The following is a 144,179-nucleotide window of genomic DNA, read 5'->3' as shown; positions in this document are numbered from 1 at the left end:
AGTTGAAAATTGAAGGAAATATATTAAATAATTGTTTTCAGATATTGAACAACAGGCAGAACAGGACTGTGGCTCTGAGAGGAGGTACCAAACAAAGTGAGTCCTCTGATGGCCCTGGCTTTTGGTCTGAATCTGCTTTCTGGACTCTAGCACAGGGAGGGGTACTCAAGTAGATCACAGAAATGATGCTGATTTGAAGAGATAGAGATCAGACACTGGGGAGACTGAAAACTGTGGGGCACAGTGACATAGGAAATGGAGCTTAACAAATATTTTTTTGGGATCATCTGGAGTCTTTGCTGAATACTAAGCTGTGCAAACAATGGTTCTAGAAGAACCTATGCAACTTGGCTCTATTCTAGACGCATGCTAGTTCTAGGAAAACTGGCATGGAACAATCATTAGGAAACTTAATATAAATCATTTCCAGATCTCAAAAGGGCTTAATGACATCCACGTGCCAATAAATCTATAATGGAGAGACCTTGTTAAACACTGGCATTAAGTAGAGAGACAAGAAGGGTCACACTTCAGTGGCAGGGATCAACCAGCCCTGGAATAAAGACTACTGTAGACAAGCTCTGGCAAAGTCTAAAATAAATAAGCCTATCAATAAGTAAACTCAACTGCCTGATAAAAGACAATTCTATTCTACCTTTTTAAAGGAAGAATACAAAACCCATACTCTCGATTATGTAATTATTATGGTGTCCAACATCCTATAAAATATTATATACACACAGAAACAATTAAATCTTAGAATAATTTAAGGAAAAATTATGCTTCAGAAATGACAAAGTGATGGAATTAGCAAAGACTAAACTTTAGAATGGTACAAAAGATCAATGAACAGGAAGGCACTGAAAAAGAAATTATTCACAATGAACTGTCCAACTGAGAGAAAAAATGGTTGAAATATCTAAACAGAAGCTTTGAGACATGTGCGATACTATCGAGGCAGACAGAATTGTAGTTCCAGAAAGCAGGGGGTGCAGAAACAAAATTGAGTAAATAAGGGTCAATTTTTTCAAAATCTGATGAAAAACTTTAACTTAGAGATCTAAGATATTCAGTCAATCACATGCAGAATGTCAATGTTACACTGTAAGAAGAAAAAGTAGTTTGGAATATATACTGCTTTAGCCATTCTTGGAAAATATCATCTGCAAACACAAGGTAAATGTACAAAAATCAACTGTATTTCTATATACTGGCAGTGAAAATTTGGAAACTGAATGATTAAAAAATACCATATACACTAGCTTAAAATAACATGAAAAGGCAAGATATAAGTTAAAACTACAGGTGCAAGACCTGTACAGTAAAACTACACAATGTTGTTGAGATAAATAAAGAGGACCTAAGTAAATGAAAGATATACCATGTTGTTAAGATGTTAGTTTCCTCCAAAAAGATGAGCTGACTCATGGCAATTCCATTCAAAATACCAGTAGGCTTTTAAAATTGTAATTAATTAATTAATTAATTTTGTGTGTGTAGAGGAAGGGAGTAGAAAACGAGCAGCTGATTCTAAAAGTTATATAGTCAAAAACAGGTCACAGAAACAAAAGTTGTCCACTGTAAGAACTGATGGGGGAAAGGTCAGATTACCATAGGTATATTAATATATTTTATATTTCTAGAAGCCTGCAGAAACAATGGTAATAATTAACCTTCTAAATACCTGCAGATAATTAAAAAATATCCACTTACTACTGGACTACATCCATAATTCCCTTTGTATATTTTTAAGTATAAGCCAGAAATATGATATGTAAGTGGGAATATAAACCCTGAATATTCCTAACTTTCCCATTTTAAATAGTATATATGGTGCTATATATAAAGCTATTTACCTTATGCCTAACAAATGTGAAATTAATATTTCTATTTTAATAAAAATCATTTGTATCTAGGCAAATCATTCTCTTGGTTCCTATAAAAACTAAAATCTCAGGACCAAATATTATTTACAAAGAACCCTAAGCTAAGATACCACCAATTAACACTTGGATATTGTTCTAGAAGTGTCTTTTGCTGGCTTACTTTTGATTCACCTGAGAGATTTGGATTTGCAGTGTTAGATGCTTGAAGGAGACAGAAACGTAAATATTCATCTACAAAAGTAACAAGATAGTGACCAGAAACTTTTCTAAAATGTTTCCAGTACATTATGGATATGCGATGAAAAATAATACATAGACACCACTTCACAGCTTCAAAACCAGTAGACTAGAAATATGAGTCCCCAGATCCCACCTGCCCACCTACCCTTGGCCAGTAAAATTGTTTTATTTATACTTGAATTTACAAAACCATTCTGGGTTTCTGTGATTCTCTCCTTTATTCGACCTGTATGATTTAATATTTTTCCCAGTAGAAAGATATTTCCTTTGATTGGAATTTATGTCCTTTGATTGGAAACAAAATGAATTAATCATTTTGGATGACCTGCTATAAAATTCTGTATTTATTTCTGATTATTAGGAATAGAGAAAATATCATAGCTTCAAGTCTATATTTCTTTGAACTGGTAATTAATAATTAGCCAGTCCCTGAATTAGCTCAGAAATATTTTTCACTGTTATAATGTACTATATCATTTAGTATACTTAGACATATTTTAAGAGTACATCAACCTTTAAAATTATGCATATTATTTTACTGCATGTACAAAACTGGCCTTGTTTCTTAGATATTAGCTTTTGAGTTATCAGATTTGTGGGTTTAATTGTAACTCCAATTATTCATAATTATACAAATTCCTATTGAATTTATTAAGAGGTTTTACTGAATGTTTATAATTGAAGAAACAAAACTTCTTTGAAAATTATCTTCTTTTAAGTTAGTGCTTTCAAAAACCGTTCATCAGCATATTATAAATGATACCAGAAAATAGAGACTGCAAATAAGAACAATAATTTGTTTACCCTTGGATATTTTATGTTGTGATGAAATAGAATAAGCACTCCACCAAATTACATTATAGGAACCAAACAGGGTCTATTAGATGCTAGTCTACATTTTGCGAAATTATTTTGCTAATATTGTTAAATTTACTACCAATTGTTTTAAGAACTAAGAAAAAGCATAATAGCTGAGAAGGAAATGTTATAGGTTGATTTTTAGAAAAGAGGGTGTGTGGATATGGGGGGCCCTTCTAAACATTCACTCATTAGTGGCTATTAAGCATCTGCAAAGCATCAGTGGTTCTATAAAGAGCTTATGTAGATAAGCATCCTTCCCACGGAAACCTTATAAAGTGTCTGTTAGTTATTGTCATTTTTACATAAGAAATAATTTCAAATAAAGAGAAATTAAGTTATTTGTATAGGATTGCATAAAGAGTAAATGTCAGGAACAGAATTTGACACTGGACTTGTTTGCCATGTCGAACTGAGCTCAAAATCCTAAGTTATACTGTTCGGGCACATCAAATTTTATCCCAAGTTTTCCTCTCTTAATAGTGCTGAATAAAATTTTACCAGATTCAATTTGACCTAGTAACTCTAAGAGGAGCCAGGTCAGACAATCATCAACTATTAGTAACATATATAGAGGGTATACATGTTATAAACATTGCATTTTAAAATTCATTTAATAAATTTTTTTTTTTTTTTTTTTTTTTTGCGGTACGCGGGCCTCCCGCTGCTGTGGCCTCTCCCGCTGCGGAGCACAGTCTCCGGACGCGCAGGCCCGGCGGCCATGGCTCACGGGCCCAGCCGCCCCGCGGCATGTGGGATCCTCCCGGACCGGGGCACGAACCCGCGTCCCCTGCACTGGCAGGCGGACTCTCAACCACTGCGCCACCAGGGAAGCCCCACTTAATAAATATTTGCTGAATATCTGCTATGTACCAGACATATATGAAAGATAATAAATATTTTAAAGTATTTATAATTAGTATATGAATCATATTTTAATTACTTATAATTTTCAAAAAGTTAAAATGATGTAAAATATTTTAGAATCCTTTCTCTTTCCTTGTCTCTTAAAGCCACTCTCCACACTGGAGGAAACCAGTCATAAAAATTTGGTGTACATTATTCCAACCTCTTTCTGTGGTTTGACTATCACACAAACAATATCTGCATTCACTTACATTTACACTGAATTTTATAGACATACACACACATATGAATATATAAATGAAATCATAAAATAAAATCATTTTATTTTCTTTGATTTTCTGAGAATTGCTTTTTTTCCTTCTTAAAATATGCCCTTCTGTATTTCCATGTCAGTACATAGAGTCTATCATTATTTTAAACTTACTATTTTTAATGGCTTCATTATAACTTTCTATGTGAGTATATCAGAAGGTTTCCAATTTTTCACTATTAGGTATGGTGCTGAAATATACATGCTCATAACCTGATTTCTGGGGTTTGACCAATGTGACTGGCGGGACACACAAACGCCTCTGGAAGAAGGCTCTCAGAAAACACTACAAATTTCCCACAGATGAAGTCTGAGTCCTGCAAGTCCACACAAGAACCAAGCTAGTTCTAAAAACATCATTCACCAAAATGCAGCTAGCCGTGAGTACTGCTTTCTCTCTTTTTTTAAAATTTACCCAGTAAACTTGACCTGACCCATCATCTAAAGTAAGTTAGTTTCTGCATCATGGCTCCTCTGCATTTTATATGTGATTTTAATGTACTGATCACAATACTTGTTCTTCTTCTTTTTTAGACAACTCTTTTCTGTTCCTTCTCCTAAACTACTGCATAGGTAAGGGCCAGCCCTTTGTCTTACTTATCTTAGTTTCCCAAACACTTAGAATGGTGCCTGTGCATAGTGGTTCTTACAAAAGGTTGTTGAATGAATGTATATTACATACATCAATTTTTTAAATTATTTTTGTGAAAAGGAATGTAGTACAACTTTAATGTCATGCAAAGCCATAATAATTTGGTTCATCAACATTTGAGCTATCCTATCACACATTTAGAAATTTGGTAACAACCTGAATCAAATTTATTGCTTTCCTCTTCCCAGGAATAAATGTATTGCTTATTCTCATGAGACAAATACATTGCTTATTCTTGTGTATCATGAATGGAAAGGAGATATTTTGTAGTTTTCCAACGCTAGTGCATTGATATTTAGATATCTTTGATCTACTGAATGTCTGGCATACTGCATTCAAGCTTCAGCTCCACTCTTTCTAAGCTGCCACCTTAGCCTCCCTGAGCCTCAGTTTTCTCCTCTTGAAAATGAATATAACTGTGCTTACCTAGTATGAATAATCTGTGTTTTATATGAAATATAACTGAGTTGTGTGTCATGTACCACAGTTTCTGACAAAGAATGCATTATTATTATTAATAATGTTATTAATTAAAAACTGTACAGCATTATGGACAATAGCAATAGGTTAGTAAAATTAATAATAATAATACATATTAAGCATTTAGTACATACCAGGAGGTGTTCTAAGTTCTTTGCACATGTTAATTCATTCTCCCTTTATTATAACACTTTAAGGTGAGCACTATTATGCCCCTATTGTATAGATGAAAGAACTAGGTCTCAGAGAAGTAAGTAAGTTGACCAAGATTATACAGTAAGTACAAAAACCACACTTCAAATTCAGGAATCAGATGCTGGAGATGATACAGAAATAAGGATTGTCATCGCTATGTGAATACTTCCAACTATTGCCCTTCAAGTTTAAAGGTTATTCAGTTAGAAGGATTCTGTTACCTACTCTTTTTCAGGAAAAAATAAACACTAAAGAAAGAGAGTCCCTAAACTTTATCTTAACATATCTACAAAGTACATGCACAATGATTTCCATATTCTCCTTCTAGGAAGGGCTTGATTTTAATGTGCTGTGTGTGCTGTTGCCAGTTTGCAGCTGAAAATCCCTCCAGAGGCAGCCTCAGCTGCAGAGAGCATCCTCACCGAGGTTCCACCTTTACCAGGGCAACAAATCCAGGGATTGATCATTGTAGGATTGTTGTTCTAGCTCCAAAGCTCCCTATGCAATCAGCCAAGGATGTCATTAAGGCTACATTATAGCTCTCCTTCTCTTTCCACCCAATAATGTTCCTTTCCTTTCTTTTCCAAAGTTGGAGGATCCTATAAGCACTCCTAATAAACACCCTGCACACTGAACATTCAACATTGTCAGCCATGCCTTTTGAAACACTCTGTGCTCTTGTCTTTGAAGTCAATACATTCTCCTGATTTTCTTCACATTCTCATCTTCCTCCACCTAACTCTCAAATGTTGCTCTATATTAGGATTTATCCAAGACCCTCATCTACACATGATCTCCCTAGGCATGAATAAGCGAATCTCATTCACTTTTATGGTTTCAATAACCATGCACGTGCTGCTGCTAAGTCACAAAACTACATCTTCAAGCCAACATTTTCCTCCCATTATCAATATCCACAGATAGAACTCTCTACTGGCTTTACAACCAGGGATTAGCGAATGTTTCCTGCAAAGGGCCAGATAGTAAATATGTTAGGTTTTGTGAGTCATACAGTCACTGCCACAACTACTCAAGTCTGCCATGGTAGCATCAAAGCAGCCACAGACAAAAGGAAAATGAATGGTCACAAATGTATCTCAATAAAAAGTTATTTTAAAAAAAAACAGGGTGTAGGCTAGATTCTGTTTGCCAATGCCTGAGCTAAATTACTATTGTTCCAAACCTTTTCTCTAACTTCCACTTTCTTCATATCTCAACTTAGATATTACTTCTCTCTGGCAATCTCTATCTCTGTTCCCCTTCTGTTATGTGCTCCCAATACTTTACTTCTCCTATTATATTTTATTTTAGTTATGTATTTAACTTTCTGTTGCTCCATTAGCTTATAAACTTCAGTACAGTAACAATCAAACCTATCTTGCTCATGTTCGTAACCCTAGGATTTGTAGTGTTTGGCCCAAGGTAGGCACTAATAAGTATATCTAGATGAATGAAAGCATATTAAAAAATATGGATTTGGGAATAAGCTAGATGTATTTAAGGGGAGCAGCTGATGCATGTGAGTAGCCATTTGATGTGAGATATGATCATATTTTCCTAGAACATATACAGAATCAGTAAATTATTTTGAAAACATTTGAGTTTCCCAAAACTCAAGGCTTCTAAGGTTTGAAACAACCTTAGGAATTATATACTCCAATGGTGAATTGGACTCAAATTTTATTTTTCTTCCACATGATTCAAATGAGTAACGCACTTACATCAGTACAGCATGTCTAATGAGTTTTCAGTGTAGGTTGGAAGGGGTTTGGTGAGTGTAAAGGAAACTGGTCCCAGGACCTGCCTACCTGCCCAATTTGGAGTCAATCTAATTATCCTTTCTCATACATACTTTCTCACAGCCAAATACCTCATTTCAATTACTCTCACAGGCAATATTTTTTCCTGCCTCTGAATCTTTTCATCTGTTATCTATTAAGCAGCCCTCCCTCTATTCTTCATTTGGCTTCTTCCTTCTCAGCCTTCAAGTTTCAGAGGGGCTTTCTCTGGTTAACTAATACATGCTGAACAACTCATCTCTGTAACCCCCTTTCACTGCACCAGATTCATTTCCTGTTTAGAGCTAATTTTAAGCTGTTATCTGTGTATTAGTTATTTACTCATTGAAAGGTAATGTGAGTTATGCTGGGTTTAAATTCCAGTTCACCAGCTACAGGATATTGGCAATGCTACTGGAAATTCATGTGCCCCAGATCTTCTGTGAGGTGAAGATAATGATGGTATTTAACCACACAGGTTTATGTGACAATTGGATAAATTAAAGTCTTTTGAAATTTTTCTGGAAAATAACTCAATACAGATTAGCTATGTAAAACAATAATAATGATTATTAATATTAATAACATTAATGGTTATTGAATTATTATTAATAAACAAACGAGCTATTATTAATTATTTATTATTTATATCCCTCACTAGACTATAGGATCTGTTAGACAAGGGCCATATATGATTTTGCTCAAAACTATATACCTATTGACTGGCCCTTCAGTGACTGTTGAATGAATAAGGCAATCCTAGTAGGTTTCTCTCCCCTGCCTTTGGTGAAAATCCTTCAGCTAGCCAGTGTCCAGGGCTAGACCAGAAAGCAGAGGCCTACAGAGGAATACGTCTTGCTCAGGTCAGCACGTATGGAGTAGGGAATTGAACTTGAGACATTTATCCTCTCCAGGCCTGCCCTGTGCTAGTTTTTATTTTACCAATTGCTAAATATTTAGGAGGTCTTGACTGCCACACAAGACTTCCCATTTCTTTACCATTTTCCATTGGGAAAGCAACTGTGTATGGAAAGTCTTCATTACACAGATTGGTTCCACTCCAAAGTCTGCTCCTATGTCTGGGTTTATAAGTGCAGCTTTCAGGACCTCCCCTTGCCCACCCCTCCAGATATCAAAATCCTCTGATGTGTAAGTCCCTCAAATAAAATGTACGGATTACAGTCAGCCCTCCATATTCGTGGGTTTCACATGCAGAGATTCAACAAACCATTGATCCACTTGGGTTGATTGTACAAGAGGATGTGGAACCGGCAGATACAGAGGGTCAACTGTACAAAGTGGCTTTGATAACCCACTGCTAGTGGCCTCTATCAGAGGTCGGTTTCCACTAGTTTCTTCTGGTGTGCACATTTGTATATCTATAAAATTTCACAAATAGTACTTAAAAGTGAGGAAGGGGGCTTCCCTGGTGGTGCAGTGGTTGGGAGTCTGCCTGCCGATGCGGGGGATGCGGGTTCGTGCCCCGGTCTGGGAGGATCCCGCATGCCGCGGAGCGGCTGGGCCTGTGAGCTGTGGCCGTTGGGCCTGCGCGTCCGGAGCCTGTGCTCTGCGGCGGGGGAGGCCACTGCAGTGAGAGGCCCGTGTACCGCAAAAAAAAAAAAAAAAAAAAAAAAAAAAGTGAGGAAGAAAACAGTGATACCCAGTCATGGAAAGTGGGAACTGTGTAGTTCATATAAAACCAATAAAAACATTTCTAGTACTAGAGGATGAATAATCCCAACTACATAGTTTACATTTGAATGATAAATATAAATTTGAAATATTCTACTTATGATGAAATAGGTACTTAATTCCCAAGAAAATTATTTTGAAAATATTACAAAGATACCAGAGGAAAAGCAGCTTATCTGTTTTGGAAAACAAGGCTGTTACATTTACTTTAAAGTATCCTGGTAAACAAACATTCAACCTTACAACTTACAATGTATTTCTACGGTAACAATATTTCCCATTAAGCACAACACAATAAATCTTTTTAAGGCTTTTTTGGATGTATTTACCTCTGAGCTGTATTTAGCCTTGAACAAGGCATGCTGATGAAAAAAAAATTTTTTTTAGAAACCAATGTTGAAAAACAAGAGCTTATGAAACCCCATTTTATCTACAAAGAGGCAGCAATGAAAAGCGGAAAAAAAAAACCTTATTACAACCAATGAAAAACTGTAACTCCTTTGCTACTAAAAATTACCTTTATTGTATTAACACACTGTCAGAACACATAAACCTATTTCATATAGCAATCAATTCTAAAACAATTACAAAGCTTTCAACACAGCTCTGGAAAAGATCTTTGAGTTCTCCTGGATGAAAAATTCTCTGAAAATAACAGAACTACATTTCGAACGGAGGAACCTAAGAATTGTTTTTCCTATGGAAAATTATTAAAAATAAATATTTGGGGTTTTTAAATAGCAAGGTACAAAACTGATACAGATAAAAATAGAATTTATCTTTAATATTTAATAACCAGAGGTAATTTCTGTGTGCATGTGGGCATATAATTATTTGTCTTTCTTTATGCATATGTGGTTTTTTCCACCCAAAGGGAATGCTACTAACTCTAATAGGATAATATTTTTAAAAAGTTTGAGAATGTTTTCCTTCCCTGTCTTAGAGCTAGGAGCATATTATCCTCATAGAGAAACTGCTTTGCCAATATCGTGCCTGAAGAGTAGAGTGGCAATAGGGGAAAAACAGGTGAGTAAAACCCCTCATAATTTAGGTATGATTAACATCTAAAATAAAGTTAATTAGAAAAGTGTGGGTGGGCATCATCTAATCAGTTAAGAGCTTTAAGAGCAAAACCTGAGATTTCCGGCTTCCCTGGTGGCGCAGTGGTCGAGTCTGCCTGCCGACGCAGGGGACGTGGGTTCCCACATGCCGCGGAGCGGCTGGGCCCATGAGCCATGGCCGCTGAGCCTGCGCGTCCAGAGCCTGTGCTCCGCAACGGGAGAGGCCACAACAGTGAGAGGCCCGCCACAAAAAAACCCAAAAAAACCTGAGATTTCCTAGAAAAGAAGGAATTTGACCTTAGGGCTGCAGAATCAAATCCTGCCTTCCAACTTGCCCTACAAATTTCAGGTTGCCAATCCCAACAATTACATGATCCAATTCCTTAAAATAAATCTAACTATCTATTATCTATCTATCAACCTACCTACCTACTATTGTTACTATTTCTCTGGAGAATCCTGACTGATACAACTTCTCACTGCATGATACCCGGAGGTACATAATATCAACATGACTTATGACTGGTGATGTTAACCTTGATCACTTGGTTTAGCTGGTGTCTTCCAGGCTCCTCTGGTGTAAAGTTTTTATTTTTCCCTCATGACACTCAACATTTTGCAAAGCAGTTGTTAATTCCAGTCCATACCCAAGAAGACTGGAACTAAGTTCTACCTCCTGGAGAGGAACTGTAAACACGTATTACATGGAATTCTTCAGAAAGAAGTATTTGTTCCTTCTTCCCATTTATTTATTCAGTTAACCATTTATTTATATCAATATGAATGCATGTATACTTATTTTATATTTGGGGTTGTGATAAGATATTCTCATTTATTTATTGCTCAAATCTTTCCAGCTGTGGCTATTGGGAGTTGTTTTAATTGGTTCCTGTTTCCACCCCTCCCCTCCCCTTCCCTTCCTTTGCAACTTCCTTTCTGGCACTACAAGAGCTCCCTAATCTTCTTGTATTTTTCCAGCCTTAGGCTAGAATCAGTCATTTTCCTAAAGGACCTTGGCTACACTTAATGGATAATTGTGTCTGGAAACCAAGAGCTGAGTGCTGGGTGTGCTCATCGCTACTGAGGTGCCATTGTTTGTAGCCTCTCTCAGTGGACAAAACTAAGAAATACATGTGTGTACACAAAGCCATACACATGTACACGTCTAAAGTGTACCCCATGCTAATCCAGCACCACAGGGCTCATTGTAGACCTCCTCTCTCAATTATTTTTAACTTTTTTATCTGACAGTAAGAAACCTGGCTACTATCATCTGTAATCTATTTACTTATTTGGTTTTCCCTAGAATACATGTAAAGTAGTTTCAGAATTGCTAACCCATACTTGTGGGAAATCAATTTAATAATTAATGTACACTGTTTATATATGGTTCCCTTGCCAGTAGCCTTACAATTTTCATTGAAAACAGTTTCTAAAGTTACTTAGGTTAGTTGCTTTTTTCCCCCTCACCCCCTTCACTGAAGTCATATCATATAGTTGTAATATATTTATATTTACATGTCACCACCATCTGTATTCCATGCTAGGATCCCTTGACAAATTGGTTGATACTTTAAATTTGCATACAGTAAAGTCCACTCTCTATGGGTTTTGACAAATGCATATAGTCATATACCCAGTAATCCAGTTTCATACAGGATGGTTCCATAACCCTAAAAATTCTCCTTTGTAATCAACCTATTATCAACCCATTCTTTCTCCACCAAGCCCTCTGATGGTTTAGAAGAAGTTATTAATTTCAGTTTCTTCGATTAAGGGTGAGGACAACACTGTAATTCTGACCCTCTTCAAATTGATTCCAGAAGTCTGGCCAGTTGATTGCTGATAAAGGTTTTAAGGCAATTCAATAGGAAATTATATTATTTTCAACAAATTATGCTGGAACAACTAGATATCATATATTCTTTAAAAGTGACCATTATTTCACACCATTCTCAAATGTTAACTCAAAACGGATTATAGATCTAAATGTTTAATGAGAAACTGTAAAATTCTTAGAATAAAATCATTAAAAATTTGATGTAGGCAAAGTTTTCCCAGAACAGAAATAATATAAATCATAATATATATCTATGGATCTATATAGATAGAAAAGTATACATATCTGTAAATTTGACTTCATGAACATGAGATCCATTGCTTTCTTAAAGACATTACCATGAAAATGAAAAAGCAAGCCAGAGATTAGGAGAAAGTATTTATAAGACATGTATCAGATCAAGAATGTGCATACAGCATATATAAAGATGTCTTATAATTCAATAATAAGACCACAAACCATGGTATTAAACCATTAGCAATACCTCAGATACTTCACAAAATAAGATATGTAATAAACACATGAAAAAATGCACAGTATTATTACTTATGAGACAAATTACGGATTAAAATCTCAATGAGATAGCACCACAAACAGATTAGAGTTGCTAAAATTAATTTTAAAAACTCCTACCATGCTTTTTGTTGTCAAGGATGTGGACTACCTTGAACTCTCATATACCGCTGGTGGAAATATAAGCGGTACAGCCACATTGGAAAATACTTGGTAGCTATTGCACTTATAAAGTTAGACATACACATACTATCACTCTATGGTACTAACCCAAAATAAGTAGAATTTATGTGTACAAAGATGTGTACATCAAAGTTCCTAACACCTTTATTTCCAGTAGTCCAAAACTGGAAACAGGATGTCTATCATCAGATGAATAAATGAACTGTGGTATATTTATACCAAATAAAAAAATGGGTGCCACAAACTATTGACAAATATGAATGCATCTCAAAATTGTTATTCTAATTGAAAGAAGTCAGAAAAAATATATATATATGAGTAGAAAGAAGCTTTTGAGGGTGATAAATGTTTGCTATCTTGATTGTGGTGATTTTATATAGTATACACATACATACCAACACAACTGTACAATTTTCTATAGTTCTAATATAGTTTATCAAAACTTACCAAGTGGAATGCGTACTGAAGGCTGTAGCTGGACCCTCCTCCAAATCCCAGCATTCTCTTCGGGCCTGCACCAAGATGGCGGCGCCCACGTTGCAGTCCTTTATCTCAGGCAGGTAGTTCGGTGCCCCAGGCCCTTCAGGAGTCTTTCCCTTGCGGCTGCGTGAGGCCCACTCTGGTGCCCAGGGGTGGCTGGCGGTGTAGGAGGCTCGGGGTCTGTTTTAGAAGTTCCTCCCCTAGAGGAGGGCAAAGCTAGAGCTCCCTGCGCTCTTCCACCATGGAAGGCGGGCCACCCGAACAGCCGGAAGCTAGGCGCGCGCCAGGCGCCGGCTGCCGAGCGCGTGGGAAGCAACGAGCGCCCCGCATCGAAGGCTCCAAGCCCGTCTGCTCCTCACCGGCAGCTCTTCGCTGACGGGCGGACCTGCAGCAGCTTCCCAGAGCGGCTCAGCTCAGCCCTGGGGCGGCAACTGGGTGTGGGGGCGGGGTGCGGAGGTTGACGCTTGCGCAAGAGCGTCCGGGTCCGGATGCGGAGCGAGAACCGCGAGACCAGGAGCTTGGACGAGGTTTTACACCAGGTGCTGTAGGCCTAAGACCTCTGCTGCCTGTTCGAGCCCAGCTGGGTGCATCTGGTCAGCTGGGCAATATCATGTTCTGGTACGACTTCATCAACAAGTTGACTGGAGAAGACGGGTCTGGAATCACTGTTCCCCTAATTACAAGTACACCCGGATCCAAACTGGGAAGTCTGCTGGCAGTGCTCTTTGGCTGAACAGTTAAGACACCTCCTTTTGAATTGTATCAGTTCTTGGTCAGGAAGCAAGATGATTGCGTAGGAAGGTAAAAGCTCCTCACTTTTCTGCCCCTTGCACAGATTGACCACATAGTGCAGCTTCGGGTTAAAGAGCCAGGAAATTGGCGTCCTCAGAAACGACTTGCTGCGAAAGTAGCAGAGCTTGTTCATGGACAAGAGGGGCTGGGTTCTGCTAAAAAATGTACACAAGCCCTTTGTTATAGTAGCACAAATGCACTGGAGGTCACGTCTGATCAAGAGTTGTTTAAAGAAACTTCATTTTCCGGATTAGTTCTTAACCTTGGGACAAGTGTCCTGGATACATGCTGCAAAGCAAATGCCATTCCAGGTGGTCCCCGAGGGTATTGGATTGCAGAAGGTGGAGTCGGTATTAATCACAGACAAGTAACAAATCCTGAGAGTGTTTTAGTTGTTGGACCACATGTTCTTAAGAATGGACTTTTCATTCTTAATGATGGAAAAGGGATCTTTACACCATAAATGGCTTCAGCTCTGATGAAAAATCCTGTGGTTCAAACAGCCATCATTCATTCTCGAGATGTAAGAAAGAACTTATGCCTCTGCTTATGCAAATCAAGACAACAGAGACTGGAGTATACTCTCGGCTTCACACTGTAAGTAATTTCATTATCTATGTAGGCTGGTTAATAAGTTGTTTATGTGATGATGGAGTATTTTATTTCCTGATCTGTAAACATCGACTACCATAGAAAACCATAATTTCCTGGGTTAATCTTTTTTCTTTTAAGTTATACTTCATGAAAATATTAAATGCTGTGTTTCCTCTCCTACCCTTCTTGCTCTATTTTTTGGAGTTGAGGAGAAGCAATGAAAAAGAGGTAGTTTAAGGGATTGTGGATACTTTTTATCAGGTTTGTATCTCACTGGTCTTAGGAGTGTTTTATTGTTGTTCTAAAATCAGCAGTGCCTCTAGTGTCCACTTTAGGAATGCAAAATCTAGTATTTGGAAACATACATTTCTGATTTTTTCATTATTTAGGAAGTAAGTATAGTTCTTAAAAAGAAGAAAAGTATCGGATGAAACCATAGTTGTCATTAGAAATTACAGTAGAAATCATTTCTTTTCAGAGAAAAGAACAAAAATCAGTACTTGACTTTTCAGAAGTTTGTAATTCAGTTTTGCAGTCCCTAGCCTGTTTCAGTATAGTTAAATTTATTCATCGCCTTAAAAAATGGAAAGTATCCAGTGGAAATTACTGAACTACAAAATCCATCTGATGAAATTAACAGCAACTTGGACACAAGTTAAAGATTCCAAGAATTTGAAGGCAAAATGATATGTTATTCAAACGGAATAATAAAAGAAAAAAAAAACAAACAAAAAGACAGTAGTCTCAGTTTTGGCGCAGTATCAAGCTAGTTAATGTATATGTAATTGGAGTTTCAAAAGGAGAGGGAAAAACAAACAATTCAGGGATCAGAGGAAAACAAACAAAATTTACTTGTTTCAGTTGTTAAGTATTACAAAGAGAGAACTTTAGTATCAAAGTTAGTAAGTCTAAGTAGTAAGTGTAATAAGTATTAGAACTAATGTATTGCCTGGCTAGAGTGCTTTACCACCACACCTAATTCATCTTCATATGCATCTCCAGTGTAACTACCCCCAATGGTTTTCTGACCTGCACTTCTCTCATAGACATTAATGCCTAGTCATTCCTTTGCATTGCTTAATTTTACAGTATTATACTTGTATCATTGCACACTTAACAATTTAGTAAAAGTTTTATTTACATGTTTGTCTCTGCCACTATAAAACTAACTGGGACAATGTCTTATTTAAGTTTATTTATCTAGTATCTAGTACTATGAGCACATGGTCACTCTTCAGTGATTATTCATCAAGTAAAAGAAAGAATATAAGAAGATTCAAAATGGTAAAACACAAAGAAGGAAAATATCTAGAACTTATTACTATAAACCCTAAATGGGTATGAGAAATTACTCTGTAAAGGAAAAACAGGGCAAATTATTATGTACATTTTATAAATTTTTCCTGTGTTCCCTTAAAATTGATTTAGGGTATCATGGAAAACAGTCCACATCTTGAGCTGGTAGAGAGCATGGCTTGAGCATCAGAACAAATGAGTTGCTTAGTGTTTGTGTCTAAACACGTCTTTCATTGCAGTTTATCTTCCTTTTCTTGTCTGTTAAGAAGTTAAATTGGTTAGCGTTGGTCTTTCATCTGTTCTAGTAACTTTAATCTATTTTGGGGTTAAACTGTTTTGTCTTCTTATTTTAAAATAATTTAAAAGCAATTGTCTCTAGCATGCAATGGGAGAGCTGCCTCACACGGGTGTCTGGCTGACCTGCAGAGGATGTAGTAGGTCTCCTTAGAGGCGTCTCCATCTAGGACAGGGACGTCTCATGAATGTGAAGTGATCTTCTGAGAGTTTCATTTTGAGGGAGAGGGACATGGTTTAAATGCCCTTTTTTGTTTTTTAGGGAATTTCCATATCACATGCTTATAAAAGTTTCATTACAAAATGTGAGACTGGGATTTTCTGGGTAGCATCCCATCTCTTGCTTCCTGTTTTAGGTAAATCACTACCTCATACTTGGACCATAGATGAGTATCATGCATGACTCATACAGTTAAAAAAAGAGGGGGCATAAAATGGCCTATTGGTAGGGATGCTAAGTATCAGGTGGAGTGGACTACATGTCGTTTAATGTTCTTCCATTTCTAGGACTGTATGATGCTTAGGAGTCAGTAATCTCAATGAAACAATGGACAATGCCATTAAATAATAATGCTGATGCAACGATAATTTTTAGAGAGTACTACTATCTAACACGTAGTGGCTAGAATTTTTTAAATTCTTTTAAACTCTAGCAAAATGTATGCTTATAACACATTTGCTTTCCCTCAGCATCATGCTTGTGGCATATATGTTTACTCTCCAGAGTTTCTGTGGAGACGTGGCACTATGGTTTATTTTTGCTTCGTCTCTGTACTTACGTTTTCTCTCTTAGTAATTTTAGTTCTCCCAGTGAAAAAATGTATTCATGTTCTTCAAAAGTATAATCCTTGGACTTGGAGCAGTTGTCTCCTTTCTTGCCGTTATCTATCTAAGGACACTAAATACATGTCACCTTTCTTATTACGTGGACATTGCACGGGAGGATATAATTTATTAAATATTAAAGATCTTCAGGTATTTCTTCACGTTGTATTGCTTAGAATCGTAAAATCTAAAAGCTGGAATGATTTATCGAATGTTCTCATTTTATGTATCAGGGAACTGAGAGGGAGAGAATTGAAATAACTCATGCTAGATCTTAACGCCAGTTTGCAGCAGCCCCAGGAGTAGCTCATTCCCTCTTCACGTCTCTTTTGCCATCTCAGATAAGTTTGGTTTTTCCTCGTAGCCTTTTGGATCAGAGAAGACACTGTCTCTGTTCCCCCATTCACAGAATTGTTTGGATGAATAGGAAACTTTCTTGGCCATGGGTGAACTCAGGCTTCTCTCTTTGTCGCTGAGAAATCTGCCTTTGCAAACTGTGAATCACTGTGCAGCAGCTGCTTCCACAAAGAACACCTGGCTGGGATGTCTGTGCTTTGGTACCTTCTCCCCTCCTCCTACAGTTGTAGTTAAAGTAACAGGTTTTGACTTTTAAAGGTCACCCGTGGTTCTATACAGTAGCATCTTCCTCTTGGAGAGAAGTCCCATTTTGGATTGCCTGTGTTTTAACAACATGTAAACACCTATTTTTATGCTCTCTTTTGTCAAGTTGTGGCTAGAATTTAAAACATTACTTACTCTTTCCTATAGTAAGCCCATCACTGTGGGGAAGACATACACAATTCACTTTTATCTCCCATTGGAGGTATACACAGTAGCCAACCGGCAACTGTTACAATCTCACAACTGTGAGTTTCCAAACAAACTTACTATGACATATGTTGTTTTGCTGTTGGACACTGTGCGTTATCATCATCATAATTCTTGTGAAAGAAAAATGCATTAAGTGTAATACGGCCCGAGTAGAATACAAAGTTTCTGCCTCCTGGGAACTTGTGTTTTAATGAATGCTGTTGTTTAACAGAAAACCTATTATGCCACAAGGTGTTCCAACTTTGCTGTGAAATAGGTTGATGAAAATGTTATTTTTTATAATAAATTGAGGAAAATAGAACAAGCAGAGGGACTGAGCAAGTTTCATTGAAAAGTAGAGTGTGTCTCAGTCAGAGTTCAGTGTATGGGTTCCTTTCATGTTTCCTTAAGGCAGAGATTAATAAAACGTTATAATTTCTCTAAATGATATTGACAAATATAACAATTTCTTTTTTTTATCATTTATTGCTCTAAATCTATCCATACTCATCATTACTTTTACTAGCACAGTGGTGGATACTCAGTAAAGCAATTCATATGTACAGTTAGAGGTTTTTGAAGCAAGGTCGGGGTTTGAATATGTTATTATATGCCTAAAGATACTGCTTAAAGATTTAATGGGTTCTCAAGTTCTGTCCTGCCAATTGGCCTCTCTTCCAATGAAATCGTCAAGGGAACTTTATAAAAGGAACAAGAGTGAGTGAGAATCAACATGTATTTTATTGTCAACTAGGCAGGTACCAAATTCTAGTGAGCAGCTCGAGGCACATGCTTTTAGGTTGGAGGCCTGCATGGGCCACTATTTCCCTTAAGGTTTAATCTCAATTTTGAAAAAGTATAGTCCTCTGGTTGCCTGCACCATCTTGGAACCTGAAGGAATTGCCGGTATACTTAAGTGTTCAAATGGAGAAAAACATAGCCAAAGATATCTTTCTTAGCTTGGTGGACTTGGGTCAGCTTATCTCTCCATTTTCTTCGGGAGCGGAGAGGAAAGAGAACACGGTTTTCTGTATTAAGGCCTTCTTGGGCCTTCTCATCACATAAAGGTAGACAGTACGTAGGTCATGTCTTTGTAGGAGGCCAGTAAATTCAGATGGTTTCTACACTTGCGTATATATGCCCTCAAATAATATTCCACATTCTGAAAAATGAGCTTAATGTTTTCTCCATTTTAAGAAAATACAGGAAAGGAATGTCAAGTGGCAGAAGCTGACGGAGAGATATTTTTCTAGAGTAGAGAGCCTCCCCTTTCCTTCTGCAGAACCAGACTCTGACCACTGTATTAGACTGATGTTCGAAAGAAATACTTTGTTATTACTTCCTTAGAATCATGGTGGTATAGTCAAGTCTTAAATTTTGTGTAGTGTACTTTCCTTATTAATGGGAAGTAGCTTCTGGGGATTTCTAAAATTGCATGCATACTTGAATGTTTCCAACAGTTTCTTTCCACATCTTTCCTTTGCGATTTACTTTCATTTCTTTCAATTCTCTATAACTTCTCCACATCACTAACAAATATCTGGAAGAAGTCAAAATAGAAGTGTTCAAGTCAATACTGCTAACTCTCATGAAAAATACAACTCTCTTCTATTTTACTAATAGAAGAGCCTCTCAGATCTTTACACATACATTGTTTTATCTCAGTTTATACACAAGTCTAACAGTCAAGATTATATAAGATCTCAGACTGTAGGCATTAGGAGGCGCAAAGAAGAGGGGGAGACATACAGGATACTCACTGAGAATAGCAATGAATAGCTTACTAGCCAGAAGATAACCCTATGGAAAGCATATATAGGTACCCTAGAAATCACGGGGTTCAAGTCAGCTCCTATTGGAGTAAACCAACCTGAGGAGCAGTTGACTCCAGATTATCAGAGAGTTTGATACGCTCAATATTGTCTTTAAAAAAATCTGTAAAATATGAAATACAAATAAGTAATTATTTAATTTTACCTCTGTCTTAGAAATCACCTGAATGTAGAACCATATACCAATATTATAAATAAAAATTATTAGTATATTGCAACAAGTGTTTATTTCAGGATACAAGGTTTAGTTATTTGTAACAAGTATGACTAACTCTTTATTCATCATCCTAGGTATATGAGAAATTGTGTATGAGAATAGAAAAAGGGGCTTCAGAAGAATAATAATGAAAATAGGGGCCTAAAGTCTAACAAGCCTGTGTTCAAATCCTGACTTTGTTACTAAACTCTCATGCATTTCGGTTGCTTTACCTACTATCATCTTTGCAGGCATTTAATGCTTATTCCCATCATTTAGAGTTACTTTGATCATTAAGTGATAATTACTAGAGGCTATTTGGGCTGCCCACTGAGTAATCTCGAGTAGGGGAATAATGGATATAGCTTTTTCAGTTTATCTCTAACTCAGTAATACAGGCCTTCAGAAGTAAGCACTTAGAACCAGTCTCCTAAAAATAAACTTACTTATTAGAGTGGTGTGAATAAATGTGGGACATTGAGAAACTAACTGTTCTTCCTCTAGCGCCCTCTACTGTTGAACCTATAGCAGGCAGCATAATCTCATGGTGCTGGCACTGTCCACGATAGAGGTGGCTGAGGATAGGTGCAAACTGGGTGATTTCTCTTTGATAAGTGGCTTGAAAAATGCTTTTTTCCCAAATTCAGTCACTTATCTCAGGAAAGAGTCAGGATGCACCACAAGCCATCATCCAAGCAGACAGTATGTGCACCAGGGCAGTCCTACATCATGACTAAGATCCAGTTCTCTTAGCTCTTTTCCACTAAGTGTGTAGGCTATACTTCGAAACAAACCACGGTTGTTCCATCACAAATAATGTCTCTGAGGAAGGGTCACTGAAAACCAAAGCATTTTCTCCATTCAGCTGCTTTACTTTGCTTAATGCAACAATATTAGAAACACCAGGAATTAAAACATTACTGCTATTAGTTGATTTTTAACAGTGCAGGGTTGTCAGTGTTCATTTCGTCTGTTTGTTTTTGTAACTCAGAGTTCTTGCCTTCTATAAACACTTTGTACTTGTTCTTGCTTTTTTTCATATATATTAAAGTGTTAAAATAACAGATACTTTTCCAAATTTGCCAAAGTTCAGTTATAAATATTAGATCATTTCTGTTTGACTATTAATTAATACTGTCCTGGTTTCTTGCTGCATCATCAAGATGGGCTACAGAATTTATTGTGAGTACAATTGGACCCATTACATAATTTTGCTTTTTGTCTTAAAGGCCCAGTTTTAAAAATAGAATCAGAGAATTTCAGTCCCATATTAATGTATTGTTTTAAATCCTGGATGTGTTTACAGAATAGTTAACACTCACAAATAACTGTGTCAATAACTTTTGGTCAAACACTGCTGTCAAAGTGACAGTTTTTCATTTGCAAAGTTAAGATGTCCCATTCTTAAACAAACACCTTTATCTCAATAGTGGGACAATGAGAACTGATAAATTCAATCATGCGGTATCCTGGTTGCTGAATATCAAAGTCAAAAAGCTAATTAAGTCATCTGAGGACACGTGTGTGGAAGCAAGGGGAAAACAGTCTCTAGGATAAGCACATAGCAAATTGCAGAAAACTTCCAGCTTCAGAGAAGTGCCAACATGCGCATTAAGATAAGTGCTGTTAAAATATTAAGCATCAATTTGTACCAACCTTGCGTTTCTTAAATCTATAGGGACACCACAGTGAAGGAAGGGCATGTATGAACCTCAGGAACAAGAGATTCTCAGTATTACTCTTTTCACTGTCAATTTTGATAATGCATATCATTGTAGAAAAGTCAGAATTAAAAAAAGAAAAAAGAAAGAAAAGACTATCTCTATACTTCTACAATCCAGAGATAGATATCCTTTGTTAACATTTTGGCAAACATTGCTACTTAAGTGCTTATTTTTCATATATCCATTTATATTTTAAAATTTGACATCTTTAGGAATATTTAAGTACATCATAATCTTTTACTTTATATTACTCTGTCTTTGCAAACATCATTAAATCTTTTTTTTAATTTCTTGAAAACTGTAATTTTACTATATTTGGGTAGTTAATTTGGTCCACTGGTTTGCTATTACAAACTTGAGAATCCCTATGCACACATTTATACACATAGTATTTCTAGAATTAGAATTAATGGGTCAAAGAATATTTCAGGTTTTTAGCACATATTGACTTTTTCTCTGGATACTTGTGTGCATTTATGTTTCTGCTGGACAGAAATGCTTTACCACTTATTTACCTTCACTGGGTCTTATTAACATTTCTCTCAGACATTTTTTTTAAATCTTAGAGTTGCATTTTATGATTCTTATTTTTTTTAAACTTGTTAAGATGTGGTTTTGGCCCAGTATGTGGTCTATCTTAGTGAATGTTCCAAAATACGAATACTGGTCGCACTCCCATCAGCATTGTACAAGAGTGTTGTTTCATACCCTCACCAACTGTAGGTTTTAGTTTAACTTGTTCTGGTGTATGTGTAAAGGAATATTACTGTGGTCTTACTTTGTATGCCTGCCTTAGGTTGAGTTTCTTTTTGAAAGCAGAACCTAAAAAAATAACTTATATGCAGGATGCAATTCAAGGAAGTAAGAATGAAGGATCTTTGGGAGTGATTGAAAAATGAAAACCCAGTGTAAGTGTGTGTTACAAAATCACCTTTGTGGGAAGCTAGGGCTTGTCCAGGACCTTCTGAAGAGTGTACAGAATGCCACTCAGTATTGTCTGCTCAAGGATCAACTAGGAGGACAATTATTTATTGACTCTAGTCCTCCTTTGGTAGAGGGTTACCCCAGCCTCTTTGTACTTCTGTACTTGCTCAGCAGGCTTTTATTAGCATTCTTGATATTGGAGAAGCCCTGGAGCAGATAGAAATACATGACACACTCTTAAGGCAAGATGCTGTCTGAGCAAGGCTGAAAGACATGGATGAAATTAGTGTTAAATTAGAAGAGATATAGGCAGGAGCACAATGCCCTCTATTGCAATTTCAGTGATAACTAATGGAGTAAAGCAAGTGTTGTGTTTATTGAACATTTGGACTTGCCTTCTAAAAAATGATACATAAAGCTTCTTGCATGTTGTTTTATGATATTTCTGTGTAGTTTACTTTTAATTTGTAGAAATGTTTTATAAATTGCAGTTATAAGTGCTTTATCACTTACATGTATTGCAAACATTGTCTCCTCCTTTCACCTTGCCTTTCTACTTTCTTAACATGAGTTTTCTGAACAGAAGATCCTATTTTAATGTAGTCCAATCTATCAAGCTTTGTATTTGTAGTTAGTTATTTTCATGTCCCACTTAAGGAATCTTTTCCTGTCAAAAATTTATGGAAATATATTATTAATAGAAGGCTTTTTCTTGTCTTTCATGATTAGCTCTACAATCCTATCCTCCTGTATTGATTTTTGTGTATGATATATTACATCATAGATTAATACACATAATACATATATTACATGTGTAATACATATATATATATATTCTGCTCAAACTCCTCTTTTCTCCTTCTACAGGGCTCTCTTCTCTATCCCTATCCCCATATAAGGGGAAACCTTGAAATTAGTAACTTTCTTACAAGACCCAGATTTCCTTGCCACAATTGTTTGGACCAGTTACGGAGGCTTTTTCTAAATTATCGATTTTTTTTTCTGGTAGTGGATGCTGTAAAATGAAAAGATTGGGTTCTACCAGTGGCTGTGTTTTCCTCTGTGTTTAAGAGGTAATGAGCAGATGGGCTTCCCTGGTGGTGCAGGTGGTTAAGAATCTACCTGCCAAGGCAGGGTACATGAGTTCGAGCCCTGGTCTGGGAAGATCCCACATGCCACGGAACAACTAAGCCTGTGTGCCACAACTACTGAGCCTGCGCTCTAGAGCCCGCGAGACACAACTACTGAGCCCGCGTGCTGCTGCCACTGAAGCCCACGTGCCTAGAGCCCGTGCTCCGCAGCAAGAGAAGCCACCGCATTGAGAAGCCCACGCACCACAATGAAGGGTAGCCCCCGCTGGGCGCAACTAGAGAAAGCCCACGTGCAGCAATGAAGGCCCAACGCAGCCAAAAATAAATAAATAAATATTTTAAAAATCTATCCTTAAAAAAAAAAAAAGAGATAATGAGGAGAGAATTGAGGGGGCGGTGGAAGAAGGGAGAGAAAGAGAGAACTGAAAATCTTCTAGTCCTTAGTTTCTCATACTTCCAAGGCAACCATCCTGCCTTTCTTCACATTTCATTTCTCAGTTTGGTTAATCAGTGAATCCTGCTTTGCGCCTAAGCTGGAGTTAGATTTCTGTCACTTAGAAGACCAAAATCTGTGTTTATTTTTTTACAGACTAGATTACTAGAAGTACTAGAAGTAAACACACTGCTCATAACACATTCACATTTAAAATTTATAAGCCAGTGTCCTTCCAGAGTGGCTTTCATAATCTGATTTCAATCGTGTTGAGTAAACTTTTTCCCTCATACCATTTACTATTTTTTTTTTGAATTTTAGAATTGTATTTATTTTTTTATACAGCAGGTTCTAATTAGTTATCCATTTTATACATATTAGTATATACATGTCAATCCCAATTTCCCAATTCATCACACCACCACCACCCCTGCTGCCACTTGACCCCCTCGGTGTCCATACATTTGTTCTCTACAACTGTGTCTCTATTTCTGCCCTGCAAACCAGTTCATCTGTACCAATTTTCCAGGTTTTACATATATGTGTTAATATACGATATTAGTTTTTCTCTTTCTGACTTACTTGGCTCTGTATGACAGTCTCTAGATCCATCCACGTCTCTACAAATGACCCAATTTCGTTCCTTTTTATGACTGAGTAATATTCCATTGTATATATATGTACCACATCTTCTTTATCCATTCATCTGTCGATGGGCATTTAGGTTGCTTCCATGACCTGGCTATTGGAAATAGTGCTACAATGAACATTGGGGTGCATGTGTATTTTTGAATTATGGTTTTCTCTGGGTACATGCCCAATAGTGGGATTGCTGGGTCATATGGTAATTCTATTTTTAGTTTTTTAAGGAATCTCCATACTGTTCTCCATGGTAGCTGTATCAATTTACATTCCCACCAACAGTGCAAGAGGGTTCCCTTTTCTCCACACCCTCTCCAGCATTTGTTGTTTCTAGATTTTCTGATGATGCCCATTCTAACTGGTGTGAGGTGACACCTCATTGTAGTTTTGATTTGCATTTCTCTAATAATTAGTGACGTTGAGCAGCTCTTCATGTGCTTCTTGGCCATCTGTAAGTCTTCTTTGGAGAAATGTCTATTTAGGTCTTCCGCTCATTTTTGGATTGGGTTGTTTGTTTTTTTAATATTGAGCTGCATGAGCTGTTTATATATTTTGGAGATTAATCCTTTGTCCGTGATTCATTTGCAAATATTTTCTCCCATTCTGAGGGTTGTCTTTTTGTCTTGTTTATGGTTTCCTTTGGTGTGCAAAAGCTTTGAAGTTTCATTAGGTTCCATTTGTTTATTTTTGTTTTTATTTCCATTACTCTAGGAGGTGGATCAAAAAAGATCTTGTTGTGGTTTATGTCAAAGGGTGTTCTTCCTATGATTTCCTCTAAGAGTTTTATAGTGTCTGGTCTTACATTTAGGTCTCTAATCCATTTTGAGTTTATTTTTGTGCATGGTGTTAGGGAGTGTTCTAATTTCATTCTTTTACATGTAGCTGTCCAGTTTTCTCAGCACCACTTATTGAAGAGACTGTCTTTTCTCCATTGTATATCCTTGCCTCCTTTGTCATACATTAGTTGACCATAGGTGTGTGCGTTTATCTCTGAGCTTTCTATCCTCTTCCATTTATCTATATTTCTCTTTTTGTGCCAGTACCATATTGCCTTGATTACTGTAGCTTTGTAGTATAGTCTGAAGTCAGGGAGTCTGATTCCTCCAGCTCTGTTTTTTCCCTCAAGACTGCATTGGCTCTTCAGGGTCATTCCCTTGTATGTTATTTGTCATTTTTCCCTTGTTGCTTTCAGTAATTTTTCTTTATCTTTAATTTTTGTCAGTTTGATTACTACGTGTCTCAGAGTGTTTCTCCTTGGGTTTATCCTGCCTGAGACTCTCTGCACTTCCTGGACTTGGGTGGCTCTTTCCTTTCCCATGTTAGGGAAGTTTTTTCCTATAATCTTTTTAGATATTTTCTCGGTTCGTTTCCCTCTCTCTTCTCCTGCTGGGACCCCTATAATGTGTATGTTTTTGCATTTAATGTTGTCCCAGAGGTCTCTTAGGCTGTCTTCATTTCTTTTCATTCTTTTTTCTTTATTCTCTTCCATGGCAGTGAATTCCACCTTTCTGTCTTCCATGTCACTTTTCCATTCTTCTGCCTCAGTTATTATGCTATTGATTCCTTCTAGTGTATTTTCCATTTCAGCTATTGTATTGTTCATCTCTGTTTCTTTGTTCTTTAATTCTTCTAGGTGTTTGTTCTTTAATTCTTCTAGGTCTTTGTTAAATATTTCATGCACCTTCTCGATCTTTGCCTCCATTCTTTTTCTGAGGTCCTCGATCATCTTCACTATCATTATTCTGAATTCTTTTTCTGGAAAGTTTCCTATCTCCACTTCATTTAGTTGTTTTTCTGGGATTTTATTTTGTTCCTTCATCTGGTACATAGCCCTCTGCCTTTTCATCTTGTCTGTCTTTCTATGAATGTGTTTTTTGTTCCACAGGCTGCAGGTTGTAGTTCTTCTTGCTTCTGCTGTCTGCCCTCTGGTGGATGAAGCTGTCTAAGAGGCTTGTGCAAGTTTCCTGATGGGAGGGACTGGTGGTGGGTAGAGCTGGGTGTTGCTTTGGTGGGCAGAACTCAGTAAAACTTTAATCTGCTTGTCTGCTGATGGGTGGGGCTGGGTTCCCTCCCTGTTGGTTGTTTGGCCTGAGACGACCCAACACTTGAGACTTCCTGGCTCTTTGGTGGGGGCTAATGGTGGACTCTGGGAGGGCTCACGCCAAGGAGTACTTCCCAGAACTTCTGCTGCCAGTGTCCTTGTCCTCACATTGAATGACAGCCATCCCCTCCTCTGCAGGAGACCCTCCAACACTAGCAGGTAGGTCTGGTTCAGTCTCCTGTGGGGTCACTGCTCCTTCCCCTGGGTCCTGATATGCAGACCACTTTGTGTGTGCCCTCCAACAGTGGAGTCTCTGTTTCCTCCAGTCCTGTCGGAGTCCTGCAGTCAAATCCCACTAGCCTTCAAAGTCTTATTCTTTGGGAATTCCTCCTCCTGTTGCTGGACCCCCAGGTTGGAGAGCCTGACTTGGGGCTCAGAACCTTTACTCCAGTGGGTGGGCTTCTGTGGTATAAGTGTTCTCCAGTTTGTGAGTCACCCACCTAGCCGTTATGGGGTTTGATTTTATTGTGATTGCGCCCCTCCTACCATCTCATTGTGGCTTCTCCTTTGTCTTTGGATGTGGGGTATCTTTTTTGGTGAGTTCCAGTGTCTTCCTGTCGATGATTGTTCAGCAGTTAGTTGTGATACTGGTGCTCCCACAAAAGGGATTGCCTCATACCATTTTCAAGCACACATATTATTAGCTTTTTTCTCTTTTATTTTTTCTAAAACTATTAGTCCCCCTAATCTCTGTGATTATTGCAACTTTAGCCATTGGTTCAATAAAGGTAGGAAGAAGCAGATGAGTCTTGGAGAAAAAGACAAACCAGTGCCCAGAATTCAAGAATTGCAAGATTAAGGAAGGTCTTTTTGTTTCACAATTGTTTTAATTTTCTTTTCTGACTTAAACACTGGAGTTTGAACGTCTTGGGCCTAAAAATGAATAGAGGAGAATGATTAGAACTGGCTGGGGTTGACTAGTATAACTGTGCTGGTATTCAGTGCCCCTGGCAGCATAACTGGAGAAGTACAGGGGCCATTGTACTCCCTTATGGTTACTAAAGCACAGCTACTTTTTAAAAGTTTAAGTACTACTTAATTTTGAAATTTTACAATATTTATTTCATATAGAGATTTTAAAATAACTCCTCTCTCCCATCTGATATATCTTCTCTCTGCTCAAGACCATAATTTTGGGAGAACCTAATATATGTTTTACATGTCTAATTTAATAAACAAACAGATTTCAGAGGAATGGGTTGGCCTCATGATAGGCCCTGCTAACAAAAACTTCTACAACAATAGCAAGCATTAATTGAATACCTACATGTTTAAATGGACCACACAATTTATATTTGATAATTATAGTACTTTTTACAATAGCACTAGGAAGTAAGTACTGTTAATTTATTCCCCTTTTACAAAAGTCTTTTTTTTTTTTTTTTTTCAGAATTCTAGACTAACTCCATAGAGATAGGTATTAACTTTTCAACAACAGATAGGGAATCAGAGGAAGTTGTATTCTTGTTTGAGGATGGAAGAATGAAGTTGTAAGTGCCCAAATGAGATATAAGGATGCCAACTCTCTTATGACCCTGGAAATGTCATAGAAGGTAGGAATACTAAGGATAAAATATCTTAGGGTAGAGAATCGGTCTGGGCAAGTGTCTTAGTGCAGAGGAGAGACATCTGATAAATGAGGTAGAAAAGGGAAATTATTTCTCACGAATGTGATATTCAGTGGTAGATAATCCTGAGTTGAGAACTATACGTCTTCTAATTAGTTGAGAATTTTTGCACAAGTTGGTTTTCTTTGCTCCTAAATTGACTCATCTTTAAAATGAAGAAGGTAAAACATACTGATTTAACTTAATGGGAGAAAACATAAAAATATACACATATAATTTAGTCATTTATAAATACAAAGCAATGTGGAGCTAACAAAATTATGTTCAGTAGTTAATTAGAAGATGTTTCCTGATTTGGTATTCTGGAGCTATGGATAATTAACAATTTCTGACAAGTGGTTCATCTAAACAATATGATTCAATGGCTGTTAACTGAATTATGTCTACATATTTGTTACTTCCTTTTGTTTGTCTGTATCAATTGAAGTTCACAATAATACATACTTTACATTAAAACTGCTTACCACCCTATGTCTGCTGGTTAAAAGTTTAAGTCAGGTTGAATGCAATTCAATTAATGTTTTTTATCTGGCTGCTGTTTGTTTGCTTGTAGACATTTTTGCTAATGTTTGTAATGAATTTGGATACTGCCCATAGGTTTTAGGTATGGTGATAGCAGTCAGAACGCCTGGGCCCCCAGGTTGATTTCTCTCAATTAATGATATCTCACCGAGGCATACACTTGGGGGTATGGCAAAAAATTAGAGTGATACAAAAACAAAAACAAAACAAAAAAGGATGCAGCTTCCGGCTTCCAACAAACAGTATTTCGTACATACCCTGCCTTTGTTTTGGAAATCTGAGAGGGAGTGCCGAAGTTTGAGAGTTTATCTTTGAGATCTGAAGACTCAGGATGGTTTTTGTTACGGAGTGGGAGATGTTCTACACAGTTTTTAAGATTCTCCAAAATTCTGGAATCAGGTGGGGGGGCAGTTTATCAGCTTTTTATCATTTATCAAGAGTGAAACAATCACTATGTACATTTTTTATCCCACTTGAAATATTGAGTCAGTGTCAGTAGAGGAAAAAACCCAGAAATGACTTGGTCTTTTTATTTCTTCAGAATGAATCTTTGGGTATGCACAATAAATTGTTTCATAGCATAATTCACTGGGGGCCCTTGAGTTTTAGTTTGTATTAATATTCATAGCTTTTTGTGGCAGCCATAGGCCATGAGTCTTAGGCTTGACATGATGAGTCTACAGGGAGAAGGATGCAGTTTGTGTTACAGATGCCCTTAAGAGAGTTCCCAGCTGTATACTCTGCTTTGAAAATGGATGCAAAATTAAACTTACCATAATGACTTCTGGTGGAGTTAGTGAGAATGTCTGCAGCTGCACAGGTGCTACAGATAAAATGACTTATTTAAACACTCAGATTTCTGCAAAGATGGAGAATTACGAAAATGAATATGAAAGTTTGTCTACTCTATCATTTTTAATCCTTTCAATGAGTATATAAACTTCTGAAAAAGAAAAAGAAATCCTCACCTAAAGCCAAAATAAATGAGGGGAATGAATGCTTTTCCAAAATTCTTAAATTCTCAAAGGAAGTTTTAGAGTCTTCCAAAGAGATTAGTTGCTACTTAGAGAAATGTAACTTAGGAGACTCTTTACACAAAAGGTATTATTTTAGGTTTAGAGAAAGACAACTCCATTGTTCCACCCAACAGTGGGATTGATAGATGTTGTGGCATGGATAGAGTCTACAGATACTGCTTCAGAAGGCTCCTCTATTGGAGCTGCATGCAGCTGTAATAGGGTTGAAAATGACATTGCTCCTGTCAAGATCTTGGTCTTATCATAGTAGGGCCTCTTCCATAATAGGCACTCTAGCAGTGATAGAAACAATCCTAGGGAGTATTCTTCTGAAGAATTTCAATGGAATAAGGAATAGAAAATCAAAAGCACTGTTTAGTGTTACCTTGATCTTTGCTTCAGAGTCCTGGAAATGACTCCAATAATGGTGGAAACTTCAGCTTGGGAAGGGAGGAAGAGTGCAACATTGAAGAACTATATTCGTTACAAACGTTTTACAGTTTCAGACCTAAGGTGCCACATTACTCTCAATTCATGTGAGATTATGAAACCACTATAGCACCCTACCGTCTAACCATGTAATTAACAGTTTCTCTATTTTTAAGCCCATACAACTTTTCTCCTGGGCTGCGAAGGTTGTTTGGTTCCATTACCAATACCAAATCCAGCATCAACAGGTGGATATCCAGAGGCAGGACCCAGAGCAGCCTTCCTAAAAGCTGATTCTCCAAGGCTCTGCAAAACAGAGCTCTAAACTAGAAAACTAGAGCAGTATCCTATGTGCTTAATTTCAAATAAACAATAGGGTTCCTGATCTCATCTTAGAAAGGATTCTGGGCAGGAATTCCTAGCTTGAGTGTAAGCTGTGTCTGTATCGTGGGCTGACATATCTGGAACTTATAAGAGGTACTGATAGTGTTTGGGGCTCAGCAGAAGCCTGTTTTTATGAGAAGACACTCAGGCTGGATTTATTTGCCCTCCTGAATATCCTTAACCCTAGATGCCACTTTAGTCTTAGTTACTTCCCCCTGCTTCCTGGATGAATGCCTTGGGCCATTCCAGGGTCATGAAGTCTTACCCCACATTGTGACCTTATCTCTTGTCGTGATCTGTGACTCAGTCTTTCCGGTGGCAATGTTTGGGTTTTGGTGGGAATCACAGCAGTTCCTGAGTCCAGATTCAATGTGATAGGACATACAGAACCTTTGAATATCTCTGGTAAGTATGAGAGTTGGAGAAATCCAGTCTGGAACAGGGGTTCTCTCTCTGGGGAAAATTTGGATCAATGAAAGAAAAGTGATATAAAGGAACTGGAAGGTAAGGTTTTTCACTTTTCCTCCCTACTTAACGGATTGTTTTAAGACACAGCAGTTCCATAATCTCTGTAGAGATATCTTGAAAAACTGAGATAGTGTGGCCGGTTTCACTATGTACAAGTTTGTATTTATGCATCTTTTCTGTTCATACCCCACTTTCCTTTCCCCCTTATTCTTGTTTTTTTGTTGTTGTGGGCTTTTTTTTTCAGTTGAACTCTACCCTCAGTAAAGCACTACCATCTGAGTTTGGCTTCAGGATCTGTTTTCTGGGGAATGAGGTGTAAACTAGAGCTTTCCCAAAGAAAGAGACAATCAAATGGACAAGATTAACCTGGTAATTAAAGCTTAGTTTTAAAAGAAAAAATATGGTTTCAGAATGGCATCAGTTGCTTGCCAGTTCTGACTACTGTACATGTTTGCATTACCTGAAGAAAGAATGCAGTGGTGGGACAGGTGTCCGGATGAAAAATGAACCAAAAAACCCTTATTTCTTTAAAAACTGTAGGGCACTGGAGCATAAGCAACACTATTTTGAACCCACGTGCACATTGTAACTTTTTTTTTTTTTTCGGTACGCGGGCCTCTCCCTGTTGCGGCCTCTCCCGTTGTGGAGCACAGGCTCCGGACGTGCAGGCCCAGCGGTCATGGCTCACGGGCCCAGCTGCTCTGCGGCATGTGGGATCTTCCCGGACCGGGGCACGAACCCGTGTCCCCTGCATTGGCAGGCGGACTCTCAACCACTGCGCCACCAGGGAAGCCCCACAGGTAACTTTTAACTGTAGAGTTGCACTAAAATAGTTGGATTTGTAGTTAAGAACCTTTCAGTGAAGCAAACTCCAGATCCGTTGGCTTCAGTGGAGAATTCTACCAAACACTTTTGGAAGACAATATTTCTGCAGAAACAGCAAGGTGTACTTCTTTGTGGACGGAACCCCTGTGCAGGTGGCAGTCCTCCAGCCTGTACAGCAGCTGCACTCAGGGTCTTGTCTTTTCCTGTAGAAGGTTAAAATTCTATGCAAAGTATTCTAGCTTCAAACTGCATACGGATCAACCCAACTCTCAATTTAAACTGACAAAATTATCCCCATTTAACAATCACATAAGAGTTAATTTGTGTCATAGAAACATGTGTTTTATCAGAACAGACTACAGCTCCAAATATAACTTATTCAATTTATATTTGTGGATTCAGTGTTAAATATGGGCCTGAGTGACCTTGACCACAAATTTACAAGCTTTGTAAGGCAGATTCTGCATGTGCTATATTTATTTACAGACATAGCATAGAAACATGTTTTGTACTTAAGCAGATGCTTAAAAATGCTTTGTTGGATGACTGTTTTGGTAGAAAAAAATTTTATAGTTCAAAAACACCTAGTATCTCATATTTGCATAGTCACTAATTTCTTTCAATTACATTAACCCAGTGAATTAGGACATGTTTTTTGTATGATTTTTACATATGTTAGTATCAAATTTCAGAGAATTCAGTGACTAAAACTAGCATGAAGCATTGAAGTAGAGAGTAAAAACTCCCACATTATACCCTTCTTCTATACCATCTTGCCCTTTTATGATGTAAATTCTAGGTCTTTTAAGGATTAAATGCATTTAAGTAGAAGGGGACAGGATACTAGGGAAATAAATTACAGAAGATGCACTCTGTCTGAAACATTAAAAGCGGATAAAGTGACTGAAGTACATAAAACTGATGTGAAACTGAAAAATAATAAATATGGGAAAATCACTAGATTTAACGGCTTCCTGAACCTGAATTGTTCTTTAAATATCTGCTGCCCAAAATGGTCCTTTATCAGTTGTCTTCTTAATTATGGCCTATTTTAAATGTCTGAAAAAGACTTTGGAAAATAATTCATTTATAAAAGTTTATATACAACGAAAACATCTTCCTCACACACACACAAACACACACACACCCCAACACCATATATTACAGTAAAACACTGTAACATGTAACACATAATCAAAGTCTGAAATAATTCAATTCCTTAAAATACAGGATGGTATTATTGTGACTTTAATTAAATGATTCAGGCATGGCTGCACAGCTAACTTGCCTGTAGTTCTCTGGATTTGGGAGCCAACTGTCAATTATTTTAAATCTGAAGTCATAGTATTTACTATAATGAGTGTTATCACAAGATTTTACTGTATTTGTATACAATTTGGTTCTTAACATGATTTTTAATACTGAATACAGTATAATACTCATCTTTTTTCATATAATGTATATTTAGATAAAGAATTAGATTAAGTATCTGTCTTTCCAATTTATAGAAAATAGTTTTAATTCTTGTTCATCCTTGTAGACATGGTACATATTTATAAAAGATTTGGTTACATATTCAGATGGAAAGCATTCATATAAAATTTATTAAAGAACATTCATAGCTGACAACAGTTGTCTTATATCTTGGGACTGAATTGGGGAAATGCATATTTTTTGTTGGATTAATTTTTCATAGTATCTTAGAATACCAAATACTAGTGATAGGTAAATAAGAAAAATATTGAAGATGGCTAAGTAGACTAACTTGTTTTACATAAAAATAGCAAAGGAGAGGAAGTGTGAGGAAAGAGAGTGCTCTTTCTGGATGAATTTTAAAGAACATGAAGGGAAGATTTGGGGATACTTTTGGGTGTGTAAGATTACACACCTACACACACAGAAAGGGAAATGGAGAGAGGGAAAAAAAAGAGAAGGAGAGAAAATGAAAAAAGTTCTATCTGCTGGACTATGATGGAGTTCCATTCCCCACTGTCATTCTTTAAAGGATTTTGGGAAAGGTATAAGCCTCTATCTTTAATTATGTAAATTGTCAGAGTAATGCTTAATTGATTGTTACTCTGAATCTGGATTAGTCCTCAAGATGCTTCAGCTTTATTCAGGTAACTTTTATTTTGTGGGTTCTCACCTCCAAGTCTGGACCAAGTATTTCTTTGCAGCTGAAATTTAGCAGATTAATCGTGAGCCAAGAGTACATTACAGGTCGCTGTTATACCAGGAGATTAAAGCTGTTCGGACAGGAAATGTGCGATTTTGTTAAGACTAGTACAACAAAAATCGAGGAAAATAAAAGTCTCTGAGATAAAAATGTCAGGGTGTGGGAGAGAGTAGAGTGAATTATTGGGTGATTATTGAGTTAGCAAGAGGGAAGCATCAAGTGCACGAATAGGGATTTGATCTTGGATGGAAAGTGGGCGTTTCATCTCTGGTAACAAGAGTGATGACAGAGCATGAGTACAGCTGCTAGTGAACAGAGTGATGGGAGTTTATGAAAGTTCACTTCTGATTATTTAATTTTATAGAAAAGTAGCAAGTATGCCATCATTTAACTATGAGATTATGGGGTGGAATGGGTATTTGAAGAGCAAAAAGAAAGTGTGAAATGTTTATCTAGGAGAGTGGGAGAATGAATAGGCTAGGAGACATGGTATAATTCTTCGTCATTAAGATTCAACCTTCTAGATTTAAATGACATCCGTCAGAATGGATTTGTTTCTCTTTAGCCATGTTTAGCTACACAAACATTTGTGCGTACTAACGGTAAAGGTAAAAAATACTAGGGTTGGGCTTCCCTGGTGGCGCAGTGGTTGAGAGTCTGCCTGCCGATTCAGGGGACCCGGGTTCGTGCCCCAGTCCGGGAAGATCCCACATGCCGTGGAGCGGCTGGGCCCATGAGCCATAGCTGCTGAGCCTGTGCGTCCGGAGCCTGTGCTCTGCAACAGGAGAGGCCACAACAGTGAGAGGCCCGTGTACCGCCAAAAAAAAAAAAATACTGGGGTTATGGATTTTTCAAGGATGGTCTTTTCTAGAAGTTCAGTAAAGCCAACAAAGAACAAAGGAGATAGGAATTTGTGCAAAGAACCAACTTTAATGTTTGTCCATAGAATTTATTCTTCATGAAGTGGAAAATACACATCAGGTGTGTAAGGTACAAAGGCAAGGCAAGCTGACTCTTAAATGTTTGGCCCAGGTGAAGATGAAGAAATATTAGAGCTGGAGTATGTGAGGAAATGAGCTAGAAAGTCAGCAGGAGACGGTCAGAGTTTAGGATGATTTAAATTGACATTACAGAGAATTTATACCTACTGGTAATGGCACATTTTAGTGTAGGGTCTTTCAACCTCAACCTTATTGTAATTTTAGACTGGATAATTTGTGTGTGTGTGTGTGTGTGTGTGTGTGTGTGTGTGTGTACATGTATGAAGGCTACCATGTGCAGTGTATAAGATATTCAGCAGGATGTCTGGACTCTCTTCATTAGATGCCACTAGCTACCCTCTCTTCCTGACCCAGTTTGTGACTACCAACAGTATATCCAGATATGTCTAGATATTTCCTGGAGGGGCAAATTCAAGAGAGTAGGGACCATGCTTGACTCGTGCAAGAGGATAGATTCCCTCTTGACCCCTCTGCATGGACAGTAGAAAAAATAAGGAGGCTAGATCCTACTCTGAGAGCTATTTATCTTGATTCCTATTCCAGAGGTAAGAGGGTCTAGGGAGACTGAATCTTACCCCAAAGTGTCCCACTCATCGGGAGGAGTGATCTTGAGCTGGCCCCACTCAATGCAGGAATCCAAGAGAAAACCAACTCAGTGTGGTAGAAAAGAAATAGAGATGGGATTTGACTGGACTGTTAATGATAGTGGAATGGAATCTATACATACGTGGGAGAGAGTCACAAATATTTGATTAAGGGAAGTGTTTAATGGATAAAAGAAAGGAAATTAACTTCTTCCTTCATCTTTACAACTCTCACCCTCCAAATTAGAAAGAGTTGCTGTTAATGAGTAAATTAAGAAAACAGTTAAAGAAGCATGATAGTTTAAATTTAAATCTGCCTAATAAAGAGACAGTTCAGGAACTAAGAAAGAAAAGGTAATGAGCAGGTTAGATGAGCATTTTTGGCCTGAGGTAACTGCTGAGTATATGACATGTGTATGAATGTGTGTGGGTATACATGTGTGTCTTTGTGTGTGTGTGTGTGTGTGTGTATATATTTATATTTGTATAGAAAGCTAGATAAACAGATCATAAATATATCAGACATATATTTGGAGTTTATGTATATATGTACACACATATACATACTCACATGTATTTAGAAAAGGAGAGTAGAGAATATAAATTTCAAGAAGTTTGAGTTACTTTGTAAGTAGATTAACCTTACGAATTTTTCTGGTAAACTTTATTAAAAATATTGCATTATTTAATTGCTTTTTAATTATTTTCAGTATTGGATTGGCATTTCTAGTATTTCTTTGTCTGCGACTCCATACCAGGCCTGTAACATGAGGTTACAATTGCTCACATACTTAGTGGTATTTAGAATACAACAAAACTACGGGATAAGAAGAATGTTAGGCCAAGTGACTGCCTTACTATGATTTAGTGTTTTATTTTATGTGTGTTTGTTTTAATCCCACACTTCTGGGGACATGAATTCAGCAGTGTATCTAAGGAGTCATTCCCAGGTTAATTTGCATCACGTCTGATACGAACCAAAGTTATTTCTTCTGGAGCTTATTTCACAACCAGTGTCTTTATTATGGCTCAAATCTTTTTTAAAACAACTCTTGTGGAGATTTTGATTAAGGAACATGTTGTGGGATTTAGGTAAAGGCAGACTGAGGTTACATCATATTTGAAGAGATACTGTAACATTTAATGATACTACATAGACTAGTATTGTCTAAGGTTTTAATCTTAAACCTATATATTTTTACTTAATAGATGACAATGAATGCCTTTGTCTGGGGTTTAGCCTCATGTTCTGAAAATTTGATTTCTCACAGGCATGTCAACTGTGTCAAAGATCAGGGTATTTATTATACTTACTAATGTTTTTGCTATCAATAGCTAAATACTGTATCAAAACAAACAAAAAAGAAATTGACTATAATTAGCGTAATACCATCTTTAAAACTAGGTTACATTCTGTAGCATACAGATATCACATCCAGATAATTATTTTCCTCACATCTTCATAGCACTTAACCTTTTTTTCCAATTCATGGATCATCATTTAAAAGATCCTGGGAATATATATCACCCTCATGTGCTTGTAGATACATTTCCAATGAGTATGTTTTGTGCTTAGCTAGGATAAAGCCTAGGTTTCTTTCTTTTTTTTTTTTTCCTTTCCTCTCTCTCTCTCTCTCTTTCTCTCTAATTAGCTGATTTTTGAATTATTAAACTGTTTTCTAATTATGATGGCTTATTGAATTACTGCTTCTGTTTTTTTTTTAATGTGTTTTTTTTGAGTGACAGGACAGGGGCCCTAATAATCAGATTTGTACTGTCATATTTCTTCAATGTTCAGAATCAAGAGGAAGAACACACCTATTGTGTTATATTTTCCAAGTGAGATCCAGGCACTGTTGTCTCCCAATTAGGACAAGACTTTTTCTTCTATATGACCATCCCTTTCCTTTTTTTATCATTTGAAGCCTGGAGCTCTGGGAATATTTTGCTGAATGGCTATCCTCAAACTACCATGAGACTACTAGATCCTAAGCTGTTTCTAAAGTTTTAAGATTTAGAAAGATCCTACTTTTATTAGGAGGTAACTTAAAGAAAACAGGAATCATTGTGTTATTTCTTCAAAGACATAAAGATCCCTAGGAAACATAGTACTTTCCCAGAGTCTCTCGTCACCCGGAGAGTTCCATATTATTCACTATTTGGGATTACGGTAGTTTAGCTGCTTATGGAAATGCAAAGATTAATTGGAGGAGGTGTCTATAAATTCTTTAGAAGTTTAACTCGAATTTTGTTAATTAATGAACTTATGGAATGAAATGTGATGTGTGAATGGGCAAAACTAAGAAAGGCCTTGTTAATAGAGTACTCACAGCCTGCAGAGTTCACTTCTCAGAGTGACTTGAAGCAAGGTCAGCATTACTGGCCTGGACCAATTGTGGGTTAAAGGAGGAACGAGCATAGAAGAAAGGAAGAGGAATAACTGAAAGGGAATGGAGAAAGGCTGAAATCAAAACACTTAACGAATTTAGATTCTCACCAATAACGAATACAGACTACATGCAGTAGTGTGGGTGGCTTGGTTCCTCTGACTGATAATGCTTGAGGGAGTCTGAGGGCCACTGGGGATCTAGAGATACGAGGCCATCAGTTTGCTAAGCAAAATGTTTCACTTTCTACTTCGCAACACATGCCAGAACTCAGGGCCACTTTGCTGTGTACCCCTGGGGAGAACAACACAGATTATTCAGATTTTTTTTCTCTCTCTTCTTCCTAAAAGAAAATAGAATGAATAAATAGATAAATAAATGCATAGATAGTAAACTGGAGGTGCTGCTGGTTTCAGTCTTAATGAGTTCTTTCTGTGTGTGATGTCTCCTGTCCCCTCTCCCAAAACAACGTTGTACTTCAAGTAGTTAGATTTTCCTTGATGAGCTGTCTTCTTCCCCAAATCTTCTGAGTAGCAATGCAGAGTGTGTTGCCAGGTGCTTAGCAGTCAGCCTTGGACCATTTACGGGGGCTTGTTTGTCAAAGTTCACAGCTTAGCAACATTTACTGCTACTCTAACTTTCTCTGCAATGTTATGGTTGTAATTATTTGGTGTTATTCTGGGAGTTAATTGCCAGAAAACAAAATTACGGGAGCATGTCTGATCCTTTTGCTCCTCTGAGACTACTGAAAAAGAATTGAAAAGAGGTGAGCCTTAGTATCAATCCAGCATGGACCATTTCTCTCGTCACTGGTCTCTCATTGAAGGAGCTCACTTCAGGAAAGTCACAAAGAGGTCAGAGATTTTAAACTGCCAACTTAGATCTGCATTAGAACTTGCAAGGACTTTCGGTAATTTGGTGTGGATATGCTGGAAATCTAGCTCCTTTCTCTATCTATCATGAGATTGCAGAATGAAGCCCTGCTTTTCATTGTGCTGATAGAGCAGCTCTTGGAGGAAGATTTAAATGAGGCATTTTAGTAGTGATTATCTTTTAAAACCATTATATATTAAATTATTAGAAAAAAGACTTTAATCATGAGATAACTGAATGACATCATTGCTAAAATTTAATCGAATGGTGATTCAGACTGAGAATGTGTGAAATACATTTTAAGCCTGAGAGAGGATCACCTCAAACAGGACATTAAATTCAGAAGGGTTTATGTCATCACTAGTATATCCATCATCTTGGGGTTACTCGCAGTTTACTGAGAAACAGGGAAAAGTGCTACATCAGCTCATTTTCCCCTTGAAAGAGAGAAAATTGCTTCCTTACTGTCTGAAGTAGCAGTCCCTTGGTACTGCTTGTAAGTGTTTGGCCGCCACCCTCACTGTCAACGACACAAGGTACCTTCTGAGCAGCTCATAGCTGCCGTGTGCTCTTGCCCAATGCTCAGCTGCTCGGCTTCTTCTTCCTCCTTCAACTTGGTGTCTGTCATGGCATGAGCTTCTCCTAGTAACCCAATGTTCACTTCACATTCAGACAACGAGAGAGGAAAGTATTTGTCTTAATTGCTGAATCTCCAAAAGATGTTTTTTTATTACTGTTAAGACATCCTCATCTAAAGTGTTACTTTAAGATGGGAAAACACTGCCTGGTGCTAACATTTAAATTGTTATAACTTTAAAAATGTTCACATTCTACTTTGCAGGGCAAATACACTTAAAATTAAGCCATCATTGCTTAATATAGTAATATCTCATGAACTCGCATGATTTTTTAAATGTTTTGCACGTTGATAGAATTTATCACATGTCCAACTAGTACTACTGGAAGAAATTCTGTTAAGACATGATTTTAAATATTGACATTTGGGAGCAGAACAGAATCATTGCTCATAAAATAAATAAGACTTTAGGACAGTCTTAAACTTCTTCAGCTAGTAAAGGCTTTTCTTCAGGCTATAATGTAAATTTTAGAGGGTACAATATTTTCATGGAATTCACTAACTTTTACAAATGCAATATTCAGGAACACACTGAGTTTTGTTTTGTTTTGTTTTGAAAGCTAAACAGTATATCTTCCATGTGTGGTCCTCCTCTCAAAAAAACATTTTATGGGGTCATCTGGGTTGGCTTATCAGATGGACCAGCAACACCATAACCTACAAAGGTGTCAACTGGGGCGAAACACTGCTGATAATACTGAGAGGGGTTCTAAAATGTGATGTAGTAAATCTGCTAGGGTCAGACAGGAGCCGTATATCACTCGATGTGGCCTCCCTTACTGTGAGACAAAGGGGTCAGTGCTTTCCAGAAATCATGAGTCTGGCATGGAGCAGTATCTCTGCATCAGAAACAGTCTATGATGGAGGATTTGTTGCTATGCTCAGGCAGAAATGGTCGTGCTTTGTGTGTGATGCAGGCTCAAACAGCAGCTTAATTTCAGTTGGTCTCGTCAGAAAAAGGGCACTTAACTTGGGCATTTGCATGAAGAATCCAGATGGTTTGATCAGTAGCTGTGATTAGTTTCTGCAGTTCATGGCCCCAAAGAGGAGAGTATTATCTGCCAGTCTGTAGTTTTCCAAGTAGCAGATGAAACATGACGTCACTGGCAATCACCCAGGCTTCAGTGAAATTGTAACACATTTTACCAAGGTGAGTGTTGGCCAGATATATAAAAATGGCCATGAGTTCTGTCCACTGAGAAGAGTGATCACACCATTTTCTATTCTTCACTGCGAGCATTGAGGTTGAACAGATGCAGAGAAGCCCAGTGGATGCCATCAGTTTTCAGCTTGGCCAAACCATCAGTGAACTAGGCCCAGACATTTAGGGGAAACTCTGTGAATCGATGGACCCAACAGCTTTCCCATAAGGCATTGCCCTGGGGAATGAAATTGGTCTCAACGTTGTTTCCACTTTTCAAGTAAAGTAGAGAGATGGGGACCAAGGCCAGGCTAGCTGCATTGTTGAATGTAACATTTCCAATTATCAAGTGAGGCTTATTGGGTCCTTCACACCTTGTTAGTTGTTTAGTCCAAGTTAACCCACACCAAAGTCAGGCGTTCAGCTTCAACAAGAACCCAGTGGAAAGCTAATAACCACTTTTCAAAAGGAGGAATCCTGGCAATTGATTCATGGATGCCATGAGGCCAAAATCCAGGGGTTGCCTCTGCATTGAGGCTGCATCCTTTTGACAGAGGTCCAATTGGCAGTCATCAGTCATAGAGACCCATAGCTCAAAGAGGCCATTAGTGTTGTGGAGGCACAAAGACAGAGACTGTGCCCTAGTTTCCTGGATCACTTCTGATGCAGACTGTTGGTTTGGGTCCACACAAAGGATGCTGACTTATCCATTGTTCAATATGAAAGACCAAGGGCAATGTCAATGTTAAGCACATATTGTCACTAGTACTGAGACTCTAAGAAGATGCTGGGCTGCCCGTGTGGTGGTACGGGGCTGATGAGACAGCAGTTTGTCCTTAAGGGATTAAGTGTTTTTAATTTATTCACGTAGTCCCAAGGCATTTAAGTTGTCAGGCAGGTACCTGCAATATGTCAGGGTTTATTAGCTGCTCTTGCAGGTGGTAGTGTGATAACACAGTCAAGGCTTTTGAGACCAAATTCTGACCTGCCAACCAATGAGATATCATGTGCATGGTGAAAGCTTTGAACATCAAGGGAAAAGGCTCTCATGCTAAATCCTTAACAACCACTGGTTGCAAATGAAAGGGGGATTTAGGGAAGTGATTTTCATGTTACATTTTTCCTATACTTTTCCTAATCTGGAGAATCTCCTAGGGAAGTACACACACATAACATTCATTCCTACTCTGCTTTTAGATGAGAAACAACAACCCACCACAACCTACCGTGAGGTCATGTTAGCTCTTCTTCACCACTGTGCTCAAATCCTAGTAGTTGAGTCTGGATGCCTTTTCCATCTGTGGTCTGGACAACACTGTGGTTTGGGCACACGTAGCCATCAAAGCCATAACAGTTTGATTCTCTCTCCTCCCCTAAATCCCCCAGCATACTTAGAAGGGTGCATATGTCCTTGATCTCTCTCTAGGGGTAATGGAGATACTGGCCTCTCCTCTAATCATCTTTATTCTTAGAACAGCTGAGGTCTGGGTAGAGGGCATGGGAGGGATTGGTGACACATAGAAAGAAAGTGTTACCATGCCCAAGGATTTGCATTTACTTTTTGTTTTGAGCAGCACGCTGACAGCTCATGACTCAAGCAAACTTCTAGTATTTGAGACTGCTCAGTGCTCTGCATTGTAGAGCAAGATCTTCCTGGCTGACACCATCTAGTTCAGCCTTTAAAGCCCCTGGCTCAACATTTCACATCCACTTTCTATTTTTGGTTGAGATTATGGAGTTTCTGGCTGACAGGCTTGGTTCACATGGTGACTTTCTTTGAGGAGTTGACCTACATCTAAAGCATCTCCTGCCCCATTGTGGAGGTAACATTGTTTGAGTTCTGTCCCCAAGCTAGAGATGTTTTACAGATGCTGAGGCTGACTTCAAGAATGTATCTAGATTTATTTGGGTCAGTTTCTCATTCTATAGAGGCCACCTTCATCAGTATTGAAAACTCAGGCAGTAAGGACCCCTGAATATTAGTCAGTGCCTCATCTGTGGTTTCCTACAGGAGTTGGTCTGTCCCAAGGAAATCTCCCACATAGGAGCAAAGCTCCCTTTACAGCAAGGCCTGCTGCAGAAAATGTTGAGACTTTTTACTGTCTTCTCTGAACAGAACTAAGATCGCCATAATAGACACGATGTATACAAGAGCTGTAGGACAACCCGGCTGCTTCCAGTCTTCCTGAACAGTATTATGTGCCCTGCCTCCTCATCTCACCAGCGACCGAGGCAAAATTCAGATGTTTCACTTGGTTTCTATTCATAGTTGTCCCATGTTTCCCCTATTTTATGTTCAGTGTGGAAGCACGTTTTTGTAACTATTGTCCAAAAGCAAGAAGGAACCTGCTGTTCATCTAGGACACATTTTAAGACTAATTGTTGCAACTGATGATAAGAAGGCAGTTTTTCCTTAACTGCCAGAGGGATCAAGTACTTTGCATCCACTCCCGAAGAAATCTCAGGAAATTTAAATTGGATAGCAGGTCCCTGAATTTTGTGTGGGTTCATTAGCTAACAGGACACATTGACGAAGAAGTCCCCTACCCAAAGGACTGTTGGCCGTCACTGGGGCACAGTTTGGGCAGCTCTCTGGTACTCTGCCTGTAACCACCTCCCCAACTCCGCCTTTCTTTAACTGGCAATAAGGTAGAGAACCATTTACTTCCCACTGGACTACACAATATTGTCCAAAGGTTTGCTACCGATTCCCAAGGACTTCCCTTGAACCTCATTAATTGGTCCACAAGGTCCTAATACTTCCTTTATCAGAAAGTCATGTCACTCTCATAATTCCATCTTCATCATTAAATCTATCAAGAAAATGGAAAGGTTTGTGATTTTATTCTACTTTCAATCACACAGTTTGTATACTCTACTTTCGTTGATGGCAATAGAAGACACAAACCCCAGGTCAGGGAAGAAAGATGGGTTATTACTCACAGCCATAATAATAAAGAGTATCAGCCTGTTTGTATCAGTTCCTCAGCCTCAGTTCCCTCAGGGTATTAAGATAAGGACCAGAGGATGCCTGTACTAAACTGCATTACAGGAGAGGAACCCTGAGGTTTGGGATTTCACATCTTCTCTAAATAGCATAAGCATGACTTTCCTTTGCTGGAGGAAGAGATTATCTCTATTATACTAGAGAGTAAGAATATGTACCCTTTGCCACAAAAGGGTGTGCTATCTCTGTTTTTGAAGGCTGTTGCTATACGAGCTATCTTGTAAAGATAGTCTGGAACAAAGAACAGTCAGTGCTTGGCTTGTAAGACTTGCAGAGTGTGAGAGACCCATGGAGAATTGCCTTCCAACATTGAATAATTCAATTAAAAATCAACTCAAGATTAAATAATGCTTCTGGTAGAGGTAAGAGTAATCAGCAAGTTTTAAGTTCTCATTGTAACAAAATATATTAGTTTGATTGCCTTACATTGTCTCCTTCCAGCTTCTAGGCTTCGGTAGCAGCTCAAAACCTGTTGGTTTCACAGATGCATTTTGTCTCAGGTTAACTGGCCTCCACTTGGGGTCCTCAAGCTCTCCGAGAAGGGCATTTTGGGAGCCTGGTGTTTTCATAATTTGAGTTCACATGGCCCCAATATTAGGGGAACTTTTTAAAAGTAAAATGCCAATTTTAGAGATTTACATAGCAAGGACATATTAATAACAACTCAAAAGTCAAGGAAATGGAACATTGGTTCATATGCAAACAGTACTAAAAGAAGGAACATTTTTTAAAAACTCTGTCTGACCCATATTGTGGCATATACATAAAGAAACTCTATTCTTACAGGCTAATCAGATTGTATTTTCTGTGAAAATCTGTTCCACAAAAATGATGATATATGACAGGAAATGTCTCTTTAAAATGCTTGTGCTTAACATGACTCAAACCCTTAAATCCTCAATTTGGAAGATAACAGTATAGTTGGGCCTCATGCCCCATTTCCTCCTTCATTAATTTTTGCTAAGGGGGGTTTCTGACATGAAGGAGAGAAGTCCTAGGGCTGCGCACAATGCTTTGCACATATTTTAATACAAAGCTGCCAGATGCTTCCCCTCCAAAGGAGGGATGAAGGTCAATGGGTAAGTGTGCTTGTAGTGAAGCATTTTTACTGACTGCATTACACCTGCCGTGTCAGCAGTACCCACACTCACCTCTGAGGTTCAGCAGAGGGAGGATAAAGGAAAGGTGAATTTCAGGTGGTAATTTAGTGCAAAAGAATAGCACTCAGGGAATAAAGGTGGTGCTGAGAACGCTTTATGCCCTTATAAAAAGGTCATTGCATAAGGGGTATCTGTCTCTCTCTCTCTTTTTTGATATCCCTCCAAAAGGAACAAAAGGTGTGTTTTAGATGCAAGATACATTTTTCTCCTAGTTATTATTCTACTTGACACCTCTGAATATCCTGTTTTCCCTCCAGCTAATCCAGGAAACTTGTTTCCTTGATGTTAAAGAAATACTGTATAAAATGATCGTATCTATGTGTGCTTGTCTGTGTGTATGCACGTGTGCTTGTGTGGATGTATTTGTGTGTGCAGTTGTGATCAGAAAGCTTGGAAGCACTTGGGGAGTTTGATTTCTCTTTTTTGTTGTTGTTGTTGCTGTTTGTTTACAGTGACTGGAATTCTGATAATTGTCTTATATTCCTTCTTTTGTCTCTTGGGCTCTGGAATCTTCTCTCTTCTTCACTGCCCTGCTCTCTGTGGTTCATGGCCTGGATTTAGCTGAGATCAAGAGACTGGACGGTAATTATGAAGCAGAGGATGTGCTTGGAGCTAGAGAACCAATTAAAGTGAGTTTAGTAAGATTAAATAATGTTCAAGGTAGAAGAACATTTATTTAATGTAAATGCAGATACTATGGTAATGGACTAAGTTCTTTCAAATCTGTCTTTCTGCATATCAGTGTGACTGCAAGTGGCATAATGAGACTATAATTTTCATTAGTATAAATGCTCACTGCCATTTCATGTGCATGACATAACTGTCAAATTATGGTAGGCCACTGGGCGAGGCACACAGCGGGGGTCTCAGCCAGGATTGATCCCAGGAAATGAGCCAAGGGATTAAAGAGAAAAGGGTGAAGCAAAATCCTGAGATGGAAGTTAGGCAAGAGAAGCTTTGAAAATGAAGATGGGGCCGCCAAACAGAGAAACCGGGGTCTGAGCATTGGCTTTGGGCAGGGTTCAAGCTTGAGCTTTGTCAAAAAATAAAGAACAGTACAGCTTTTCTCTGTTTTGTTTTGTTATAGTTAATGCCTAAATTTATTTACTTGCCTGAGTAGGGAACTCATGCCAATGATGGAATTCTCTGAGTAGAACTCAAAAGAAAAAAAAAAAATCAGCGTTTTCAAACTGTTACAAACAAGCTATGCCAGTGTTTAAGCCGTTTAAGTTTTGAAAACTAGAACTTTTAATAAAGCAGAATTCACAGCTGGTTAAATTTTTTTAAAATTATTTATGGGTAAAGAACATATTTTCACTTAAGGTCTGACACACCAAGGTTACCCAGTGTTCTTGGTGGTTTGTGATTTTCTACTGTTGGAACCAATTATGAAAAAATACAACACTTCGTTTTATTTACCACTCATGCAGCTGTAAGTGGAAAAATTTAAAGAATCACAAGAAAAATGAAATGAAACAGGAGGAGCATTTAGGTCATGTTGTAGGTTGGGTTTTCTAGAAGCAGATGCTAAAATGGGGGTTGGAATGCTTATCAGGGATCAGTTCCTTTGAAAAGGAAGAAAGGAAAACAAGATTTGCAAAGGACAAGTCAAATTGCAATAGAGATCTAGCCAAACTTCAGCTAACCTGGGTAGGTTCTCAGATTTATATCTCCATTGAAGTGTTCCACATCAGACTAACATGGCCACGCCCTTTACCCTTGCCTTGTTCAGTCATTGCATCACGGAATTCTACAGGAATGGGGTGGCCTCCAGCCAGTCGGCTTTCTGAAACTAAGGCAGACCCTAAAGTTGCTGGTATTTGGACTCTGTCTGCTGACCAGATAACCCATAGCTGGGTAGCAAGTCCTAACCTACTAAATGTAAGATACAACCCAATAAAAACATGTGAAAAGATACTTTACAAATGAACATATAGAATGTCCCGAAATGATCATTGCATACATCATTACGAGGGAGTATATTTGCCTATGTCATCATTAATTGGGAAATGTAAATTAAAACCACACACACAAAAATCAAATCACTACACAGCTACCTAGATGACTGCTATTACAAATCAGCTTCCAAGAGTTGGAGAAGGTGTGGATCAAAGAAATACTGGTAAATGGCTAATGAGATTTGTAATGGTACAACCAGTACTGGAAAATAGTTTGACAGTTTCATCAGAAGCTAAAAAACAAAAGCAGACTACCATGTAGCCCACCAGTTTCACTTTTTGTATTTACCCAAGAGTAATAAAAGTAGCCACACATATGGGTGTACGAATGCTTATAGTAGCTTTGTTCACAGTAGCCAAATATTAGAAATCTGCAGACATCCACAAAATTCATCAAGAGATGAATGGGATATGAATCATCAATGCAAGAAGGAAAAACCTGATAAATGCAATCTTAAACATATGATGTGCTGAGCCATAAAAAAGAGTATTGTATGGTTCTATTTATATGAAACTCTAGAAAATGATCTAATCTATAGTGACAAATCTGGTCAATATTTTCCTGAAGCTGAGGGTTGAGAAGGGATTAACTAGAAATAAAGGAGTACAAAACAATCATTTGAGCTAAGGGAAATCTATACCCTGATTTTGGTAATATAAACATTTGTTACAATTTATCAAACTGTGTACCTAAAATAGGTATTTTATGTAAATTATACTTTAATAAAATTATTTAAAATCTTATCTGACATTTTAAACATATTTATTGTGATACAATTTACATACTATAATATCCGTATATTTAAAGCTTACTGATGTTTTTAAAGTATATTACAGAGTTGCACAACCATAGTCACAATCTGAGTATAGAATATTTTCATCACCCTAAACGAAACCTCGTACCCATTAGTAGTCTTTTCTCTCTTACCTCTTTTTCATTTTCTCCATATATAGAATAAAAGTATGCAGTAGTACAATGTAGTTCATATTTATACTATTTTGTAAGAATTTACTTATGCCATTAAAATTATTGGTAAATCTAAAGGCTGTATAATATTGAACTTTTTGAATGTATCATAATTTATTTAAACATTTCTCCATTATGGGACATGTAGATTATTTTATTGAAGGCTTTTGAGAAAAGCATACATTGAGATATAGAACATATTAATATAATAGCTTTTGTTTAAGTGAAGACAATTATATTATTTTTTGCTCCCTTTATTAATCTAGAAAAATGATCCCAAAGAATGATAATAAATAATAAAGAGTGGATATGAGTACAGACTGTTGAGACCTATTCACATTTTACATCAATACTTCTTTTAGTACTAAATTTGTGATTAGTGAAGTTTGCATGGACTAGGTCTTAGGGAGAGCTTTTTAAATTAAGGAGTCAGAGAAAACTATGAATTTTTTGAACCATTTGTTCATAGATACATTTTGAAGTAGAAAAAATACAGCAAAACAATCAGTAGAAAGTTATCCATTTGCCTTCTACGGAATCATTGCATTCCGTCAGCATATTTCATGATTTGAAGATGTGAGAGTCATAAAGGACCAAAACACAAAACAAGATTTCTTCTTTTCTTTACTTGTCTGGTTCACAGTGTTTCAAGAGGAATAGTGGATGAACTTAGGGGAGGTATGTCATCCACAGGACCTCATCCTAATCACAGAGAAGGGAAGTTCTAAGATGCTGGCCTTTTGTCCCTACATGCTATTGAACTCGTCTTCAATAGCATGGCGGTTTTCTGCTTGAATGATCTCAGTTTACTAGATTTTTTCACATGAAACTTTTTTGAATTCTCAAGGAACTCTATGCCTGCTGCTCCTGGCACAATACTGTTTTGACAGTATGAACGGTAATGAGCAATTGGTATTCTCCCAGGATACGTGGATAAAAAATAATTTCTGTAATCAAAAGTTTGAAGGCCTGGGAAAATCTTTTTACTTAGAGGGGTACTCTTTAAGAAAACAAATCAATTATTTTCAAATAAATGGAAGATAAACTTGACATTGCTATCTTATTCATAGAGACAGTTAGGATTTGTCTGTTAATGTATACAGGTCAGCCATCTCTTTTAGAATTGTCCCACTGAAGGGATAAACATTCTTCAATTTATAATATTATTTGAAATGTCAATCGGATCAACCTTTTAATTCATGTGTTAATTTTGTTTGCAGTTTTAGTATGCTTTGTTGTCATTGTTAGAGGTAGGGTGGTAGATAATTTAACCTATAAAAAGAACTATATATAGGTTGTAAAAACCTGGATAAAGAGATTTGTTGATTAGTACTCATCTCCTTGAAAAATTAACACTTCCATCTAAAGGACCAATCCAATCCTGTTCAGTTCTCTGTGACTGGCTATGAATATAAAATAAACATGTATCTAAGAATGTATTTGTAGTCTCAGATACTGTTTCTGGATTAGTTGATTCACGACACCTTTCTCTGTACAGTTTTTTGGTTTTTTCCTAGTCTAGGTTGCAGGGACATTTGAACATACATAAGGATTCCTTAAAATATTTCTCTATGCCACAAATAGATTCTAAAATGAATTTATAAAATTTAAAAATTTGATCTTTTTCCAAAACCCAAGGGCCCTATGGGGAAAATGATGGTATTCTGGGAATAGGAATGCCTTTTTGAAAAAGGATTAGTAAAACCCATGGTATGGCTATTACCTTTAACAATAAGATCAATTTGGAGATTTGATAGATATATAGTCAGAAAAAATGTCTTCAGCCTCCTTGAAAGAAGATCTCTGGAACCCCCAAAATTCATAGACTGTGGGAAGATTTTTATTGATGAGAATTAACAATCTTTTGTTTCTTTAGGAAAACTGAATTCTGAGTGTATGAAATAAATAACCTTTTAGTATCTTAAGTTCAGGGAGATCTAGTGATAATATCTTGCCTTAGAACTTTCCTTAATTTGAAATGCTGTTATTGAAACTAATTTTTGTGGTGCTATTAGGGGACTCGATGTAACTCCTGCAGATTTAGGGAATTTGGTGATGCTTCTTTGCTGGAGTCATTTGTCTTCTTTGATCTCGGAGGTATTTTTCCTGTACTTCTCTCAGATTACTCCGTATGTTCTTCCTGAGGACTTCTCAGAGTTTGATGTGCATCACCTATGACAGCTGGGGGACATAAGTAAGGTGCATATTAGCAGTGGAATTTAAGGGGAGTTCAGATTAGAATTCAGTAGATCTGGAGTAGGCACTGAGGACATGATCTATACTTTAAGTAAGCAACCCTCCTGATTAGGGGGTTCACAGACCACTCTGGAGAAGCACTGTTTTTGCCTTATGTTAGGTCTATATTTTACCTTTCCAATTAGGACTACCAGGTTCTTGTGAGTGCTTTGTGAAGAACTCAAGGCACAGTCCATGGTTGGCATTGAGAATGCATTTCTTAAATGAATTACTGCTAGATCCAACTTCACCAATAGCCTCACTTGCTGCCTATTCATGCACTGTGGGTTCTTAGTTAAATACCTTCCTTCCTTCCTTCCTTCCTTCCTTCCTTCCTTCCTTCCTGTCTGCCTGTCTGCTTTTGTGGAGATAACAGGAGTAGCTTTTGAAAACCATGAGACTGTATAGAAATAGTAATTCCTTCCATAGTCAGTTTGTACATGGTTATTGGAAATTTACCATTCAGGGGTCACTATCTTATCTGTCATATTCCACTTCAGAGCAATTATTGAGGGAGATGGTTTCTGTCTTGGTAGATAAGATGCAAATACCATAACATCTATTGAAAATTAAACGGGAAGACAGAGGTAAATTGAATAACTTAGAGGTGTGATTAGTTTGTTTGATTAGAAGTTCACAGATCAGCTCTGCAGTCTTGGGTGTTGAATGCAGGTTTTAAAGAATTAGAATGAGTTACAATACACTTGATGCAAGTTAAATACGAAGAATGGCATGTCATGATAAACTTAAAAAGCACTGCATATGAACAGTATTTTAAAAATATGGCAATACAGTTAATTTAATAGATTGAATTTCTCCCGTATCCTAAGAAAAAGGCAAAATCCAATAGGATATTATTTTTAACCTACAAAGAAAGAAAGCAGCAAAACTTAACTCAAATTTAACTGAGCCCATGTGAAATGTATAGTTATGAAAAACTGGAGCCCCATTCCAAAACCTTTTTAAAAATAAAGATGGATGCTTATTTGTATTATAAATTGTAGCTACTTTTCTTGAATTCACACAAAACTTTATACAAAATATTCTTTTTGAGTTCTATAAATGTCAATGTTATTTGTAGTTAGATAAATTGAGAAATGATAATTATTTAGAACTCTGAAAGCTAGAAAATTTGGGGAGGGATATTCTAAAATATCCAAAGAATATAATAAGTCAATAGCATTTAAACCAGTCCTTTCACAGACTTGGGTGAACATGTAAAATGTGAAAAAGTTAACACCTTTTGGCTGAGAACTTTTTGATGACTTCTCATTGCTTTTAAGATAATGTGCAAAACTTTTAACAAGGCTTTCAAGAAATTTTGCCAATTGGCCTCAGCCTCACTGCTCACATCTCATTCTTTCCCTTCTTGACATCTTCCCTCCACCCCCAACCGTTCTGACTTTTCCTCATTTTACCAAAAGAGCTATTCTCTTTGCCTCAGAACTTTGCCCATCCCTGCTCAGCTCCTGTACTTGCCCTCTTTCCTGTCTGCCCTTCCCTGACCCCTCTGTTGTGACCTCCGATCTACTTTGACTAATGAGTTTCATCACAATCCTTCTAATTATCTGCTCAATTGCTTGTCTGCTTGGCTATGGAAGAGCAGATTTCCTACCCCTCTTCTTCACTGATGTAGATGTAACAGTGTTTCACATGTAGAAGGTGCTCAAAAGGTATTTATTAGGTGAATAAAAATTTAGATGCTTTAGTTACCAAAAACTGTATATCTGAAAAGATATATACAGCCTGCCTTAACTCAGAAGTCCCCATACCACCCCAACAGAAGGTCATGCTGCCTCTACTCAGATCATTCCAGCAATAGTTAATTATTTTCAACCAGCAGATTCCTTTTTCTCCCATAGAAACTCCCTTTTTTATACCCTCTGAGTTATGAGACACAATCTTTTTTACCTCCTAAACTATCTTGAGTATATACATTTTCAGGTTTCCTTCAAGACTTATGGCATTATCTCCTTACCTGTATTCACTGCTTCTACAGCCATGGATACTTCACTCTACACTCAAGGCAATTTTTCTAAAATGGCAGTTAATTCTATTATTTCTTTGCTTAATTAAAAGAAATTTCCCATTATTTAGATGTTACTTTCTAAAACTCATTCTCATACCAATTTACAGTTTTTGCCAGACTGCATACCCTACCATCTCTACTACTGTTTTACTTATTATTTTTCTTTAGAGCAACACCCCTTTTAACTTAAATTCATGTAAAAAAAAACCTTTCTGTAAATACTACAGGTGGAAAACATTTTCACTTATGCTAACAAAATACAGCAGTTAAAAGAAAAGCAATGAAAACTTGACAATATTATTAAATTCTAGCTTGGAAATGCTGTTTGTTGATGACACATAAAGTGGAGATTACTCCTTATTAAAAAAAATATAAAGCAAATCCTAGTGAGGTGTTAATAGACATGTTACTAATAAACCAGAATATTTACTCTAAGATAATTGAGAATCAAAGGAGAATTGAAGGGAGAATAATTTTAGCTTAGAGATTTCATATTATTTGATGTTTTGACCTAATACTATGAATTAATATAGCCTCTATCTCCAGTAGTGGTTTTCTCACAATTTAGGTCTTGGCCTTTTCCTCCACCCCTTCACTGTATGCCATAAAAGACCCTTGATGATCTAAATCTAAATCTCACCTTGTATTGGAGCTTTGTGTCTCTACGTTATCTCTCATGTACCTGGTATGTCTGCCATGCTGAATTACTGCTAATCTTCTAAACCAGTGTTTCCCAGTCTGGACACTATTGATGTCTTGATTCAGATAATTCTTTGTTTGAGAAGGTTGTTGTGTGCATTGTAATTATCATATTTCCAATCATATACAAAACTTAGAGTGGATCATAGAGCTAAATGTAAAAGCTGAAACTATAAAACTTGTAGAAAAAAACACAGGAAAAAATCCTCTGACCTTGGAGCAAAGATTTCTTAGACACCACACCAAATAAGAATCCATAAAAGAAAAGCAGTAAGTTAAACTTCAGCAAACTTTAAAAATCCTCATTGTAAACACTGTTAAGATAATAAGAAAACAAGCCACAGACTGGGAGAAAATATTTGCAAAGCATATACTTGATAAAGGACTTATATACAGAGTATATAAAGAAGCTTCAAAGCCTAATAAGAATCAAACAAGCTGATTTTTTTTAAAAAAGGGTAAGATATTTGGGAAAAAACCCACTTCACCAAAGAAGACATACAGATGGCAGATAAGCTAATAAAAAATGCTAAACATGGTTAATGTTAGGGAAATGCAAATTAAAACCATATTCTGACACAACTGAATGCCTATTAAAATGTCTAAAATTAAAGACAGGGCTTCCCTGGTGGCGCAGTGGTTGAGAGTCCGCCTGCCGATGCAGGAGACGCGGGTTCGTGCCCCAGTCCGGGAAGATCCCAAATGCCGCGGAGCGGCTGGGCCTGTGAGCCGTGGCCACTGAGCCTGCGCGTCCGGAGCCTGTGCTCCACAACGGGAGAGGCCACAACAGTGAGAGGCCCGCGTACCGCAAAAAAAAAAAAAAAGAAAAAGACAGATCATGCCAAGTGGTGAGGATGTAGAGGAACTGGAACTCTCGTGCACTGTTAGTGGAAATGCAAAAAGTTAAAATTATTTTGGAAAACAGTTTGTCAGTTTCTGAAAATTTAACCATATACTAATCTTTGATCCAGGTATTCCACTCCTAGATATTTAACAAAGAGTAATGAAATCATATGTCCATACAAAGATGTACAAAAATGTTCGTAACTGCTTTATTTGTTACAGCCCCACTCAAATGAGAAACAATCCAAATGTCTATCAACAGGTGAAAAGATAAAACAAAGGTGATTATGAAAACATATAGATGTGTCTAAAAATAATTATTTTGAGCAAAAGAAAAAGTCCAGAAAGAGTGTACACTGAATGATTCCAAATATGTAAAACACTATGGTGTCAGTGAACAGATCAGTGAATGTCTTGAGACAGGTCGGTGAAACATTTGGGGAGAAGTAAGAGGAAGGGAATACAAAGGGACACAGGTAATCCTTTGGGTGTAATGGATATGTTTATTAACATGATTGATATGATGGCTTATAGGGTGTTATACATTGATAAAACTTATCAAATTATACATGTCAGGTGCGTATGGTTCAAGGTATATCAATTATACCTCAATAAGCTATTAGAAAAAAACAATTTACTCTTTATCAGATCTCTATTAGACAGTCTGGTGCATAGTCTTTAATTCTTCTGAATATTACTGAAGGGTATACATTAGCATATTCCTTTTAAAAGTGAAGAAATAAAGTTCAGAGAGATTATATGAACTGCGGGTTATACAAGAAACGAGTTGCACATTTGGAATCAAACTCATGCTTTCTGGCTTCAAGCCCAAATTCTACCATGCAGTTTTCTCTTTCTCAGCCTGAGCAACTCCTTCTCCCCCTTGTTTGCTGGCCATTCCTCCAGTCTTTTAAGTCTCCCTAGCTTGGGCCTCATATCATTGAGCAGAGGGACTTCCCTGGTGGTCCAGTGGGTAAGACTCTGCACTCCCAATGCAGGGGGCCCGGGTTCAATCCCTGGTCGGGGAACTAGATCCTGCAGGCATGCTGCAACTAAGACCCAGTGCAGCCTAAAAAACAAACAAACAAATAAATAAATAAGTCTCCCCAGCTTGGGCCTCATATCATTGAGCAGAGATAAGCCATTGCAAGTATACTTGTTCCCAATTCTTGATCCACAAAATTTGTGAGCCTAAAAAGTGTTGTTTTATGCTACTGGTCTTATAGAGGTTTGTTATACAGAAATAGGTAACTGAATACTTATAAATCTAAAAGACCATGATTCGATGTCAGCTGGGTCCCCCCTGTATTACCATTGCCTGAACACCAGGATTCAGGAAAGATTTCAAGACATCAACTTGAAAGACACATAGCTCCTGGTGGGACTAAGAATAGGCTTTACTTGAGAGAGGACAGATTAACAAAGTGAAGTCCCTAATGGAAGGGACAAGTCCCGTAATTTTCCATCCTCCCTGGTGGCACATGCCAGGGCTAGTGTGCTCTGCTGAACAAAGGGTGTATGTCTGTGTTCCTGTGGGCTCACTCCTCTGCTATCCTACTGTAGTAGTTTGCTAGAACTGCAGCAACTGAGAACCACATACAAGTGTATTAAACGACAGGAATTTATCTTCTCATAGTTCTGAAAGCTAGAAGTGCAAGATCAAAGTGTCATCAGACTTGGTTCCTTCTGAAGACTGTGAGGGAAGGTTCCTGGCTCTTTCCTTGGCTTGTAGTTGATCATCTTCCCCCTCTGTCTTCATATCATCTTCCATTTGTATGTTTGTGTGTCCAAATTTCCTTTTATAAGGACACCAGTCATACTGGATTAGGGCCTACCCTTAATGATCGCATTTTAATTTAATTATCTCTGTCAAGACCTCATCTCCAATTATGGCCATGGTTATATTCTAGGGTACTAGGTGTTAGGACTTCAGCATGTGAATTTGGAAGGGAGGACACAATTCAGCCCATGACATCTACTTTTTTTAATAGTGCAAGCATTGCAAAGTATGCTTTGTTACAAGGCAGACTGCATTTGAGGGACCTTTTTGTTGTTGTTGTTAACAAAAGTTCTTAGGGAATGCCAGGTGTACTCACGAAATTAAAGCCTCCCAAAATTTAGTATCAAATAAGATTAGGAATGTATAGATTTTCTAGCATCAGTGACAAAAAATGTATATGTCCTCCTACCTTGAGATGGAGGACAGAGCCCCAGACTTGGATTCCCTCTGGCCCTAACCAAGTTTGAATAGCTCTTACACCCTTGGACCCAGGTAAACAGAGATATGCCACACAAGCTACAAACAAATTTACTGTAGAATATAGGGATCTCTCTCTCACTTAATCTATCAATAAACTCCTGCTGTCATTACTGATACTGTACAGGCTCCAGGTTGCCCTTTATCCTTACAAAGGACTACCTAGAAGGTGAGTGGGGTGTGCAACTGCCATCTTTTGAAAGAGTCACTGACTCAGAGTAAGGGAAGAGTTCGTTTGGTGGATGTATTTAAGTAAGAGGAAGAAAAACTGACTTCTCAAATCATTTCTCTTCAGTAGCAGGGATGCAATCGATTTTTATGTAATCAGGGACTGTTTTCAAGTGCATTTACTTGCTTTTCTTTGTTCTCTAATTTGTTTTGGAGGTACAAATGATTAGAACAGAATTCACATTAATTGAACAATTGAATGTGGCTGCTGAGGTTGGTTGGAAATAGGAAACATTACATATTGCTCTTCTGTAGATCCAGACATGATGTGATGGAAACATGTTTCTGATTATTTACCTTGGCAACTAAATGTATATTAAATACTTGACTTGTATTTAGTAAAAGTAGTTTTATTTTAATGGAAATATTTAATATAGTTTTTTAAAAAAAATTTTTATTGGAGTATAGTTGATTTACAGTGTTGTGTTAGTCTCAGGTGTACAGCACAGTGAATCCGTTATTCATATAATCATATCCACTCTTTTTTAGTTGCTTTTCCCATATAGGCCATTAGAGAGTACTGAGTAGAGTTCCCTGTGCTATATAGTAGGTTCTTATTAGTTATCTATTTTAATTTTTTTTTTTTTGGCCACGCTGCACAGCATGGGGGATCTTAGTCCCCTGTCCAGGGATCCAACCTGCGCCCCCTGCAGTGGAAGCGTGGAGTCTTAACCACTGGACAACCAGGGAAGTCCCCTATTTTATATATAGTATGTATATGTCCCAATCTACCAGTTTATCCCTCCCTCTCTTTCCCTTCTGGTAACCATAAATTTGTTTTCTACATCTGTGACTCTATTTCTGTTTTGTAAATAACTTCATTTGTACCATTTTTTTAGATTCCATATATGGAAATATTTAATATAGTTCAATTATATTTTAAACACATGATGTTCAGCCAGATTAAGAGTCTTGATTTGATTTTGATACAGATTAATATAACTTGTATTATACCATTTAATTTTAATAGATAATTTAAGGAAATATTTAGAAGATGTAAAATAAATATTCAATTTTTTATAGTTTTGTTCATTTATAGTTTTCCAAAAATTAAATAAACATTTTTATATTTGCATACGGTTACTTTTTTTTGGTCCTTTAGATCAGGGGTTAGCTAACTTTCCTGTAAAATTTCAGATAGTAACTTGTTTAGAGTTGTGGGCCATACTGTTTTCAGTCACAACTAGTCAACTCTGTTTTAGTAGGAAAACAGCCATAGATAATACATAAATGAGTGAGCTTGGCTGGTTCCAATAAAACGTTAACTATAGACACTGAAATTTGAATATCATTCAATTTTCATGTATCATGAAATATAATTCTTTTAATTATTTTCAACCATTTAAAATATTTTTAAAAATTCTTAGCTTGAAGGCTTTGCTAAAACAAGTGTCACTGATAAGAGCTGATCGAACCCTATCCTAGATCATTATTCTCAGTATAACAAAAATTATGTGGAAACTTTGATTATAACAGCAAAATGAGTAATTTTGCAGAATTGAAATCAATAAAAATAAATTTTATAGAATAAATACATAATTATTTATGAATTTTCTTTGCCTGTCTTTTCATCCAAACATAGCCAGCCCATCAACAAAACCAAGAAAGATGCAAAATAGATGTATTCCACTTTGATATTTTTTCCAAATGTTAGTCAAATAGAAAACATTGCTTTGTACATTTTGTCCGAATGAATGCGTATTTGACAAGGTTGGAAGATGTAACATATTTTATTCAACAGTTTGTCTCTTGTTTTATAATTTTTGAAGCTAAATACTGTTGAATAAAATATGTTCTGGATGTTTTCTCTCCTTAAGTGCTGTTTTAGCATGTTCCCTGCTTTCCTGTTTGCCCTGACCTAGTGATTCTCATTCTGGAATTTCCTTCTTGGTTAACCCTGGCTTTTGTATCAGCCCGTATAATTTTTTGTACCTCTTAGCTTCTCTGACAAATTTCTCAGGAATGTGTTCCGGAGCCAGACCTCTTTATTTCCTCGGTAACAGACTGTTGTGAAGGGTGGAGAATAAGTGATGGGAAGAGGCAAGGATTGTCCTCCAAAATTTCCAGTTAATGAAATGAGCATACGTGTCCACCTCCAGATATATATATAATCAGTGCTTTAAACAATAAAAGCTTTTCTTTCACTCACACACAGGCCCACTGCTGGTCAGGAAGGGTGGATCTGCTCCATGCAGAACCTCGTGGATCCAGGATCAAAGAGCGGTGATCATGACAGTCACAATTCCAAAGGGAAATATCTACAGGTTCTTGCATTCTTGCACGGGCAGTTAAGTGTGTTGTCCTTAAAAGGCACTTTCACATGGCTAACACCCATTGGACAGAAGGAGCCACATGGCTCACCCATCTCCAATGGGGCCAGGAAGATGGAGAGACAGGAATATTCGGAAAACAGCAGTAATAAGTACCACAGATATAAACAAACCTTTAAGTGCCTTAACAATTTTTCTGTTTAGGATGCCTTAGTTCCTGGGCAACCTCGTTGCTTGACTAGGTACAATCATAGCATGTCTTTACTATTTTTTGTTCCCCAAAGCCCTAGGTTTTCCCCAAAGTCGGGGTACCTCAGGTGAATTAACCTGGACTGTGAAATTTAAAAAGTGTTAAGATATTTATTTAAGGCATGTTGCTTTGTTCATTTTGTCTCCTTTTTTGGGAGGAGGAGATGACAGGCATTACCCGTAAACATGGTTTTTAAAAGTATGCTTGCTCTTTAGTTTGATTATTTCTTATATATATTTCAGTTTTTATGTTACATAATTGAAAATTGTAGCAAAATGTATTTCTGGCTCTACTGAGGGCAGTGAAATTCCATCTGAGTATTTGCAGTATATCCTCTGATGTCTTAATTTAAACGTTATGATTTAAAAACATTTTTAGTTTACATTTCATTCCAGCTCATGCAGTTTTAAAGGACGCAATTTGGGACTGATAATGCTTAACATAATTCATTTTCGATTTATTTACATTTAAGTATTAATTTATTTCTGCTAGTGAGACCTAGATATGAACAAAATAGAGCTAATTTTCTTTAAATGAGCATTGAGTTCTTTGGCAGCATTTGATAGCATTGCCATATAGCTAAGCATAGTAAGTCAAAAGGTGTTCTTGATAAAATAAAAAGTAAACAAACAAAAAATGCTCATCCCTTTAATTTTTTGTAGGAAGGTGAGGAATATAAAGGTCATAGTAAAGCAATATGGAGTGCTGATAAAAGATGCCAACATCTATTACCAACATTAATCAACATCCATTATAGGCTTAGGCACTAATTAGGCACCCTATGTTTGTTCCTTACCTCATTTAACCTTCACAGCTGCTCAGTGAAGTAGGCATCTGTTATCTCCACTTCACAATGAAGTATGTAGTCACCTACACTAGCAGATTACAAGAGTAGACTCAAACAAAGATGCACTGGACCCTGGAGCTTTTTTTTTTTTGTCACATTATTCCCAATTTCAGTATTATTTCCAGTGACATTTAACTGGGAAATCTATTCCCTCCTTGCCTGAACCACAGAGGGAAATAACAAGCTCTAGACCGTCCCACACTGTGTAGGTATCTCAGAGGGTCTGCTCACACAGTAGTGATGATGGGAGTTCCCCTCTTAGCAAATACTACAAATATGCAGACCCTAAAAGGACATTTATCTTGAGATATTTGGTCGAAACAGTGATTGGAGAAAATAAAACCTCTCCTTAGTTCCTGAGGAGCGTCTGTTTCTTCTGAAAATTGAAGTGGCTGGGTAGGGGGATAGATAGGAAGTGAAGGATAGATATGGATTTGCTACAAAGTGGCGCTTATTTTACTGAGGAGAACATTTCTTTCTTTTGTCACAAAATATGATGCAATAAGAATTTTAGCTTTTCCTAGAGATCATCTGATACAATGCCTAAGCCACATTTTTCTTACTCTATGCTTATTTGCTTTCTGTGCAGAAATAGCCATGGAGAATTTCTGTCACAGAATATCTAATTTCTGAGGTGCTCTAATGGGGAAGATCAAGGAGACCAAGTTGGATTTTTCAGGGATGAAGATTCAGTCTTTTCTTAAACCTTTTCTTGCCTTTTGTCCATTTCAATATTCATTAACACCTACATTAAAGGATAAGGAGGCAAAAGGAGATAAAAGGAAATTCTTTGCTTTCAGATGTTATTAATCTTTCATTAATGATACCTCTGATCAAAACCCTGTTTAACCTCCCCCTTTGCTGGGAAGTTGATGGTTTCTCAATTTGTCAGGTATATTTCTATTCTACAACAACTGGCTGTTGGTTACTGTACTGCAAATTAAAGGCATTTTACAGGTTCCTATATCTAATATTGTTTATTTCTTAATATGCTGCATGTCACACTGATTATTTGTGATCTGCTATTATTTATGCTGATAATTTGTTATGATCACATTGTTTCTATGTATGTTTCAGTTGGTGACTGTATGAGATGTCTCTATTTAAAAAAAAGTGTTCTTTGGATTACATACATTGAATTCCTTTTAATAGTTGCTAGAAATATAACACTGTCAGTTATTTGGAACTAAAACAAAAGAAAGGCTATAACATTTAATAAAAAGATATAGTGAGCCCCAAACAGGTATATTTAATCTTATTCAGAAATTTCTGGACTTGTAAGGAAGAAGTTCTTTTGGCTGAGTTTTATGTTTCTATGGATTAAGGGCTGACTTTCACAGACACTTGTGCCTTTCACCCATTGTCCTTTCTACAATGTACTATTCTCACTCATAATTAAGTAACATGTGGTAGGAGCGGAATAAAATATGTTGCTGATGATGATTTGGCAAAATAATTAATAATTATAATGAATATTTTTTTTTTTTTTTTTTTTTTTTTTTTTTTTGCGGTACGCGGGCCTCTCACTGCTGTGGCCTCTCCCGTTGCAGAGCACAGGCTCCGGACGCGCAGGCCCAGCAGCCATGGCCCACGGGCCCAGCCGCTCCGCGGCATGTGGGATCCTCCCAGACCGGGGCACGAACCCGTGTCCCCTGCATCGGCAGGCGGACTCCCAACCACTGCGCCACCAGGGAAGCCCTATAATGAATATTTTACTGCCAGTGCCAAACACTGTGTTATTTGCAATTAATGCATTATTTAGTCTTCACAAGTGATGTATGAGATTCGTATCATTACTGTTTGCATTTTATAGATGAGAAAACTGAAGGTTAAGAGAATTTAATTAGTCAAGCTGGTGAGTGGTGGGATCAGAATTTAAACCTAGGCAATCAGATTTCTGAGCACATGCTGTTAGCCACTGTGCCAAAGAGCCTGAAATGTATGCTAAAGATCACCGAGGCATCCTGAGTGAGGTTAAGGTACCTATAACTTTAATAAGATTGTCTGTCCACTTTTGGTATAATCACTGCAGCAGTCAGCACAGAGTCTAGAAAGAGGAAAGACACAGAGCAAGGATTTATCAGTATTTAAGCAACACTTTAAAGAGATGATTGTCTGATGCTACATGACTGGAGGATACTCATGGCCCTTGTACAGCGAACATCTTCCCAATTGCCTTCTTGTCAAGCCACCTTTCATATGTAAGTTGGTCTCCAAATTGGATATGCCTTAAAATAGAGTAACCTATGCAGATGAGTACTTTTGGATGAAAATAAGTTGACATGCTGGCTTATGGATGATTCTGTTGTATTTTTGATCATGCTGTTCACCCCAATGGAAAGCGTGAACTCAAGTTTCTGGATCTGAGCAGAGGAGTTTGGGTTCTGATGCCTGGTAACTCGGTTACAGTCCTTCCCAATTGTGAAATCTTTAATACTTGGAGGGCCACATCTCCTGGTTTTTGATGTTTCTGCAGGCTGCAGGTACAATCAAATGTGTTTCTAATCTTGCAAAAACAAACAAACAAAACCAGCACTTGGAAAATACAATTTTGGTTTAGGTACTTGTTCCACTCTTGAGTGGAGCTCCAAGGATCATCCAGTGTATCCCCAAATCTGCTTTTCTACCCACACATTTCAATTTAAACCTCTTATCAAAATGCCCTTTGCCAGCTCTTTTGAACAAGCTTAATAATTTTCATAAAGGAAGCTGGCTACCAGATGATATTTTGGCCTGGAACATTGGTTCTTAAACTTGACTGCAAACTAAAGTAACTCCAAGGAGTTTTTAACAATACTGATGCCAGGCCACATCTCATAGCAGTTCGGTCAGTATCCCTGGGGTAGAACCCAGGACTCCCAGGTAATCCCAATAAACAGCCAAGTGTGAGAAGTACAGATCAGATTGAACAGATAGGAATATATCTTAAGTTAAATAGTTATTAGTAACAGCTTTCCCCTCTTATATAGTAAAAAATTGAAACCAACTAATCTTCACTATTTTTTTTTTTTTTTTTTTTTTTTAAATATTTATTTATTTATTTAGGCTGCGCCGGGTCTTAGTTGCTGCACGCGGGATCTTCCTTGCTGCCTGAGGGATCTTTCCTTTTTAGTTGTTGCAGGAGGACACTTAGTTGCGGCATGCACGTGGGATCTAGTTCCCCGGCCAGGGATCGAACCCCGCCCCCTGCAATGGAAGCGCTTCGTCTTACTCACTGGACCACCAGGGAAGTCCCCACTATTTTTTATTTACTCTTTTAAGGAAGTTAAAATGTGAAATAAACGTAATCAAAATAGAGCTTTGGTTAGATTTTTCCAATTCTAATATTTGTGTTTGTTTGTTTAGCTCTTTATTCATTATATTCATTTGCAAATTTGGTTTTGGGAAACAAATCTGAATGGATTTATAGTAAACTAAGGGACGTATATTCTTGTTGTAGCTCTGGCATAGCCTTTCTTTGTGATTTGGAAAAAGCCATAATAGTAACACTCAAATCCCTAATACTAGTTTGTGACTACATTTTAATAACAATTTAGTGAAATTATAAAAGGGTTCATACATTCATGTTTATATACATGCATTGCTGTTTTTTATTAATTATTCTGATACATTTTCTATATTTTTAATATTAATTTTATGGAAATAAAAATAAAGGGCAGCCACTTTGCAGAATTCCAGGTAACATCGTTTACATCATTGCCTATGCAAGTGGTGCCTTTTAGAATTATGCAAAGGGGAGTGAGGATAAGTAACTACTTTGGTTTTGTTTGTGTTTTGTTAGTGTTCAAGATCTTTCTTGAAAAACAATTTCCATGTGCCCTTTTGTAGATTTCCTTTTTCCTCTCTATTTAAAATCACACACACATATACACACACACCCCTCCAGGACTCAGTTACAAAGTCGAAGTCTAAGAATAATTGAGTCAGTGACTGCTCCCAGTTGACCCGCAAGGTATCTCACCTTGGCTTCTGAGACCTCAGCTTTATGGAATACCTCCCCTCGAGGTCCACATGAGCTCTTCATCAGCTGAGATATTGACTTTTACATTCTCATATTTCATAACTTCTTTGAAAGACTCGCCAGTGTTGACCGTCTCTTTCCTCAATATCCACAGCACTGCCCTTTCCTCATTCTCCTCTGAAAATACTGTCTTCTTAACTCACTCCTCTTTTTCCTTCTTTTCTTGCTCTACACATATAATGATCCCTAGTTTACCCTTCTTTCATGAAGGTTTTATTCATCTGATTGGATGCAGAAAATTGCCATGTAGAAGACCTAAAATCTCTTTTTAACTCCAGTATTCCTCTAAAAATTCATACCTACGTTTACAACTTCTTTCTGAAAGCCAACATCTACAAAGCTCTTCTGTTCTCTCTGCATCTAAACGTAGTTGAGAATCATTTATTAAGTTGAGCATAAAGTACATCATATGCATTGCCTAATTCTGTCTGTTCTGATGCACGGATTTTACATTTACCAGCGTATGGCTGTATTAAGATCCAGTGGAAAGAAGCATAAACCAAGAATTGAAGAGCCCAGCCCTATCTCAGGCTCCTGTATTGTATAACTTTACACATATCTAACTTCTTGAAGTTTTATTTTTCTGATACGAAAACAGTGGTTGATTGGCAAAAGGAACTCTAAATGGGTAACTCTCATCTTGAACCTACTAGTATTATCTTAGAGAATTAATATTTATTTCCCCCCTTTGAATTTATCTTGTATTATCTTTTCTATCCCATGTAGGCATCTCTCATTTGTTTCAGTAAACTGGTGGGCTCATGACAATCCTCAGGTTAGTTTAGCTTCTCCACAAACTTCCTTTCATGGGGGTGGAATTGACTGGACCTTGTGCAAAAAGACATAGATTTCAAAAGTTCTTGAAAGTATTTTGTTCATTTCCTTACTTGAAAAGTAATCACAGAATTGCCTTCTTTACTGGCTTCCCCAGGAAATGCCCCTCATTATGACTAGGCTGAGTTGGACCCCTGAGGTTTTAGTTAGTCCGCACTTCTTCCAGACTGTCAGCTGCCCTCTCACGCCTCTTTAATTTGCTAAAGTGTTAGCAATTAGCACTGATTTGCTTAACGAGTTGCCAAGCCAGCCACATCAGCTTTTATAAAAAGAGAAGCTCAAACATTGGGAGGTCTTTATTTTTCAACTTTTTTGCCTTCTTTTGCCAAAATTTGCCACGGGGATTTCTGGCTTGCCTCTTAGATTGCATGTGACCTTATGTAAGAAATCAGATAACAAATGGGAATTACATGAGCATCTGGAAGAAATAATTAATCTGAAAACTTTAACACTTATACAATCTCAGTGTTCCTCAAGTGTTTGAAAGAACAAAAAGTATTTTATTACTCTGAAAGGAATACATTGTAACATGCTTTTTATCCTCAAATAATTAAATGATCTCTGTTGATCCCCTTAGGCAGGTGGTTACTGACTTCCTAATTGTAAATATATTTCTCCCTGGCCAATAGCCAACCTACCACATGATATTCTCCTTTATTTAATATTTATTTAGTGAGCCGCAGTTATGTGCAAAGCGTTATATTTCCAGGAAATTCTCTGGGGTTGCCCCTTTTCTTAGCCAGAGTCCTCTTGCTTCCTTTGTAGATCTGCACAGACACATTGTCTTTAAATTAGCTGACATGGGGGGCTTTGGACTCTCTGTATTGAAGAAAGACTATTTTCTGTTTATTAATTGGTGGTTTGGAGAGGAAGAAGAGGCTACCTTATATCAAGAGTGAGGGAGCTCAGCTGGTAACCAGTCATGCCTCAGGTGTTCACCAGACAGCACTCATGTCCCCGCAGACTATATTATTTTAATGATTTCATAAACAGTATTAATGAGGAATTACTAAACAAACAAACAAAAAGAAAAAAGAAATATTCCCTGCCTTTCAGTGGACTGATGCTGTGGTGTTTACAGCAGAGAGGAGGTCATTGAACAAATAGGCTCCTTGTTTCCAAACTCTACACCCAGAAATCTCTCTTCCAGTTTGTTGTTTGTTTTTCTTATGTAAAAAGATTAGCTCAGGAAGTTTAAGTATTGGAGGAATACAGTAATTAACAATATTATGATTATACTAAGAGAGAATATTGAAGAGAGATAAGATTAGCAAAATTCATAAACAGTGTGCAACAGTAATGTGGAGTTAAAGAAATTTATCAAATAACTTTTCAAGGTACAAGTCTGGATCACTGGATTACACTTTTGTCTCTTTTTTTCTCACCACCTTTTCTACCTACTACATACTCGACTCCCATTGCTTTGCCCAGGCAGATAGATACCCTGTACCAACTACAGAAGATGGCAGATGCTGGTATACTTGGGTAGGAAAAGGGAGAAAATAATTTTAATTGCCTTGTTATGCAGTTTATCTATATAATAAGCCTTCATCTACAAATGTAATCTCAAAATAATGGATATCAAGATCTTATAAAAAGCCAGAGTGAAAAAAATAATACTTATTGAAAATCTTGAAGGCTCTACAGCCAAATCACTGAGCTTGATACTTTATTTATTTATTATTTATTTTTTTGATCTTGATACTTTAAATCATAGCCTTAAATCATGATACTTAAATCAAGCTGGGCTTCAGTAGCTGAGTTGATCACAGAGTTGCCTTCACTAGATTATGTTTTAATGTTATCCACCGAGCTTTTATTGAAGAACACAACTCAAGAACCGTATCAAAATAGGAGTATACTTGCCATCAAAGCGTTAAGGGCTCTGTCCTCTGTGTCCTTCCTCATCTCCTTTGTAACGTCAGGAATGTCTAATAGGAAAGTGCTAAGAGCACCCATGCTTCCTACAGGAACTGGCTTTCTGTCTCCTGTCTGATTATGCAAGTAATCACCTTTCTTTTCACTTTGGCCACCAAAAAGATCAGAGTAAAATTTGAAACTGCAGTATAACAATTAGGTTTGACCTTTTTATCTGCATTTTAAAGTCTTCTATTCCCCGGTTTTGATTTTTCTTTTTCTACTTTGTCATTATTTTCTTGAAAGCACTTGAATAATCTGTGAAGTAGGCAGTGTAGTTATCTCCATTTTCCTGAGGTAAATTTTTGCTATATGTTGATTAAGTGACTTTTCCAAGATTTCATTGTTAAGACTGAAACCTAGATATTTGTGTACAAAGTCACGTTCTCTTCACATGAAGCCACATGAAGCTGGGGATGCTCAGTGGGAAAGGATGAGGAGGGTGATGTTGCTCTCTTTGAGACATTCGACAATGTTTGGAAATAATTTCAGTTGTCACAAACACGGGGAGGATCAGTACTGGCATCTAATGGGTAATTCTACAATTTACAGGTCACATCTCCCCTTCCCCTAACTGTAAGGAATTATCCAACTCAAAAATGTCAGTAGTGCTAAAAAAAAAAAAAAAAAAATGTCAGTAGTGCTAAGGTTGAGAGACCCTGCGTTAAAAGAGAAAAACAAATACCGTATGCTAACACATATATATGGAATCTAAAGAGAAAAAATGAAGAAACTAGGGGCAGGTCGGGAATAAAGATGCAGACCTACTAGAGAATGGACTTGAGGATATGGGGAGGGGGAAGGGTAAGCTGTGACAAAGTGAGAGAGTGGCATGGACATATATACACTACCAAACGTAAAACAGATAGCTAGTGGGAAGCAGCCGCCTAGCACAGGGAGATCAGCTCGGGCTTTGTGACCACCTAGAGGGGTGGGATAGGGAGGGTGGGAGGGAGGGAGACGCAAGAGAGAAGAGATATGGGGATGTATGTATATGTATAGCTGATTCACTTTGTTATAAAGCAGAAACTAACACACCATTGTAAAGCAATTATACTCCAATAAAGACGTTAAAAAAAAAAGAAAACCGTAAAAATAAATAAATAAAACCAGTAGAATAAATAAATAAATGATTAACTCTCTTCAATAGTACTTTTAAAACAGCTTTTGTGTAAGTTGTTATGCCTTCTTTCTCTTTTGTTATTTTACTTTCAACACCTTTGTTGGTTGTCTACATTTTATTAATATTTTACAATGTACTAACTTTTATTACTTAATTTGATAGTGTTTTTTACTTTTCATTTTATTTAATTCAACTTCATGGTTTACTTTATACATTATTTAACAAGAAAATGAATTTATAAAAGAGGAATATAAAGTCTTTTGACTCCTGAAATTGAGAATAATATCTCTGGTGATGGGAAGTGCACAAGGTCCTTCTTGTTCCGTATTTCTCTAGACTAGGATAATACTTCTCCAGCAGGACTCCCAGCTACTTGATTGTGATCTTCCAATTAAGCTCATCCCCTTCAGTGTTTAATCTCCAAAAGAATTGCTTTTACCTTGTTACCTTATAAAGAACGCTGATTATTGAAAATGACTTCCAATCGAATTTTCTTTTTTTCTCACAAGAATTTATCCTCTTGAAAAGACAGTATAAATCTTTTGGGAAAAATGCCTTCCCCTCTGTGCTCTACACAAAAGCAGAGAAGGATATTGTGTTGAAACTACAATAAGCTAAAGCATAGATAGGTTCTAGGCCGAAAGATAAGATAGATGAATAAGAAAAAAATATTTTTAAAGATGCTGGTTCAGTGAGAACACAGAATAAGGAGATCCACCCTTGGAATGGTTATCTGGAAAGTTCTCTTTACAAAGTGATTTTTAAGCTGGGAGCTGAGAGTAGAGTAGGAGTTATAGATCTTCTACTGAAGGATGCTGGGGAATCATTTCAGGCACTTGTGCACGAGAATATGAGAGTGACTACGTTGAGATGAGAAAGCATTTGGTGAAATTAAGGAATGGAAATATTGTTATTGTGACTGGAGCTTGGTGAGGATGCAACAGGATTTGATTTGACAGAACTTGGTGATGGACCATTGTGGTGGCAAAGGAAAGAGAGATGTCAGCAGTAACTTCCAACGTCCAAGTGCAGTGACTGGCTGGATAATAGTGCCACTAACTGAGTTGGCAAAGACTAGAGAGAGATTTACCCAAGAAGATGAAGTGGTCAGTTTGGGCTATGTTTTGTTATGTTTGTTCGCCCATTGTTTGGTTGGCTGTTTGCCTATTTTCTTTCTCTTTCTCTTTTCCATGCTTTTTTTCTTTCTTTTTTCTTCTCCTTTTAGATATCAACATGGATATTTTAAATAGAAAATTAAATATATGAGTCTGAAGTTCTGTAAGGCAGCTGGACTACAGTTTAATTTTGGAGTCCTTGACATATAGATTCCATTATAGCCATGGGAATGGATAAGATCACCTAGAAAAAAGTTTCCAAAAGAACACTGACAGCTCAGAATGGAGCCTTGGGGAATTCTAACATTTAAAGCTCAAACACAGGATGAGAAGGAGAAGGAGAATTAGGAGGATAACCAGAAAAGTGCATTATCTGGTGATCTTGCTACTGAAGCCAATAGAAAGGAGTGAGTGATTAAATGTAATATATTTGAATAACATAGAACTTTATAGTGTAAATCTAGCCCTAAAAGTGAAGAATCAAACTCTCTGTCTTGGTTGACAGATTATTTTCCAGTTTTTAAAATAATAGTATTTATTCATCTTACTGGTAATAAATTGATAGGGAGTATAAAGATGGAAATATAAAGCTGGACTGAGAGAAAAAGGAAAAGTAGATTACTGCTTAAATAGTAACCTGATAAAATATATTAATGAAAACTTACAAACCAAAAGGAAATTATAGAAATATATTAATCATAGGTTATCACACTATTTATTCACATTTCTTGGTGGATGGAAAGGTTATACATTGAAAAATACATATCCATGTTATTTACGTATATATGTGTTACCTAAAATATCATAGAATTAAGCCCACACATTCTGTTATCTGCAACTTTTAATCTATAATAGCTCTTTGATATCAAACTAGTCATCCCATATCACTCTTGATTGATGCCTTGATGTGTTTTTTTTTTTTTTTTAAATATACATGGTTTGACTGGGGCTGTACTTCAAAGAGAAATCAATCTTTTAATGGAAAAGAGCTTTTTCCTTGTTTAGAAGTAAGTATGTGAAAGTCCTAGACTAGTATAGATTAAAAAACAGCTCTCAGAGTACCAGAAGATCAGACAGAGGGGCAAACTATGTAAAATTCAGAGGTCTAAATCCTAGTCAGCTTCCAAGAGACTGATATTTCTTTGCCCACATCATTTGAAAATTTTGAATCTTGGTTTGAGAAGAAAGTAGTAAGGCAGGATTTCCTGAGTTTGCTATTACATCAGGATTTCTGATTATCCTGAAAAGATCTGAGTATAGAAGCTCAAGCATTTGAAAATCCCTTCAGTTTTGCACTCAACAAGATGAAATTCCCATTTTCCCAAATTTGTATATTGGTAAGTTCTGAGCTTGGAATGATTTTTTCTGATTCTTGCTTACAAGGATCATTATTTCAGTCCCTCAACAAAAACCAAAAATGCTTTCATATTATTTCCTGAACATCAAAGCAAATCAAAGTGTCTTACTATTTACAAAAGAATACTTAGGCATAATAGAGGGTAAAGTATCAGTTTTGCTTTTGAAGCAAGAACTATAGGTAAAATTTTTTAAACTAACATTTTGGGAGTGAATGAAATAGTGTATTTTTTTCTGTCAGGTGGGTAGAATGCTTAGATAAATTATTGTCATCTTAATATATTCTCTTATATCAGTAATTATTTACATTTAAAAAAATTCTTATCATGTGTATAGTTGAAATAATTTAAAATATGGCCATAAAATTCTCTCAATTAAGTATTATGAAGGTTCAGTAAGTATATTCTGACTTTTAGTTAACAGCTGTATCATCAGAAGACTATACTCTAGAAACTAAAGTTGTTCTTAAAGAACATGGTCAGGACACCTGTTTATTATTACAGGTCTATTACAGCAGCAATATTTGAAATACAAAGTAAAGCTTAGAATAAAACTTCCCATACAGGCTTGAATTGTCCTTGCCCATTTCATTATTTAAGTCCAGAAAACAATTGCAAAAAGGAGATCATAACTATGGTGAAAATTATGTGGAAAACATGGGGATGTATATACAAATATCATTCTAATAGTAGAAATGTGGGTAGTATATGTTGGTTGTCTAATTTGTGTTCCCAGGAGCTGTTTACTGTCTATCAAGGAACCCAAATTAGGACGGCTCTAATGATTAGTGATGTTGAGCATCTTTTCATGTGTTTGTTGGCAATCTGTATGTCTGCTTTGGAGAAATGTCTGTTTAGGTCGTCTGCCCATTTTTGGATTGGGTTGTTTGTTTTTTTGATACTGAGCTGCATGAGCTGCTTGTATATTTTAGAGATTAATCCTTTGTCAGTTGCTTCGTTTGCAAATAGTTTCTCCCATTCTGAGGGTTGTCTTTTCGTCAGCCATAAAAAGGAATGAAATTGAGTTATTTGTAATGAGGTGGATGGACCTAGAGTCTGTCATACAGAGTGAAGTAAGTCAGAAAGAGAAATACAAATATTGTATGCTAATGCACATCTATGGAATCTAAAAAAATGGTACTGATGAACCTTAGGGGCAGGGCAGGAATAAAGACACAGACGTAGAGAATGGACTTGAGGACCCAGAGGGGTAAGGGGAAGCTGGGATGAAGTGAGAGAGTAACATTGACATATATACACTAATAAATGTAAAATTAATAGCTAGTGGGAAGCTGCTGCATAGCACAGGGAGATCAGCTCGATGCTTTGCCTAGAGGGGTGGAATAGGGAGGGTGGGACGGAGGCTCAAGAGGGAGGGTATATGGGGATATATGTATGCATATGGCTGATTCACTTTGCTGTACAGCAGAAACTAACACAACATTGTAAAGCAATTATACTCCAATAAAGATATACAAAAAAAAAAGAGAAACAAAAAATAAAGTGTACAAAATGATGATTTGAAAAAAAAACCCGAAAATTAGGATGGCTATCTTCCTTTCATACTGCTCGCTATGGAAACTAGCAAAATTCACTTTGTTGGTTATGCTACTAAGGAGAACAAATCATTGAAACATTGTGGTAATATTAGTTAAGGCTCCAAATTCATTATCTAAATCACACATGCCTCAGATTTTCCTTTTAATGCAAATATGGACCTTGACTGTGGATCCTTGAGATTATCCTATAGGTCTGGAGCAAAGTACTCCTATGTCTGTATACATATATATTCACTTTCAAATGCAGACATCAGAGTAAAGCAGCCACACCCAACATCAACAATATCTTTTCTTTTAATATAGCCATGGCGCTAAAGAAGTTTAAATAATATTTGAAAAAAAAAGTCTTTGTTCTCAGGATTTCTTAGGTACTTTGGAAAAATCCTCTGAATATTTTGGGAATAAAATAAAATACTTTCTTTGGATATATACACATTCATTATCATTTTTTTTTCCACTGGAATACCCTGAAGTTCAATACAGAGTTATATTTTAAATCTTAGCCAGAACTAAAACATTGAGAGACAATAAAAAGTTAAGTGAAAATCAACTTCGTTCATTCTATGGTCAAAACTCTATTTTTTCCATGAGAGAACACCTAGGAACTGATCATATGGAAGGAAAAACATTGAATGAAAGGGCCTAACAGTCCATTGCTTTTGAAGAATAGAGTGCAAATATATTTGGGGCCCTGCCAGCCTCCCACTTGAAGATAAAATTAGTTATGCCAAACAAATGTCTAACTTTCTCCTGTATAATTTTCTTTATGGGGAAATGACCTGACAGCATGGATGCTTAAAATGGGCTCTCCCACTTGACTGTTTTATTTATGATGCAATAGAGTACACATCTTTAAATTTAATGCTTTCTGAATTGAAACAGCAAAGGCAGATCTATAAAAAGAATGTCTGCACAAGCCAAAGACACGGAGTTAATGAGATACTATTTTACCACTCCTTAAGAAATGTGAACTATATTGACACTATGGAGAAGAGTGAAAAGTAAAAGAACATTGAAATAAAAATGAACCAAACTGAATGTACCTCTTTCCCAGCCTCAGAGATAGTAACTACAAAATCACATTACTCCTTTCAGACATCTGGCCCTGAAATACTTCCTGGGCACCTGGAGTAGTAAAGATCTGGTGTCGGGTTTTTGTCTTCAGTCAATTCATTAAGCTGCAAGGGGCCTAGTATATTAGATCACATTAGTCTCATAAAGTTGCCACCAGTGTTAAACAATAAGTATGTTTGGAAAGGGAAACACATTTCTTTTTTTCTCCTAGAAAACAGAGCATTTTCCTTTCAGAGTTAGTCTTTGTTTTTTTAGCAGAGCCAAGAAATGAGTTCTATTTATCAAGCTATATTTTAAATAGGATTTAAAAATATAATAAAATGAAATGTTTTACTTTCTAGTTAATAAATTTGCTTTTGTAAGTTAGAAGTAAATGAAGAGGACTTATATTTAGTCCAGACAGAGATAATACGTTGGTGAGAGTGTAGATTAAGAATTATGTTTAGGAAAATGAATTAACAACATATTCCTGGCTACAGAGACAATGCCTTATTATATATAGAAAGTGTACATAAAAGTAAAAGGGAGATGCTTTTTCTTCTTTTTTTTTTCCATTTTGTAGTACCATATCTTGTTTACGTGGTCAATACCCTTAGAATCCTTCTGATGTAAGTGGAAAGCATGATGTCAGTATAATGCTTGGTTTGATGTCGACAATTTGAATATGAGCATGTATTCTCCAACTCTGTGAATATGAAGATGTAATTTGCCTGTTAGGAAATAAATGACTAGGCAGCAGGCCTGTAATACATTCTTTCTTATCTGGCCAGTTCTTAAAGCAGATGGTTCCTGGAGGTTAACAGTCTATACTCCAGGATTAAACTAAATGGTTTCACTGATTGCCTTAGCTGTACCTGATATGACAGAAAGTGCAATAGGCCAAAGAGGTATTTCAGGCTGTTATAGACCTATAAGCAAACTGATTTTCAATCCCAATTTCTAAATCGAACCGGGGCGATTTACATTCTCATGTAATGGGATACAATATACATTTACACATTGCCACAAGGGTATTTTTAATTCACTAGCCTAGTCCCATAATCCAGTGAAATGGGACTAGAACTTAACAACCGTTATGAGGAACTTAGTGAAAAATATGATGAGATCATAAGAATTGCCTTCTTAGAGAAAGGAGGGCAAAAGAGTTAAAAACATAGCTACCTATAAGACAAAGGGGGTCTGACTGATAAATTCATTTAAAATTCAAAGCTAAGACCAATCTTTGAAATTTCTGAGGACGATGTGGGCTGCTGAAATTGGGAGCATTCCTCAGAAGGTGGACGGTAAGTTGCTACATGTCACAGACCCAGCCCAAAAACAAGATGCTCAGAGCCTAGGGGCTCATTTTCCTCATCTAGAAGCCCTTTCCTTTTGCCCAGTTGCCTTGCTATATTGTTGGCAAATAAGCCCTAAAAAACTAGATAGTAAAGAACGCACTTCTAGATAATAAAGAACACACTTAAGTGGAACCCTTTTTTATAGAAATTCCTGTGTGAATGTAAAGTGGGTCATGTAGATGCCCACAAAATACATGTAGCTGAGGGCTCAGGGGAACAGACTTCTAGGGCAGATGCCTCAGTCAGATCCCAGAGCTGGTTACTTGACTTCTTGAAATGAGCAGGCTTGGGGGTGCTCAGCCATGCACTGGTGAGCAGAGTCACACTGCATTGTTGTCGTACCTGATGAAGTGGCCGAAGTGATAAGAAACTGCATCCAATGGCAACAGGAAAGAAATCACTTAGAAATGGCTGGAAGTAAAATTCCCCAAGGACAACAGTCTGCATGCAACTTGCAAGTGGATTATATTGGACCTCTATCAGGGACACCAGGAAGCTACAAATGGGTGTTAACTAGGTTTGACACCTATTACGCTCTCAGATTCACTTATCCTGTAACAGAAGCAACTTTGAAGAACACAGTGAGAGGTTGGAACATCGATTCTCTATTATTCAACCAATCTGGACATAATATTTCTGATTAAGCTGGGCCTTTTACTCCTACTAACATGCAGAATGGGCAAAGAATACTGCATGGTCATGCCTCGTTCCTTATTCCCCGTTAAGCAAAGTGGGCTATCAAAACAGGCATTAGTCAGAACATCTGGTAAAAAAGTTTTTTAAGGATTGGCTTAGTTGTTTAAATAACATGTGTCTCAGATTGATTATGGGAGGACTTGGAAGTTTTCTAGGATTAGGAGATGGCAGGATATAGGGGAGAATGCAAATAAATAGCTGCAGGTATTACTGACTTACCAGCTTTTACTTTTATTTACCTGATATGATGTTCTCAAAACATGGGGTAAATGATTTTCTTGTGTAAACCACACCATATACAATACCACTATATTTGACACTGAGTTTTGCTCAAAGTATTTTGGATTGTCATAACTTCACTGCACCTTCAGTAGTCAGATTAGTGCTGACTGTGACTGTGGCCCCTCTTGTGAGAATTGTTATTCTTTATCTGTCAAATCCTAGGATATCTGCCTGGAGTTTGAGCTAAGAAGAACCATTAGCAAGACTGCTATTACTGTTGGATATTAGGTTAAACACAATATCTGAGTGGGTAACCCTAACTGTGGGGGGAAAGTGTGTGGGTCAAAACAGGTAATAAATAAAACATGGGGGTGGGAATATACCAGATGGAAAGTGCCCTCATTAGTGGACCTCATCATACTGTTTCCATGAGGGCGCTCTAGGGCAAGAGAATGATGCCCTGGCTTAGATCTGGAGCTGAGCAATTGGCAATGTTGGGAGAAACATCCAGAGCTATGTTCTCTGGAGAATGGAAATTGAATTCCTGCTGCTTTATGGGCTCCAAACAAATAGTTAATCTGGATAATCTGAAAAGAAAGAAGTGGCACTGCACCCACTAATGATCCAATTTACAAGGAGCTGACCAACTAAATGAATGCAGTACCTAATAGTGAACGACAATTGGATTTCCAGGTGATTTCTAAAGAACGCCAGAAGCTGGATATCAGTGAAATAATACCTGAAAAAGCCTGGGGAAAAAAAAGTCACTTTTAATTTTAAATGCAGAAAACATGTTTTAAAAGAACAAAGGTGATATATAGACATTTTCAGATAAAAACAGAGAGATTTCACTACCAACTGATCTTTACTAAGTGAAATGTAAAAGTATGTGTCTCCTTCAGGTAGAGGGAAAATTGTCCCAGGTCTAAGATGGAATTATGAGCAACGAAATCGGCAAATGTGTGGATAAGCCTAAGCAAACATTGACTGTATGCTATAAAAAATAATAAAGATGTCTACTTTGGAGGGCAAAAACATTGTAAAACTATAAACTTGCACAATCATAATATTTGTTATTGGTTATGGGAAAACCCGAACGAACTTTTTGGCCAACCCAGTAGAAAGGATTGATCACAGTTTATTATTCCAAGATTCTTACATTGTTAAGGGAGAGTATATTTATGAAAATGCTATGTTGGTTATGCAACTAAGAATTTAAAGATAACCTTTAAAACAATCAAAATAGGGATCACGAGTTGCAAAAGAGTAAAGTAAAAATATGTAAAACAAAAATAGTGAAAGAAGATAAAATGACACCAAAATTATTAGAGTGTTTATATCTGGATGGTGTGATTATGAGTAAATATTTTTATATATTTTATCATTTTGACATGTGATTCAAATTTCCTACGTAGAATATATTCCTTATATAGTGAAAAATATGTATAAGTTCATCAAAAGTTATTGAGGACTTGGATGTTCTAGGTAGTGAGTGAACCTTACTTCAGGGATTTAAGGTTTTAAACCAATTTGTCAGTCATATTTCCACATCACAAAGAAACTACTTAATTTCAAACATAACTAAAACATATAAAATGTCAATCAACAGTTTTAAGTGAGTCTGTTTCAAAATGAGAAGGATTTTTTCCATTTAAAAATTGGACCCTGGGGGCTTCCCTGGTGGCGCAGTGGTTAAGAATCCGCCTGCCAGTGCAGGGCACACAGGTTCGATCCCTGGTTGGGGAAGATCCCACATGCCGCGGAGCAACTAAGCCCGTGTGCCACAACGACTGAGCCTGTGCTCTAGAGCCCACGAGCCACAGCTACTGAGCCCACGTGCCACAACTACTGAAGCCCGCACGCCTAGAGCCCATGCTCCACAACAAGAGAAGCCACCGCAGTGAGAAGCCTGTGCACTGCAACAAAGACCCAACACAGTGAAAAATAATAAAATTAATTAATTAAATTAAAAAATTGGACCCTGTAGATAAGAGGGTTTTTAAAATAGTGTTAGAAATAGAATGGATATCCATTCAAAAGTATTATTTCTAATATATTTAAGTTCATATAATATCAGTCTTTTGTTTCTCCTTTATGGACTAAAGGACAAGCTTCATTGCAAGCATTTTTGTTTCTGTTTTTGTTTATTTGTTTGGACTCTGTAGTCATCAAGCTATTATTTATAGAACAAATATTATTTATATATGTATGTGTATATTATATTACATTATTTATAGAATAGAATTTGATGAGTTTCTGTTTTTTTCTAACTATATTTCTGTATGTTTATTTCTGTTTCTAACTATATTTTATTCTCAAATCCTGTGCTTAGAAAAGATGTGTTTATTCATGACTGCTTATGAACAACTGATTTACCTGTTAAAATGTGTTTTTTCCCTAAAAGAAAACAGTTTCAATGACCTTATGTGAAGTGCTGAGGGACCATATTATATTTGTGATTAAAAGAAATAGAGACAGCAAATGAAAGCTATCAGAAAGATTGTATTTGTGTAATTCTCTAGCTATATTTAACTCACTGGGTGCAGGCACAAAGTAGGTGGAAATTTGGGTTTAACCATAATTAGGATTTTTCCAAGGGAATGACAGAAATAGAGAGGGAAAAGGAATTGAGGGTTGGATAAAAGTGACAACTTCTCATGAAAGACAATGAACTCTAAGCTGGGCTAGGATGGAAGTAAGAATTCAAGGAGTAGTAGAGAGTAAAAAGCAGATTCAGTGGATAGAGGTCAAGGCGGGATTGAATACTTTTGTAGTGTGGTTACTAAAGTAAGTAAACTTGAAAGAGAATAGATAGTGCTCATATTGGAATGTTTTAAATAAACATTTTAAAGATGATGCAATGATTGCCAATGACAAGTCTGTGTTATTGTGACCACAGTAGTGGATAGCTGATAGAGGGTAGACTAAATAGAAATCAGGGAGTGAAAGAAATGAGAATCCAAATTCTGAGGAAGGTCATCTTCATGGAGTTTGAACTGACCAAAAATAATTTTGGTGTTAGAGGAGGGGAAGACAGTGATCCAGGTGGTAAATCTGAAGGAAATTAAGATTGTTTTAGGAGTCCCTGAGCGCTTGATAGACTACAGCCATGAAGGGTCACAGGAGTCTAGTGTGGAGCCATGAGCTTCAGAGGAGCTGATGTTTTTGAGAGAGGAGAAAGTGCAAATGATTCTAGAAGCAGCAAGGTGGGTCAGAGAGGACTTCACCTCCTTTTCTGGAGGAATCTGAGAAAAAAACGCCCCTCATTTTAATGTGCTACAGAGGTGGTGCATCCTCAGGACAGTATCTGCATTTCAAGGAAGAACAAGAAAATGAAGAGAATGTTCAAAGCAGAGTTTGAAGATTTAAGGAATTGGCTAATGACAAATGATGCATTCCAGAGGACACCCTGGAAGGGTTTAGGGAGCTCATAGAGATACAGGAGATGCCACGAATTTTGAGGGTATACAAATTGATACAGGGATAGCAATTTGGGTGATGATGGGTAGGATCTTTGAAATTCTGTGAACTGAGGCAAACCAGAATATGAGGAATGATTTAATTGATGCTGAGAGTGTTTTAGGGAAGAGTGAGTAATCAGTTCTGAGTATAGTTTTCAAGATTTATATTTGATAGGTGTTCAGTATTGAGGCTGATGAAAGGAGGAGGGGAAAATGGCATGAGGGAAGGATATTTGCTCTTAGCAGAGGGCCCTGTTGTTGCTAGGTGACGGGCTTTGACTGGCTGTCACCCAGAGAAAGTCACAGGCTAGCATTACTTCGAGAAATTTTATTAACACCTAGAAAGACAGCCATAACACCTAGAATGTGATCGTTTTTATTCAGTTGCCTAGAACAGTAGTCCCCAACATTTTTGGCACCAGGAGCCAGTTTCGTGGAAGACAAAGGGGAAGGGAAGTATGATCTCGGGATGATTCAAGAGCATTACATTTCTTGTGCACTTTATTTCTATTATTATTACATTGTAGTATCTAATGAAATAATTATACAACTCACCAGAATGCAGGATCAGTGGGAGCCCTGAGCTTGTTTTCCTGCAACTGTCCCATCTGGGGGTGATGGGAGACAGTGACACCCGAAATGTGTTGCTCACGTCCAGTCTACTCTGTAAGATGCAGCTTAACTGTCACTTGCCACTCACTGATAAGGTTTTGATCTGAGGCTGCAAGCAATTGATTTATTATGGTCTCTGTGCGGTCAAACCTCTCTGCTAATGATCATCTGTATCAGCAGCCGCTCCCCAGCGCTAGCATCGCCGCCTCAGCTCCACCTCAGATCAGCAGGCATTAGATTCTCCTAAGGAGCACGCAGCCTAGATCCCTCGCATGCACAGTTCACAGTAGGGTCTGCGCTCCTGTGAGAATCTAATGCCACGACTGATCTGAGAGAAGGTGGAGCTCAGGTGGTAATATGAGCGATGGGGAGCGACTGTAAATACAGATGCAGTATCGTTCGCTTCCTCGCCCGCCGCTCACCTCCCGCTGTGCCAGTTCCTAACAGGCCGTGGGCCAGTAGTGGTTCGTGGTCCTGGGGTCAGGGACCCCTGGCCTAGAGTAAAATGACAACTTTGATCTTTAATATAAAATGGTGCCTCTAACTATCACGTAGAATAAAATACTCACAGTAGCCATTCTGGGGGAGATAACTCAAGAAATGCATGCCTGGTCATCTGGAGATCAGAGCAAAGGCAGATGAATCAAGTGTTTGTGACACCAGAGTAAGCCTATTGCACATGAGGGGTAAATGATCACGCTGAAGACTCTAGAATGTCTAAGTCTGAGGGTAAAAGTCTTTCTCCTCTGCACAGGGTTCCCATGGTCCTGCCCGAATTGACCATTTCAATCTCATTTTTTATAATTTTACAGCTGGCTACTCCCATTCTGATTGAAACACTCTTTAAATGTGTGATATATTCAAACAGGGTTCAGTCAACTCAGCAGGTTTTGAAATCATTCTCTCACTTTACCATGAAATTGCAAATTTTTACTTGCAGTTAATTCATTGTGTGTTAATTTACTGTTGATATCTCATAAGACAATTTTTTTCTTGTGATACATACACTTGAATGACTTCACTGTTGCTCTATATGATAACAGTACGGTACAAGCCTAGATCGCATTTATTTTGATATCCACAGCACATAGCATGGACCTGATAAAGATATTCATACAGTGACTTTGGAGTACTTATTAAAGCGGGTACTAGAGGGTATTTAACACTATTTCTCTCCTTGATCTTCAGCACATGATGTGTGTCACATTGTGTCTTGGTACTTAGTGTAGGATTTAGAGACTCCTCAACTGGCCTGAATTTGAAACTCAAAGGAATATTTTTAGAATATTTTATAGTACCTAAGTGTGTCTACTAATACCTTATTCATATATTCAAATCCATGAGCACATCAAGGTCTGTATCTGTACACATGTCTGTATTTATCTAACTGTAATTTATTTTCCATCCTAAATACCTCACATTCTTCAGAATTCCTAAACAATGACAGAATATATTCCTAGTAATAAACAATTTTCTTTTTCCTCTTCTCCCAAATCCAGGCTTGGGATATTAAGTGGCAAGCCTTTTTTTCCCAAGGTTTAACCTTATAACCGGCTGTTACTTCGATTCTCTGTGCTGCAAAGTTTATACAGGAGCATATTTCATTTAAACATTTTCTGGATGGGCCCACCTTCTCTACTTTTATATAAGATAGTTATCACCTATCTTTTTTTAAATTGAAGTATAGTTGATTTATAATATTGCGTTAGTTTTAGGTGTACAGCAAAGTGATTCAGTTATGTATTGATGTATATATATTTTTTCAGATTATTTTCCATTATGGATTATTACAAGATACTGAATATAGTTCCCCCTGCTATAGAGTCTTTGTTGCTTATCTATTTTATATATAGTAGTGTGTGTATGTTAATCCGAGCCTCCTAATTTATCCCTACCCCCGACCTTACCCCTTTGTCTGTCCAAGTGTTTTTACTCAAATGGCATTACTTCAGTCTTTTTTATGGCTGAGTAATGTTCCATCTTCTTTATCCATTCTTCTGTCAATGGACATTTAGGTTGCTTCCATGACTTGGCTATTGTCAATAGTGCTGCTATGAACATTTAAGTGCACATATCTCTTTGAATTAGAGTTTTCATCTTTTCCAGATGTATGCTCAGAAGTGGGATTGCTGGGTCATATGGTAGCTCTATATTTAGTTTTTTTAAGGAACCTCCATACTGTTCTCCATAGTGGCTGCATCATTTACATTCCCACCAACAATGTAGGGGGGTTCCCTTTTCTCCACACCCTCTTCAGCATTTATTATCTGTATACTTTTTGATGATGGCCATTCTGACCAGTGTGAGGTGGTACCTCATTGTAGTTTGGGTTTGCATTTCTCTAATAATTAGTGATGTTGAGCATCTTTTCATAGGCCTATTGGCCATCTGTACATCTTCTTTGGAGAAATGTCTATTTAGATCTGCCCATTTTTTGATTGAGCTGTTTGGTTTTTTTGATATTGAGCTGTATGAGCTGTTTGTATATTTTGGAAATTAGTCCCTTGTCAGTTGCATCATTTGCAAATATTTTCTCCCATATAGTAAATATTGCTCCCATATTATAAATACTGCTGCTATGAACATCGGGGTGCATGTGTCTTTTCAAATTAGAGTTTTCATCTTTTGCAGATATATGCCCACCTCTGGCAAACCCGGCCTAGGATTGAACTCCTTTTAAGACAGGTGATAACTGGTTTAGCAAAAAACAACCCACAAAAAACCAAAAGCAAAAAAACCAGATAACTGGTTATCACCTATCTTAAAGGAGTTCTATCTTATGTCAGATTTGACAGAGGCAGATATGGGACAAGGATTGATGTGCAAGTGAGTTATTAAGAAGGTATCTATAGTACAAATGAATTGATAAAGAGTTGGGGAAAAAAGACGGGAGGGATAGTGGCCAAGCATGCATGTGACTTTAGGCAGAGTCCCACAGTTGATAGCCCTTGCCTAATTCCTCAAGGAAACTCAGATGTGTAAGGATGCCTAAGAGCTGTTCCTTCCAGATCATGGCTGAGGTCTTTCTTGGTCTTGTACCTGTCTTTCACTTGTTAAGGACCTCCCGGAGTGGGGGTGGGCAAGGGAGAGTCCTAGGCACTCCTGCTCTCCAAGCATGAGCACAGTGGATCCATTAACCCTAAAACAGTCTTCAAAAGTGGTTTCAGATTGAGGAATTTGGAAGCAAAACACATGGAAAATGGAGAAAGTTCACAAAGGAACAAGATATGAGCAAAACTGGGCAGAGTGCCTAGAGTGTCCACTGAAACTTCCCTTGAACTTACTGCATCAGAGATCATTTTCTGATTCTATACATATTTATTGACTATTTGCTATGTGTCTGGCATTAGACTGAATGCCGAGAACAGGAGATAGTTAAGGACAAGTTCCTGTCACTGAACAATTTATAGTTTGGTGGGGACGGGGAAGGAGAAGAATGTGTGCAGAATGACAATCAATGCTATAACAGGTCATTTTTCAGGAGTTCTAGAAGCACAAATAAGGGGTACTAGTTGACTATGGGGTAGGGTCTTAGGGAAGATTTCTCTGACGAAGTACCTCTTGTTGAAGCATGAACAGGATTATTCTAGTAGTTACATTCTTTTTCTCATTCTTTTACTGTCAAAATTTTCCCACACTCTAACAATTTAAAGTTCTGCTCTGTGGTTTCCTGGAGTACAACTCTCCTAAAACCTACCACTCATAGGTTAATTGATAAACGACCTAATGATCTTTGCTCAGCTGTTTTTTAAAACATCAGTTGCTCTGTAGCATTTTATATATATATATTTTAACACTCCAGTCATCACGGAACTCTCTAGTTTTGCTGGTGCTGCCCTGCCCTGGCTTTCTTTGTGCCCACCTAATCTGCCTTTTTGCCCAGGTTGTTTGTTCTCTTTTATTTACTTCTTGTGTGTCATTTACTAAGGTTTAATCTCCTGCCCTCTGCTCTGCTTGCTGGTGTTTGGTTTTCCCCCTTGAGCAGTCTTTCCTTGTGCTTCAGGAGTCTTCATAATGATCAGGTCTAATTTTTTTTTAAGCTTAACTCTGTTCTTTCTCTGAAATCTTAGTTTAGTTCTACACACTACACTTTAAAGAAAGACACAGTCAAAGGACTAAAAGCACATCAAATGATGTTGAACCTAGAGAAGAGAAAGTTCAATGGGACATGAAAAGTGCCTGCAATTATAGAGGGGCATTTTGTGAAAGAAGGATTAAATTAATTTTTGTTTCCACAGGGAACAGCTAGCACCATAGCCTAGCATTTTAAGGAGACACATTTTTGAATCAGTATAAGAAGGACATTTATAAAAATTAGGTTTGCAAAAGTACATTGAATTGATAGCAAAATAGGAAATTATCCTGTCATTAAAGGATGTCAAACATGAGTTGAATGACAATTTGTTAGGAGTGATGTTGAAAGGGATTGAAGCTTCAGGTGAGGATAGAGCCTTATAGGTGTTAAAGTCCGTTGCAACTTGGAGATAATATCGTGCTATGATCCCCTTGGGTTTTCCATTGTTCTTTCAAGCCAAGCATATCTCAAATATAATTCATCACGTTCCTTTTCAAGCTGGCTTTCCAGATGACTTCCCATCTGCCAGTCAAACTGTCTTCCCACAGATCATCATACACGCTTGACACTTCAGCACCATCACTAGCTCATTTTTCTCTTTTGTTTCTCGTTTCTAGCCAGTCTTCCAGTCCAGTCAGTTTTCCCTTGGTAAAATTTCTTTGATTCATCCTTTATTCTTCCTGTGGTAACTGTTGTGATTGAGCACCTTACCTAGAACTCTGGCAAGGATAAAATTAATTTTATCTTACAGCATTTTTGGCTCCAGAGTCTCTGTCCCTACAATCTACTGTGTAGAACATCCCTCATGAACTTTAAAAACTTCATTTTCTGTAATAAATAAGAGGGATATAAATAACAACTATGCAAATAAAAGTAAACTCCTTTAAACTGATTTTAGACCATACTAAGTATCATTTCATCAACTTCCTCTTTAACCAATGTTCCATTATGTTAAGAGCATAAACCTTCCACTAAACAATGTTTATTCCCTAAGATGAGCTGGCCTTTCTATTAAGAATTGCAAGAACACTTTATCTTGAATACATCTTTCTAATTCTTTCATCTGTGCTTCAGTTTCAATTCTTTTTCTCTTTGTAAAAACAACTCTCGTTTCTATTTTTTCCCAGAAAGTAGCTCTCACTTCTGCTTAATATATGCTAAAAAAACTAACTTCTTGAGAGCAATACTCTTGTACTAAGCACAGTGCCCAGTATTTCAAAACCATTTGTTAGAATATATTTGTTACAATTACAGATTTAGCATACTGTTCACATGGTTTTTAATTAATATTAAGTGAATCAGGCACCAGCTTCTCCTTTATCATAGGTACAGCTGAGGCAATCAGGGAATATTGTTCACTGAAATATTCTGACTTGCAATTATTAGTGCTTTATGGCTCCACATTTATATTAAAAATCCACACATAAGTTAAATGAAAAAGTCATAATATCTGACTCTGTCCCCTATTTTCCTATTTGGCATAATATATTTGGTTATCTTTTGACCCTATGAGTAATAACATCAAAAATCCTACTGATGCCGGAGGAAAAGACGTTTAGTTTCTGTTTTACTTTGTTTTACTTTGACAGTAGAAGGCTCCTTATCATGATGGATCTTAAGCACATTCTGTAGCTGCAGGTCTTTGGGATGACCCTTACATAACTGGTGTGGGAAGCACACAGGTTGGTGTCATCACAGAGACCCACCAGCTAGGTCTCACTTGGCTCTTGCAAAGCACCACTAGCAATGCTCTGGAAGCACAGATCTCTTTTGAAGTCCTGGGCAATTTCCCCCATCACATGCTGGAAGGGATGCTTCCATCTGATATTAAGGAGGTGTCACAGCACTAGGCTGTAAGAGATGACTTCATGCTTAGCAGAGTGTCACCTTTGCAAGCAGCTTTTGTATCTAGGCCCTTGCTGGTTACTTCAGCCTGTTGTCAATGACATATTTCCTCAGTTTTTTGCTTCTTCCTTTCTCTTTCAGTTACACATCAGCTAGTGAGGTACCTCAGACTCTGGGAGGCAAGAACAATACAGAGTGAAGTAAATTGGGGGCGTGGTGCTGCATGCAGATAAGCACGCTCCTCTCATCTGGCCTCCTGGGCTTCAGCTGCCCAGAGTAAACCTGACCAAAAATAATTACTTAACAGCAGCAGAATCAGTGCTCCCAATACTTATCTAACTGTTCTTCCTACCCAATTTTTAACTTTTTAATTAAGTGAATATTCTTTAAAAGATGAACACTTGGAAATGAAAAATTTCAAGAAATACTGTTTTTATGTAGACATGCTAAATTGTTCAGAGCTTCAGATTCTCCACCTTTAAATAGGCTTGATACGGGGCCATGTTTGTTACATTCTGTGGCCAAAAATGTGCATTAAATTGAAGAGAAAATTTAGTACATGCTCAAGCAGATTAGTAACTTTCTTCTTTTTTTTTTTTTGGCTTTAAAAAAATTTTTTTTAATGTTTATAGAAGTTATCAGTTTACTCCTTGATTTTTGAAACAATTTTAAATCCAAGAAAATTATTTTCTTAAAAATAGGTTACTGCTCACATAGATCTGTAGAAAAAGGATCTTGTTTATTGCAGTTGGATTGTAATATTAAAGCTGAATTAATAGTGTGTTCTTCAGCTCTCGAGACTATCCTGTGAATAATTCATAGTATCCAATATACCTCCTTTTAATTTGGTATCACCAGGACATTTACTTTATGGACTGAATATGAAAGCAGCTTCTTCTTATCTGAGGATTAATTAACTATGAATGGGAAATGATCTTGTAAGTTAACTTTATGCTTTATTTTTTTCCTTTATCATTCATAGGTAAGGAAATGACAAAGGATTATTTTTTCCTTTTGGTCATCATTTTCTTTTTTCAAAAATATAGAAATATATATTCTATGGATGATTGCTATACTGTGGAATTGTAAGGACTCTATATCCGAACTAACCTTTACTTGTCTTTGGTCTTATCTTCTGTTAGTAATTTTTCCCTCAAGAAAAACCTATGTCTGCAATCCAGGATATTTTTATTTCTTCATTTTCACCGTGGTTCTTAAATGCCCATGGTGTCCAAAGGGTTCCCCAAGAATGTGTAGTTAAAAAGCTACTTTTCTGGGCTTCCCTGGTGGCGCAGTGGCTGGGAGTCCGCCTGCCGATGCAGGGGACACGGGTTCGTGCCCCGGTCCGGGAAGATCCCACATGCCACGGAGCGGCTGGGCCCGTGACCCATGGCCGCTGAGCCTGCGCGTCCGGAGCCTGTGCTCCGCAACGGGAGAGGCCACAACAGTGAGAGGCCCGCGTACCGCCAAAAAAAAAGCTACTTTTCTTTTCTTCACAGATATTCTTTTAGCAAGTGTGAAGATAAGGAGCCTTAGGGGTTTTTCTTCTCCCTCTAAAAAAATGCTCAAAGTTCTTCATTTGATTGTATAATTGTGAAGATGATTAACTTCACAGCAACAGCAGAACTTTAATCCCAGCACATGAATAGTACACTTTGATCTTATTTATGACTATAATACTCTACCCATTCATTTAAATATCATAAGAAAATCAGTCGACTCATGGGAACATGAGTTTCCTTCTTGGCCTGATTATAATACGTATGGTATGAATTTAATGAGTTTAAAATATTAAACATATTTTCTTTAAGTAAAGATTTATTCTTTTGTTCTCATGATACAAGTAGATTTTATAGTATTTTCTTCTGAAATATTTTTATCCATTAACTTTTTCATTAGGACTTTATCTTAGCATCTTTATAAATTATGAAAATCCTGAGAAAATATGTTTGTCATCAAACATAAATAATATTAAAATCAGTGTTCTCTGACAAACTACTTTTTATCCAACAGTTTAAATTCCAATACTTCCTATGGGCAAACTAAAAGGATCATTATGAGGTCAATATATTATTTTTTAAAGAAAAAAGAAAAGGCTACACTGGACAGTATTTCTTGGGGATCTGGGACCAGTAAATGTTAGAAGAGGCCTACTTGAAAAAAATTTTCTTATGAAAATAAAAATTTTGGTATCTTCTGTCAATAATTTTAAAAAAGGATATAGCAAAATATTTTTCCAGAATTCTGTTCTTTTAATAGTTGAAGTAAGAGGCAATGTTGATATCTATTGGTTTAACCTGGGAAGAGTAAACAGAATTAAGTACAATCATCAAATGTAACACACAAGAAAAAAATGACATTGAGGCAAATACCCCAAGAATCACTGGTGCAGAGAAAGGAGTAGGCATGTAGGAATCAATTGAAATTTGGAACCTGTTTGTCTATAAGAATTTAGTGTCCTTGCTGAGACTCAATTTCACCACATGAAAATTGGAGATAATCATTAAGGATATCTGTGTGTGTGTGTGTGTGTGTGTGTGTGTGTGTGTGTATGTTATATGTGTGTATGCATGTAGCAGTGATCTTTTCCAGTATGCTGTAAGGTGTTTCTCCCAAATCATAACCCATCTGCAAGATTTTTTAATAGACTGTTTTTTAGAGCAGTTTTAAAGTCACAGCAAAATCAAGTGGAAAGTGCAGAGTTCCCATGTACCCCATGTCCCATACTTGCACAATCTCCCCTACTATCAACATCTCATCCATTGAAGCATGTGACTGTGTCCAGTATGCATTTAAGAACTTGTGAACTTTTATCTGTGGATCCTGAATTAGTAGGCCCTGTTGTTGAAACAAAGAATAAGATATAATCTTCTACAGCAGTGACACTTCTGGTTTATATTATGTATTGGTGACTTCTGTTTTAAACAGCCTGTTTGGTAATATTTAAATCAAATTAAAAACCAAAATCTTCTCTATTGCATTCGAGAAGATTTTACATACGAGGTATGTTTTCAGGCAATAAAATGTGTTTTGATTTCTTTAGCGTGGTGAAAATACAAAACTCTTGTTTGTGTAGCTGTTTTATTTCTGTTTTACTTCTGACTTATTGAGGCCATATTTGGCTGTCTAGTCACCTGGCTGTGGAATAGCTTATCACCTCTCGCCACCAGTAGGGGCTTTCTGCATGCTTCCAGGCATAAATAACACATGCAGGGCAACAAAGATGTTCCACAAAATAAAAATAACAACAGTAAAGAAAGATGGGCATGAAACCAAATGGATATTAAATCAAGTACCTGAAGTCCTTATTTATAAACAGAGTTCAGTATGTATTATTAGATTTGTTTTATAAAAACCATTTAAGCATTATAACACTTGGTTATTTAAATTTTCTTTTTCTTTTTGAGGGAGGATACTTTGAAAAACTCAAACTGGTGTTTTCAAGCAGGAGAAAGAGTGTCTGATAAAATGTTCATCCTTAAGCTAATTGAAAATTAAGTCATAAGTCACTGTGAATTTACTCACAATGGATTTGTGAATTCTGAAATTAATTAAGGGCACTTATGTGTAGCACTGCTCTTGGTACTAAAGTTGAGGTATCTTATGCGTTCATCATTTAACAAGTATGTTTTTAATATTTAATATATATGCCAGACACTGTGCTATGCACATGGTATTCATAGTGGACTTTAAAAACAAATTCTGTTCTAATGGAGCTTACATTCCAGGGGCTGAAGGGAAACAGCAACTAAACATATAAACACATCAACAAGATAATTTCAGAGAGAGAGAGATGAATGCAATGAGGAGAATATAACAGAATGCTGTGACTGAGGGGGACAGGGAATGAGTTGGGGCCTGTTTATGTGGAGTGAATTGCATAGAGTGGCCACCAGGGAAGATCTTGGGATGAGAGAGCTCCAGGCAAACAGAACAACTATAGCAAAAACCCTCAGGTGAGAACAAAGCTGCACTGTTTGAGGAGCAGCAGAGTGGCCTGTATGCCTGGAACAACTGAGCAGAGGACTGTTGTGGTAGGATACACCCTCTGAGAGATTGTCAGGGTCCAGATTAAGGACTATGGACTTTATTCCAAATACAATGAGGAGACAGTGTTGACATTTCACTTAGGCGAGAGGAAACATCTGATTTATATTTTTAAATGGCCATCCTGGCTTCTGCAGATTTAATGGATTGTAAGGGAGAATTCTAAAGAATAGAAGCAGATGCTAAGTAGGAGACAACTGCAGCAATCCTTGGAGGGATAATGGTACCTTGAACCCTGGGTCATAGCAGTAGAAATGGAGAGAAGTGGGCATAATACATTTTGAAAATAGACTTGACAGAACTTGATGATGATTTGGATTTGAGAAAGAATAAAGAAAAAAGAAAAATCAAGAACAGCTTCCAGGATTTGGAAACTGAGAGAATACTGTTTCCATTTGGTGAGTTGGCAGTGGCCGTTGGAAGAACAGATTTGGGTTTGGCAATCAAAAGTTCTGATGTGGACACAATAAATCACATCTCTGTGGAGATTTCTAGTTGGAAGTTGGAGAAATGAATCTGGATTTCAATGAACAGGATATAATATTACAGTTTAGATCAGGATTAAGAAGACATTTTGTGAATTTATTTTTATAAATCTTTCTTTTTTAAAGTTTAACATTGTTTCCCTAGTTTGGTATCAAAATATTATAGCCTTTGAAATAAAATGACTTAAGGCAAAGTCTTCTACAACAGGTAAGTCATTAGAGCTTATCCATGTGTCATAAATTCATTGTTAATGTATTATTAGAGCAAGGCAGACAAGAACACATTTACTGATGAAACACAAGACATTTTCTTAAGGAAAATAAATAGTTGAAAGGAAATAAAATATATGTAAGGGCAAGAAATTCTTTTGATACTATTTGGATGGATCTTTTTTGAGCTGCCAAAGGGATTATTAAATAGCACCTCCAGTTTACAAGGAAGATAAAATGTAGATCCCACTCATTGTCCAAAAAACTTTTACATTTGGGTGTTAGCGATTCATTGCTACTATCTTGGCCAAACCTGTATTAGTAGAGATGTTTTCTCCCAAATACAATTTCTTTCTTAGAATCTTGTCAATTTTTAAGCTTTGAAGAACTCAGTTTATAATGTATGGATTTAGATTAGAAAGCCTGGGAAGGAAATAAAATTATATTTGTCACAGATTCAGTTTCTCTGAAAGAAAGCCCCCCCCCCAAAACCAAACAAATAAACAATAAAAAAATCAAACAAACATAGATTTGCAGCTTCTTTGAATATATATTATCTCCAGTTTAGAAAGTGTTAATCCTTAAGGACAGTGACCTAGTTCCATCAAAGGCTACCCAAGTGTTACTATCAAACAAGTCAGGATGGTTTTCATTTTCAGGTCATAAAAAATTACCAATTCTCTGGAAACAGTAAGTCTTATCTTTATGACTTGCTTAATGTGCATTGGGCTTTCTTCCCACCCTGTGGAAATGTGCTCTGCTAGTCTTCTAAAAGAAGCCAGGTACAGAAAAACCAACCAAGGTTTGCCACCCTCAACTTGAGCCTGTAGGGAGGTGTCATAGATTTTCAGGTTATTGGAAATCAATGCTAATTGGAATTCTTTTCAAAGCAGCAAAAATATTACCTGGAGCAGCCTTGCAGACATATCTAGATTTAAGTTTAACAGTCCCGCCACTGAACTAAATATTGTCTGGAGAGAGAGACTTTTGATCATGCTTATATTTCAAAGGAAGATTCCTACTCCTTGAATTTGTATCATATTTCTAAGAGTCTGTGAACCTAGAGAACTAATCATTCCTGGTTGATGGGACGCAGAAAGCAATACAATTTGCTTTGCGGTAACATTCAGTTGATGTTTTCTGAATCAGTGATGCTCAAATAACAAAAGATTCAAAAGATTACATGTGCATATTTGAAAGCAAAGTTGACCTGATTTCTACTATCACAAATAGTAGAAATCCTCAAAGTCTTTCCTGAAAGCGCATATACTCGTGCACACATGCAGGCATGCACAGGCACTTCAGGAACTGAAGCTTGCCTGGTAAATCATTCAGTTCCAAATTCATTAGCCCCCCAAAAAGCTGAACTCATTTTGAAGTCCAGGAATGTTAGAAGAAAGCAAAACCAAAAACTGCCTGCCCAACTTTAAAACGGGGTTTTGAAAATTAAGGATACATCAGTCAGTGGCTTATACCTTTAACCTTTCACTTCTGGAATAACTTTCTGGTGCAGGGCATCACTGTGCCTGTTTCTAGCACAATGTATCATTTCTAAACATGTAAATTCCTTGGATTCCAAGAAAGGAGTCCTGGAGGAAATGAATCCTGATTAAATCTAAAGGCATTCTAGAGTTGTGTAATTACTGTTAATTATAAAATTATAGCTGTTTATGTTCCATTCTTTCCAAGTAAGAGAGTAAAAGTGTGTACTGATTCTTAGGCTTGTTCAGGTACTGCTGGATGTTCCAGAATTGCACTAAAAGCCATAAATGGCCAGGGAAATCACCAGAATGACTTCAAATATCACTTAATTGTGAACATGCTTATAGGAGAAACTTATGTGAGCAAATATATTTTTTATTACCATGCCATTTTTACTTTTCCAGGTGAAGGTATGCTACAAAGGATTTTCTTAAAGTCTTATTTTATACACAGTGCTTACTTTTAAAAATTTAAGTCAATATTAGCCTATAAAATTTTAGAATGTTAATATGAAACATTCTCAGTATAGATATTGTGCTTCCTGACGGTGGTTCCTTAAATGTTATGGAGGTGAGGAGCACTGCATTGACCTCACTGCTTATGGTTCGGGGTTTTACAGCCTCTAGCTCTGAGATGACAGTATGGGTTATAGGTTCCTGTCCATTAAGTATATCTATCCAAGAATATAAAAGAAACCTGTTTCTCATTTGTGTAATCATTTCCCGTGTCTGGAACCATGTACCATGTGGCAGACTGAAACCTGGAACTTCTGGCTCCAGCATTTTGGTCTGAGGACAATTAATGTGACTATACCAATAATCTGTTAACTACAAAGTTAAAGAAACTGTGAATTGTGAAAAAGATTGTGAAAATCCTTTTAGTGTCGTTCCTGCTTCATCTGGCAAAGGCATGAACTTTCTGTAGCTCTTTGTACTCTAACTTCATGGGCTGCTAGGTGTCTGAATTAACAAGATGAAAAACCTATGCTCTTAAGATCACTCCATTCCCCTTTCTGGGTTCTTATATTCGTTCACAAATATTTAAGAAGCCAGTTTTGTGTCATATTCTGAAGCTTTCATGGTTATCAAAAGCAGACAATATGACTGATTTCATGGAGCTTACCATCCAGTGGAGAAATCAAATATTAATCAGTTGATCACTGAAATAAATATAAAGTTGAAAAGACACTAGAGAGGACAGTACTATGAAAGCATATAATAGAACAAGCAGAAATCATCCAAGGCCAGGAAAAGCTTCCCTGAGAAAGTGATGGTTTAAACTGTGATGTGAGAGTAGGTAGGAATTAATATATTCAATGAAAATATAATAACAAAAGGAAAACATGTCTTGTGTGATGCTGATTTGTTTTCTTTTAAAAATTATTTGTATTAGAATAGTTTTAGATTCATAGGAAAGTTGTAAAGATAATGCAGAGTTCTCAGATGCTCCACACCCCATTTCCTCTATTGTTAAGATATTACATCAGTGTAGTTCATTCCTCACAATTAATAAGCCTATATTGATACATGACTATAAACTAAACCCCATACTTTATTTGGATTTTATTAACATTCCCATAATGGCGATTCCTTTCCCAGATCCCTTCCAGGATATCAAATTGAATTTGGTCCCCATGTCTTCTTAGGCTGCTCTGGGCTCTGACAGTTAATCAGACTTTCCTTGTTTTTGATGACTTTGACAGTTTTGAGGAGTACTGCTCAGGTGTTTTGTAGAAGGTCATTCTACTGGGGTTTATCTAAGGTTTGTATCACGTTTAGACGGGGGTTATGGGTTTTGGGGAGGAAGACCACAGAGGTGAAATGCCATCGTATCCTCATCGCATCATATCAAGGGGCCATGCTATCAACAATCCACGTGAATGTTCACTGATGATATTCACCTTGATCACCTGGCAAAGGTAGTGTTTGCAAAGTGTCTCCACTGTAAATTTACTTTTCCTTTTTCATACTCTGCTCTTAAGAAGCAAGTTACCAACTACAACTTACACTCACAAGATTTGGAGATAAATTCCATTTCCTTGACCAGGGAGTAGCTACTTAAATTTTTTGGAACTCTTCTGTGTGGTAGATTTGTTTTAACAAATTTTAAAATTTGTTAAATTTTAAATGGCTCACAATTTAACCATAAAAATATTGACTATACCTTTATCTGTGCAATGTGGTTTAAGGGGATTTTAAATAACAGTATATTTGTCTGTACTTTTCTGTATTTCCAAAATTTGTACAATGAATGTGGTTTTATTATAAACAAATGTTATTTGAAATAAAAAAAAACCAAGATGTGAAATAGTCTAGCATATTTAAATTTGGAATCTACACATATACTACAATTAGATTTTTCTTTAAATTTTTGTATTTTGAAATATATTATATGAAGAGTGTGTATAAATTACATTTACAGCTTAAAGAAATGAAATTTATGATAAACATCAGTGTACCCATCATCCAGCTTAAGATATAACAATACCTTAGAAGCTCCACATGCCCCTTTTGTGATTGTAGTTCTCTTTATTTTAAATGGATTGTCATCCTGATATTTGTGTCCCTCGGCCCTTTGTTTTGTTTTATAGTTTTAACAAATATTTATGTATGCTTAGACAGTTTTCATAACAATATAAATGGAAAAGTACTTGTGTCTTTTGCACAATATTATATTTGAAAGATTCAACCATAGTGTTGTATATAATTGTAGTTCATTTTCACTGCTGTATAGTGTTCCAATATATGAATTTATCAGTAGTATATTTATTGTCTCTAATATTGATGGCCATTTGAATGATTTTAGGTTTATGAATATCATGAACAATGCTGCTACAAACATTCCTGTGTAATGTGTCTTGGTGCCTGTGTGTAAGAATTTCTATAAGGTATATATCTAACAGTTAAATGGATAGATTACAAAAAGCTACATTACTAAAATATGCCAGATTATTTTCCAAATTTTTTGCCCAATTTGTATCTCTGCCAACAGTATGAGTTATGATTGTGCCATAGTCTTGCCAATTCTCAATATTCTTAGAGTTTTAAAATATTGCCAATGTTTTGTGTGTGAAATGAAAAGTGGTTTTAATTAAAAGTGGTTTTAATTTTACCTGATTAATATTCAAAAAGAGCATGTATTTTCTGTTTTAATCGGCCATTTCTTTTCCCACATTTGTGAAACACTTATTTTCACGCTGCTTATTTTTAATGCAGATTGCCTTTATTCATATTGATTTGTTAGATTTCTGTGTATATTCTGAAATCTTTTCACTGGTAAGTATTACAAATATCTCCCAATTTTGGGTTTGTCTTTACATATTTGTTATTCTATTTATCAGGACTTTTAATAAACAGAGGTTTTTCTATTTATCAAATATCCCTTTTATGGTTTATATTCTTTGTTTAATCCTTTAAAAAGAGATTATCCCAACCACATGATCCTAAAAGTGTTCTCTATAGTTTCTTCTAAAAGTTTATTTTTCTTTTACGTTTATCTTTTTGTTTCATGCAGAATTGATTTTTGTTAATGATATGAAATAAGGATTTTTAAAAATAAATTTGTTTATTTATTTATTTATTTTTGCCTGCATTGGGTCTTCGTTGCTGCGTGCAGACTTCCTCTAGTTGCGGCGAGTGGGGGCTACTCTTCCTTGCGGTGCGCGGGCTTCTCATTGCAGTGGCTTCTCTTGTTGCAGAGCACGGGCTCTACGTGCACAGGCTTCAGTAGTTGTGGCTCGTGGTCTCAGTAGTTGTGGCTAATGGGCTCTAGAGCACAGGCTCAGTAGTTGTGGCACACGGGCTTAGTTGCTCCACGGCTTGTGGGATCTTCCCGGACCAGGGCTGGAACCCATGTCCCCTGCATTGGCAGGCGGATTCTTAACCACTGCACCACCAGGGAAGCCCAGAAATAAGGATTTTTTTAAACTTGTTTTCTGTATAGTTAGTGCATTGTCCCAGCATTATTAAGTGGTCCGTAATTTATTCCCTATTCTTCAGTGTAAATTCTTTATATATTATACTTCCAAGTTTATTTAGGTCTATTTCTGGGCTTTCCGTGCTCTTCTCTGGTTATTTATCTCTGCCAAGATCAGACAGATTTTCATCAGTTTGGCCTTATAATCAAGAAGAGGTTGTCTTATATAATTAGAAGTGGTTTCATTATTCTCAAACCTTAGCCTCCTGATATCCACAGTATTGTCAACTTTATATGTTCACAAAAACATCCCTCTTAATTGAAGTTGCATTGATTTTTTTTTTTTGCATTGATTTTTAAATCAATCTGATTAGAAGTAACATTTTTAATACATTGTAACTTCCTATTTATAAAATACATGTACATGGATATATAATATAATAATATAATATAAATAATATAAACAACAATAGTATATAATCATGTACATATTTGTATAGATCTCCTTTAATATATTTAAAGTAATTTTATAGTACTTACTTAAAGGTCTTGATAACTTTTGGGAAACTTATTCCTGATAATTAATGTATATATATGTATAAAATTTATAATTAGTAATAATATTATACAACATATAATTATATTATATAATTTATTAATATATAATAACAACATATGTATAGATAATATATAATACAACGCTGACAATATAAATGTTAATTGTTATATATAACAGTATATATATTTATATAGGCTTCTTTTAATGTATTTTAAAGTAGTTTTATAGTACTTACATCATAGCCTTGATAGCTTTTAGGAGACTTATTCCTGATACTTCATATTATGTACTAATATTGTGACTGGTAGGTATTTTTAATAACACTTTCTAACTGTGGGTGGTATGTAAAGTGTAATTAAAATTTTATATTGATCTTTTATTTAGCAACAGTGCTAAAACTCTTTGTAATCAAATAATCTTATGGATTATTTTTAATGTAAATAAGTTTATCAGCTGGGAAAAGTGGTGGTATTTTCCTTCCTTTCCAAATTTTGTACCTGATCTTTATTTTAGTTGTCTCATTTCAATTGCTATGATGTCTAGTACAGTATTGAATAAACATTATTTTAGCTATCATTGTAATCTTGTTCTTGATTTTACATTGTTATTTTATATTATTAATATTTGTTTATAATTATATATCAAATGTATATCAAAATAATATAATTATACCAAAGTACTGGTGGCTGCAGTTTCTTTCATGTTTGATTTGTATATTAGATCAAGAAATGTCCTTTAGTGTAGCCAGAGTTAATCTGATTCAGATGGTAAGATACGTTCCCATTAACTGTATTTGTTTTGTGAATATTTTAAAATATACTGTTAGTGCTAAAAATAAATAATGTATGTATAAAAACTATATTTCCATATATATTGATTTAGTTCAATATTTAATCTAGATTAAACATACTAAGAATCTATGTTACAAATATTGATTTCAAACTTTTCCTCTATGTAGAAGCTACACATTTAACTAAAGTCTGTGTTACACAATTACTCAGTATGTATTTGGTCCCTTGCAGATTCATGTGTATAGTGGGTAGTAGGACAGAGAAGAAAATTACTTGGGCAATGGATTCTGAAGAACATTAATATAGAGCCTAAGTATCACTCATCTTACCCACATAGGTGTCTAGGAAACTATTTCTCTCTAACTCACACATGTGGCCATCACCAAGTTCCCAAAGAAATCAACAATATTTCACTAATATACATGAGGTTGCAGATTCCTTAGGTCCTTGCTGGGGAAAGGTCACCCATTATTGTTTCCCTTTGAGGGAGAGAATGAAAAGAGATACAATGCAAACTAGGCTCTTTCAACCCTCCTCCTGACCTTTATCCCTGCATCCTACTTGTTTTAAAAATGTCTTTTTGATCACTCAATGGAAATCGAATTTGGAAGAAAATGTTTCCCTATAAGTAACCATTGTTGACAGGAGTTCAAAGTGAAACCAGTGAAAGTGTTTTAAAAGGTGACATCCTATCCTATTGTCAGATTTTGCTTGGATTGTAAAATATTTTGCAAGTTGAATGCAGAACGATCTTGGAATTGACAATAGTATTTATCCTGCTTTCTTTCCGCTTTATGTACAGAAAGTTATCTTGTTGTGTGTGCATGTACATGCATACGTTTGAGTGTGTATGCATGTGTGCTTTCGCCTAGCTTTTCCTTTCCTGGGGAGTGAACAGCCCTGGTAACCGCCGCTGTTACTTTGTCTTTCTAGCTCCTCAATTTCTGTTGCATCACTTTCCAGTCGTGTCCAGAGAGGATTGTGATATTGAAATAATGGTTATGTAAGAATTCCCTGGCCACATTACCTACTCGTTCTTATGTGAATTAAAATGACATTTTAAATGGCTGAATGTACAGACTGCACAGAATAGCTAAGAGTAGGCAAAGAAACATATTTTTTTTCAAATTCAGCTATTAAGTTGTAAGATAAAGAATTACGTGTATTTAAACAGTTTTTTCAATAAATGACCAGTGTTTATATATGTATGCCCCCTCCATATTCTTTCCCATTCATTCAAGAAAAAACAAGATAGAACAAAACAAAATGAGGTTGTTCTAATATTCCAAAAATATATTCTTTGAGATGTTTGTACCGCATCTGTTCTGAGGAAGGACAGTGAACAAAATACTTTGTTGATCCATTCTATTCCAGTAGATTGGGACTAAAAGTAGGACAGAGTTTTGTTGAAATTCAGATTGATTTTGAGGCTAAGTCTGTTTCTTTGTAAGGATAAAAATAAAGTAAATCACCATAATTAAATGATTTTAATGATGAATTTTATGTTCTTTTTTGTGTCTGGACATCCTTCTCTCTCTTTTATGGCTTAAATTCTTTCCCATTCTCATGAACCAACTTCTGCCCCATCACCTCAATCAATCACCTAATAATGACCTTCTTTTCTTTAAAAATCCAGTGGCTTTCTTTCAGTGTTTGTCTACTATCTTAAAGCTCGTGGAGCCTAGGATTCCTAACTTTTTAAAAACTTAGTAGACATTTTTAAAACAGTTTTAGTTTTATAGAAAAATTGAGCAGAAAGTACTGAGAATTCTCATATGCCCCCTCTTCCCTCCCATATATTTCCCCCATTATTATTATCTTACATTAGAGTGAGATATTTTTTAAAGTTGAAAAGTATTTTTATTGCAGATAGTTTCATATACAATGTCAGTGATGTTGGTTTCCATCCCCTCCCACGATGGAGCCACATTCCTATCTCATAAAAACATTCAAGTTACACGAAAGACGTTTTCATGTTTCTCTCTTTTTTAGTACCTGGGGGTTTGCTTTCGCTAGGTTTTCTATTTTAACCCACGCTTCTTCTCATTCTTTCATTTTTAGCTTCTCTCTCAGTTTCTCTGCTTTAAACTGCTGGGTGCAGTCATCCAATAGTTTTTGGTTCATCTCCATGAAGAGTTTCAGCGTGTTGTATTGATATATCAAGCCACGTCTTGTCTTGTTCCAGTGGGTCTTTCAGTTGTGGTACAAGGATGGAAACATGACGGGCAGAATCTTTGCTGCATTGTCACTGATTAGACTCATGGTGTACTCGTTATTCCAGTAATATGACACTTACTCTGCCACCTGGAAGTGGGGGCTAGAGACACACTTGGCTAAACGCTTCATGATCTTCACAAATGCTTGACAGTTCAATGACATCTAGAATCTCTTCTAATTCATTTAAGAACATTACTTCTTTTAGACTGTGAGTCTTTGGCCAGTGCTTGAGAAGTGCCATCACCACTGGTTCAGTGAGGGTGCTGTCCTTTTCTAAAAACTGAACTACACACTATGCCAGCTGAGGATGGTAAACGATCAGAGACTTCACTTTTTCCAAAGGTAATAACACCTTCAATCAGAAAATCTTGTGCTCTTCTTTCAGTGGTAAGGCAAATCCTTTTGTTTAATATTTTATTGAAGTATAGTTGATTTACAATGTTGTGTTAATTTCTGCTGTACAGCAAAGAGATTGTTATACACACATACACACACACACACACACACACACACACACACACACACATATTCTTTTTCATATTCTTTTCCATCATGGTTTATCATAGGATAATGAATATAGTATCCTGTGCTATACAGTAAGACCTTGTTGTTTGTCCATCCTATTTATACTAGCTTGTATCTGCTAATCTCAAATTCCCAATCCTTCCTTACCCCACCCTCCATGCCCCTTGGCAACCACAAGTCATCCTCTATGTCTGCGAGTTGTTTCTGTTTAATAGATATGTTCATTTGTTGTTTCTGTTTAATAGATATGTCATTTGTGTTGTATTTTAGGTTTCATGTATAAGTGATATTATATGGTGTTTGTCTTTCTCTTTCTGACTTACTTTGCTTAGTATGATAATCTCTAGGTCTACCCGTGTTGATGCAAATGGCATTATTTCATTCTTTTTCATGGCTGAGTAATATTCCATTGGATATATGTACCACATCTTTATCCATTCATCTGTTGGTGGACATTTAGGTTGTTCCATGTCTTGGCTATTGTAAATAGTGCTGCTATGAACATAGAGGTGCATGTAACTTTTTGAATTATAGTTTTGTCTGGGTCTATGCCCAGGATTGGGATTGCTGGATTATATGGTAACTATTTTTAGTTTTACAAGGAGCCTCCATACTGTTCTCCACTGTGGCTGCGCCAATTTACATTCTCACCAACAGTGTAAGAGGGTTCCCTTTTCTACACACCTTCTCCAACATTTATTACTTGTAGACTTTTTAATGGTGGCCATTCTGACTGGTATGAGATGGTACCTCATTGTAGTTTGAGTTTGTGTTTCTCTAATAATTAGTGATGATGAGCATCTTTTCATGTGCCTATTTGCCATCTGTTTGTCTTCTTTGGAGGAATGTGTATTTAGGTATTCTGCACATTTTTCAATTGGGTGGTTTCTTTTTGTTATTGAGTTGTATGAGCTTTTTGTATATTTTGAAAATTAAGCCTTTGTCAGTTTCATCATTTGCAAATATTTTCTCCAAGTTCATATGTTGCCTTTTTGTTTTGTTTCTTTTTCTTGCTGTGCAAAATCTTATGTTCAATATTGATGAACCAATATTAAAACATTATTATTAACTAAAGTCTGTGGTTTACTCTTTGTGTTCTACAGTTCTATGGGTTTTGATATATATATTGTCATGTTTCTACCATTATAGTATTATACAGAATAGTTTGCCTAAAATATCCCTTCTATTCCACCTATTCCTCCCTGCCCACTGTCTCTGATAACCACCATTTACTCTCTGTTGCTATGAGTTTGACTTTTTTATATTCCGCATGTAAGTAAGATCATGCAGTATTTGTCTTTCTGTGTCTGGCTTATTTCACTTAGCATAATGTCCTCAATCTCCATTCATGTTATTGCAAATGGCAGGATTTCCTTCTTTTTAAGACTGAATAATATTCCATTATAGGTATATACATATGTGTGTCTGTGTGTGTGTGTGTGTGTGTGTGTGTGTGTGTATGTATACACATACCTCCCATTTTCTTTATCCATTCATCTGTCAAGGGACACTTAGGTTATTTCCACATCTTGGGTACTGTGAATGATGCTGCAATGAATATGTGAATGCACGTATTTCTTTGAGATCGTGATTTTATTTTTCCTTTGAATATACCCTGAGAAGTAGTATTGCTGAATCATATGGTAGTTATAGTTTTAATTTTTTTGAGGAACTTCCATACAGTTTGCCATAATGGCTGTACCAGTTTATAATCCCACCAGCAGTATATAAGGCTTCCCTTTTCTCCTCATCCTCAACATTTGCTATCTTTGATATTTTGATACATATCCATCCTAAGAGATGTGAGGTGATATCTCATTGTGGTTATAATTTGCATTTCCCTGATGATTAGTGATAATGAGCATCTTTTTATATACCTGTTGGCCATCTGTATGCCCTCTTTAGAAAAATGTCTATTCAGGTCCTTTGCTCATTTTGTAATTGGGTTATTTGTTCTTTTGCCATTGAGTGTTATGAGTTCCTTTTATATTTTGGATATTAACGTCTTATTGTACATACAGTTTGTAAATATTTTCTCTCGTTCCTTTGGTTGCCTTTTTATTTTGTTGATTGTTTCCTGTGCAAAAACTTCTAGGCTTGATATAGTCCTACTTGTTTATTTTTGCTTCTGCTGCATGTGCTTTTATTGTCATTCAAAACAATCACTGCCAAGAACAATGTCAAGGAGACCTTGCCTCTTTTTTCTTCTAGGAGTTTTACAGTTTCAAGTCTTAGGCTTATCTCGTGAATCCATTTTGAGTTGATTTTTTTTATATGTTACCCTTCTTTTCTTTGCTCGAAATATAAGCATTCTACTCTTTATGTATATTTTGGCAACAACTGTATTCTGTAAATTCCCCACTTGTATTTGTGGCCCTGGTTTCTATTCATTTAATACAAATTCAGTCATAATTTTTGTATATTTGTAACATTGACAATAAAATTAGGTTTAAATTAACATTGAGCCAGCTATGTTTTCACAAGGCACCACAGTGGCTGAAAGCTAATGTGTTTTCTTTTATTTCTTTTTCTGTATTAGGTAAAATGTTTTTGTGAGAAAGTGCTTTTCAGTTCATGGGTGTTTATACTACTTTCTATTGCTCAACACACTTGTTTTAATCCTCTAGTCATGGTCTATATGATATAATATGCTAGCCCACCGGGCACAACTAGACTTGAAAAAAACAGTTTCATTCTAGGTGTGGCTCATATGAGCCTTTACTGCTGGACCTTTACAAAATCATCTCAGAATATCTGCTTAGTCAGTAAAGATAATTTGTCCTAGCATCTCAAAATTTGAAAAGTTATCAGGAAGAAGAACATGTAGTGCATGAAAGTCATAATAATTTTGCCACCTAAAGGATACAGGTTAGAGGTAAACTTTATGATTTTAATAAGAACATGCAAGTTGTCCCATTTTTTTTTCATAGAGCAATCTCCAGCTTTCTACATTTAATTACACTTGGCTTTGGAAGACCTCATAGAACTTCCGAAATGCTGTGCATCACACCTCTGTGGAACTTGAGGAAATGATTTTATTTTCCCGTTCTAGTTTTATTCCATTGGGGTAATAAAATAAAGACTTTAAATTTGAGATTTATGACTGCCTCTTTAAGCAGTGCTGGGACTTCTGTTGGTCTGACTTACTAGATTGAAAACTTTATAAAGGGCTATATTTTTTAAATGCATGATTGTAAGACTGTGTTGTACAATTATGCACACATGAAAGAAAAATGCAGAGCTAATAAGGATATCTGTGAAATGCATACTCCTAGAAACACCAATCCTCACAATATGGACAGAATTCTTTATTTTCCTCTAAACAGGGTTGATCACTGTTTTATAATCCTTATGGATAGCTGGCTTGTCCTAATTATCTTCTCAGTCCTGAAACATGTATTTCTCATATCGCAGGTATTCCATTTAATAACTACTGAAATAAATTTTATATAAATAGAATTTTCTCCAAATACCAGAAGACTTAGAAAAAATGGGAGAAATTATGCTGTTCCACAAAATATTTATGTAAAAGGAAACATTTGAAGGAAAGTATACTTAGTGCATTATCATGAAATGTAGAAATACAAAGTTGGAATGTTAAATTATTGCAAGGATTTGGAAGTAAGTCTGACATACTTTGTTTTAATTACGAGCCTCAATACTCACCACATAAGACCTCCCACTGTGTTGATCACATGATGGTCAACATTGTTATCAAATATTTTTTATTGCTAGGCAAGATATGAAATAGAATCTTGAAATTATCTAAATAATTTAGTGTACATAGACTCTAAATTCAAATATGTCAGGCCAATCTAAATAATTCAGTGCACATAGACTCTAAATTCAAATATGTCAGGCCAAATAATACACTTTTGACATTTTATTCATTAAAGTATTTCTCAGTCTCAGCTGTACTCAATGATGAAATTAGCATAAATCATCACTTCTGACTTTTGTCTCAAGCCTTTTGAGAAAAGCAATTGAATAAAAAGGGAAATTGTTTTGCTAGATTCAAGTAAGTAATGTAAAATATTATTCTGATTCTCATACATTTTCAGACACTTATGAGAGCATGCAATGAAATAATAGATGTAAGATGCTTAGTCCTACACTGATGCAAGGCAAATATGCAATATTTGTTTGAAAACATTATTGTTGTCAGTTTTAAGTGGAGCTCTCCTTCCTTTAGAATTCTAAATCATTCCATTAAAAATTAGAGACAATACATTGGAACACACATGAACTCCAATCTGTCTTTATAAAAACATCTCTATACTTGCCTTTTGATCTGCTGGAAGGGGTTTTCTGATATACTGTATATTGATTATCCATAAAACATGTTCAATATATTAATTTTCTCCTTCTTTTAATAAAGAGGTTATTTTCTACAGTTGATTTTAAATTTTAAATTGACCAGTAAATATAAATTTAGTTAGGATTTCATCTTTGCATAGAGAAGACTAGTCTTAAAATCTTCACAACTTAAAGTATTTTACATTTGTATAGGTACCAACCAAGATATGTTGCTTTATTATTAGTAATTCAGCTTGAGATCTCATAAATTCATAATTTCAGTTGGTAGTGTCTAAGAAATATTTGTATTTTTTGTTAGTTTCAACTGATGATAGACTATAACAGAAATTAATAACATCACCAGAACTATTTACAAATATCAAAAATATTATTTAGATATAAGAGAAATTATAGATATAGTCATGCTGCCAAATCATGTCACACAAATGCAAGGTAACGGTCAGCATGTATATGTGAGGACATTCTTACAGCACTAATTCCATGTGTCTATGAGTGAAATCACTGCACACAAATATTCACATCAAAGGTAGTGTTTTACTTTTGTAGCTGAGATATGTTAGTGCTGTTTCGTTTGGTGTGCTTTTCTATCTTACCTACCTGTATTATGATTTTGGGGGAGGGAGGAGGAGATATAAATGTTTACATTTATTGTGTTATATGATGGCATCTTGTTCTAAATGTGCAGCTCTTCCTCTCTCTCTAACCCTTATGTTTGAAATGCACTGTTGACAACAGCATTTTTCCTTCTCTTGCCTAAGAGGCTTGGGGACTAAAAACATGCAATTCCAAGTAAAGGATTAGGAGAGAAATGAAGTATTTTTGAGCTGAAGGGTATCATTAACTGAGGCACTGCTGAGATTGCAGTAGTTCAACACCACCATGTCAACCAAAAAAAAAAAAAAAGTTTAAGATACTGTAAAGGAATCAGCCATTAAAGGAAAGATAAGAAATATCAGGAAAAATTCTGAAAAATGATATAACTATTCTGGTTGATAGTACAAATTGTGAATAAATCGTACACTGCAAGGGAAACATGAAAATAGGTTAGTATCTAGGACATTGTATGCCGAATTCCTAGAGAAAAAAAGGGTGATAAACATATTGTCCCTTGCGTTTCCTACAGCAGTAGAGAGAACTAATCTGTTGAAATTGTTGACTTCTATTGGACTCTAATAGGAATATGTTGTTTTCTGAAGGCTAGATTACTTATGTTTTAGAAATGTATTCTCTATGGGTTTAGTCAATGTCTTCTTTTTTTTTAATCCCCAAATGATTGTACAGCAATGTCAAGCATGTCCACAGATTTGTTAGGTGATGCTGAAACCAAAACTTGCTCTCAGTTAATGATTGAAGTTATTAATTACTAATTAATTATGAATTTACAGTATTGATATTTTCAACTTTCTAAATTATCACATAACCAAAGGTATTAATTTCAACTCAGAAAATTTGGAGAAAGAGTATAGAAAATTGATATTTTCCCTATTCAGGAAGGAGAAAGGGATAAGCAAGAGTCTTACAGGAAAGTGAGATGAAAATGCTGGAATAATTTCTATATCCAACAATTAGTAAACACGGTTAGAATTCCCTAATTTTATTTGTAATTGGATTAATTCCTATTATTTCATAAATGTCAGTACTTGTATATACACCCATGTATGAAAACTGAAATCCAAATGATGAACTTCCCACAGCATCTGCATAAGCATATTTTGCTGATTTCCCTCTCTTCTCCCCACCCTTAGACTCGAAACTCTTTGATGCTTCCTCTTTACCCCGTTCTTAAGCATTTGACACAGCCACCAAATGTCAATAGCTCATGTGTATATTTTGAATAAAATGAAAACAAGAGCTGTAAATGTTCCCATGACTGCCACAGCTCATTATGACAGAGTTGTGAAGATGTACCTTTTTGACATAAATAGATGAAAGTTGAGTATGTGCCAGGGCTTGGTTTGAAGCCATACCTTCCTTCATTATTTCTTATTCTGGATAGGAAACTCCAAAAATTAAGCTTCTATAACGTGTCCTAAACTATTATCCTTCTCAAATTATTCCAAAAATTTGAAGAGGAAGGAACACTTTGGAACTCCTTCTATGAGGCCAGCATCGCCCTGATACTAAAACCAGACAAAAATATCACAAAAAGAAAGATTACAGGCCAATATCACTGATGAACATAGATGCAAAAATCCTCAACAAAATATTAGCAAACCAAGTCTAACAATACATCGAAAGAATCATATAACATGATCAAGTGGATTTAACCCAGGGATGCAAGCATGGTTCAATACCTGCAAATCAATCAGTGTAGTACATCACATTAACAAATTGAAGAATAAAAAATGTATGTTCATCTCAATAGATGCAGAAAAAGCTTTTAACAAAATTCAACATCCATTTATGGTAGAAACTCTCCAGAAAGTGGGTATAGAGGGAACATACCTCAACATAATAAAGACCACTTATAACAAACCCACAGGTAATGTCGTACTCACTGGTGAAAACCTGAAAGCATCTCCTCTAAGATCAGGAACAAGATACGGATGCCCACTCTTGCCCATCTTATTCAGTATAGTATTGGAAGTCCTAGCCACAGCAACCAGAGAAGAAAAAGAAATAAAAAGGAATCCAAATTAGAAAGGAAGAAGTAAAACTGTCACTGTTTGCAGATGACATGCTATACATAGAAAATCCTAAGACAGCATCAGGAAAATACTACAGCTCATCAATGAATTCAGTGGTTTCAGGATGCAAAATTAATATACAGAAATCTGTTGAATTTCAATACACTAAAAAAAAACTATCAGAAAGAGAAATTAAAGAAACAATCTCATTTATAATCACACCAAAAAGAATAAAATGCCTAGGAATATACACCTACCTAAGGAGGTAAAATACCTGTACTCTGAAAACCATAAGATGCTAATGAAAGAAATTGAAGATGATATAAACTGATAGAAAGATACACCTTGTTCATGGTTTGAAAGAATTAATATTGTTAAAATGACCATACTACCCAAGGCAATCTAGATTCAATGCAATCCCTTTCAAAATACCAGTGACGTTTTTCACAGAACTAGAATAAATAATTTTAAAAGTTATACAATTTTAAAAGTTGTATAAACTAACACAACATTGTAAAACAACTATACTCCAATAAAAATTAATAAAAAATTTGTATAGAAACACAAAAAAACCTGAATAGCCAAAGCAATCTTAAGAAAGAACAGAGCTGGAGGTATCACACTACTTACTTTCAAATGATTTAGCAAGATGATTGATAAATTAGTGGCTGGCTGGCTGGATGGATGGATGGCTGGATGGAAGGAGAGAGCAAATATGGAAACATGCATTTAATTGTTGAATCTAGTGGTGGGTACTTAGATTATTGTATAATTCTTTCCAATTTTTGGCATGCTGGAAAACTTTCAAAATTGTCAAGCAAATACTAAAGGAAAACGCAAAAAATGCTTTATATTGGCCTTATTAGTAGCAAATCCAAGACAGGGATTTTTGAGCAAGTGATATATATAAGGGAGTGCTCTTATGCAAAATCTTTGACAGAGTGAAGGAAAAATATATAGATTGATGCTAACAAAGGTTAATGATTTTAAAGTGGCTATTTGTTTTTCCCATAAGAGAGTATAGGTAATGAATTAATAAAATAAAAACTAAAATTTTCTGATGAAACGATGACTTTTATAATTCCAGTTTTTGCTTGTGAGTAATCATTCTATTCAAGAAATTGTAATTCTTCAAAGTGACTCCCCCCCCCCTTTTAAAGTGTTATTATATCCAAATAAGATTGGCATTAAATGTTGGCTGGAACACTCAAAGCTCACATATAGGTAAAACAGTATCATTTGCCTGTTTGTAAAGCATCATATAGCACACACAAATCATACAATTCAGAACTGCATGAAGTATGCCACTGTTTGAGTATAACATGGCATTTTTCGAGTTGGGATTATTAGATCATCTAGTAATAGTGGTTCTTGAAAATTGAGGGTCTCAGAGGTTAAATGAATTGCATAAAACCAGTCATTAGTCGTTAAGTCAGAGTTCAAATTCTGACTTTTGGACTACAGATCTCATCTAAATCTACTCTGCCACCCTTCATTCCCAAGTAGTTTGGATCTGGGTGGACCCTGAATTAATGAAATTCTCATTACATCTTTCCCCCTCCCAGCTGCGAGAAATTAATTTGAGCTACTGGAATTGGCAGGGACAAATCTCTGTCCTTCCTATAAAAAGAAGATCAAGTTGATATTACATTTCTGGGCTTGAAATAAATCTAATAGTATAATAATAATCAGATTGAAAACAAATAAATGTTGTATTTAAATGATTGAATTTCACTAAGTTAGAAAGCTAAAACATAATCATTGCCAAATAAATCCTACAGCTTCCCTAAGAAAACTAAACATAAGAAAGCAACTTCATGCATGTTGAGGTTCTTCATAAGAATCACAGAAGGTGCTTATTAGAAAAGCACCTCACTGCCCTCACCCATAAATATTAAGGTATTTTCAATATTAAGTGTACCACCTCAGAAGTTTAGCGATTTTTAAAAGTAACCTTATCAGATAATAACTTGAATAGTTCATACATATGGGTGAAGAAAAAAGAACATTCTCTCCAGCTGAACAGACATTTAGAGTGAGGAGGGTTGTTGGGAGGCAAAAGAACAATTGCTTGCCTAAAGAAAGGAAAAAGAGACTATCTAAATTCTTGGTCAAGCATAAAGAGTACTCTATCCCTGACTATAGAAAATATTTGTGTTAAAATAAGTCATTTTTGAAATTAAAGTATCCCACCTTTTCTGCATACGGTAATATATTATTTTCTATAAAATCTGTTGACTTACAGGAGATTCCCAAATACTCACAATTGGGAATCATTAGGGAGAAAGATGTGTGGTCAGTGGCTATAATTTATTGAAAAATATATATCAATAAACACACACACACTCCATATACATCCAACCCTCCAGAGCACCCTGAGGAGTAGGCATTATTAATCTTCATTTTATAGATGAGAAATCCGGGGCTCAGCATACTTAAGTAACTTGCTTGTGGTTACACAGCTAATAAATGCTAGTACTGAGTTAACAGAAAAACAGGTCTGCATGGTCCCACACTTATTCTTTTTTTCCCCCGTATTTGTCATTTTATTTTACTTTATTTTCATTGAAATATAGTTGTGTTAGTTTGGGTGTACAGCAAAGTGATTCAATTTTACATATATAAATATATATGTATTCTTTTTTTTATATTCTCTTTCATTATAGGCTATTACAAGATACTGAGTTCCCATGCTATACAGTAGGTCCTTGGTGGTTATCTATTTTATATATAGTAGTGTGTATATTTTAATCTCAAACTCCTAATTTATCTCCCCCCTCCCCACTACCCACTTTGGTAACCATAAGTTTGTTTTCTATGTCTGTGAGTCTATTTCTATTTTGTAAATAAGTTAATTTGTATCATAAGTGATATCATATGATATTTGCCTTTTTGTCTGGCTTACTTCATACTTATTCTTCACCATTATATGCTGTTCCCAGAGACAGAAACAGATGCCAAGAGGTAGAAACAGAGTCTCATTGTTGACCAAGAAATCCAGAAAACAATCCCAGACAGTCATAGAACCATATTACTGTTGAGGACCCAAATGATACCTTAAAATAAGACCCCTTTAAGTGGGATAACTTTAGTGAGTTTCTCTTCTTTGGAAAAAAAAAAAGTAAATAAAATAATTAAAATGAGGCATGCAAGTGGGAAAAACAGTTTTTCCATCAATGCCTTTCCATCAAAGATACATGTAAACAAATAATTTCAATGCAATACTTCACATAGCAGAAATCAGTATTTTGGGATACAGAGAAGAGGAAAAATCAAAAGGCTGTATGTGACTGTCAAGGAATATTTTGAAAGGAGGTACCATTTCAGTTGGGTATACAAGTAAAGGTCGGAACTTGTTATTTGTAGGAAGGGGGAAGTCATTTTCTTGCTAATGCAAGGAAAATGATGTGCTCTATTGATATAATTAAGTACAAACGTTGTGCATAATTTGAGGACTCCTTCACCTTTACAAATCACTTAAGTGACCGTACATTTCTAGGGGCTTCCATAACTTCTGAACCATGAAACCTGAGTGATTAACAGTTTGAAAGAATTAATTTACATTTCCAAAGCAAGACAGAGGTTTTTATTTTCATTTGTCAACTTTCTCTATTAAAATGAACCCCAGGCTTTCAGAGATCACTTCATGGTTTTGCCCTTTTTCCTGCTGATCCATGTTGCCTTATACTGAATTTAAGGAGACTCAAGGTAGGTTAATTAAATTTGCTGAAGCTCTTTGCAAAGCCACATTGGGGGCAATTTAATTTTTTTTTCTGTTTAGCTGGTTGAGAAAAGAAATTCAGGCACAACTGTATAAAATACTGTTTTAATTAGATCCAAAGAGAAATGTGGCCTTGGATTCTTATTAAAGTTCCTTAATTATGAAAATTAATTTTAAAAGACATAGTAACTTTGTTTTACAAAAGTGAACATGTTTGTGAAGTTACTTTGCACTGTGCATGAGAAAAAAGGTAATGAGTCAAATTTTGTTCCTTTCATTATTTTTGTCAGTAAACAAAGTCTCAAATCAAGACAGGGTAATTTTCAGGAACTCCTGAAAAAAAATAAAATAAAAAAATAAAAAAGAATCAGACGTAAATTCACATCTCAAAGTGTTAAAATTTTCCAAAGCAAGAAAGGGGAGCCACCCACTATGTATCCAAATGAATTTCTGAAGAAATACTTGAGCATATTTTTAGGCAATTAATATATATAGTTTGGTCTCTCTTTTCTAAAATATATTTCTTTTTAATAAAGTAAAAATCTCAGTAACAAAAATCAACAATAAATAAATTCAGTGCTAAATATTATAAACATCTCTCACATCTCTTCAGATGTCTAAGTAAATTATCATTGAAATTGTCTTTTCTCAATGAGATTGGTGAATGATTGCTGTGCTTTGGCAACTTGTACTTTCTCATCCCAACACACAACAAAGAAATATAGATCCACATGCCTGATAAGTTGCAAAACTCTAACTAGTTTTATGGTTTCCATATATAAAATTGACTTAACATTAAAATAATGAGTTTCGAACATCTTCACCATATCAATGCACTGTGATGTAACCAGAATATTGCCTATGATACTCCTGTATGCACCATAGCCAGCTTAATTGTTTGAACAAAGTCAGTAACTTGTCATTGGTTTAAACATCCAATGTAATACAGTATACAATCAGTATATAATGCAGTATTATATACAGATTGTATACAGTAGTATACAATCAGTATATTACAGAACTAGAAACACATTCAAATAGAGATAGAGAGAGGGATAGATTTCAGAAAAATGTTTACACACTTATACTAACATATTCTCTCTCTGCTCTCTTTCACAGACATACATACATTACAAGTACATACATACCCTACTCTGTTTTCACTTTGCATACTCCAATTTGCATTATGTGAATAGTGCTACAGTTTGAAGATTAGTTATACTTATTAAATTCACTGGATAGATAGATATATAGATAGAGGTATAGATATAAATATAGATAGAGATGTAGATTATACATAAATATTGATTTTTTTGATTAGCTACTTGAATTTATCCACATAGATACAGTTTGAGATAATGGATTATTTCTCAGATATGAATTTTTCATACTTTCCAATAATTTTGTCCACTGTTTACTATTTATAGTTATAATAAAATCTTGTCAAAATAAAGCATAAATAAAATATATTTCATTTCAAATTTCTATTAATTTTTGAAAATCAAGATTTGGCATGTAATTTAACAGACTACTTGGTGGAAAGAACATAGGCTTTGGAGCCATATCTAGACTGAATATATGCTTCGTCACTTAGAGCCCATGTAATGTAGAGAAAGTTGCTTAACAACTCTGGGATACAACATCCATATCTATAAAAAAGAGGATAACTCATACTTATCTCACACTCTATAAATATGTTATTATTTGACTCAGAACCACTTATTCTCATGTTCTTATGTTTAATTCTTACGTTGAATATAAACATTTATTATTGTAGACATATATTTATATTTTTCTATCTATCTCTCCAATTCTTTTTCAGTTCATTCAATGCTAAATTTCATTAGTGAATGATGAAACCATCATATTAAAACAGAGAGAAATATAAAAACACTGAGCTGAACTGTATGAGTTTTAAGTATTATTTTGATGTTTATATTTGTTTTACTGTTGGGGAGTGGGAAATTATCTAATGGATATAGTCTGAGGAGAGATTGATAGCACATCATGGTAACACACATTTAAGTTTCTACCTCATCTTGTTTTCAGTATTAAAAAGGAGCAATGACCAAAAACAATTCCTAAAAGTGGTTTTCTTAATTGTTCACTGTTCATCATATCTATAAAATCTCCTCTAGGATTGAATTTATTACTTTGCCTTTGTGGATTAAATTTGCTTTGCTATATCTCCAGTTTTTCATCTTGTCTTTTAAACAGTTTGCTATCAAATTGTGGCCTAAGCTCACAGGGCATTATCTTCATGAGGACAGTTCACCTCTGTAACACTGGAAAGTTGTGGAACTGAATTCAGGCAAGATGAGAAAGAGGCTTCAGGATTGTGTATTAAATTCTAATGTATTTTCATAAAATAACTTGCCAAGTGTCCATAATTAGGATATCCTCTCATTGTTATTGGGTACATTATAAGAGACTATCTGGTATCAAGCTCAATGAAAACAATCATAGCAATTTCTTTTCTGAAGTATATATATAGGTTAAAAATAATTTATTTTTTCTTATACATTAAAGTTGCATAAGTCACTTAATCCAAGAGTTCCTTTCACACATTTTATGTAATTTTCTTATACTCAGACTTTTCCACTCATGTCAAGTTAAAGTTTCAAGTTGAACCTATACACTGTTGACCTGAAACAAATAGACTGCCAGTTATTTCTCCAGCAAAGGTGGGTTTGTTTGGGATTAGCAGAGAGTCACAATTCAGGGTCTGCAACCATGGTGAGCCACTTGTGTGTCCCTGCAGGGGAAGGGAAGGAGGTAATTTTACAGAGGGGAAAAGGAAGTTGGAGGGCTATGGTAAACAGAGTCCATGGCTTTTCATTGGCTGAATCCCTGCCAGGAAAAAAGGGTAGTCTTTCTTCATGTTGGGCTTGGCTGTTGTCACGGGATATGAGAGTTCCTCTTTCTGGTCTCCCAACACCATTTAATTGAGGTTTCTGTTTATTAATTTTTACAATACTTTCCATAAGCCAAAAGGACCATGTTTATCTAAGTAATAGTTTTCTAAGAAGTAAGAATAAACATCTTAAGCTAAGCTGGAAAAGTAATTAAAATTGAAACCAACACAACCTTTTTTCTCATTCTAAGAAATTTCCACTCAAAACTAGGCATGTCATTTTAAGGCAAAGCTATGTTGATATATATATAGAATATTTTGAACAATAGTTTGTAGTCATTTTGCCAGAATGGCAGTAATGCCATTGATGTAGTGAAAGAATTTGGTCTCATTTTTATAAATTTTTATCATTTATTTGCTTAATGTAGTGATAATCTGATGATATGAATATAGCCAATTAAAAATCATCCTTTTTTTTTAGATTTACCTTCATAAAAAATGAAGAATATGTTTTGACATTTGCAAAAACTTCACTAGTATTTTGTGAGTGAAGTTAGCAAGAGGCAGAATTCTTTTTTGCTGAGTTATAATTGCATATAAAATAAATATAAATATGAAAAAAGTAAGAGAATTCCAGAAATGCTGGAACTCTTGGAATATTCTTGGGTGTAAGCTTGTACAAACAATGCTGCTGTGTTTGAGGGGATAAGGATTGCTTTAAAGCCCTTCCTTATTCAATTCCAGAAAGATAATATCTAGGGGAGTATATATGTTTTCACTTAATCTCCTTATGCTAAGTGTATAAGAGAAGAAATAGTCAGTGTGGGCTGTTATGTGCTCAACACTCACAATGAATTAGTTTAAGATGCATTTTGAACTTTAAGAAATAAAAACGATAACTACAACTCTATATTAATATACTTTTTAACCATTTAAGTGGCATGCATTTTCAGTGCTAAACAGAAGGCCGTAAAAATCAACACTAGTATATTATTTATGCTTAGGTATTAATTGCTTGGGGATATAAAATGTCATTATTATTTTTATACCAGCTAACTGAAGTGGAAAAATGAGGTAATTCTCACAAGCAGAATTCACATTTGCTTCAATTATGTGGATACTTCGGATGAAAAAAACTTTTATGTTATAATTACTACATCTTTCAACTTTATTTCATGTCTTGTCACAACTTTAATATGTCAGTTCCGGTTCTACCAATGCTAGGGTTTTTTTTTTTTTCTTACCACAATATGTTGTACTTTGCCGAGTATGTTCTAAAATTAAGTATGGAAATCTTAGGTATCAAAAGGCATTGGAAGAAATAGGATAACAGTTTCAAAGTTATCACAAGAAGGTGTAAATCTGTGGTGACATATACAAATAAGCATCTTAAGGATAGTCTTTTTAAAATGGACTCTTTTAAAGGTCCTTGTTTAAAGTATCTAATGCAACCAGATCGAATTTTGGAAGTAAGCATCATCAGTTACTTGGTAGAACATGTGGTTTAAAGATTTCTTACACAAGGCACAATATTGCACAGCTTTACAAGGGCATAAATATAATTTAACACACAGTGATCTAAACCTTAACTTGATTTATGGCTGCTGACAGCATCTAAGCACAAGAAATAAAGGTAACAAACTTTTCTCAGTCGTTGGAATGCTTAGCGTTAATTTTGTGTGCACGTAATTGGTTTTTTTTACCTTGTACCAGAAAGGTGGTTTTCCTCCATTATTTTCAGTTTTCTCTGTATCACATTTCAAGGGCATTAGTATTTGAGGCACATTTTTGCTAATCCCCTTTTCCATGCTTGGCCCTATCTAGGACAAAGGACACATTTTCTCCCAAATCTTGGGAGACTAGTTTACATTGAAGTCGAAGTGTTCTTATATAAAATAAGATAAATGAGTTAGCATTAACTGTTCTATTTTTACTTAGAACTTTAAAAATTGAGAGACTGGTTAAAAACAAAATTGTTATAAATGACTGTGATTTGGAGGAGAAAAATATATATATTAGAATGTTCAGTATTCATTCAATAAGTATGCCTCAATTAATGACTGCAGTACACAATAAATGTTAGTATATCAATCAGGTCACCAAAGAGAATTGCATTATTAACTTTGTAACAGATAACTTAATTGTACAAATAACCCAAAGCTATGTAATTAGGATGTGATTATATTCACATTTCTTTATGACAAAATGGACTTATAGTTCAAGTAACTGGTGCAAGTAAAAAGGAAAATGTGAAATGAGGTTATAAATCAACTATTAAATACTTATTCTCCTTTGCTACTGACTAGGTACGAAAGGATGTTTTAATTCTCTGTGTTTTAATAACAATTTTCTATTAAGTAATTTTGTAGAGTTGAGCTCAATAATAGTCCCTCTTTTCACATTATAGTCAAAATGTTCCCTCTTATTATTTGGAAAAGGCGGGACTGTTTTCTTGTTGCTTTAATTATGTTTATATTATGTGTATATTCATGGGCTAAAAGAAGGAAAATTTAAACATTAGGATGTACTGCCTTTTTTTCAATCTTATTATAAATCTCCGTTTCTTGCAGGGAGGGAGAAGTAGTCATTTATGGGTTAATTAGTCCTAACTCCATCCTTGGACAAAGAGATGTTGAGAATGCCAGCATCTGTTAAAGACTGATGAAAGCTTAACTCTTGGTTTCAGGTGAAGTACTCGTGCTTATCTAGTATTTATATCTGTACTTCAACATTCTGGAACAGGACATCCATATCAAAAAAAAAAATAGTTTACTGGAAATACAATAACTAGTACACTCCTTTTTATTGTGGCAGATAATTTTCTTTCCACTCAAAATTATGCACAATTTAGAATTTTCTATGCTTTAGATTGAATAAAGAACTAGTTTGACAAATAAATTGAAATCATATGAATATCTTAACCCCGATTTATTAACTATGGTACAATTGGAAGTAATGAATAAAACTCTCTGACTCCTAAATCATTGAATGAGAGAAGCAGAATTTAGTAGTACAGTCTATTCTAACATCATTTATTTTTGTGTTGTCCCCCATTACCTGTCTTTTTGTAATCCACAGCGTTGCTTGACATAGGTGAACTCACTCTCTTTCCGATATTTATTTGAGTATATTTTAAATTCAAAGCCACCTGGCGAGTCAGCTCAACTTTCATGACTGTCTCCCTTCCAGCAAGATCCCAGGTTCACCTTATTAAGAAGAGATAACGTGTACAGCAGGTCTCCAATATGCCTGGCCCTAGGCTACCATTCATCAGTTCTGCTTCTCTTTAAACACAGTTTTCCATATTTTTGGTTTTTCCATGTCATGCTTATTAATTTTCAACAAAGAGATGAATGTTTGGAATGGCTACCAAGATATGTTTGTTTTAACACTCCCTGGTAGTTCTAGAGATAAAAATTCCAAAGGTTTGAAATCTAATTTTAGCCCTAATATTTAGCCCTAATTTTAGCCCTAATAAGTCTTAGGGTACTTTACTATTGTAACAGCCCTAAAAACATTTTATTTTAGAATTTTAAATTTTTTAATGAAAAATGATATATGTATACAGAAAAATGCACATACTATAAGTATACAAATTAAATTTTTGCAAAATGAACACACCAGTGCAACCAGATAGAAATAAGAATTAAATCATTACCAACACCCAGAAGTCCCCTTCCACTCACTGCTGACTCAAGGAGAGCTATTTCCTGACTTCCAGCAGCATAAATATTTTTTACCTACTTTTTAAATATAAATTGTATGATAGATACTTTTCTCAGTGACTTCTTTTACTCCATGCTGTGTGATGCTCATCTAAATTTTTTCATGAAGTTGTAATTTTCATTCTCTTTGCTAAATAGTATGTCATTTTGTGAGTAAACCATGATTTCTGTAGCACTGTATTTATCCAGTTTTCAGATGTTATAAATTATACATTTATAAGCATATACATTTCTCTTGGGTACATACCTAGGAATGGAGTTGTATCATATGGTATTCATATATTTAGTTGTTTTTTTAAAATAGCTTTACAGTATTCCAAAGAGTGTGAGCATTGTATGGAAGTTCTTGTTACTCCAGATGTGTGTCAACACTTAGTATTTTCTGTCCTATGACAAATGAAGTTGAGCACCTTTTCATTTTAGTGTCCCCTGAAATTTGAATAAATCAACATATATACACTACCGAAGGTAAAATAGTTGGCTGCTGGGAAGTGGCAGCATAGCACAGGGAGATCAGCTCGGTGCTTTACGATGACCTAGAGGTGTCGGATAGGAAGGAGGCAAGGGAGGCTCAAGTGGGAGGGGATATGGGGACACGTACATGCATATGGCTGGTTCGCTTTGTTGTGCAACAGAAAGTAAAACAGTATTGTGAAGCAATTTTACTCCAATAAAGATCCATTTTAAAAAATCTTAAGTTATTTGGATGCTTCAGAATGGAGAAATGGTATGAGTAGTCCATTAATTTCATAGTGATTATATTTGTTTCCTTTTGGGATTTTCTGCTTCTAGTTTGTGTTTGCTGAGGACAACAAATAACCCACCAGTTTTTCATTATGTTAAGCTCCTGGGAAAGGAAAACCATTATTGCTTCTTTTTCTTCTATTTCTTAATTTCCAAATTACTTTTTTTGCATTCATGGGAAATAGAGCCCAACTATATTCTGGATGAGTTTTATCATAACGTACAATTTCACCTCAACCCATAACAAAAGAAACATGCACTGAGAGCTAAGTTACTGAATATGGCAGGGCTACTTATAGTGGCTTTTAAAAATATCTCTTCCATCATTCATATTTCTACAACCATTATCTGATCTCAGTTCCTCATTAATTTTCATATTGTTTTGATAGAACACTTTACTACCTCAAACCTTCTTTCCACTTTCTCCAGCTGCTAATCTGTTTGTTGCTTTGCTTCCAAATGGTTGTAGTGCTTTGTTGATTTAGTTTGAACCATTTGAGTCTGAGAGATGTGTTATAAGTATGTGCATGAACAAGTTTATGTACATGAACAAGTTAATCCTACTTTCCATGCACACTTTGTGGTTGCTTTATTAGAAGTAGTTTGGGGATGGTGGAATTTGTGGGGCTTGCTTTTTTATAGAAAGTATAAAAATCACCAGAATCAACCCCATTGGTTTTGACTAATTTCCCTTTACACAAGCTCCTGCTATCCAATCTGACTATGAGTTTTGCCACTTCTGCCAGAAGTATGACTTCTTCTCTGTTTAGGAGCAATTCTTTCATACAAGGAGTAGTATTTTTTCAGGAGTAGTAGAAAGGGATTCATTCTAACTTGCTTTCGTTACTGAGAGACCATCTGTGACAGTTGAGGACAGGGATGGAGGAAAACAGCATCCTCTCTTTGTCTCCCCATTCCCCACTTGCTTACAAATAGTTGAGACTATCTATATGCACCATCCTCACCCTGTCAAACTTTCATATTGGCTCATATGAGTCAGCAGCACAGGTTTGGCTTCCTGAAAAACAGTTCTGAACATGTTAGCGACCTCAGAAAACTTCAAGATTTATCTCGATTTCTCAGACTGCTTTAAAGAATACTCCCTCTTTAAAGTCCATTTCAATCTCACCTGCAGTTATTCCTTCTCTCATGCTAAGCTCCAGCCAGATAAACCCTCTCGTCATCCCTTGAGGATCCTTTCTGTTTCTGCATCTCCAAATCTTTGCTCTAATCTGATTTTGGCTTTAAGTATCTTTCCCTCACCATCTTCACTTATCCAAATTCTATGTCTCTTTCAACTTCAGAGAAACTGACATCTTCCTGTTCAAGTGTGTGTTGGTCTCCCCAGCTTCAAAGCTTATCTTCTTTCAATTTGTTGAGTATATATTTTTTCCACCCCACCATACTTTCTGTGTTCTCATAGAAGATTTGGTTATACAAGTCTTGACCACAAGCACATTCCTTCCATAATTTCTAACAGCATAGTTTCTTGCATGTTGTGGAATTCAACAAATATCACAGTATATTGTTTAAGATCTTTTTTCACATTATGCTGTCTCTGAAATATGGATCATTATTTTTCAGTCAATGACATCTTGCAGTCACATTGACTAAGGAATAAGTGTGAGCCAGTTGTCCTTGCTTATGCATGCGAGAACTCCATCAAAGCTGGTCATGTTTTCCTCACTTCAGTCAAGTTGTGTGCATTGTTGTCACTTTAAGTGTTGATTTTAATTGCCATTTAAATCTTCCAAAGATTACAAATTGCTTTAGCACTGAAACAAGAAGTTATTGTGTTCAAAGAAAGGGAAAGAAAGAAAGCAGTGGGGCATCACATTGGTAATAGCGAAACAAATAATCTTCACGGGGGGGAAAATGACAGCTATTCCATATTGTCCTGCAAAGCTACCTCCAGCTGCTTTATGGCCACTGAGAAAGGAAAATACCCACGAGCAGATAACGTTTGACTATCGATACACATGGGAAATGATCACCAGTCCCATGCCAGGGAATGCAAACTGAATACAGTTAAAAATTACAAAATTCCTTTGAATAGATGAAAGAAACCTTAATGTAATGAAAGGATTGTGTAACCAATTAATTTATTACATGGGCTTATTGTTAATGTATGCCAGATTTGAATTCACAAGGTTTTTTTTCTTAATTAGTGACTCATAAAGTAATGGCATATCTTATAATTGATGGCTTATTAAAATCAAAGGTGAAGGAATGTATGCTAAAAGATTGAATGAAAACATGCAAGGATAAATGGTAAAATCTCATCTTGGTACTATAATTCTGAAATTATGTTCCTAATACTGCAAGTCTTCAGTCCAGGACGTAATTTGGGCTATACTTTCTCTGATTAGAAAAGATATAGGAAAATCAACATTTATTCGGACTAAATAACTCTTTTTGAAATGTAGTTTGTTCAGTAACACACACACCCCCGCTGTGTGTGTACATATACATGAAATATGATTGTGGGTATATTTTGTCAATAATTGATTGTGCTATTACTTTACAACATGAAATAGAGATGAGCCATTTTTTTTCCCTTAATGTGAACATTTAGAAATCAGGAGATGTTCCTCTATAGATGATATACCTATTTTCATAGTGGCCCAATACATATAAAACATACTGCCCAAACTCCCCAATTCAATGCACTCTACCTGATAACTACAAAACATGCTGGTAACTATCTCAACTAAAATACTCTTCATGAAGAGATGAATGAGAGAAAATGAAATTTACAAGTACATGCCTAGTTGACATATTTATAATAAAAATATATTTGTCAAGGGGTATCTTTGTTTAAAAAGTTGAACTAGACTTAGTTTTCCCCTAAAGCTGCAGCCCTACTGAGAGTTGCTTGAATGTTTTTCCACCCCCACTTGAATTTTAGAGATGTAACATTCTCCTTTCCCCCTGTTTAGTGCTAACATTTATCTGTTTTCCCTCTGAACATAGTATTAACTCCAAACTTCTGGGGAGGGACGAATCATGTATCACTTTATAAATACAACCAAAACCAAAATCACTCTTGAGATAACCTCTTTACAATTCATTAAAGTTATTTTAGTGACTGAGGTAAGAAAGAAAATGCTAAAATGTGAAGAGTTTCAAAAAAGAAAAACACAGTTAAATTCTCTGCATTTGAAATTTAAGAGAAATTTCAGGTAGGAGGCAGAGAGAGGAAAGAGAAAAGAGAGATTGACAGGACACTTGGTTTGTGCCTTAAAGACATTTAACAACAGAGGTGTCTAATAAAAAATTGGTTTTGCTTCTGCAGAACATCCCTCTCCCCATCAGTGTTCACTCTTCCTTCCCCAGGCTCCATTCTTCCTCCCCTCCCTTAAGCCACTCTCCATCTCAGCTACCTCAGTGATCCCCAGGAAATGCCATTTTCTACAGAGAAAGTTGAAGGGTTGTGTGTGTTTGGAAATGGAGGAACGTGGCTAGGATTCATATCTGGGTCTAAGGTGAAGAACTTTACATACGAGAGAACAGACAATCCATAAGCTAAACTGATTCCGTAGCAGTAGAAGAAAAGCTCCAGAATTCATCATGAGAATGTAAGCCTGTCTGCAGAAATCTTAGGGTAGGCACTGAACTTCTGTTTGGTGTAGGATTCGAATGGTTCATGATGGTTGAGGTTAATAGATTGGAACTGAACTTACTTGAGTGTTAAAGGCAAAGAAAGAAAGCTCAAAAGACATCTTGGTTATATTTGCATGACAGGGGCAAGAAATCAGGCTGAACTGGCGTAGCTGTACCACCGATTTGTCTTTGTCTATATCAATCACCTTAGAAGATTATCCGTGTAGAGATCAGTTAAGCCAATCACATAAACTGACCAAAATTCTCATTACTTCTTTTGATAACTTGCAGTACGAGATGGGTATTTTTCAATAACTGAAAATAGCTAAAATTATAACTCTTTGTCTGTTTCTGAAAATTTCGACCCCAGCTATCTCTGCCTTGCTTTTAGCTGGCTTGGGTGGTACCTGGTTTAGGTTAATAAATATTGCAATTTTCACATTAAAATTAGATACCAATTAAATCCAAACCTTCCCCATTTCTAATCATGAATTCTCTGTTTTCAATCCTGTCACTTCCTGCTTTGCTCAAAACTTCACATATTTAAGGAATAAAATTTATTTTATAATTTTTCTGTAGTCTTGATTTTTAAGTATAGGGAAGAGAAAAGAACTTTACTTGGCCGTAATAAAACATGTGTCAATGTAAATGCATTTTTAGGGCACAGTGAAAAACATCCAATGAGATTGACATATTAAAATGAATGAATTCTCTCCAAGGTGGTAGTTTATTCAAAATATCTTAATTGACTTAAGATTGACTGACAGGATGGAGGAGCATCTGCTTGCTGGTGACTGAGGTTAATTTTAGAGTTCCATTATTCATGTAATCTCTCAGCATCATATAACTTTGTCATAATTCTTGTGTTTGACTTCATATATGAAATTAGTGTCCTTGTTGGTAGTGAAGCACAGATGATAAATTTTCTATTGTCCCCATAGTCCTTTGACTAATTTAGACTTACTATGCAGTAACTTATTTCCTAGTTTTTGAAAAATTGAGTTAATTGCATGATTGGCCTTTTTCAGAATTCAGTGCTATTTTAAGTAACTTGTTTCTGATTTTAATACCAAATTCTTATTCAAAATTAAAAAGACCACTATTTAAAGGAAACTATTAATGTTATTTGGAATGAAATTTAGTGCCATAGGTTTCCTTAAGGAGCCAATTTACATATTCTGGTTTCTGTTAATACTACGCAGTCAGACTTAAATATGCTTGCATATTTCTTTCCAAAAATAATTCTGACTCCTGACAAGTGGCCATAAGTTAACCTATTATCATTTTACTCTTGTGTGTTTATTATACGTATATATGTATATATACACTGTGTGTGTTCATGATATGTGTGTATATATGCGTACTCTGCAGTCATCCCTGTAAGCATGGTTCTATGTTTTTCTTTTTTTTCTGCCATGTGTAAGTTAGGATAATTATAGCTTTATCAAAGGGAGAATCATATGAGAACTAGCAATACAGTGACCACAATGCGTAAATACGGTATGTGTTTTCATTTTATATGAGACCAGACTTTGAACTGAGCTATTCCTCCCAGGGAAACAAAAAAGCATAAAATAGTTTTTCCTTCTTTGGAGGACATAACAGGTAATTACTTAAAATAGCAGCAAATGCAATATTTTAATAGCTCTGATGTGTCTTCTTCATGATACCTTATCAGCATGTTGTTGCAATTTAGCTTTGAAAGATAAGTAGTAATGAAACTCATGATTGGAAAGAGACAAGGTATTATTAAGAAGATACTGAAATGGGGTATGTAATTATAACCAGGTAATGTTACTGTGATGTGAATATAAGAGTAAAAAAAGTAACAGTCTGGAAACTAAATACATACTAAGAAAACCACTCTGTGTTAGCATGTTGATTTAAAAGGTGATAATGTACATGTTTGCATATATAGTGCTAGAAAAAATAAGATAAAAACATAATACTTAGAAATAGAGCATTTAGTTTCACTTTTTAAATTAATTAATTTATTAATTAATTACTTTATTTTTGTTGTGTTGGGTCTTCGTTGCTGCACGCGGGCTTTCTTTCATTGCATCGAGGTGGGGCTACTCTTCGTTGTGGTGTGCTGGCTTCTCACTGCAGTGGCTTCTCTTGTTGCGGTGCACGGGCTCTAGGCGCGCGCGGTCTCAGTAATTGTGGCTCGTGGGCTCTAGAGAGCAGGCTCTGTAGTTGTGAGCACAGGCTTAGTTGCTGCGCCGCGTGTGGGATCCCCCCGGACCGGGGCTCGAACCCATGTCCCCTGCATTGGCAGGCGGACTCCCAACCACTGCGCCACCAGGGAAGCCCCTAGTTTCCCTTTTAAATTTGAAAAATTGTCATCATTTTGATATAATTTGACAGAGAGAGTTTTGTTTTAACTGCTCTTTAGTTTGTCTTCTTTAAATAATTACTATAATGGAGAAATATTATAAGGTGTATACACAAAAAATAAGATAATAAAGCCAATAAGGTAAAAATCATAATAGTCTCATTTCTAATGTGTTTTATGTGTGCAGATTGGGTATACAGAATCTAAGATATATAAAGGAATATTGGCTCTTAGCATAACATGTAAAATATTTTACAGTAGTTTCACTTACACATGTAGACATCTTTAAAAACTAATTATTTAACTCTTTTGATTGATTTTAACCAAGAAACCAGGATTACCTCTTTTAAATATGTGAATATCCCCCTAAAAATATATGAATAAATTAATTACCTTTAATAAAGATATTTCAGTATGTTTTTACAATTTGGAAACTTTTAAATGTATGGTACTCTAACTTATTAATAAATTAATCTTTCTGATCATTTTAATATTTCTTGATTAGCAATAGTATATATTTTAATGTAATAAATTATAGCTAGGATTTAGATAATATACAAAACAGAAATCAGAAAATTGACATTTTCAGTAATATACATTGATAGAGAATGTTTTCATTGTTATTAAAGAAAAAGGAAAAGCATTTTCATTAATTCAAGCATATTAATGAGAGATTAAATTTATTTCTGTAATGCTGTCAGCAGTTACTAGGTTTTTAACATGTTTTTATTGAGGTGAAATACATATAACATAAAATGTAACATTCTAATGTGTACAATTCAATGGCATTTGTTATTTTCACAATACTGTGCAACTACCTCCTCTGTCTGATTTCAAAACATTTTATCATCCCCAGAGGAAATCCTACACCCATTAAGAAGTTTTACCCCATTCCTCCCTCCCCATAGCAGACTGACAACTACCAATCTGTCTTCTGTCTCTATGGATTTACCAATTATGAATATTTCATATAGCACTTTGGTGGTTCCTCAAAAAGTTAAATATAGAATCACCATATGACTCAGTAATTCCACTCCTAGTATATATTGAAAACAGATAGTCAAGCAAATACTTGCATAGACATGGTTCATAGCAGCACTTTTTACAGCAACTAAAAGGTGGAAACAACCTAAATGTTCATCAGTGATTGAATGTATAAACCAATTGTGGGATGTACATACAATGGAATATTATTCTGCCTTAAAGATGAATGACATACTGATATATGCCACAACATAGATGAAACACTGAAAATATTATGAAAACACCATGCCACTTGAAAGAATCTGCTATGAAAGCTCACATATCACATAGCTTTTAAAAAAAAACTATGGTAAGAACAGTTAACATGAGATCCAACAATACATTTTTAAGTGTACAATACAGTGTTATTAATTATAGAAATAGTGTTGTACAGCACATTTCTAGAACTTAATCACATTGTGTAACTGAAGGTGTCCAAATATATAAAACTGTACATGTTAAATGTTATTTATTGTATGTCAATCATACAAATATGTGTGTAAGCATATATATATTTGTATGTCATTATTGGCATATAATAATCAACAAATATGTATTACACAAGGGGAAAAATAAAAAGATTCTCATGAAAATATAAACTGAATATGTGTCAAAGATTTTATTCAACTCATTAATTAATGAGGAAATTATTAAGATGTTAAAGTGGATTCAAAATGCATTTGAGGAGCTGAATATTTATAAACAATAAATGTTGTTTGCTGAGTCAGATTCAAAACTGGTTAATGTTCTGCACAGTCATAACAGTAAAATGTGGATATTTAGAGACAAAAATATTTGCATTTCCACTAGACAAAAATCTGTAACTTCACATTAGCCTTTACAGAGCTATGAAGTAGCCTAGTCAACAGTAAGTGAATCAGAGGCACAGCCCAGAACAGCACCTAAAGAACCTCCAGTAATCTTTTGTCTATTTCCAAGTTTCTCGTAATTTTTCTACAAATAGATTTCTCTCTGTCTAATGTTTATATTGTAAAATGCTTCAATTCATAATTCGAAGTATTTGCTATAAACAAAAAATTGAATTTTGAATAAGTTCAACAGAATTCTAAACAGTTGTTATTGTGTTTTTCTAAAATGTTTAGTTCATATCTCAGGGAATAATACATTTGCCCTAAGGCATAAAACAAGAAAAATATATTAATAGTCTTGATCAAAAACCCCAAGGTAGGGGCTTCCCTGGTGGCGCAGTGGTTGAGAGTCCGCCTGCCAATGCAGGGGACACGGGTTCGTGCCCCGGTCCGGGAAGATCCCACATGCCTCGGAGCGGCTGGGCCCGTGAGCCATGGCCACTGAGCCTGCGCGTCCGGAGCCTGTGCTCCGCAACGGGAGAGACCACAACAGTGAGAGGCCCGCGTACCGCAAAAAAAAAACCAAACCCATAAAAACCCTAAGGTATAATGTAAATACATTGATAGGACCTATTAAATAATACCTTGTTTATTTATATTTAGATGAGAAAATTCTTTGCTTTTATTTTCTTATATTATAAATCTTTATGTTCATTTGCTTTCTGCTGATCACCTAAAGTTTAAAAATTAGCTCATTTCCCATCCGATATATATGTCAGTTACATTTTTCCGTATCAATGTAATACAGTGTATATCCTGCTGAAACTCATTTAGTATAATTGTGTATGCTTCACTTGTCTAGAATTCATCTGTGTATAGCATTTCAAAGAAAATAGTTATGTGGTAAATTACTTTTTATCCTCAGATGAAATCAGTTTTTATAATAAGTGAAAATTTCATTTCCTCCAATTGTCATATGCTTTATTACTTCAAAAATACAATTCTACGTGAATGAAGAGGGAATTTAAATTAATTTGTGTATTAAAGTTAAGTCAAAGTCCTGACCTCACACTATCTTTGAATACTTCCTGAAGTTCCACAATATGTTAATTCACTTAACAAATATTTACTTATGTAATGTGAGCTATGTGCCAGGCATTGTTCTAGGCTGAGAACATAAAAGACCAAAGCTCCTTAGAAACTACATTCCAGTGCATGGAGACATATCATATACCAATAAACTAGTAATTAAACAGTATATCAGATGGTCCTAAGTATAAAAAGAGGAAACAAAAGTGGGGAAATATTAGGGATGCAGATTAGATCGTTGTAATTTTATTTATATATTTATTTATTCATTTTAATCTGAAATGAACTTTATTAATTTTTAAATTTGTCTTTTAATTGAAGTAGAGTTGATTTACAATACTATTTTAGTTTCAGGTATACAACATAATGATTAATATTTTTATAGATTATACCCCATTTAAATTTATTATAAACTAATGGCTATATTTCCCTGTCCTGTACAATATATCCTAGTAGCTTATTTATTTTATGCATAGTCGTTTGTACCTATTAATCCCCTACTTCTCTATTACCCCTTCCACCTTTCCACCTCCCCACTGATGACCACTAGTTTGTTCTCTACATCTGTGAGTCTCTTTCTGTTTGTTATATTCATTTATGTCTTTAAAAATTGTACATATAAGTGATAACATACAGTATTTGTCCTTCTCTGTCTGACTTATTTCACTAAGCATAATACCCTCTAGATCCATCCATGTTGTTGCAAATTGCAGAATTTCTTTCTTTTATGGCTGAGTAATATTCTTTATTCATTTATCTGTTGATTAACACTTGGGTTGCTTCCATATCTTGGCTGTTGTAAATAATGCTGCTGTGAATATTGGAACATTGGGTTCATGAATCTTTTCAAAGTAGTGTTTTCATTTTCTTCAGCTATACACTCAGGAGTGGAATTGCTGGATCATATGTAGCTCTATTTTTAGGTTGTCAAGGTAGGTATCACTGAGGAAGTATGATATTGTGATTTATAATAAGTATGTAGTTGGTCTTCCTCCCCATTTCTGACACAGAGATCCTAAAATACTTAGCATTTCCTGAGGGCTGAGAGTCATAATATTTTTTATCTCCCTCCTGTCTTTTGTGTTATTTTCATATATTTTACTTCTACATTTATAGCAATCCCAAGCCACTTATTTTTGTGCTTCTATTGTCTTTTGAAAATGTAGTAACCAATTGAAAATAATCTTCTAAATTTATCAACATATTTAACTTTACAATATCTTCATTTCTTTCTGAGACCTTTTATATAGTTTTTTTTTAACATCTTTATTGGAGTATAATTGCTTTACAGCAGTGTGTTAGTTTCTGCTGTATAACAAAGTGAGTCAGCTATACATAAACATATATCCCCATATCTCCTCCCTGTTGCATCTCCCTCCCACCCTCCCTATCCCACCCCTCTAGGTGGACACAAAGCACCGAGCTGATCTCCCTGTGCTATGTGGCTACTTCCCACTAGCTATCTATTTTACATTTGGTAGTGTATCTATGTCCATGCCCCTCTGTCACTTCGTCCCAGCTTACCCTTGCCCCTCCCCATGTCCTCAAGTCCATTCTCTATGTCTGCGTCTTTATTTCTGTCCTGCCCCTAGGTTTTCAGAACCTTTTTTCTTTTTTTTTAAGATTCCATATATATGTATTAGCATACAGTATTTGTTTTTCTCTTTCTGACTTACTGCACTCTGTATGACAGCCTCTAGGTCCATCCACCTTACTACAAATAACTCAATTTCATTTCTTTTTATGGCTGAGTTTATATAGTTTTACTTTAGCCTGAATGGCCAGTAACTACATTTCTTGATCTCTTGGCAAGGAACCTGTTTGGCTATTGCTTTTCTGAATGTGTGCTTATTTCATCTTATTTTCAGTACGTTAAAGCTGTTCCATTTTTTTTCTGGTTTCCATTATTTCTGATAATATGTTAGCTGACACTTTTATTATTAGTCCTTTTCATATAATAGCTCCCACTGCTGAGATGCTTTCTAGATATTTATATTTACTTTAATTAGAATTATAGAATGTGCTGTCCTTAAGCTTATTTTTCTATTTATTTATCTTATATGGTTTTGTTAAACTCTTAGAACTATATGTTGCTTTTAAACAACTTTGAAGTAATTTTAGCCAATATTTCTTCAAATATTTGTCTGTCCCTTCCCCACTTTCAGCTCATTTTCTCTAATGCATATGTAAGTTAGACTATCTTATACGCTTACAGATTATTGAAGTTTTATTTTTTCTCAGTTGTTTTTTTCCTTGGGGAAGGTTGTTTGCTTGAAGAATTGCTCTCTAGTTTTCTGAACTTTTATTCTGCATTGACTAATCAGTTGACTGTTCCATGCAATGTAATTTTTGATTACAGATATTTTATTTTTATATCTAATATTTGCAACTACTTCTATTTTCCATAGTTCTCTTGATATTCCCCATTTCTTCTTTTATTATGTCCATCATTTTCTATAGTTTTTAGGATATATTTTTGATGGTTATTTAAAATCTTTGTCTTCTGATATAAGAATCATCTCTGGTTCTCTATTTGCATTGTTTGTTTCACATCTGATTATCTTTTTATCACATAATGGAGATTGTAGATGTTACCTGGCAAAGAACCTGGATATTTTGTCTTCCTCTGAAGAGCGTTGATTTCTCTTCTAGCAGGAATTCCCTTACTGACAGATAACCTTGATAATGTAGAAGCTTAGTTTTATGCTTGGTTCAGCTGGCATATTTCGTTTTTTTTTTTTTCAAATTATCAGTGCTGTGAAGTGATCGTTAATCCTAAGGCATGGCTCTTTGATGATTTTGATCGGAATCCCAAGGTATTTATCCAGCCCCTCAATTATTTAGACTTGAACTTCTAATTGTAACTTTTATAGAATGGAGAAACTGTTGAAATCTCTGCTCAGTCCTTTTAGCCTCTATCTATTACTTTTCTCAGAACTCCTTAGATTCATGTCCTTCATATGTGCAAGTTAGGCATCAGTCAAGACTTTGAGTCAATCTTGTACACAGGATCGTTGGGCCTTCCCACTGTGGCATCTTCTATTTTGGGATCTCCTTCCTAAATTTGTAGCCACTCTGCTTCACCTAAATCTTTATTTCTATTTTTCAAGCCAATAATATTCTCACTTTCTGCATAAACTATATTACTTGAGAACCATGCTGACCAGTGAGTATTTCCAGGGGGAAATTAGATTAAAATTGACTATTTAAACACTGCGAATTCTATCCTTCAAGGGCCTTCAGTTTCTACCTGTATGCTCTCTAGTACTTTCAGACAGTTGATTTTTTTTTTAGACTTTTTAATTGTATTTGTTAGAATAATAGTCTGCTACAAACTACTCAGTCATTACCAGAAGCAAGAATATAATGTACATATTTGAAGTAAGAAGATACATTATATGTGTTTAAGCTTGTATCATTCTCATTGAATTGCTAGCAGTTTGTTATCCTGTTGGGTAAAGTTTTCACATTTGTTCGATCAATGAATTGTTTTAGAAGTGTGAGAACTGGTCAAGGAATTTTATTTTAATCATGTCTTTTCTAAATTTTGGAATGCTGTGTGTAGAATATACAAGATAATGATTTTCTCCTCATCCAGTCACAATATCATTTTCACATAATGGCTTATGCAAGTCTTATAAAAAGTCACAAGGGATTTATATAAACATTTAGGGCTATTGCACATAAACTGTTGGGTGAATTCATTTTGCAAGTGTAATTATTATGATGAAAAAATATAATTGAAGATTTTAGTCACATCCTTGAAAGGAGAGAATTTTATTAAAAATAGATACTTATCTACATTTTAAAAATCAAGTTCATTTTAAATTTTTGTTAGCAGAAATTGGAAAAAATGTCATTTTATCTTTTACAACTACTCTTTCACAGTCTAATATCAACAGCAAGTAGTTTGGTAGTTCTCAAAATATAGTCTAATTGTGAGAGCTGGTTAAAAATGCAAATATGTAGAGTCTAGGATTTTGAATTTATAAGTTCTTCAGGTGATCCTCCTATACAAAATTTGAAAACAACTGGTTTAATAATAGATGATTATCCAGATTAGTGACAAAATTCTGATTAATTTTCAAATTACTTCCTTTCTCAAGGAGTTTCTAAAATTTCTCATATCTTATTTATAAAATATGGAAATAATAGCACATGAGCCAACCTTATAAACAGGAATTAAAAACAGCTGGCTCCTGTGGAGCTAATAAAAATGGCTTAAAAAGCAGGGCAAAAATAAGAGTGTCTTGCTTTACGTTAAATGTTTTTCTTCATGAATACAACACAATGAAAACCATATAATATAGTATAAACAATATAATAAAAGTATTCAAAATAAACTTAGTTCAGCAAGGAGAACCTGGCATGTGGCACAGATTAAAAGAAAGCTAGGGGGCTTCCCTGGTGGCGCAGTGGTTGAGAGTCCGCCTGCCGATGCAGGGGACACGGGTTCGTGCCCCGGTCCGGGAAGATCCCACATGCCGCGGAGCAGCTGGACCCGTGAGCCATGGCCGCTGAGCCTGCGTGTCCGGAGCCTGTGCTCCGCAACGGGAGAGGCCACAGCAGTGGCCTGCGTACCGCAAAAAAAAAAAAAAAAAAAAAGAATAGGAGCAAATTTTCACAGCTGTCCTTCACTCCATTTTTTTTTTTTTTCCTTGAGGACCCTTTAAATCAATGATTGCCCCCTGGTCCTCTGGATGCTCACGGAATAGGCACCGGATAAATGATTTCTGAATGAATCAGTCCTTTTGATGTATTTAAAGAACCTTTTATTATTGGGATTTGTATTGCCTTGAAAGGTGCTCCTAAAATTTTCTTTTGACTCACTTAAGTTTGAATTGCCCCTGACCTGCCACATTGTGTGCTTTTAGGTTCTCTTCAGGAAAGATACCCATGATGGTTTAAAAAAAATACGTTACTGGGGTGGGATAGGGAGGGTGGGAGGGAGGGAGATGCAAGAGAGAAGACATATGGGAACATATGTATATGTATAACTGATTCACTTTGTTATAAAGCAGAAACTAACACACCATTGTAAAGCAATTATACCCCAATAAAGATGTTAAAAAAAAAAAAATACGTACTGCACTCACCCGTCTCCGCCTTCAGCTGTCATAATGGATTCTTTGAACTTTACTAGTTATCTGCCCCTACATGGATTCCATTTTACTATCTCATCTTTGATGAGAAATGATACAAAAAAGTAATCATTCTTTTAAGTTAGTACTTATCAGTACAGATCAAAATAGGATAAATTAGGTCATTGACTAGAGAAAGTAGAAGAGCCTCTTAGATGCAATAAGACTTTAAGTCCTTTTGAAGTGCTCCCTGCATTTTCCCAGAGTTTTTCAATACTTTTTATCATCTAGGTGAATGCTATTTTGCATGCTTGATGTGCAAGTTTATCTGCATACACGTGCTCCTTAGATTAATGAAGTTTCAGTCCTTTTGCTTTCTAACTCCAAGCGTTTCTGTGTGTTCTTGAACCATTCACTCACTTTCCTGATTCCCTTGCTATCTTACACATTCAATTATTTTCTCTGGTCTCATATTTTTTTTTTTTAATTCTTTTTTCAGTCTTCTCATTCAGCCATTTAAAAGTGCTCAGATCTCACAGATTGTGAGAAAGACACATTGTCCTATCTGTGTTTTCTGCCTCAAATGGAAAAAAAAAATCTCTACAGCAGTTTATATGCACTCTCTTGTACTCTTTAGCAACTACTGAGTCTTTAATTCTCTAGCATTTATATCACCATTATTCTACTGAAGCTACTCTTTAAAAAGTTCCATTTACTTATTAGCAACCAAATTCCTTAGTGCTCCTGTTCATTGATGTCTCTGGACAGTTGGACACTATGGAACCCCAGCTTCCTAGAAACCCTTCTCCACTTACGTCCATAACATTCTAACCTGGGACTATTCTGACTTCCTCAACTGCCCTGTTTATCACCTCTGGTTCCACCCTTTCAACCAACTTTTTAATGGGTTCTGACTTTGACATTCTTATTACTCCTTTTCTATACTCCTTTCCATGTCTTTACAACTATGCACTTTGGCTTTACTAATCACCCATACGTAATGACTCTAAAATCTACCTCCTTCCCTGGTTTTGCCCCTGAGCAGCAGTCTTACCTTGCTGAGCTTACTGCCATATAGCTTTACCAGGATCTTCCAAAAATATTTCAAACTCATTTCCAAAATTAAACTCATCCTCTTCATTCCTCAAACTGATCCCCTCCCATGTATTTTTCAGTGTCAGTGATACCAACATACTTCTTTTTATAGTTTCAGTCCTTCTCTTCAGCTTGCTTTAAACAATTCTATATTTAAGATCTGTCAACTTTACCCATTTTTTGATGCCCTTTATGTTTCCACTTCCACTAACCCTTTCCAGCACTCACCTCTTATAGACTCTGGTAGTCACCCATTATTGGTAGGTTCATCTGTTTGTAAGCACGTGGTAAACTTAGGAGAATTTAGCTCTAACCCTAGTTAAGAGCACTTGCTGCCCTTATTCGGATGGTGGCTGGTATTTGCCATCAGAGTTTCAAGGTCTTTACTGAGATGCACAGCATAGGAATTTATGTTATTGCTTTTCGTTGAAAATAAAAGAAACATACAAAAAGCACAGAATGTCTAAGTGTGATGACTCTGAACATGTTGTTCGACTTCGGTCCTATCTCTAACTTGCTTCAGCCTCCGTGCTCATCTTTGCGCCCTGTACACACGCTTCTTAATTTACCACCAATTCTGCGTCAGTGCAACCAGAGAAAACTTGACATGGACTCCAGCCACGCCCCCAAGTTACTGTGCTGGCTCTGGCCAGGCTGTGTGCGGAATAGCTTTGCACAGACAAGGTCTGAGGGATGAGGACATGGCCTTGTGGGGAGAGAAGCCAAAGTCAGAGACAGAAGAACAGTTTAGGGTCTCAGATTCAAGGAGAAAGTGCGAATCCACGGACACTGGAAGAAGTCAGAACTTGAAGGGATTTGAACGAGCTTGAAAAATAAGTGGGTGTCTGCATAAATAGAAAATATTGAGGAGTCAGGACAAGCAAAAATGCTCATCTACATATGGGACTAGGAGATAAGTTGGCTGAGAGGTGATCAGGGGAAGAAAGATAAAAGTTGGCCCTGGGTTTTTCTACCCTTTGTGTTTTTAATTGATGTACTAAATTAATATTATGTTTCCTGGGACCTAAATTGGAGTTATTATCAGTGAACTAGTGAACCCAGTTTAAGCTATCCAGTCCTGAAAACTTTGTCCTTAGATACTAAAGTTGAATTAATATCCTTAGACTCATTCTTATTCCAATATAATTATTTGGTTTTGAGAGCCCCCTTCATTAAATTGTTTCTGTAAGGTCTATTTTCTATGTCCAGGAGTCTGACCAATAGCTTTAAAACTTCAAAGTGTAAGAAGCTTTAGCATGAAACTCCATGGCTCTGTGAACTCTAAAATCACATGCATTTCTGAATGACTGCAAATGTGCATGTTCCTGGGTGTCTGCTTAAATATTTTAGCAGACCCTTAAAGACACAGGAGATCTGAAAAAGCTGTTGTCCCGGAGGTTTATCAATGTGAGCAGGATGCTGGAAATCTCTTAAAATATAAATCTGATCATGCCCTGCTCCTCTGATTTATAACAGTTTGGGTTTCCCTTGGCGCTTGAATGAAGACCAGATCTAAGGAATGTGACCTGTAATACTTGAGGGGTATGTCAATTTTGAAATCTCTAGACTAGGTTTGCATTGCTTTTTTTCCTGGACATGTGGCTCGAGAATATATTACTTCATTTCAATTCCTTTAGCAAACTCTGCTTCCTCTCATCTCAGGGTCTTGCATATTTTTGGGGGGAAGGAACTGTCCCCATCTTAATTTCCCAACCTGCTTCCACCAGCCCTTTTCCCCAATTACTTTCTATCTCACTTCTCATCTCAGCTTAAACACTGTTTTCTTGTTAAGTCGTTCCTGACCGTTCTGACAAAATTGGGTTTTACTTATTCATATGTTCATAATTGCCCTCTACTTTTATGTCATGATGTTTATCACAGGTTGTAATTATAAATTTGAGTCAAAATTTTATTAATATTTATTTTGTGTAAGCTCAGAGTGCAGGGAAATGATGGTTAATTTTCATCGTATTATTTGTAGCACCCAGGATGGAGTTTGGTACTCAGTACATGTGCAGTACAGATTTGTTGAATGAATACATGCTTTGATTTACTGTCTTGGAGCTCGTCATTTGAGTGCGCGTAGTTACAGTCATACACCCCACAGCATCCTTCACAGAATTTTAGTACATAGTAAATCCTAATTAAATAGTTGTTGACTGAATGACAAGATGCTTTCCTAACAGAGAAATGCTGCTTTCCTGCAGTTACCTTAATCATGTGTTCTTCTTTTTACTTCCCATATGTAAAAATGCTAAATGGTGTAATTTCTAGGTCAATTGCTTAAAAAGGTATTTCCAAGGTGATGAACTCTAATGATCATGTTTAAGTCTTCATGAATTTCACACATTTTCCATACCTCCCTATAGCATTTGTATACATGAAAACATGGAGAACTTATCATTTGATTTTTCATATTCCGTAGCTAATGTGAGTTGATATGCAAATTAGACCATATAACTTTCTGCACATTTTAAAGAATTACATGCGTGTGCCTCACTGTATGTTAACTGATACATGGAAGCAGTAAGTACTGACAGAGCACTTAATTGCTTAAACCGTCATCCTGGCACGGTGAACCTTTCATAATTCTTGATAATATGTTTCTGATTATTTGTTGCCTGAGTGCCATGCCGTAAGAACTTATGTGAACGTAAGGGTCTATGTGTAGTTAGGTCATGGCCATTTTATATAAGTGAGCTATAAACCAATTCGATTGCACTGGAGTTAAATTTTAAAAAGGTGATTCATAAATAGAGAGAAATGAATGTTTTCACAGTTATGCTTCGCTAACATTGAGAAGGCATAACATTGTTATACTTCTCTGTTACTGTTTACAGTAATAGATGCCTTTACGGATAAGGCTAAACTTGTCCAGAATATTCACAGCATTGTAATATTTGAACAATATTTTTTGTCTCATAGAAATGACTTTGAGAGGTGTTGTTAGCTAGACAGTGCAATGCATACTGATAAATTAGAGAAAGTATAAGAAATGAAAGCCCACAGGAGACGTTTTATCTGTTTTAAAAATCATTTTGTAGTTTGACGATGCCTAGTAGCTAAACTCAGTGTCCCAGGATCTATTGAGCTGATAGAAAGTGGAGCTTAGCAGTTGCACTACGGTAATAAGACAGTTGTCAGCATGCTGGAATCTCATTTTGACTGTGGTTTGATGAAATCTGCCCGCAAAGGTGTGTAGTAGCTCTATTGAACACACCCACATATGCAATACCACTTAATTGAGCTAAGAATCAAGTAGTATAAAGTAAAGTTCCTGGACTTCCAAAAGTAAATACAGTCTCATTGATTACCTCTCACCCAGCGTCCCTGTGGCAATGGAGCTGAATCACTTGTGCTTCAATTAGGACTTAGTGGCAATTCACAGCAAAGATGAGAGATTGAACATGAATATTGAAAACTAGAAACTAATTATGCTTTTTCAGAATAAAATGGTATCTAAATGTATGGAGAGCCTATTATGAGTCATAAATTGTGCTGTAGATTTTACATGGACTATTTGAACTCTTCACAGCAAACCTATGGAATAGTCACTATTATTATCATTTCTGTATTACTATCGAAATTAATAAAATGAGGCTAAACTGGCCTTCTGCCACAGAGTTTACATGACAGAACTTCGGAGCCCAGTCTCAGAATTAAAAGGCCAGGCTTCTAATCACCACACAGGCAAATGAGATAAAACCAAAATGGCTGTTTATGAAGATGGCTGCCGCAGGCTATTTGGGAAAGATATTTTTGGAACCACGTTGTCTAAACTACACAAGGTTTTTAGTTTGTTTGTTTGTTTTAAATAAGTAGTGGACCCAGAGCTATTGAAGTTGAGATTTGGAGAATTAAGATAGTATAGGGGCTGGTAAATATTCTTAGCATTCTTATCCTTCTTTCATTCCCATTCTCTCTCTTACCATTCTATACATACAAAAATGAACGAACCAAACCTATAAATCCCATAAAAGCTATCCTTAATCTGTCCCTTTTTTAGTGTGTTTATAAAAAAAGGCCAATAGCTTTCAAGCAAGTATGATGTGGACTGAAGCAGAGAGCTCTGCACAATTTTTAGGCTGTGGCTTGGCAAAATCTGTTCATTTTTTTCTCAGGAGCAGGAAATACATGCAGTGAAGCAGACTCATCCAGTGCACAAGCAATTCATAGAGTACGTGTTTTTCTGGGAACTTGACCGATATTGCTGTATCACCAATATACTTTTATATAATATTGTCAGCTATTTTTATCCTATTGTCCAGAATCATAAGTAGAAAAAGTGCCTGCATTTTTGATGCTATAACTTAAAAGTATTCCAAGTGTAACTTTTAAATTTTATTAAAAATGAAGATAGTACTACAATTTTCCTTACCTATTTAAAAATTTTCACATTTAGAAGAATCTATTATTATATTTTAAATTTTACTTACTGCAACCTAAAAGCTGCAACTCTTTAGCGCCATAAGCAAGAATTGTTACAATACATGCTTCAAGTTTTTAGGTTTTTCCACCAGGGCTTGGGGTATATAAAACACTAAGAAGTATGTGAGATAATGAATTATATCTTACATCAAGTGTATTTGTGCCACCATCCTATACTCATAAAGGATATCACAGTCTTTCCTCTTGCTCTTGGGCTTAGCCTAGTGAAATTACATTCTGGACAGAAACTACATACTCACTGACAACAGTGGGGGATATGAAACCTGTTGCTTCATATACCCCATGAAGATTCAATCAAAGCCAAAAGGAAACAAAAATAGCTTGAATAAACAAATGGCAATTTACTCCAAAATGTACTATACATTTGCACATGAAATTTTCCCCAAGTCTCCATTAAGTAAAAATATTGGAGAAAGTAATATAGTTCATGGGGTTGATTCAAAAGCGGGTGGGTAATTGAATGAAAGATAAACAACTGATTTGAAGAGGTCAATATAGACCACTTAATGCAGATTTGAAGAGAAACAAATAGTAGGGAAATCTTCCATTTAAAATGAATAATCTTAAAAGTATACATTATATGTTAATTTCAAATATATATATATTGTATTTATAATTCACAAAAATCTTAGACGTTTCTGTGTGTGTATCTTATAGTGGACTTCTGGGAATCTTAAAAATTCAAATCTGGATGATGAAAATTAGATCAAATCAATATTTAGCAATATTCGACCAATTTGTAATAAGCTTAGTAATTTGTAAGTATAGTAAACATATGTATCCCAAGTAAAGACAGGCGAAAAGCACTACTCTTAATATAAATTACATTATATTTGGAATTGTAACTCCATTTCTAGTTCATTCTTACCTAATATCATGCTAATAAGCTTCTGTGGCGTAGATACTGGTTTTAAGTTTCCTCCTAGGATTCGAACTGTCAGTAAAACTTTAACAGAAACAACTCTAAACTACTCAAGGCTAATTATTAAAAGGTGTAACGTGCAGCATGTGACTACAGTTAATAATACCCTTCTGTATATTTGAAAGTTGTTTAAAAGTTCTCATCATAAGAAAAAACATCTGTATGTATAGTGACAGATGTTACCTGCACTTATTGTGATCATTTCACAATGTATACAAATATGTTGAACAACTGAAATTAATATAATTTATATTCAATTATATCTTAATAAAAACTGTATAAAGGAGAGCAATCGATACTTGGAAGTTTGTTTTCAACATCTTAGCTATTCCGCACTGATGAAAAAATATCAGTAACATTAACAATGATTTAAATAGAATAACCATCTGAATAGTTTAAGAACACTGAGTGAAATCTTAGATTTCAAAACAGGTTCCTTTCACAAGCAAACATTTGCACGCTCACATTCACATGCACGTTTCCTAACTATCTCCTAAATTATTTCTCATTCTCTCTGAGTTCTTCTCTAAAAGTAGAATCAAATTTAGCAATATGTGTTAAATTCTGTAAATAGGATTAGCCAAATTCACCCTAGTTTGTCTGAATTGTTTTGAAACACAAAACACCATTTTGAATAGCCACAACCTCTTTTCATCACGTTCCACGTTCAGCTTCCTATTTTTGCTCTTTGCTGTAGCCTTGAGCACAGTGTTCTTTTTTGCTTCACTTTTCTTCACTTATATGATGAACACAATCATGTAGTATTTGAGAATGTAGATCTACCCCTGTGGCTATGTTGTCTCTGTAACTGTTCTATATCTTCTTATTACTGTGTCAGTTTTCTTAGATTGTAAAGTTTTGAATTTTACAATTGGAAGATTTTTGTTTTATTATGAAAAAATTTTCTCTGATACCATTTACCCTAACCTGAGTTACCTATCTGTGTATTATATAATCTGTTTATCGGGTCTATATCCCTCTATTAAAAAAGTGTCAGGGGGCAGAAAATGTAGACGCCAATTTTAATTGTTAGCTAAAAACACTTTTTCAAACATCCTCTTTGCCAAATATATGACTTGAATACCTCTTTTATTCCTCTGTGCTTCTGTTCATTTTGGTAGCAGCTGAATGGGAGGTAAATGATCTGCATAAGTCATAAACTACATAATAGGATCATGCATGTCTTATTTTTTATTTTAGCCAAGTTCTAAGTAATTGCCACCCACAGCTGGTATTTAATAAAAGTTACTAACAGATGGAACCACTGAGGGCCAGGCAAAATTTAACTCCACCTGATAAGTATGTCTTCAAGATTAATAACATCTCAAAGCTAAAGGGATCCCCAATCTTTACAATCATTTTCAAATTAAAATTTTACATAATTAGATTTCAAAAGAATTATCAGGCATTGCCTATAAAACAGAACTTGCTAATCATTCCTGTACGTTTTGTACTGACTTTCCCACTATTAGCCCGAGCTGTATTTACGTTTTAAAGAATTAAGGAAAAAGTAGACTTTGTGTTTGTAGTTTCTTTTTTCATGTAATTATGTTCAAACTAGGAATACATTTTTCTCAATTTTTTGATACTCTCCCCTGCCCCATCGCATGACCTAGACACGAAAAGCTCTATAATCTCCTTCACTAATTTAGAGAAAACCATAATTCATTTGTTACTGTATAATTCATGCCAGAGCACTGAGAATCACTAAGCAACTGATTCAAGAATTTAATGATTTAGGGACTTTCCTGGCAGTCCAGTGGTTGAGACTTCGCCTCCCAATGCAGGAGTGCGGGTTCGATCCCTGGTGGGAGAGGTAAGATCCCACATGCCTCGCGGCCAAAAAAACAAAACATAAAGCAGAAGCAGTGTTGTAACAAATTCAATAAAGATTTTTTTTTAATGGTCTACATAAAAAAAAAATCTTAAAAAAAAAGAATGATTTATCTTTTTCCTAAAATTTTAAACTTTAGAGGAACAATATGAATTTTCAGGTCTACTATGGCTTTCTGTGTTTTTCATTTGCATCCATATTATGATGTAATTTGGGTTCTAGATATTGAGGAACGTGCTTTGGAAACTGTGTTGGGGTGAAAGTATCAACAATAGTTTAAAATATATGTAAGTGAAATCACTCCACTTTTTTAGTCACTAGAGAGTGAAACAATGTTTCATAAAACTATTTCTTTGCATTTGAGAGAAAGAAAATTTAAGGAGGTAGGATTATGAGTTAATACCTGATATTAGTATATGCTAACAATGTTGAATCCATAATTTGGTATTGATACTTCTACATATTTCTTCCTGACCTACACCATTAGCATGGTGTGTGTAAATGCTTACTCTAAGTATAATGACTATAGTTTACCATTAAAAAGTAGTGTTCTTTATGGAGAACATATGCGCTTAGTCTGTTTCCAGAAGCTATAAGTTCTATAAGAAATACGTTTAATCTAATCCTTGATCATAATGATTTTATTCTCTAAGGGAGGAAACGAGACATATATGAAACAGTCGATAAACAGTTGGATATGCTAAATGCTACAAAGCAGTTAAGTAAGAACAGAGTGATATGAGATCAGGTTGTTATTGCACAGGTTTGTATATGTGTCAAAGGAACAAGGCACGTGCCTTTTAAGTCTGACAGCTGGCTATCTCTCTTGGACTCACAGGGTGTAATTACCTTAAAAACCAGAGGCTGCAAGAGAAATAAAGCATCTTCAGTAAGCATAAGTTTGGGAAACAATGGCTTAAATAATGTTATGTGTCTTTAGCAAGACTTTTCTTTTTCAAAATAGGCTAATGTACATTGGGATATTTGAAAGTAGACATTGTCTATAGTAGTAGGCATGATACTTTTTAAACCTTTGTTTTCACCTGATATTCCACAGAATTCATTTTAAAAATGCTCTTAGTGAATTTCCCATGGTTCATGTTGGCACTTAATCTTGATGCTTAGGAACTGAATTTCCTCATTAAGCAGAAATTGGAACCATCTTTTAGTAATAGATTTGCATTAACCAATCTCCTAAGACTGATCTATGAAATCAGAATGTCAACAATTTAATTAAGAGTGAGAAGTATAACTGCCAGAGAAACCAAATACAATCTTCTGAGTAGTGTTTTCTCCCCCATAGGAACACAGCATGGGAAAATAAGTTATAATTAGGAGACTGGTTGGTGAACATGAAAACAAAACACGACAAGGTAAGAAGATGTACGTTTCAAATGTGTAACGTCCTTGCACTATAGTAACCTAATGTTGTCATCACCCTTAAAAGGATATGCCTGTCGTTAACACCATACAAGTTACGTCCTTGGTCCATGGGGTACTTCCCTGCGGACACTGTTCTAATTGCGTTGCCAAACTTTTATCAGTCACTAACCTTTCTGCTTTGTGGATAGCAACTTTCCTCCCTTTCAATGGAGCATTCTGTGATTAGCTACTTTAGTTAATCTATTTGATTAGATAACTTTCTAGTCTTGTTGATTTGTGAACTTATTCATTTACTTTGTCCCTTTAAGGTGATTCTGTCTATATATGCTCTGATAAGTGAAGATAGAGTAAGTTAGTTTTAGAATACATTGAGTTAGTGGTACTGGAAAGTCTGATTCTAATTTTCCAGGAAGAAAATGGAGAGATGAGACTCAAGAGCCAGACAGAATTTAGAAACGTATATTTTGGAGTCTTTTGTGTAGATGTGGATGTGATTGTCTGTTTGTTTAGGCTAAACAAAAAAATGCACAAAGAATAGAATATTGGAAAATACTTACATTTAGTAAGTGGGGTATCCAGAAATAGAAGATGGAATATGGAGAGCCATAATCATGTAGCACAGTACTTGTTAAGGATGTATATCTATATCTGTATTTATACATTTATATCTGTGTATCTATGTCCCTATCTATCTATCTATCTATTTATCATCTATAATATCTATCTATTCCCCCCTCCCCACCCCCCTCCCCCACCCCCACTCCTTTCTCACCAACTTCTTTTAGGTCTGGGATAATACAGAATGTCACCTTAGAACATCAGATTGGACTAAGGAGAACATAACTAGCTGAGTGGGATGAGGAGACACTTTTTTCTGCTTAGTGATTGGAAGTAGGACTAAATCCAGAAAACCCAAGTGAGCTCTCAGGGTTTGGCTCCTTTTAGTTTAGCAAATCCAAATTCAGCAATCTGTCATGACACTGGATCTTTGCTGGTCTAACAAAGCTTTCCCTTCCTCACACCAACATCCCTTGGGGTAAATAGGTGAAGGAAGGAGAGGCTGAAATCTGCACAGAAGCCAAGGAGCCTCCAGAAGGATATAGGATTGAGATTGCCCCTTTCCTTTTGTGATTCAATAATTTAGAGCTTGGTATGTTTCTGACAGAGGACAGCTAGAAAAAAAAAGGGATCTTGTGTTTTCCAAGGAAGCCTACCATAAGGGGATCCAGATTTAAATTTGATCTAAGGACCTAGAGATTGATGGGGTTCCCCCAGACTCAGCTTTGTGTTTGTACTTTGGGAACGATGGATGAGCAGTGTGGGTGTTCTAAGGAGGCTTAAACTGGCAGTAAAAGGATTAGGATAGAATGAGCACCAAGCCTGCAGCATGATGGCTGACGTTTGAAAGCAAGACTATACCCAAACTCCTAGGGTGCAGGAGAAATCTTTTGGGAGGACAGCAGGACTTCGGAGAGAGACTCTCAATTACACACAAATGAGAATTAAGCAATGACTTGGAGAAATGAGAGAATTTTTTCTATATCTGTTTTGTAAGTTGTGGAAGAGATTCATATATGTTATAGCAGTGCTATGCTGTGAAAGCAAGAGAGGAGAGCACTTAAGGAAGGCATGCTCACCAGACAGTTTTTGTAGAACAGCCAAGAAAATGAGACCTGAAGAAAATATCAGTCATTTGAGCATTTAGAAGTTAGTAGTATTTTAAGAGACATATTAGAACAACAGAGTATGTACCTAGATGGTTAGAGATTAAGCAATTAGGATTCTGGGAAAAGAAGGAATTTTATCAAGCAGAGACCACTCGTGGGGAGGTTTTTTGGGCTTAATGGGATAATATTTTAAAATTGTTATTGCCTTTAAAAAGACAGAGTAGGCAATGAGAAATAATATGAATTTTTCTAATAAATTCTATTAATTATTGAGCTTCTGGTATGCACTTAGCACTGTGCTATTTGCTAAATAGAAATGTTAAAAGAACAAACATGCATGAAAATGGCTGATGAAACCAGCTACTAAAAAGGCAAGATGGAATGAAATCAAGTTGACATTCTAAGAATTTCTAGATAGAAATGAAAGTCCAGTTGAATTTGGAAAGAAGCATTTTTAATTGGAAGCTTTGCAGTACACGGAAATAACATGGGCTTCAAAATCAGGTTTATGTGAATACTGTTCTGGTAGGTTTTTATAATATACTGGGAATTTCACAGGGAACAGTTGGACTCCTAGGACCAAGATAAGAGGAGAGTAATGTAAATTCCATCTAACTGATGGCAGAATATCCTGATTTTTACTTTTCTAGTAGCTATGAGAATGATGGAGCAAAATGTCTCTATGTTTTAAAAGGTAAGTACATACATACATACATACGTAAGAAATAAATCAAAACGTAAGAAAATACTAAATTTATATTCAAGAACTTCTAAGTAAAATTTTGAATTTTGCATGCTAGGTTTGCTCAAAGTGTAGAAAACCTTTCCATCATCTCATTACTGAATTACTAGACTTTATAACTTAGTAATTTTAATCATTACAAGATTGAAAAGGACTCTAAGTAAGCATTTCACACAACCCCCTATTATAGAACAAAAAGTGAAGTCTTAAAACATTCAGTGGCTTCCTCTAGTTTATTCATTTTCAAAGAATTTTTGGCACATTCAGAATTGGAATCCAATACCCTGACTTCCAGTGCAGTGTGTTTCACTGAAGCGAGCTTCAGGTGTTTTAATGGGTGTAATTGTTTTTCTTTAGCGCATAATATTAAATTATTATTTTCTATAATTTTTTGGAAGCAGCATACATTACACATGAAGGAAAATCATTATGTTCTATTTTTGTGAATTTACTGGTTTATTTGTTTTGATTTTGATATTCCCATGTCTGAAACAAAATTTTTTCAGAATGCATAATGACATGTAAAGCATGGTGATTTTTTTTCTCTCCTGGTTTTCATACATGATTAGAGTATCTTTTCAAACTTCTGGAACTACATTTGAATCCTGTCAGAAATAAATGAACAACCTCAATGAATACTTTAGTCTCCTTTGAGCTCTTTGAATTAGATTATCCCTCTCTGCAACTTTCAGTTCAGATGGAAAAAACCAAGGAGATGCAGCTAGGTTGTTAATAGTAGAAGTGGTCTGATTCAGGTACAGCTGTACAAACATTCCTCTCATTATAGTTTTCAAATGGACTTTGCAAGATATATGGTAATTTTTTTAGCTATATATGTGGGCAAGTTTGCAATTAATACCAATAAAGGGAATAGTCCATTTAAAGTCAGTCTTTCAGAATGCACAATTCTATATTTACGACCTTGATTGCGTAATGTAACGTAAAGTGGAGTTATTCTGCAGTAGTTTTATTTATATGTTTCTTTTTGGTATAACTATAAGAATAAAGACATTTTCACTTGAAATGTTGACTGTGGTATATACAGAATATCAAATCATTTTGGTGAATATCTCACTAGAGAATTAAAACAATACTACCCGTCTGTTTATTAATCTGAAACATGATTATTGAATCACTTTACAGATTCTGACTATATCAGGAACTTCTGACTGTTTCAATGTACAAACTGGTATTGATCACTAAACAGTTGTCCAAAGCTGTATTTAAACTACTAAAATTGGGGAATTGTGAAACCCAGTTTTTGAGTTCACA

General features: G+C 35.9%; 2 pseudogenes; one reads left to right on the top strand and one right to left on the bottom strand.

Annotated features, from left to right (window-relative positions):
- The first annotated feature begins 13,010 nt into the window (after positions 1–13,010).
- LOC136132490 (tyrosine--tRNA ligase, mitochondrial pseudogene) lies at positions 13,011–14,290 on the top strand (annotated as a pseudogene).
- A 23,674-nt stretch (positions 14,291–37,964) lies between these two features.
- LOC136132489 (serine/threonine-protein phosphatase 2A 56 kDa regulatory subunit gamma isoform-like) lies at positions 37,965–118,059 on the bottom strand (annotated as a pseudogene).
- Positions 118,060–144,179: the final 26,120 nt, after the last annotated feature.

The sequence above is a fragment of the Phocoena phocoena genome, chromosome 13 (genome assembly GCF_963924675.1).
Source record: "Phocoena phocoena chromosome 13, mPhoPho1.1, whole genome shotgun sequence".
NCBI classification, from domain to species: domain Eukaryota; kingdom Metazoa; phylum Chordata; class Mammalia; order Artiodactyla; family Phocoenidae; genus Phocoena; species Phocoena phocoena.
The sequence above is the reverse complement of the archived record's forward strand: the minus strand, read 5'-3'. Positions and strand labels throughout refer to the sequence as shown.